A 144,179-nucleotide genomic window follows, 5' to 3' on the forward strand; every position below is an offset into this window, starting at 1 on the left:
CCTGATCTTCGGACCTTCCGTCGTGAGCTCAAAACATATTTATTTATTAAAGCGGGACTGGCATAATTTGTGTTGAATTTTAAATTGGGTATTCTTAATATTTTTTAATTTTTAAATCTAAATTTTAATAATCAGCTTTTAAAATTTGCTCTTTTTAAATGTTGTTTTAAATTGTATATATTTTGGTTTTATTCTGGCTGTACACCGCCCTGAGTCCTTCGGGAGAAGGGCGGTATAAAAATTTAATAAAATAAAATAAAATAAATAAATAAAATGTAATTTTGTTAATCTTTGCTAAATAATCCATGTCTAGGTTTTTTTCCCCATGCAATCTAAAAATTAATTTAGTTTACAAGCAGCAAGAAGAAACAACATTTCATATGACAGGCAAGTTTAAGCACTGGTCAAGTGTGCACTTTATAAATGTATGCCTATGGAAATAAATGGACTTTGTTGTGGTATACAAGACATGAAAAGTAAATTTTATAGATTTCAATTATTGTATTTTTCAGAGCGTACTTGTAAAATCTGTCTGTTCCTCATACCAAATATGGGCATGAAAACATAAAACTTTCAAAACCTATACATAGGCTGCTGCATCAAATTCAGTCATCTTCAGAAATAACAAATTTACAAAAAAGGTAAATGTTTGGCTGAATCACATAATATATGAGTCCTTCGGGAGATAGGGCGGTATATAAATTTGAATAAATAAATAAATAAATAAATAAATAAATAAATAAATAAAAAATATTTAAAAACCTGTCACTGTGACATGGCATTTTCCCCTGGCTGGCTAAGTACAAGCCAGTGATGTTTCAGTGAAGAGATTCTCTGGATGTGAACTCATGTTCAACTCAGTCCTGCCCTCCAGATAAGACAGCCTAAAATCATCTTCCTGCTCCAGTTTAAGGAGGGTTTTGTAGTTTCTTCCCACCAAGCCTTACCATCTGGTCAGTGGTGAAATCCAATTTTTTTACTACCGGTTCTGTGAGCGTGGCTTGGTGGGCATGGTATGGCTTGGTGGGCATTGTTTGGTGGGAATGGCAGGAGAAGGATACTGCAAAATCCCCATTCCCTCCCCACTTCAGGGGAAGATGCTAAAAAATCTTCATTCCTTCTCCACTCCAGGGACAGGATACTGCAATCCCCATTCCTTCCCCACTCTGGGGACAGCAAGAGGTGGTATTTGCCAGTTCTCCGAACTACTCAAAATTTCTGCTACTGGTTCTCTGAACTGCTCAAAATTTCTGCTACCAGTTCTCCAGAACCTGTCAGAACCTGCTGGATTTAACCCCTGCATCTGGTCCATCTGATGCACATCCTACAGGGATTAGGTTAGAGGCAAGGGCCTGCCCTGTTCCTTCAGCCACCTGAGGTTCTTGTGGGCATACCATCTACTTGCTGATCACAGATTTACAGAGCCATTTGCTCTTTCACAGTGGGAGAGTCAGAACTCTCATACCATCCTTCCCAAAAAGGCCATCTTACCCATTTCCCTTGCCAACCTTTGGATGGCTGGAGAAGGAAGGTGAGAAGGAAGGGAAGTGGGTCTTTTTGGTACCAGTGATCCTTTTTCCACTCCCACTCCCAAAGGGGATGTCATGTGGAGTGGATTCAGCTCTTTAGCCAGCAGTCCTGCACTAAAATCATAGGAAGCTTTGCCATGGAAAAACCTGGCTATTGAGTTGTTTCCAAGAAGGGGTCAGCAGTTACCCTTGTGTGCTTTACTGTAGAGATGGTGCCTGCAGAAGTATTTTCCACAGTGGTATAGCTACCTCATCCCACCAAGGAGTGGCAGCTGTGCCTAAGTAACCAGATATCTACCCATCCCTTAGAACAGGGGTCTCCAACCTTGGTCCCTTTAAGACTTGTGAACTTCAACTCCCAGAGTCTCTCAGCCAGCAAAGCTGTCTGAGGAACTTGGAAGTTGAAGTCCACAAGTTTAAAGGGACCAAGGTTGGAAACCCTGACTTAGAAGGCTGTATTTATAGTGCTTAATGCAGAATACACAGTGGGCCAACTCTGAAACTGTAGTGTGGACAAGCAGGAAAGCAACTATAACTCCCCAAGGCTTCACTAGGGAGATGCTGTCTAAAAGAGGTAAGCAGATGGCAACCCAATGGTAAAGATGCTCGCAGAGTTACTTCCACCACAGTTTGCTTCTCCTGTGAAATGGGAAGGAGATAAAAATAATGAATGTGATCAGAGATCTCTGGTGCCAGATACTGGTACCAAAGGAGACATTCTTCACCCTATCTCAGAACTACTATTCTGCTTCATTGCCAAGGCAGGGTAATAATTGGAAGAATGCTTAACATTTCTTTAAACCAGCATATTTTCTGTCAGGTCCCAGTTCTCTCCCTTCCCTGTATTTTGCAATTGCATTTTCCTATGTTTCTAAAAAAAAAATTCATTGGCGATATATGCACATTATTAAATCTGTCAATCCATGCCTCATAGTAATCCACTTTGATGGCATACACCAGGGGTGTCCAAAGTTTTTTGAGTGAGGGCCAAATACAGAAAAATAAGCAAAGGCCTGGGCCACGGGGGGGGGGGATTTTTTTGTACCAGTTCTTTGGGCGTGGCTTATTTGGGGGTGTGGCTTGGTGGTCATGCGACTGGTGGGCATGGCTAACTGCTCATGTGACTGAGTGGATGTGGCTATGGGCATAGAAACTACTCAGAGGGCTAAAAAAAGTAATTTTTGACCAGTCCTCACACTTATGACCATCCTCACATTTATGCCCATTGCAGTATTTTTAACAACCACATCACCCATTTCACAACTGCTTCTCTTCACCACGGTTACAAGATAGGGTGCAAAATGTAAAGATAGTTGTAGGTGTGAGGACCAGTCAAAAGTGTGAGAACCTGTCAGAAATCACTTTTTTCAGCCGTCTGGGCAGTTTAGGCTTAAATATACTATATGTATGTGAGTTATATATATGTGCATGTGTATCTCTATGTTTGTGTACGTGTGTGTTTGTGTTATGTTGATTTTTAATGTAATATTTTTAAATATAATTATTCAGAAAGGCATGCGGCTGGACAACAAACAGTATATAAGCCTAGTAAATTCATGTGTGGCCCGGGCCACACACAAGAGGTGACATATTGACACATGACTACTGTGTGTATTTCTAACTCGCCTATAATGTGAAGAACATTGCTCTCAGTGGGAGCAGTGATGCTGTCCTTTGGATTGAAGGATGGCTGGGATGTCAGGAGAAAGTTTGGTGGTTGAGACACGAAGGACTTCACAGAGATGGCTATCAGTCATTCTGGATCTCAGTCTGCTTTTGTTCTGATTTAACAGAGAAAATGTTTGTTCACATATGTATGTTGAGCTGAACAGGCTCATCATTCTTTTTGCGTGGCGTCTCATCAGAGGAAACTTGGCATGATCCAAACTCTGATAGAAGTCAGGGAGGAGAGAAGCTGATGTTGACTCTTCAGAGAATCATCACATTGCATTTCAATCAGTTCTAACTGCAGACTCTCCTCCACTTCTTCTGCATCCACCAGGAAGGGGGTCGAGAACAGCTTGATTTGTTTTTCAATGACAGAAAAATCTTGAAAACGCTGGTTGAATTCTGTCACGAGAGATGTAATTACAGAAACATATTTCTCCTTTTTAGCAGAAAGGTCTGCCTTTGGAAAAGCAGACTTGATTTCAGACAGCGGAGGGAAGTGTGCAGCATTAAAGCTTCGTAGTTGTGTCTCAAACAGGCGGAGCTTTACACAGAAGGCTTTCATGTGCGCATACAGGTGTGACACCAGCTGTTCTTTGCCTTGTAGGTTCTTGTTCAGTGTATTCAGATGATGAGTAAGATCAACTAAAAATGCCAGGTCTGCCAGCCACAGAGGGTCACTCAGTTCATGAAGAGGTCGGTCCTTCTCTTTCAAAAAATTGTCGATTTCTGATCTCAGCGAATAAAACCGCTGCAGCACAGAGCCGCGGCTGAGCCAGCGCACATCAGAGTGGTAGAGTACATCCCCGTATTCAGCATCCACGTCAGATAAGAAAGCTTGAAATTCCCTGTGGTACAGTCCTCTAGCTCGAATTATGTTGACAGTTTTTACAACAGTGTTCATCACATCGCCCAGCTGCACAGTCTTGGCACACAGTGCTTCTTGGTGGATTATACAGTGCATCCTAACAGCCTCACCTCCGCTCTCTTTTACCTTGACGCACACCATGGATGCCATTCCTTTGCACTCACCCGTCATGGCCGGAGCTCCATCCGTTGTTACTCCACAGAGCTTGTCCCATTTAAGCCCCATCTTTTCAACTGCCTCTGACACAGCGTCAAAAATATTTCCACCCGTCGTTGTGCCTTTTAGGCTCATCATATCAAGCAGCTCCTCCGTACAGCAAAAATTATCATTGACTCCCTGCAAAAAAATTAAAAGCTGTGCGGTGTCTGTGGCGTCTGTGCTCTCATCGCATGCTATCGAGTAAAAATCAAAAGCACAAGCTTTCTCTCTCAGCTGAAGTTTCAGGTTAGCTGACAAGTCCTCGATTCTCCGCACCACTGTATTTCTGGATAAGGTCACGTTGTTGAAATCCTGCACTTTTTCCGGGCACATTACTTCTGTGACTTTGATGAGGCGCTGCTTTATGAAATCACCGTCTGAGAACGGTTTGCCATGCTGGGCAATAAGTTTTGCGACTTCATAGCTTGCTGCTGTGGCGTTTTCCTGTATTTTGTTAGCACGAAATAAAAACTGTTGTTGAGCTTGCAGGCTAGCTGCCATTTGCTTGAATTTCTGTGCTCGTTTGGCACCTGTGTACGATGCGTAGCTCTGATGCTTGGTCTCATAGTGCCGACGGACATTATACTCTTTCATCACGGCAACATCTTCATTGCAAATCAAACAGACACACTTTCCGTTGATTTCTTTAAAGAAATATTCATTTTCCCACCGTGTTTGAAATCTTCTACACTCACTTGCTATCTTGCGTTTCTTGGTGCTGCCATTTCTGGTGACTCGTGGTAAATATTTAGGACTATATCAGAGGCCTGAAAACCTGGGACATTACAATACAGATGGATACAGTCAGTCTACTAAAAAGCAACAATATGTGGATATCATCTTCATTTAAGGGGGGAAAATGTTTCATATTCATTCATCTTGGCCAGGGGTGTCAAACTTGGTCCCTTAAGACTTGTGGACTTCAACTCCCAGAGTCCCTCAGCCAGCAAAGCTGGCTGAGGGACTCTGGGAATTGAAGTCCACAAGTCTTAAAGAGACCAAGTTTGGACACCCCTGATCTTGGCTTTTGTTTTGAATTTGGTATGAACTTGAAACTCCCTTCGTTATTCCCTGCCCAAGGGGTGGAGGCGCGAGGAGCCTCACCAGGCGGCCCGGGGAAGGTGAGGGTACAACTCCTGGGGTCGGGCACGGCCAGCAGCCTCTTTCCCACTCGCCGCGTCCTCCTCCGCCCCCTCCCTTCGTTATTCCCTGCCCAAGGGGTGGAGGCGCAAGGAGCCTCACCAGGCAGCCCGGGGAAGGCGAGGGTACAACTCCTGGGGTCGGGCACGGCCAGCAGCCTCTTTCCCGCTCGCCGCCGCCTCCTCCGCCCCCTCCCTTTGTTATTCCCTGCCCAAGGGGTGGAGGCGCGAGGAGCCTCACCAGGCGGCCCGGGGAAGGTGAGGGTACAACTCCTGGGGTCGGGCACGGCCAGCAGCCTCTTTCCCGCTCGCCGCCGCCCCCTTCGCCCCCTCCCTTCGTTATTCCCTGCCCAAGGGGTAGAGGCGCGAGGAGCCTCACCAGGCGGCCCGGGGAAGGCGAGGGTACAACTCCTGGGGTCGGGCACGGCCAGCAGCCTCTTTCCCGCTCGCCGCCGCCCCCTTCGCCCCCTCCCTTCGTTATTCCCTGCCCAAGGGGTAGAGGCGCGAGGAGCCTCACCAGGCGGCCCGGGGAAGGCGAGGGTACAACTCCTGGGGTCGGGCACGGCCAGCAGCCTTTTTCCCGCTCGCCGCCACCTCCTCTGCCCCCTCCCTTCGTTATTCCCTGCCCAAGGGGTGGAGGCGTGAGGAGCCTCACCAGGCGGCCCGGGGAAGGCGAGGGTACAACTCCTGGGGTCGGGCACGGCCAGCAGCCTCTTTCCCACTCGCCGCGTCCTCCTCCGCCCCCTCCCTTCGTTATTCCCCGCCCAAGGGGTGGAGGCACAAGGAGCCTCACCAGGCGGCCCGGGGAAGGCGAGGGTACAACTCCTGGGGTCGGGCACGGCCAGCAGCCTCTTTCCCGCTCGCCGCGTCCTCCTCCGCCCCCTCCCTTCGTTATTCCCTGCCCAAGGGGTGGAGGCGCGAGGAGCCTCACCAGGCGGCCCGGGGAAGGCGAGGGTACAACTCCTGGGGTCGGGCACGGCCAGCAGCCTCTTTCCCGCTCGCCGCCTCCTCCGCCCCCTCCCTTCGTTATTCCCTGCCCAAGGGGTGGAGGTGCGAGGAGCCACACCAGGCGGCCCGGAGAAGGCGAGGGTACAACTCCTGGGGTCGGGCACGGCCAGCAGCCTCTTTCCCGCCGCCGCCCCCTCCGCCCCCTCCCTTCGTTATTCCCTGCCCAAGGGGTGGAGGCGCGAGGAGCCTCACCAGGCGGCCCGGGGAAGGCGAGGGTACAACTCCTGGGGTCGGGCACGGCCAGCAGCCTCTTTCCCGCTCGCCGCCGCCTCCTCCGCCCCCTCCCTTCGTTATTCCCTGCCCAAGGGGTGGAGGCGTGAGGAGCCTCACCAGGCGGCCCGGGGAAGGCGAGGGTACAACTCCTGGGGTCGGGCACGGCCAGCAGCCTCTTTCCCACTCGCCGCGTCCTCCTCCGCCCCCTCCCTTCGTTATTCCCCGCCCAAGGGGTGGAGGCACAAGGAGCCTCACCAGGCGGCCCGGGGAAGGCGAGGGTACAACTCCTGGGGTCGGGCACGGCCAGCAGCCTCTTTCCCGCTCACCGCGTCCTCCTCCGCCCCCTCCCTTCGTTATTCCCTGCCCAAGGGGTGGAGGCACAAGGAGCCTCACCAGGCGGCCCGGGGAAGGCGAGGGTACAACTCCTGGGGTCGGGCACGGCCAGCAGCCTCTTTCCCACTCGCCGCCGCCTCCTCCGCCCCCTCCCTTCGTTATTCCCTGCCCTAGGGGTGGAGGCGCGAGGAGCCTCACCAGGCGGCCCGGGGAAGGCGAGGGTACAACTCCTGGGGTCGGGCACGGCCAGCAGCCTCTTTCCCGCTCGCCGCGTCCTCCTCCGCCCCCTCCGTTATTCCCTGCCCAAGGGGTGGAGGCGCAAGGAGCCTCACCAGGCGGCCCGGGGAAGGCGAGGGTACAACTCCTGGGGTCGGGCACGGCCAGCAGCCTCTTTCCCGCTCGCCGCCTCCTCCGCCCCCTCCCTTCATTATTCCCCGCCCATGGGGAGGAGCCGCGAGCCTCGCAGCGAACCACCGGGCAAGCACTGGGAGGTGGCCGAAAGTATATTCATTATACTTTTAGAATTTGCTGCGGGCCAATAAAAACTGACCCGCGGGCCGCAGTTGGCCCGCAGGCCATAGTTTGGACACCCCTGGCATACACTATTTTGCTCCCATTCAACTCTGTAAGATTTTTTTTTTACATTTTTATTCTCTTAAAGAAATAAAAAATCCTTGACTGTTCCTATTAGATATATTCCCCCCCAAAAAAGAGAGAAAGAAATAAGTTTCTTTTAATATTTTTGTCACCTATCTCTGAATGTGGGATATATAGCTCATGTCAGTTCATATAAAAGTCCACCAGTTCCAATTTTAAGTTATTGTTAGGGTTACTTACCATCCCGACCAATGACTCTAAATGAACATAATTGGGCTGCAAAACTGCACTCCAAACAGAAGCAAATCCCAGTCTCAAAAAAAACCTATCAAATATTTCAGAAGTCTTCCTCTGACAGCAGAGTGAAGGAGAGAAAGAGAGATCTCAGATTCCACTTTTCAATCACAATAGTAACAGCCATAGAAGTTATTAATAGCATGAATGGGGAAGCTTGGTGAAATGTATATCGATAGAAGGCTAAGATCCATAATTACCTGCATTATTATGTATTAACCCAGAAATGCTTTGTGCAAATATAATCCATTCAAAAAGCATCATTTTTTTCCTCTGAAGAACAACAAAGCATCAGGTATTTTTTTTATAGCCAGTTCAATTCTTTTAAGGTTAACTGATTATTATTTTTTTCTCCTAGAATGAAGAATATGTGACTTCATGAAACAACTATGGTAACATACTACTTCAAGTGCATCCCAAGCCTACTGCCCCTAGTTCTCTATGTCCCAAGCAGAGCAACCAAATTGCATTCCATAACTTCCAGTTTTTCCCCTTTTAGAAAAAGAAATGTCACCCAAGTTCTACACAATTAGTTTATGAAGTTTCAGAATGCAGAAGTCTTCAAGCATTTGTCTAAAGCTTCTGTACCAAAATGGAATTTGCTTGGACTGGTGAAAAAACTTTAAAACTGGACAGACTGATTCATTTCCATGGAGGAATCATAGAGGTCATGGTAAGTCCATGTCTGTCACCCAAACCTTTGGCCTTCTGACCAGAAAGCAGTCCTGGATGGGAAGGAGACCAATATAAATGTGTCAAGCAAGGGAGCTCATGAGTGTAAGTAACACATCTTCTCTGAATTACTACAGAAAGCCACCCACAAATGGAATGCTGTTGGGCTTTTTGAATAGATAATGTCATGTAACAACACATATCTTCTCTTTTAATATTTATTTTCTTGTCTTCCCCTTCAGTTGCTTTCCATATTCTTCAATTGTTGGTTCTCTTTGCATACAAAAAGTGATAAAGCTCTCATGTCCCATTCATTTTAGAAATGTTTTGATAAAAGATCTGCAGTAGAAAAGAATGGATCAAAAGAAAAAAAAATTGGGAGTTTTTAAAATAGGAATGGAAAAACCAACAAAAAAAACCAACAGGGAAAGTTGCTTAAATTATTTAATGTCAAAATAAATTCTGCCTCTCTCTTTATAAATTTACTGTCTAATTTTGTATATCCTTATTTGGAAAGTTCACCTGTTGAAGTCAATAATTATTTCCAAGTGTGCTTGCAGATGATTGCGGATTGAAAAGGGACAGGAAAACGTAGGCAAGAGATGGTTCAGAGCCTGTTTGAGAAAGAAGCATATAATTTGGATAAGAAAACAAGATCTAAGTGGAAAAATCTAGAAAATGGACAGAAATAAGAAGACAAAAACAGGAACAGCAAAAAGACTTACACAGACTATCCTTTATATAGACCAGCCTAATCTTTCTATAGCTCAAGCTTTCTGCTGCTTTTTCAAAAACAGGCTTGTTTCAAAGACCAAGAAAATTTCAATAACAAATACGAAATGACCTCACATACCATGACAAAATATCACTAGAACTGGTTGTTTACTAATTTACAAGTTATGCACTTGTCTGAAATGTTTGCTTCTCAAGGATTCACCATATAAAACATCTCTTGAACTCTTTGTTCTAGTTGGCTCTTGTAAGATTTAATTCAAATTTGTTGTGTGAACAGTGGAACAATTTCTGTTCCATAATAACTATCTAGAATGTCCCTCTGCATTCCTTATGGTGTATTTGAATTTTTAGTTATGCAGGAAACAAACTAGCCTTGTTAGGATTTCTCAAAAGGAGGCCACAACTTGAGTGTGAAGAATACAAATGAGCAAATTTGCCAGCTCCATCACAATTTTTCCCCTTCTGGGATCCTATAGAAAAGATGGCTTCAGTTTAATCCATGAGAAAGATTCATTTAAGGATAGACTTGAGCAAAGAGAATGTGGACTGTTATAATTAAGTACGTACTTTTAACATTTCATGGTTTCACATAATGGGAGTCTAATAAATGCTCTCAGTTGAAAAATATTTGCATTCAGAAATCCAATGGGAAAATTTGGTTTAGCTTACATAATGACACACTTCATTCTAAATGATATCCTTAGTGATGATTAAATAAGACTTTGGCAGTGTGTAAGTATAATATGTAGCTTATGAGTATATCCCCTCTTAAGCAATTAGTTGGCACAAAACTATTGAAGTGCTTTATGTATCAGCCCATTGCCTTTTCAGCAGCGTTCCTTAAGCCTTTATACCTCAGAATTTCAATCCTACACTTCCTTGTATTTTAGCCTCCTACTAAACTTGTGTGAGATTTTAATCCCTTTCAAACTGACAGCTTTCTCTTCTCTCCTGGTAAAATGATGGCAAAAAAGTATAAGATCTTTGAGTGACTAAAGTAATGGAGTATAGAACTTTACCACAACTTTTCCACTTCAACCAGCATTTTAATAAATGCTGTGTGGGTAGCAACTTGTAGCTACCACAAATGTGATTCTTTTATGTACACTGAGAGCATATGCACCAAGACAAATTCCTTGTGTGTCCAATCACACTTGGCCAATAAATTCTATTCTATTCTATTCTATTCTATTCTATTCTATTCTATTCTATTCTATTCTATTCTATTCAAATGAAAACAATACGAAAACAATAATTCCTTTCTGACCCATGCTGCCCAGCCTTCATTTCTGCATTTGGTTGCCAGAATGCAATTTTGCATTAGCTGTAGAAATAGAATTGGTAGGATTCTCCTATGAGAATACATATTCTATACCTAGGAACCCAAAATTATTCATCTGAGCCCTCTGATCTCAGATTGCCTCTACTTTACTCATTATTTTGTTATAGCATATGATCCCAATGTAACTTTCTTCTTTGTGCTTTCAGCCTTTGAATTCATGTTACTAGTCTGCATTATTTCTTCTAGTTCCTGCTTTTCGACAACAAAAATATGATAATATATAAACATAAAAGAATATCATTAGAAATAGGCATGTGCAACATTTCCTTTTCTTTGCCACTTCATTTACAGCTGCCTGCCTCATTTGGGGGGGGGAAAGCATGCAGAAGCCACTTTGTTTTCTTGATTGAGCAGTATCTCCACTGTCTTTATAGGTAGTCCTCTTGAGTAACCATAAGTGGCAATGGTAACTCCATCGCTTAGCAATGTGGTCGTTAAGTAAAACATTATGTGACTGTGATGGACTTAAAATGTCACTTCCCATTCAGTTGTTAAGTGAGCCTCCAATTAAGCAAGATAGCACATGACCACAACTTGTGATTTTATTGCTGGTTTGACCATTGACTCTGCTTATCAGAAATAGTTGAGAAGCACACAAATGGTTGATCACATGACCATGGGATCCTGCAATGGTGATAAGTGCCTGCCGGTGTTGAAGCAACCAAATGTTGACCACATGACTGCTGAAATGCTGCAGACGGTCATAAGTACAAGATTCATAATCAAGTTACCTTCAAAACATCACTAAACAGGACAGTCATTAAGCAAGGACTACCTGTATGGCCTAGAAAGTGGTGGTATATTTCTCTTCATTGAGGTACTTCATGTGAACTCATTTATAGTTGAAGCTTTGCACAGCATTAATTAGACAAAAAAAAATCTTCCCCGATCTCCTATATTCATTCTTACCAATCTGGCAATTGTCCTTTTTTCATGGAATTTATATTGCAAACCTGTGAAGGTAAGCAATAAACACTTCTACAAAGCTATAAAATCTATTACCCTCCAAACACTTTGCTCATAAAATGTTCCAAAGAGGAGTTCTCTGTTATCAAGGTTCCTTCAGTCTTTAGTCAATTTATAGCTTTCATACTCTATGAATCTAGCATTATAGTTTCCCCTACCCCGTGTACACATTCACCTGCTTCCCAAACATTTTGCCTTGTCTAAAATTCTGATGTATATCTCGTTGTAAAATGCAGAATGATTCCCAGCTATCCCTTAATCACAATCTCCTATAAGCTAAGCATTAAATGATCATGATGGACTATTAACCAGTAATTCAGCTAATAAAGTAAATGGTTGATCAGGTACCATTAAAATCTTTTAACATTCATTAGTCTCAACAAATATAATTGACCTATATTTCAATCTAGCAAATATTTCATATTTCCCTTCCATTTCTCTAATTTACAGTCCGTAATAAATCATTACTCCTTGGTTTTTAATAATCAAATCTTGTGTCCTCCAGACACTATATTTCTGTTTTGAACATCTTCTGATATTGGATTTGTAAGGCAATATGAGTCGTCATGCTTAAGTCAATTATATTTAATTGATTTTGTAAATGCTGTTGTGAATGCTCCAACACTGTAAATTTTTAAGAAAATGTTGGATAGCCATTTGTCTGAAATGGTGTAGGATTTCCTGCCTGGTCAGGGGGTTGGAATAGAAGACCTCCAAGGTCCCTTCCAACTTTGATATTATTATTATTATTATTATTATTATTATTATTATTATTATTATTATTATTATTATTATTATTATTATTATTATTATTATTATTTTCCCCCCACAAATGAATTGTGATTTTTTTAATAGAAGTTTTTTAATAGAAGTTCTGGGTATAGTTTCTGTCTGAGTACCTTACAAAGCTGGCACATGTTCCTTCTTTATTATGTAATGTTCAATTTGCTGCATTCTTGTAACTGTAGAAAGAAAATTTGTTTTCTGGGAGTTGACAGATAGGATGAAATGATGATGGACAAGAGGCAGAATCTGAAGTGTTTAATTCCTATTTTGTATTGATTATGCTCACCACACAATCCTTTAATAAGTAGAAAATCCATGTTTAGCCATCAGGAAAAAATTATTGTGAAATATCCCACAATATTCTTGATGCGATGAAAGGATCAAGTCATACTATGGGGCAGAAGAGAAATACTGTACAGTTCAAAACAGGAGTTAATAAGAAGGTTGGTAAGAGAACATTTAACTGCTTAGAATGAATTTAAGTCTTTGTGCCTGGATGGATTGTAGCTGAGGGTCTCTAGGAATTTATAGATGTGATCTCAAAACTACTGACTCTTCTTTGGGAACTCCTGGAGTAAAGCAAAAATGGCAGAAGATCACAAAAGATCTAATATTCCAATTTATTTCTTAAATGTGGCAATAATGAACCCAGGAAACTACAGTTGAATAATATCAATATCTGCAAAAATCCTAGTAAAGGGTTGTTTGATAAAAGCAGATGATAAATGTTAGGGGGCAAATTGATTAGATTAGGGCAGGGGTCAGCAAACTTGGCTCTTTTAAGACTTGTGGACTTCAACTCCCAGAGTTCCTCAGACAGCAAAGGCTGAGGAACTCTGGGAGTTGAAGTCCACAAGTCTTAAAAGAGCCAAATTTGCAGACCCCTGGATTGGGGGATTAAGGGAATGATAAGGATGAAGTGTACTTGGATTTCAAAAGCCTAGTAGAAAAAGTTCACTGTAGCCTCATTCTTGATAAACAAATGTATAAAGGAAGTCCTCAACTTACAATAGTTCATTAAGTGACCGTTTCAAATTATAAGGGCATTGAAAAGATAACATGACCATTTTTCACACTTATGACCGCTTCAGCATTCCCATGATCATGTGATCAAAATTCAACAACTGACTCATATTTGTGATGGTTATAGTGTCCCGGGGTCACATTATCCACTTTTATAATCTTTTGACAAGCAAAGTCAATGGGGAAGTCAGATTCACTTAACAACTGTGGCAAGAAAGATCATAATACGGGGCAAAACTAACTTAACATCTGTCTTGCTTAACAACAGAAATTTGGGGCTCAAATTTGGGACCACCTCTACACACAGGCTTAGAAATATTACTTGCATCTTGGTGGACCACAGATTAAATATGAACCAACAGTGTGTTGCAGCTGCCAGAAGGGCCAATGCAATTTTGTGCCATTATCAACAGAGTTACAGTCAAGAGCATGGAAAGTGGTAGTTCTCCTCTATGATGGACTTCCAGACTATATCTAGAAAACTGTGTCTAGTTCTGTTTGGGGAAATTCAAGAAGGATGCTGAAAAACTGAAAATGGCATGGAGAAGAGCTACAAACTTCAGTGACTTGGAAACTAAATACTATAAAGAATAGTTAACGGAACTGTGAATATTTAGCCTAAAGAAGAGGTGTTCTTTAGCTAGCCATCTTTTAATATTTGAACAGCAAAAAATAAGAATTTGGTGACACCTTTTTCTCACAAACACAATAAATTTTATATTTCAATAAAATACATTTGTCAAGAAAGATACTACCAGACTCCTGATATTTTTTTTACCTCCATAAATTAACATGAATCTCTTCCTACAAATAACTAGAGCTATTACAAGACAAGATATATAGATTTATTCTTCATGGGTCCTGAGAGTGGGTAGAAGAAGAGATCCAAAAATGAAATAAGTAGAACTTTCTCTACCTTGAATACTATCAAGTAATGGAATAGTCTATCTCCTGGAATTGATCCATTTTTGGAAGTTTGCAACGAAAAATTAGACAAGTCCTTTGCCTGGGATGTCTATGGGGATTCTCAATCATCCAGGTCATGTTTGTCTCAAGGGTGCTTTTTCCAAAAGGCAACTGGGTTTTGTTTTTTTCCCTTTGAAAACATTTTTTGTGCTAATGACCAGATGACTTCAAACAATATAAATTGTTCCTTTTGCCAATAGTCAGTTAAAACTAAAGAACCTTCTTGGATGAAAAATGGAATATTTTCAGAGGAAAAATACAAGAAAGTCCAGTTGCCTTTTGAAAAATACACATTTTGGGACTTTGCCTGGCATAATACAAAAATCCCTGCCCTGGGCAGAGGATTAAACTAGAAAATCTCCATGAATCTATTATTCTATAAATAATGTAAAAAAGATAATGTAGTTGGTTATACCATATGGGGGGAATCCCTTATGTAAACAACTGGCTATTCTTTAATCATTGAAGGCTCTTTTTGGCTTTCATTTGGCTATGTATGTCTGATGAGTTCAGTTTCAGAAGATTAATTGATCTTTCAATTAGTTATTTTGACTGGTTAGCATTCAAGACCAATCATCTTCCTGTTTTCAAATCCCACAATTACAACAATGACCTCTGGACCATATCCATCCTGCCTTTCTGGGAAGGAATAAATTTTGTTTGATATGTTCTTACATATGAATGCAACAGAAAGGGTAGTGTCTCATGGAATCTAGGGGAGTCTAATAAATTTTTGGACAAAATTTAGTTGTGCAATACTATATTAATAAATCCAATAGAATGTGATATAAAACAGATACTAGGAACCTGCAAGGGAACTCATAGTTTATTTCGTAAGTGACAAAGCTATAAGAGATAGCAGAGACAGCTGTGCTTTTCATATTTTTTGGATCTTAATGATCAACTTTTCTGATTCCTAATTGAAACTGGTTCCGATTCAAGTTCTGATGATTTCTTCTCATTAAATCTTTGCCATATTTTTTTCCTCTTATTTTTCAGAATAATGTACCTTAGCATTTACTTTTTTTCTTTCTGCTTTTGTTCTTGGTATATCCTTTGGATTTCCAGTAATGAGTCTAATGGAAGTTTTGGTACTGAATTAAATAGCTGCAGTTTGTTGTTAGTGGGTAGGTGGGTAAGGAGGAAAGAATAAAGATTGAAATGCCTTGGATAAAAATAAATCCTAGTTGCTACAAGATAACGTAATCCACGTTGCTTTTCTAGGAAAGCCTAGAAATGATTAACATTTTCGAAAACATTTTCGAAAAGAAGTGATTAACATCTTCAAGCAGATTGTGACTGCCAATGATGATAATGATATATTCATACAGTTTGGTAGGTAATATATATAATTGTGTGTATGTGTGTTTTTCTAAATTTGGCCTATAGTTCTGAACATCCCAGATGGGAAGTTTATTAAGAACATTTAAGTACTAATTTAGGCTGTTTCATCTTAGGTTTCTAGATCAGCCAAGATCAGTCAGGCATAGCCATCTAGTTAGGACTTTTTTCCCCCTAATAAGGAAATAAATGTGGTGATCTGATGCAGAGGATAAAACTCTGAATATCAGAGTTCTAAGATTTCATAGTGTGATTCAAATCCATAAGAAATAAAAATAAATGGAGGAAACCACATTTTTAATCTGACTGTTTTGTCAGATTAAAACATTTGTAGCTTTGAAGTTGCACAATAAAGTGAATCCAAAATATTTGGCACAAGAAGAAATAGCCAGTGGTGTTACTAATTTAAAAAGTATATTCCTTCCCTCAAACTCAGCAGCATAATGAGACATGTGAAATTATGCTCACTACACAATCTTTTAACAAGTAGAAAATTCATATTGACCCATCAAGAGAAATTATTGTGAAATATTCCACAATATTCTTGATGCAATGAAAGCACTTCTGATCAAATTCTAATCTTGATAATTGCTTGCCACCTCATTAATATAAACAAAGATACAATCTCTATCAAAAATAACAGCCTAAAATACTATGTGGACCAATTGCATTAAACCTAAATTGAATTGTAATTTTCTAGTATATTATATACTATATTTGCACAAATGATAGAAAGAAATTCATTTAAATAAAAAGAATTGGCCAATGCCAATGTATTCAGTAATATGTCTTTTTGCAAAGTTTAGCAATGTACTTTTATAGAATAGTTTTAACCTTTTGAGCTATTATTTCCCCTAATTCTGTGTTGAATATTCTTCCAGCAAATGAAACTAGTAGATTAGAAGGGAACTTGATATGCTTCTACTTTATTTGGGGGAAATAGTTTTCTAAATCACTAATAAAATAGCCAGAAAAAAACCCATACAGAATATTAATGGGATGTTCAATGGTTTAGAGTTTGCATTAATTATTCTATTCTGTTCCTCACCATTTCCTCCTTCCTTATTTCCCATTTATATTCCAATTCAGTTGATTAAGAAATGTCCTCTCATGGGATCCATGAAATGGCTCTTTTCAATTACAGCTCCTGCCTTCTGAAACAGCACACCCCCATAAATTCATCTGAGCCTGTCTCTACCTACCTTCAGATGTTCCCTAAAAAGTGACTTTTTCCTCAAGCTTGGATCGGAGTGTCCAGTGGGCCTGCCCTGTCTAAATTGGGAGTAACATGAGAGGTTTTTTTGTTTTCATCATTTCTTTAAGTTTTTTAATTATGTTTTGGTTTGTCTATTTCTAATTTTGTGAGGCTGTGACAGATAATTTTTGGAGTTGGATTGCTTAGAAATTGAGGGGGAGAGGGAGGGAGGGAGGGAGGGAGGGAGAGAGAGATCTCAAAGAAATTGGCAGTTCAGAAATATGAAAAATAAAGATAATGATAGTACGGATAAATAGATAGATCATAGATAGATAAAGGTAAAGGTTCTCCTCACACATATGTGCCAGTCATTCCCAACTCTAGGTGGCGGTGCTCACCTCCGTTTCAAAGCTGAAGAGCCAGCGCTGTCCAAAGACGTCTTCGTGGTCATGTGCAAAGTCAAAGTCAAAGTCAAAGGTGCATGGAGTGCTGTTACCTTCCCAACAAAGTGGTCCCTATTTTTCTACTTGCATTTTTTTTATGTGATTTCAAACTGCTAGATTGGCAGAAGCTGAGACAAGTAATGGGAGCTCATGCGCCACTAGGGATTCGAACCACTGAACTGCTGACCTTTCGATCGACAAGCTCAGCATCTTAGCCACTGAGCCACCATGTAGATAGATAGATAGATAGATAGATAGATAGATAGATAGATAGATAGATAGATAGATAGATAGATAGATAGATAGATGGCCATCTTGCCATATCTTTAGTCTCACTAGATTGGAACGTGAATACTATTAAATCATGAAAAGAGCTGTGATCAGAGACCTTACAATTTGTCACTAGATGTTTTACAGCAAATTGACATCCACAAAATTCTCCTCATATTTTGCTATGCCAAACACTAAGGCCAGGATCTGCTGGGATATAGGGGAAATATAATCACTGCTTCTTCTGTGCAAGTTCTCAACATTTACAAAAATATGTGAAGAGGGTTTCAGTTCCAGTCGAGAAAGCACATTTCTTAGCAAATTTTTTTTTAAAGTATTGTTAGATAAAGTTTGTAAACCTCTTTCCTGATATAGTCTATTTGCAGACTGGCAGAAATACTGATATTCTAATATAATTTAAAGAAGAAGAATTTAATATAATTATAATAATATAATTTAAAAGTTTTCAAATACATTTATTTATACATTTTTGCTAAAATATTGTACTGTATGTGTACTTTTTCCTTTAATTTAATTATGTTACACTAAATCAAGACTTTAAATATTTTAAAATATTTTATAGTATTCTATATGGATGCTGTTGCCCCTCAAATTTGTCTGTCTGTGTGTGTGTGTGAGAGAGAGAGAGAGAGACAGAGAGAGAGAGAGAGGGAGGGAGGGAGGGAGATCAACAGTAATAAAATTAAAATTGTGCACAGGAACACTGGATAAAAATAAAAAGTTATGTAAAATGTATTCATTCGTATGTCTGAGATTTATTTCTTCATCACTTTACTAGCTCCAAAGGTCCAGTTAAACATTTACCTGTACATTCTCCCAAATACCTTCTTCTTTATGTGGAATGTAAACACTGGAGCCCCATTCTGAGAAGGAAGATTACACAACTTTGTTGAGACAATGATCACTAGGTTCTGAGGAACAGAGAACAGTACAAAGCTTATAAGAATTTTGAAATGTGAAGCAAGAAGTTCTAGGACTCTGACTTGTTGCCAAGAATTTCGGACCACATAAGACCACATGGTTAAGTTTTGTTTACAGAAGAAGATTTGTTTTATTGTTAAGAGAAACTTCCTAACTTGCAGCAGCACTGGGTAGGTATCCTTGCTAATGAGTGGTGTAATGTCAATGAGATTAGGCCTGTACGTTAATGAGAACATCTGCACTTTTGCTAAAATCCAGCATTGACTTTCCCTTATCAGATCAGGCAATTGCATGCTCCCTTAAGTCAGTTTCATTCCTTTTGGGCAACGGAAGGATTAAGGGATTTTGTTTAAAAAATGGAGTCATTTCTTTGGGTATGGGAGGATTACATTAAGGAAGAACCGGACTTGGCTTTTGTTATATCCCCAAAAGCAGAGGAAGATATCCTAAAAGCATTTTATTTTTATTTTGGTCATAATATTTTCACATATGTTTTGCACACTTTTTACATTTTTGTGTAACATTCACATTTTCATTGCATTTTGAAATGTGGCGCAGTGGTTAGAGTGCAGTAGTGCAGGCTACTTCTGCTGCCTGCAATTTGGCAGTTCAAATCTCACCAGGCTCAAGGTTGATTTCAGTCTTCCATCCTTTAGAGGTTGGTAAAATGAGGACCCAAATTGTTGGGGGCAATATGCTGACTCTGTAAACCACTTAAGGAGGGCTGTAAAGCACTGTAAAGTGGTTTATAAGTTTAAGTGCTGTTGCTATTTTCAAATTACATGATAATATTGTCAAAATTTAGAGGCTTGATGCACACTCATTGTGGTGTGTTTATAGAAGGGGGCCCCAACCCCCGGTCTGTGGACTGTCACCGGTCCATGGCATGCCAGAAACTGGGCTACGCAAAAAAGTGAAGCCCCATTCATACAGACAGCATACAAAACTATGCCCCCTCTGGTCCATAAAAAAACTTCGCTCCAAGGAACCAATTCCTGGTGCCCAAAAGGTTGGGGGCTGCTGGTTTATAGTATTAGGAGGCATATATTAACTTATTTTATACAAAGACTATATTGAGCAAATTTCACTTATAGGTAGAAAGAACTATGCAGAACAGTGGCTTTCAACAATTTTCATCTCATAGCACACTGATGAGATGCTAGGTTCTGAGGTTGCACATCTCATAAATGGGAAATCTGGCTTGCAAAGATATCACAGAGATATCACAGGTTGCTGGGAGAAGAAATAGAGACAGTTCAGCCCCTAATGATGTCAAGGTGGTGGATGTGTAGCACAACCTAAAATTTACTTGTGATTCACTGATGCAGCACATATGTGGATCAGTGGTGGGATTCAAATTTTTTTTACTACCGGTTCTGTGGGTGTGGCTTGGTGGATGTGGCATGGCATGGCTTGGTGGATGTGGCAGGCGAAGGATACTGTAAAATATCCATTCCCACCACACTCCAGGGGAAGGATACTGTAAAATCTCCATTTCCTCCTGATCAGCTGGGACTCAGGAGGCAGAGAATAGATGGGGATATGGCCAGTCAGAGGGGGTATTTACTGATTCTCTGAACTACTCAAAATTTCCACTACTGGTTCTCCAGAACTGGTCAGAACCTGCTGAATACCACCTCTGATGTGGATCTTTTGCAATACACAAATGGGCCATGGCACAGTAGTTGAAAACTGATGATCTAAACTATTTAATTCAAAGTAGGAAATCCAAAGTTAGAAAATAATAATAAGCAACAGTAATAATAATCCCTAAAAGAAACCTTTATAGATAGGTGTTCTATTTAAAAAAAACACCCCATAAAATAGTTCTGCTGTCAAGCTGAAGTTACTGTTTATTTAACTATTTTATGCAAATATTTATTTATTTATTTATTTATTTATTAAATTTGTATATCGCCCTTCTCCCGAAGGACTCAGAGCGGTTCATAGCCAGTAAAATCAAAATACATATGATACAGATTAAAAAACAATATAAAAAACTAATTCAATATATGGCCTAAAAATTTTAAATACAATTAAAATATAATGTATATCTCAATTGGTCAATATTTTTCTTGACTAAAGCTGCCAGAAATGGGCTACAAAAGTCCAAGTGAATATCACATGAAAACAAAGACATGTAGAAAATTATATCTCTGCTGCCTTCTCATGGCCATGTGGATTTTTGCAGCCCAGATCTATTGGCCTAGTCAATGTTTTAAAGTCAAAAAAGAAAAAGAAAAAAATTACTTGTATTATACTAAATATATTTTTCTATAAATGCTGTTATATAATTTTGCTAAAGTATGAAAGTGTAAATACTCAAATATAAAAAAAATGACTTCCTATATGAGGTATACTCACATTTGTTATATGTCACACTACGTAGGTTATTCACAGAGCTCATACCCTTCACAGAGAAACCGCTATTTGTTTAGGACTAGATGAAATGCATTTTCAGGTAAAAAGGTAAAGGTTCCCTTGCATATATGTGCTAGTTGTTCCCAACTGTAGGAGCCGGTGCTCATCTCCATTTCAAAGCCAAAGACTCAGTGCTGTCCGAAGATGTCTCCGTGGTCATGTGGCCGACATCACTAAATGCCAAAGGTATACGGAATGCTGTTACCTTCAGGTACCTATTCCTAAATTTATAAAAGTTTTCTCTGTTTGAATGTTATACCTCTGTTTGAATGTATCACTTCAAACACAACCCTTGAGGAGAATGTGACTTGTCCAAAATTCTCTGGTCAGTTTCTGTGGCTGGGGAGGACTAGATCTTCCCAGAGGTCTATCTAGACCCGTTCCAGTCCGGCTTCCGACCCGGATATAGCACGGAGACAGCTTTGGTCGCGTTGGTGGATGATCTCTGGAGGGCCAGAGACAGGGGTTATTCCTCTGCTCTGGTCCTGTTAGATCTCTCAGCAGCTTCTGATACCATCAACCATGGTATCCTGCTGGGCCGGTTGGGGGGGTTGGGAGTGGGAGGCACCGTTTATTGGTGGTTCTCTTCCTATCTCTCTGACCGGTCGCAGACGGTGTTGACAGGGGAGCAGAGGCCGACCGCGAGGCACCTTACTTGTGGGGTGCCGCAGGGGTCGATTCTCTCGCCCCTCCTGTTCAAAATCTATATGAAGCCGTTGGGTGAGATCATCAGTGGCTTCGGGGTGAGATATCAGCTGTACACTGACGACACTCAGCTGTACTTTTCCACCCCGGGCCAACCCAACAAAGCTGTCGAAGTGCTGTCCCGGTGTTTGGAAGCCGTATGGGTCTGGATGGGGAGGAACAGGTTCAAGCTCAATCCCTCCAAGACAGAGTGGCTGTGGATGCCGGCACCCCAATACAGTCAGCTGCAGCCGCAGCTGACTGTCGGGGGTGAGTTATTGGCCCCAAGGGAAAGGGTGCGCAACTTGGGTGTTCTCCTGGATGCACGGCTGTCGTTTGAAGATCATTTGACGGCCGTCTCCAGGAGAGCCTTTCACCAGGTTCGCCTGGTTCGCCAGTTGCGCCCCTTCCTCGATCGGGATGCCTTATGCACAGTCACTCATGCTCTCGTTACCTCTCGCCTGGATTATTGCAATGGTCTCTATATGGGGCTCCCCTTGAGATGCACTCGGAGGCTTCAGTTGGTCCAGAACGCAGCTGCGCGGGTGATAGAGCGAGTTCCACATAGCTCCCATGTAACACCTCTCCTGCGCAGACTGCACTGGCTACCTGTTGCCTTTCAGGTGCATTTCAAGGTTTTGGTTACCACCTTCAAAGCACTCCATGGCTTGGGGCCTGGGTACTTACGGGACCGCCTGCTGTTACCTTATGCCTCCCACCGACCCGTACGCTCACACAGAGAGGGACTTCTCAGGGTGCCGTCCGCCAAACAATGTCGGCTGGCGGCCCCCAGGGGAAGATCCTTCTCTGTGGGGGCTCCTACTCTCTGGAACAAGCTTCCCCCTGGTTTATACCAAATACCTGACCTTCGGACCTTTCGCCGCGAATTGAAAACACATCTGTTCATTCGCGCAGGGCTGGCTTAAGGCTTTTCTTTTAAATTGTCTAGATTTTTAAATTTTAAATTCTATTTATGTTTTAAATTGGGGTTTTTAGATTTTAAATATTTTAATTTTTTGGCCAACTGTATAATAAGTTTCTTAATTCATTTTTAATTGTACATGGTTTATGTTTTATCTTGGCTGTACACCGCCCTGAGTCCTTCGGGAGAAGGGCGGTCTAGAAATCTAATAAATAATAATAATAAATAATAATCTTATTTTCAAAGTGTGGAAGTAAAAGGTGATGTATATTTGGTATCTTATTTTTTCATCTTCAATCTCCTTGTGTTTGAGATGTATCCTGTTAAATGCAATTTCAGTCCTCCATGTGATAGGAAACTATGTACAAATGTGGGCCAGTAACATTCAACATTTCCTAATCCTTTTTAAACCTTACTTGGCAACTTACAAGATTGTGGTAAAGAAGTCAGGACAAAGATTGTGGGTAGTTATGGAAGTGTTTCAGTGGAATTTATTCATTATGATTTGGGTACCACCTGATCCCAAACCACTTTGAGATGTTTGTATTATAGTAAACCATAATAAAAGAACAATACAAAATAAGTAAATATAATGGGATTCTAGCAAGACAACAGCAACCAGTCAGTATCAACAATTCTAGGCCAATTTATTCAATGGATTGATTCAACACATGGCAGCTTCTAATATTCTATATCAGGGGTGTCCAAACTTGGCCCCTTGAAGAGTGGTGGTCTTCATCTCCCAGACTTCCCCAGCCAGCATGAGCTAGAAATAAAAGCAAGTTGCTGGCTCAGGAATTCTGGGAGTTGAAGTCCATCACTCTTCAAGGGGCCAAGTTTGGACATCCCTGTTCTATATGGAAATATTTAAACTATAATAATAACAAATATTTTCATTTTATGTCTGAATTGTATTAGAAAGCTCATTAACTGATGTCCAGTTAGAATAAAGCTTGTCGAAGGTAACTCTTGGTATTGAACAATGTTTTTCTTAGTTGTCAGATATATATTCTGTAAATTATTACTTAACATCTAATATTGAAACAGGAATCCCAAAGGAAACTGGTTTGTACAAATTGTTGCACTTCTGGGACTCTGAATCACATAATATGAGTTATCACAGAGTTGGTAATGTGTTAATTACATTAACTTTATATTCATTTGGGAAAAAGAAGAAACCTATGTTGAGAAAGCATTGGTTCAAGGTCTAGATACATAGATACTTTTTTTCAAAATAAATGAAATGTGAGAATTTTATTAAAAACACATTTAAAATAAAAATGTAGGAGAACCACAGTTCAAAAGGCAATTGTTACTGTGCATCTTGTTTATTCTGAATAATATTGCGTATCATTGTATACACTCACTCCTAATTAATTAATTAGGTAATACAGTAGTTCTAATTAATTAATTAGGTAATACAGTAGTTAATACAGCTAACTACTGTATTACCTAATTAATTAATTATAATTGCTCTAATTAATTAATTAGGTAATAAAGTAGTTAATACAGCTAATACAATTTAGTTATTTGTAAATAAAATGATAGGTTTCATTTCAATAGATTAAGATATGTTGATACAGTCAATACACTTTTTCTGGTTGCCATTTGGGTTGACATTAACTGGAAAGTAAATTATAAAGCCCAAGTAATATACTTAGTCCAGAGGTCCTCAACTCCCAGATTGCAGCCTGCTACCAAGCCATAAGCCTTTCAGAACTGGGCCATAGAAGCAGCAGTTGAGCACGCACGCACACACACACATACACATATGCATCCCCACTTGCACAATTAGCAGACAAGCACACACATGTTTGCTGCTCTCAGAAATGGACCTGTTCATGCCTATGCTCTCTCAGCCCTCACCGGTCTGCAAAGCAAGAAAGGTTGGGAAACTCTGACTTAGTCAATCTCTTGTTTATGAATGCAATATGTATCAAGTATCTGAAGCTATCTAGTATAGCTCCCATGTTGTCTCCTTAATCTTTAATAAGATTATGGGTACTTTTCTGATCCAACCTGTCCATCATCCTGTTTTATACAGTATTGATCCAGATAGTTCTGAAATGCCCAGAAGCAGGGCTTAGAAGCAGGGTTTGGCTGATCACAGTATTTTGAAAATTAAAATTCATTAACAATTAATGAAGTTATTCAACAGCAGGTATTTTTTTTTAAAATGAAGAAGCCTTTATTGCTTTGTTCCCTGCCTATCAACTAAGTTAATAAAGGAAACTATTTGCGTGAATTTATGCAAAACAAAAAGTTCAAGGAAATATTTACCACAATCTGCTTTTTTGTAAGGACAAAAAGAAAAGTCTATTGTTGTGGGGAAAATTCTGTCAGACAAGATTGAGGTTGTTATGAACCACATAAGTGAGAGATGGAGCAATAAAGCTGCTTTAAGGCTGGGAATTCCATGACAGAACTGCTACATGGTTGAATTCTCTGCTTGGAAGAGCAATTTGTATTTGTCTTACTTATTCTTCTTTTGTTATTATAAAGCTACATAGTGGTTAATGTTGTCTTTTTTCTCTCATTAGTTGCAGCCATAGCTAGCTGTTAGGGTAAGCTTGATATAGGTGGTTTTTTTGTTACTTTTCAGTTCAGCCTTGATAGCCATTGCCTTTGTTCAGGAGATTAACCACAAGCAATGATAAGCCAGTAAGAAAGGCAAAAGTCTGGGAAAAACTAATGAAGCGTTGACTTGAAAAATTTCCACCCATAACAATCAAGTTATGGAGTTTAAACTAGATCATGTAGATTTTAAACAAAGAACAAAAGGAAATAAATATTCCTAATTACTGGATTTTAGAAAGAAGTATTAATATTAAAAGTAATTGTTTAAGGCTTTTTAAATTCCTGCTTCTAAACTGTTTTGGTGGTGAGAGTATTTTAGTTTAGTTTAGCAGAACAGTTCAATTTCTAGACAATGGTTTACACTAATATTTGAGGTGGTCATTATTTGTCTGCAATGGTCCATCATATAAAATGTGAACATAAATCGCTAACATCTGTTATTATGGCCCATATCCCTTCTGTACAGAGAATTGCATATAAAGCATATAGTACTTTTATGTTCCCATGGACTAAGCAAATCTTTTTATAGTTTATTAATCATCTTTATAGTCTGCTCAATCAAAGTGATTTTGGATGGCATATAAATTAAAAACATAAAAGTCAAATAATAATCAAAATCATTTTAAAAAGTTGGAACCAGAAAACACACAAACTTTTGAATATGTACCACGCTTTACATCCACGAAGTGACATCGACAGGTTGTACCTGCCAAGAAAATTTGGGGGCAGAGGGCTACTGCAAATCCATCAAACTGTGGAAGAAAAAAAATGAAGTTTGAATGATTATGTGAACCAAAGTACAGAAAAATTGCTGCAGGCTGTAAAAACAGAGAACATTATAAAAACAACAGAAACAAAGGCAGAATATAAGGAAAAACAGCTGCGATGACAAATTAAATAGATGGAAAACCAAAGCTTTGCATGGATAGCACTTGAAAAACATTGAAGGAAAATGTGATAACAACTTGACATGAGCATGGCTTAAGATGGGAACCATCAAGAAAGAAACGGAAGGTTTAATACTCGCAGCTCAAGAACAAGCACTACAAACTAATGCCATGGAAGCAAAGATACAAAAATCCACCGAAAAGCCAAACTGCTGACTTTGCAACAACAAAATCGAAACTGTTTCACATTTAATATATGAATGCAGCAAAATCACACAAACTGATTACAAAGCTAAACACGACCGAGTTGCTAAATTAATCCACTGTCATTATGTAAAAAATACAACTTGCCTTATCCAAAAAGTCATGGGAACATAAAGTGGAAAAAGTTATAGAAAATGAGACAGTGAAGATCTTGTGGGACTTTCGAATACAGATGGATCATCACTTGGAACACAACACACCAGATATCACAGTTGTAGAAAACCAAAACATACAATTTATTGACATCACGGTACCAGGAGATGCCAGAGTCGAAGAAAAAGAACTGGAAAAAAATCATGAAATATTGCAACCTGGCCATCAGAACTACACGACTATGGGTGAAACATGTAACAGTGATACCCATTGTCATTGTCATTGGGGCACTTGGTACCATGTCCAAGAATTTTATAAGATACATCAACAAATTGCAGCTTCCTGCAATAACACCAGCAGAACTGCAAAAACTATGTTACTTGGAACATTGTACATCTTAAGAAGGTACTTGGTTGATATCTAGGACACTGGCAGCAATCCGTAAGAACCGTTAGCACCAGTCAATGGTATTTATGATGCCTTTTTGAATGTTTAGTTGACTGAGTTTCATGTTTAATTAATAAAGATAAATAATAATAATAATAATAATAATAATAATAATAATAATAATAATAATAATAACAACAACAACAACAACAACAACAACAACCCGTGGCTGGGCCTGGGTGGTTATCAGGTATGGTACCTATGGTTATGGGAATGCTGATCTTTGGATCAGTATTGGCTTAGCCACCGTGAACCAACCCAGGCACCTACCATCACCAATGATGAGAAGTAATCAACAAAATTCCATACCGGATCGTTCGTCACCCGGTCAACAAGGACCACGTCAGATGTGTGGCTCCTGGACATCTGCCGAAAAATGGGCTACAGGGCTCAGTTGCTACTGCTGGGGAACCAGGGATTGCAACTGTAAAGCGACTGGGACAAAAGTACAAAACGTTGACAACCGATGGTATTTGTGATGCATTTTTGAATGTTCAGTTGACTGAGTTTCATGTTTAATGAATAAAGTATTCATTATACTTTAACAACAACAACAACAACAACAACATTTATATGTTGCCCAACTTTCTGCAATTTTTGTAACACTGCTAGAACATTTTTCATTTATAGCTAATTATTCTGGAACTCTGCTGTACCTCCGATTAATCTGATTTGATAATCATATGTTTTAAATATGGGAGATGGAAATATAATTGGATATTCTCCCTTAAATATATCTTTCCTTTTAGATTTTTTTTAACATTTTAATTTTAAGAGTATGTGGATTATTTCAAACCATTTTAGTAGGCATTATATTGAAATGCTGTTATCTATTCTGCCTAAAAAAAATATTTTACAAGGGGCAAATAATTCTACCTTGATACTGTATAACTTTTCCTTACATATGCATCTGAATATATTTTCCCTAATGCATTTCTGATCCAGTGTATGATTATTTGCTTGTTTTTCTGATATATAACCTTGCATTGGGATTACTTTGAATGGAAAATGAATTTAAAATCATAAGATTCTACAGTTCTATACATTTCAAACCATTCAGATTTTCTTGAACCAAAAAATATTTCAAGCTGAATGTAAAACATAGAATAATAGAATCATAGGCCTGGAAAGGACCTCAGAGGTCATTTAGTCCAACCCCTGCTCAAAGCAGACAACTTATACTTTCCCAAACAAATGGTTCGCCAGGCTATTCTTGAAAACCTCCAGCAATGGAGCACCCACAACTCTCGGACGTAAATTGTTCCATTGATTAATTGTTCTCACTATCAGGTACATGACTTACAGACATATCTGTGATACGCCACCTTTTGCTTGAAAAGATAATAGTAATTGAGGTCTTTTACATTCTCATGCCAAAGTGTTTTCCGGAAATGTTATTCCAATAACAAAAACCAAAAACATATGTCCCTTAATTGTTCGATATGTTTAACAAGATATTTGTCAATTTTGGGATATTCCAATTTTTGGGAATATTATTGTTTATAATAACAATAAATTATAGAAGATGAATATCTTTCAAACAGGTACTAAATTTACTTGTAGGTTAAGAACATGTTTTTTAACAAAAAAAAAAAGCAGAGCTAGTCTGCTATCAAAATAAGTTAAGAATCCTTTATCTTCTAACAAGAAATTGACCATTTGAATCATTCAGTACATATTACCTTATACATCTGCTGATAAATGTCAACAATGAACATGTCAATGAAGAACATTTTCAAATATACTGTTTTAAAATCAAATATGCAACTTAATAATAACACTTACTTATACACCACTTCATAGTGTTTTATAGCACTCACTAAATAGTTTACAGAATCCACATATTGTCCCCAACAATCTGGGTCCCCATTTTATCAACCTTAGAAAGATGGAAGGCTGAGTGAATTTTGAGCAGATCAGGATCAAATTCCTGGCAGTGGGCAGAGTCAACCTGCAATACTACATTCTAACCACTGTGCCCCATGGCTCCTTAAATATACTTAAGGAGTATATTTGCTTTCTTGAAGAAACAGAGTTCCAAGTAACACCCCAACAAAAGTAAAACTCCAAAGCAAGCACTTTCCTCAAAGTCCAATTTTATTTGAGATGTCATAATGACACATCTGGGAAAACCCGAATCTGAAAGACCCCTGGGCTTTCCCCACCCAAAGTAAAGTCAAAGTCCCTTCCCCTGCACCCACATGTCCATCACATGGTACAATCAGGTCACCGTCCCAACTGGAATTGTTTCCCAGTCACACCTCTCCAGGTGCAGGCTGAACATCCTTGACTTCCAGGGAAAAGAAGGTTGTTATGGCTATACATCTTGCCCCATCTCCATCCATCCTGCCTCCCATTTCCCACAGTATACCCATCTACCAAGTGTGGAGCCCTGAAGATCCAAAGTTAAAGATGGCCTCCAGAGTTAACAAAAGGTATATATCCTGGCATATCTTTAGGCCCAAGACAGGAGTCTGACCAAGTAATCAACACAACTTTCAGTTTATCCATTAAGTCATAAGATAGTCTTGATGAATCACACATTGTATCTTTCAGTCTCTGAACATTATATACACTATGCAACTATTCCAAATTCTTTCAGATTAGGATTAGAATTAAATAGTTTATCATTTTAATTCATGATCAAATAGCATTGAAATCACATTCAGAAGTTATCTTAACTTCCATGTACAGTATAAGCTATACAGATGTTGTCCAGTTTCACATATCACACTTGCTTTATGAGTTAGACTCTATCCTTTAGTTTGCAACACTGAACGAGCAGACCGTTAATAGGTGTAACTTCTTCAAATACAATATATAGTAATATAAGATCATTTTATATTTGATGCTTTCTTAAAAAGCATTGGACTACCCTCAGAGTTTATTTATTGTAATAAATGTCTAGGCCTAAACTTGAAAGGTTTACAGTCCACCCCAGTTCTATCCAGAATCATATCCACAGTATGGAAATAATAATATTAAAGTATGTTTCAGAATTATTGAAAAAACAAAAATAATATTTTTGTAAAGTACTGGAATGCAATAGTCCAAAAATTACTGCAGGTTTGAAAGGAAACTACAGCCACCTATCTCCACAACACCCAACTCAGACACACCAACAACAGCCAAGCCTCCTACAACTGACCCCATTTCATTGGGTTCACAACCCCTAGTGATCACAGAAAAAGAAGTGCAGGATCTATTTCACAGACTATAGCCAGGAAAAGCTCCAGGCCCAGGCAAGATAACTCTTTCTTGTTTAAAAGGCTGTGCTGACCAATTGGCCCCCATCTTCACCCATATTTTCAATAAATCACTAGAGATGTGTTATGTTCCTTCTTGCTTCAAACGCTCTACCATCATCCCAGTGCCGAAGAAGCCCACCATCAAGGAACTGAATGACTACAGACCAGTTGCTCTAACATCTGTAGTCATGAAAACCTTTGAAAGGCTAGTGCTTTCCTACTTGAAAACCATCACGGATCTGCTGTTAGACCCCTTGCAATTTGCATACCGAGCAAACAGATCAACAGATGATGCTGTTAATATGGCTCTGCACTACATCCTACAACATCTTGAGTCTCCAAAGACCTATGCAAGGGTCCTTTTTGTAGACTTTAGTTCAGCATTCAATACCATCATTCCAGACATTCTTCTAACTAAGCTAAACCAGCTACAGGTACCGGAACAGACTTGTAAGTGGATCACAAGCTTCCTAACAAACAGGAAGCAGCAGGTGAAGCTAAGCAAGATCACATCAAATACCTGTACAATTAGCACAGGGGCCCCCAAGGCTGTGTGCTCTCCCCACTTCTCTTCTCTCTGTATACCAATGACTGCATCTCCAACGATCCATCTGTTAAGCTACTGAAGTTTGCAGATGACACAACAGTGATTGGTCTCATTCGAGACAATGACGAATCCGCATATAGACGAGAGGTCGAACAACTAGCCTTGTGGTGCAACCAAAACAATCTGGAACTGAACACACTCAAAACCGTAGAAATGGTGGTAGACTTTAGGAGAAACCCTTCCATACTTCCACCTCTCACAATACTAGACAACACAGTATCAACAGTAGAAACCTTCAAATTTCTAAGTTCTATCATATCGCAAGATCTCAAATGGACAGCTAACATCAAAAACATCATTAAAAAAGGACAACAAAGAGTGTTCTTTCTGCGCCAACTCAGTAAGCTCAAACTGCCCAAGGAGCTGCTGATTCAGTTCTATAGAGGAATTATTGAGTCTGTCATTTGCACCTCTATAACTGTCTGGTTCGGTTCTGCAACCCAACAAGAAAGACACAGACTTCAGAGGATAATTAGAACTGCAGAAAAAATAATTGCTACCAACCTGCCTTCCATTGAGGACCTGTATACTGCACGAATCAAGAAGAAGGCCGTGAAAATATTTACAGACCCCTCGCATCCTGGACATAAACTGTTTCAACTCCTACCCTCAAAACGACGCTATAGAGCACTGCATACCAGAACAACTAGACACAAGAACAGTTTTTTCCCGAAGGCCATCACTCTGCTAAACAAATAATTCCATCAACACTGCCAAACTATTTACTGAATCTGCACTACTATTAATCTTCTCATAGTTCCCATCACCAATCTCTTTCCATTTATGACTGTATGACTATAACTTGTTGCTGGCAATCCTTATGATTTATATTGATATATTGACCATCAATTGTGTTGTAAATGTTGTACCTTGATGAACGTATCTTTTCTTTTATGTACACTGAGAGCATATGCACCAAGACAAATTCCTTGTGTGTCCAATCACACTTGGCCAATAAAAATTCTATTCTATTCTAAAAAAAGAAAAGAAAAAAAACCATATTTATGGGCTATTGTGTGCATAAATTCATGAACAAAGATACCAGATGATCATTTTTGACATCAGTTTAATTAGAAATGTGAAGTCTTTAAAAAACATAAAATCAAGAAGGTGGATTGTTGTTGTTGTTTTTCACAATTGGTTGACTTAGTGAAATTTTGCAATTTTTTACTGGGCATTCTATTCCTTTGCTTGCAGGTCAGAACAGGACAGATCAACTGCATATCTGTATGTCAACTTTGTGTGAGAAATGGAGTTCTTTACAACTTTATACATAATAATAGAACTTTATTCTAAGAAAAGAAAAATCAGTCTGTTGGAAATTGGATTATTAGATATTTTATTTATTAAAAAACTGTACGTAGAACATAATGGCTATTCCTGACTTCAAAAGCTGCATCACCAAGGAATGCTGGATGGCTTGTTAGCCGGTTGTACACATTTGACCTGACTTCAGATGGTGATTGCCAAACTTGAGGAATTTAATTTACAGCTGGGTTTAGCATGAAAAAGACATTTAAAAATTGGCACAAGTAACAACTCTGCTCTTTCTGGATGTGGCCAGATCAGGAAATGAAAATACCACAAGAGAAGTTCTTGAGCTATTTCCAGGGAAACCATACCCTAAAAGCCTGGAGATGTAATTGGAATGCCTCTTGCAACATTTTAGGTATAATTTATAGGCTACAGCAGAGACAATAAATTTCAATCCAGAATGAACTTTTGAACCTATGCCTTTAGTGCAGTCTTCATGATGAATGGTAGATGTTTCTCTACGTAGCTTCCTCTCTAGAGTTGTGCTCAGTGTTACAGTCTTCAGTGAAGAGTTTAACGGTAGGTGAATTTTCAGCCAAATCCCCATTTCTTTCTTCATTAGAATTAGAACAATATGAACATCAGGAAATCAATAGGATGATCAGCATCAGGAGTCTAAATTTAAAAAAAAGAAGGAAACTACCGGTATCAATATTAGTTATAGAAGAAACATTAAGATTTTTTGAACAGTCACTTAAACTAGGCTTAACAAGTCTTAGTACAATGAAAATGTGTATCGGTAAGACATTTGCCTATGTGGGAACTGTACTGAAATTTCAGCAAAGTTCCTGTATCAGGAAAAGCACAAAAAAATGCTTTTTTGATTGGCATTCTTTTCTAATTCATATGAACCTGTAATGACTGTACTTCCAAAATCTCTCTTTCATTAAAAGTCTGAGATTATAGAAATGTCATTTAGTATAGAACACAGGAACAATTGATGCTGGTAAAGACATTATTCAGACATTAGAATGGGGGCATATGATGCCCAGGGAAAATGTTCAAAGGAAGAGAATATTGTGTCCTACCATACAAAAGAGGGAAAATCAGGACTATGCCAATCTGGTGATGCTTCCCTGATAGGAAAATAGTTGCTCCAGAAAACAAAACAAAACAAATATAGCATTTTCTCTTTCAAATACAGATCATTGCAATTCTATTAATTTCTCTGTATGTGTGGGTTTGTTCTAATAAAATATTGACCTCTATTTTAACATAAAAGTACACAATACCTTCCTGCAGAGATGCAGAAAAAAATTCAGGTCAAAAGTACATTTAAATCCATTCCCAAAAGTGTCAGATAAAAATGTAGGCAGAGGTGGTAATTACTAAATGTAATTTAACTTAATTCTTTAAATATAGTTACTCTCTATATAATTAATGAGAATTTGGAGTCTTCAGGCTGCATAGCCCATGTTATGTTCTTACATTGTGATCTCTCTCTTTCTCTCTCTCTCTTATCATTTATACAGCACTGGAAAGCTAGATTATATTCTACAACATGTTCTATAAGGTATAGAACATTTCTGAGGTTGTAATAGTAGGTGACTAATATCATATAACTTTGATCCAAGAATAGTTCAGGCTGCTGCTCGCCATATTACTCCCACACATCTGTATTGGTACAATTCTACTCTTTAATTTCTAAGCTTCAGTATCCATTCAAGACCCCCATGTTGTTCTTGTAATGGACTCACAGCCTTAGATATGGAATTATTGAGCTTTTTACACTGCTGAGTCTGTTCTAAGTACACTTTGTGAAATTTGCCAAATTATATGGTGGTTTGAAGGCATTGTCTATGGATTTTGCTCTTAATCCAGGAATTGTTAGAAATACATTAGGAAAGTGCACATTTTAAAATACAATGTAATACTGCATCAGATTACAGCTGGCAACCCACACATTGTTCTTGGTTTAAGACATTAGTATAGCTAAGGGAATAGATGTTAACAACAAATCATTTATGCATAGGGAGAGCTACTTAAGATCTCAACTGTGCAGTCTTTTACAACATTTCATGCTACAAATATAGACCTAGGAAAAGGGGAAAGAGAACAAAAACATGATCTATCCATCAATCAGAATAGAGCTGGAAGGGACCTTGAAGATCTTCTAGTACAATCCCCTGCTCAAGCAGGAAACACTACACCAGTGCTGTCCAGCTCCCGGCCCGTGGACCAAATGTGTCATGCACTGACCATGCCATGCCCAGTTTAGCAAAAGGGAAAAAAGTCCCAAGTCATCACATGACACCACTGTGACAACACGATTTTGACACCTCTGTCCTATACCATTTCAGATAGGTGGCTGTCCAGTCTTTTCTTAAAAACCTCCAGTGATGAAGCACCTGCAATTCCTGAAGGCAAGCTGTTCACTGGTTAATTGTCCTCACTATTAGGAAGTTTCTCCGTAATTCAAGGTTGCTTCCCTCCTTGATTAGTTTCCATCCATTGTTTCTTGTCTTGCCTTCTGGTGCTTTGGAAAATAAAACCTGTTTAAGTGCAGAAACATGTATGCTTCCAGAAATTACTATTATGCTTATATAACACAGAACTAAGAGTAGCAAACTAAATGCTTGTTATGATGGTTTGAGTTATAATTTATTCTGTTCTTATTCAAATATCAGAATCAGAACAAAGCTGAAAGGGACCTTGGAGGTCTTCTAGTCCATCCCCCTGCTCAAGCTGAAGATTATATACCATTTCAAACAAGCGGCTATCCAGTGTCTTCTTAAAGGCCTCCAGTAATGAAGCCCCCACAACATCTGAAGGCAAGCTGTTCCACTGGTTACTTGTCCTCACTGCTAGGAAGTTTCTCCTTCAGCAGCAATTTAGAAGAAGAACAGAGTGGAGTAACAGTAATTTCTGAATTTACATTGAATTCAAAAAAGCCTGGTCCATTAGAAATACTACAACAATAATCATATGTTTCTGAAATATACACTTAAAAAAAACTTCAGACATGTAAAATTTTATTAATTACAGAAACGAATTATTTGGCCTGTTTAAAATTTTAAGGAAGAACATAGCTTTGGTCTAATTCCCTCCATCCCAATCAGATAAGAATAATCCTATCAGTAGAAAGAGAAGGAAGTCCATTTTCTTTTGCATCTCCAATGCCATGTTCTATATTGGGCTTTAGAGAGGGAGTACAGAATTCTACAGGATGTCATTCTGTTAGCACAAATTTGTCACTAGATTGTCAGTCTCTGTGCTGACAAACAGAGCTCTCCCTTACATAGAGGGCAGATTGTCAATACAAGGATGTACAGACAGTCCTTGACAATTGGGACATAATTTTTGTCACTAAGTGATACAGTCATAAAGTGCAATGTTACATGACCACATTGCCTAGTGACAGCAGTCTTGGCATTTCCTGTTTCTGTTATTAATTAAATTCCACCGGTTGTTAGCCAAGGACACACCCCCATCCAAGAAATTCTGGGCTTAGCCCCTCCTAGCCCTGAGCCTCATTCTTCCAAGCTAAGGGATTGCCTCCCGTTCAACTCTTCTCAATTGTCCCTCCCCTCCCATCTCTGTCCTTTTGACTACTTCATCCTGCCTTGCAGGCCAGCAAGCAGTTCCAGAACTGCAGTGCAGTGTAAATTCACAGCTATTCCTAGAAATGGGTCTACGACAGTTCAGCATGGCCAATTTGCTATTGCTAACTCATCACAGCCAACTCACCAAGGCCAACTCGCTGCAGGACAACTTGCCATGGCTGTCTTGCCACAGGACAACTCACTGCAGGACAAGAGTCCTAATATAAAAGAAATGATGGAATAAAATAATTAAAGAAAGGATGCAAAAGGAAGGACATAATGAAATGTGAATGGCAAAAATTAAAATAATTTTTATTTATTTTAGACAATAGAATAGAATTGTTAAATTCTATTCTATTCTATAGAATAGAATTGTTAAATTGTCCCGCAATGAGTTGTCTCAGGGTGAATTGGCTGTGGCAAGTTGTCCTGCACCAAGTTGCCCATGGTTAGTTGGCTGCTGCGAGTTGGCCATGGGCAAGTTGGTCGCAGTGTTTTCTGCAATTAGTTGGTTGTGGCAAGTTGTCCCATTCCCCCAGAAGTCCAGTCATCCCAGCCTAGCAACACAATGTGGTGTGCTGTGGCCACTCCTGGAATCCCATTCTGGTCCAGCAGCATGGCACACATCTGCAGCTACCACAGGAATTTCCAGCTGCCCATCCCAGAAATAAAATGTAAGATGAAATCTCAGCAACCCCATCCTGGCCATTAAACAGCATGGTTCAATGCCTAGTAAACCTCAACTGCCCCTGCCCAGCCCAGAACTATGGCATAGGGTGAAACTGCCACTTCCCTGGGAAGCCTCAGCTGCACCAGCCTGTGACCCAGCAGGGCAACATGGTGTGAAATGCAGCTGCCCCAGCCCAACAGCACAGTATGGTGTGAAGCCACAGTTTCCCCAGCTCAGTCCCAGCTACAATTACCATTGCTACCCTGCATCCTGAGGCCCCTGTTATCCTATCCTCTAACATCCAACTGACCTTTGCCATCTTCTTGTTTCCTCTGTTGACCAAGTGTTGCCCAGCCTGGCCCTTCGTAAGACAGCTGCTGGCCACATGAAGCACTCTTTCCTAGGTTGCCCTGAGTTGTTTCTTCACAAGACCTGAGGAAGATGGTCTCATGTAGCCAGCAGCTGCCTTGTAAAGGGTCAGGACAGGCATGCTTCATCAGTGGGAGCAAGAAGATGACAAATGTCAGCTAGTGTCCTGCCTGTCAAAGACTACTTCAGCTTCAATTGCAACAACACACGAGCACACAATAGATTTAAGCTTAGTGTTAACCACTCCAATCTTAATTGCAGAAAATATGACTTCAGTAACAGAGTTGTTAATACTTGGAATAAACTACCTGACTCTGTGGTCTCTTCCCAAAATCCCCAAAGCTTCAACCAAAAACTGTCTACTATTGACCTCACCCCATTTCTAAGAGGTCTGCATAAGAGCACAAGCATGCCTACCATTCCTGTCCTATTGTTTCCTTTCATTATATCCAATTAATATAGTTATTACATATTCATTCTTATATATATGCTTATATATTGTATAGTTATTACATGCTTATGCTTATATATACTGTGTGACAAAAATAAATAAATAAATAAAAAATAGTGTGGCAGGGCGTCAGAGTGCAGTGATATAGACAGATCGGGCAATTGAAACATTTCACAGTATGGTAATGCAGGTGGGCTGCCAAGCCTCAAATTTTGACATCTGATCATGGGGCCACTGCAACAGCCATAACTTCAGGGACCAGTCATAAGTCCCTTCATTAAGTGCTGCCGTAACTTCACTTGGTCGCTAAACAATTGGTTGTTAAGTGAGGACTACCTATAATTAAAAAGTAGAAAGTAAAAAAGAAAAAGAAAGAAAAATACTCTTATGCACACTTAATTTTAATATATCAAATGTATTCCAGTTTATGTGGCATTTTGTCAGTAGCCATAGTAATAATAAATATTCATAACCCAATTTGAGAGCTGAAGGACAAGGGATTTATCTATGTTAAGAGTGTATCCCTATCTAATAAAAAGAGTAAAAAGCTACCTTAAAACCTAACAAATGTATTATTACAGCAACCTCTAGGATCAGAGCTCACGTCATCAGACTATGATCCACCAGAGCTTCTATGGTAATAAATTTATTAGTCATTCAAAGTGCTACAAGATACTTTGTTATTTTTATTGCAGAAGCAGCTTCCTCTCTTGTTATTGATTTAGTGAGGTGGATTTCTCTAGAGGGGTAATTGAACAGCTGAATTCAATAACTGTTTTATGTACTGAATCACTACATACCATATTTTAAATTACAATAGATAGCATGGACACATGAAACAGACCTTGAGGACAGAATCTATGTATTTATCTTACTACAGAAGAAAGTTCCTACTCTTTGCAACCTGCCCACAGGGGAAGTGTGGCATAAGTAAAACAGTTAAGGTAGCTATTGTTGCTCCATGATTGAAGCTCCTCCTCTTGTATATGTGTGCCAATGTCATATATAAGATCAAAAGAGTGAGAATCTGATACCCTTTCTTCTATTAGCAATGATACTTCTATCAGTCAATTTTCTGACTGATTGTGGTATTATTTACATACATACCAGGGATGAGATCCAACTTTTCTTACTACTGGTTCTGTGGGCATGATGTGGCTTGGTGGGCGTGTCGTGGTGGGCATGGCAGGGGAAGGATACTGCAAAATCCCCATTACCACCCCAATTTGCCGGTTCCCTGACTGTTCAAAATTTCTGCTACAGGTTCTCCAGAACCTATCAGAACCTGCTAGATTTCACCCCAATACATACATTATGTATTTATTTCACTTATGTATTACTGAGAAAACTTTAATCAACCTTCTATAAGAGGAAGCCAATGTTCATTTAAATTGCTAGTATCCCATAAGTTAAAGTAGTTAATTCAAAGGTGCTTTTTCAAAAGACAACTGTAGTATGCTTTCTTTTGTCTTCAGGAAGATGTTTTGCTTGTCATGAAGCTTCTTCAATTCTGACTGGATGGGGGATATAATCCTTCCACCCATACCACCCCACTCCCCACACCATCCACACACCATCCACAAATGAAATGTCTTCTTCAGGAAAAAAAAACATAGTCCAGTTGCCTTTTGAAAAAGTACCTTTGAGACAGCCATGACCTGGATGACTGAGAATCTCCATAGACATTTAAAGTAGTTAAAGATCTCTCTGGAGATCCTTAAGGAACTGTCAGACCTGCCCCAGTCCAATCCCTTAGGAAAGAAAGACCCTTGACTCCATTTGGTTGAAGTGATACATCCGTTTACTAAAAGATGCTAGCTGCAATATAGTCAAACTCAAAATGAAATTACTGTGTGAAAGCTTACAGACTTTTCCTATTGATCCATTCCATCCCCTACCCCATTGTCCAGTCCAACACTACCCAATAAGCTGGTGTCTAGTTGTTTCAGGAATTTCTGGTATTTGGAGAATCAACATTCCTTTCCCAGCATCTTTGGTGTCTCGGTGTCCTTGAAGATTGGCACGGACTGGTTCAAAGCTTTCTGGTCTTCCTCAACTGTCATTTCCCCCCACCCTATTTCCCATCATATACTAACACAGGTTTATTGCCCATTTATTCATTCCCCATGCCCCCTTCCCTCCAAGCCTTTAATGGCAGGATGGCAGGGAGACACCAAGCTGAAAATGGCAGACCTGACAGGAACAAGTTAACACACAACTATAATGCACTCTCTTTAGTGAGTCTCATCCTACTAGCAAGGCTAAGTGAGCTTTGTCATGTCCATTGATACTTCTCTATGTGTCGAAGCAGGCTACTTAGAAAAAAACTTGCCTTTTCATATGAGCCTTTTCCCCAGGGGCAGAATTGTTAATAAAGCTGCAACCTTGAAAGAGGTGTTGGAGGAGAACAGAAGGGATATGTATGTTGGAAGCTCTGCATCTATTAGCAAACAGAGAAAAGCAGCTGAAAAAAAAGTGGTTTTTGTTCTCAGAGATTGAATGATACAGAGGGGGTTAAAAAGTACAGAGGTGCAGCAAAGCAAAGCACAACAGGGAAAGGTACAAGTACTCAACATGCAGGTCATTAACAGAGATTTAAAAAGAAACAACAGAACTCTGATAGAAGAAATAAGGCAAAAGGCACAACAGGATTTGCAAGAAGAAAACGTTGCTGGTATGCAATGCAGTATGGTAATAATAAAGAGGAGATGGAATAATAGACTAGTTATACTATATAGCATAGAGAACATGTTGTACTAGAATAGTAGTATAATATAGTAGTTGTTTTAGTAATAGCAATCAGCAAAGCAGAAATTATTATTTCTACAGAAATAATAGAAATCATGTACATGTTAAAGACAACTATAAGCTTCACATATAGATTTGTAAATTTCACATTTCACTTCTATAAATTTTCTATATCTATCTATCTATCTATCTATCTATCTATCTATCTATCTATCTATCTATCTATCTATCTATCCATCCATCCATCCATCCATCCATCCATCCATCCATCCATCCATCCATCCATCTATCTATCTATCTATCTATCTATCTATCTATCTATCTATCTATCTATCCAACCCTTATGGGGAACATGTCCAATGCTTTTGTTGCTCTTTTGAGTATGGCTCAGTTTAATTTGATGCAGTTTTAAGAAGGACCTATGATAGTCATGTTCTTTTGCTAGATATACTATCCTATTAATGTTTGCCATTTCAGGAACTGCAATAGTAGTACAACTACAATAAAGAGCTTAAGTGTCTAGAGTAAACCAGCCAGATCTAGTGACAATGGTTCTTTCATTGTATACTCAAATTCCCATCAGAATGCACAGTCAGCACCTGCCTGGGTTAGCAAATTTTCAAAGTGCGTGAAGAACCTAAACACATCTTTTTCTCTCGGGATAGCTTGGTATCTAAGCAAATTCTGATATTGGTTTTCTGATTAATCAAATTACTGCAGATGTGGATTGAAAGCTAGGTATTTAATCTCAAGAAAACCAAACATAGCACCCAATTAGTATGTTGCTAAAATTTAAGATCTTCTAACAGCTTTGCAAAACAATCCTCCCTCCTTTTAAATGGCACCACTCTCAGAGAAATAAATATTTGGCAAATGTTTGTTCAAGTGAAAGTGGAAAAGGCAGCCTACTCTGCTTTGTATGAATAAAAACTGAGTGTAAAAGACAAAACATAAAAGTAAGGTGAACGCAATGGGAATGGATAATTTAAATCAAGAGCAGGGGCAGCCATAAGTCAAAATTTACAAGAAGGTGAATATGAGATGGGACAGGACTTGGATCATGGTGCTCCCCCATCACCTGGCAAAGATTTGTACTCCTTTACAGATGCCTTTCCCCAAGAAGAGGTGAAAGTAGAAGTTGGATTGGGCATGGAATTGATGAGAGTATCATGAAAAAAATAAACAATATATTGAATTGTGTGTAGACAAGATGGAAACAATTGTATTTGCCTAGTAGAAGGGGATAGAGACCTATAGTAAATAGAGTTGGTCTAAACTAAATTTAATTATCTTTCTTACATATCAATTAGTTAGTTAGTTAGTTAGTTTTTGTAAAAAAAAATACCTAGGAATCTCTAAAATGTATGCTACATATTCTCAAGGCATTTTCTCATTTCTCTTCAGTTTCAGTCAATAATGTTTTTGAATTTACTTTAGTATGCAAGATCATGTATACAGAGAGTGCCATTTTTCAATCATTTTAGGCCTTCCTAAAATTCCCAGACTTCCTAATCTGAAAAAGCCTCAAAGGAAAAGTTCTTTCCTGATGTCAACTGATAGGAAATTAGGAAGTCAGAATCCCATGGAGACGATAGGATTAAAATACCCACACAAACAAGAGCCTCATATACACATATAAACCACCCTATTACTAAGATAAATAAATGTAATAATCTATATTACTATCTATAGGAATGTACCTAAAATTCTCTTCACTTAGAGAATTGCAGCCTTTTCCTTTATATCAGATAAAATGAGAATGTTTGAAAATTAAATGCAATTTATAGCAGATTTTTTATGGTTTTATTGAATACATATATACCACTGACAAAATTACAGTGCAGTGAAATAAAATACTACAGAATACTACAGAACCACTACCTCTGAAAACATTGAAATATTTGTTTGTGAGGAAGGAAGTTAAGCTTCCTGTGAAGGTTTGAAGTTTTGGTACAACCTTCTAAAAATATCCTTTCCTTAACTCACTCATACAGATCAGCAGTTCTTGGACATTAGCGAGTCTCCTAAGATAAGATCTTTAGATGGCTTCACTATTGCTGTTAACATCTCATCTCCTGTATGTCTTATTACATAACATTTTAATAATGACTGGTTTTTGGTATATTTATTGTTTTAATCTTGTTGTAAGCCATCTGGTGTCACTTTTTATAAAATGGGTAGCTATATAAATTTGATAAATAAGTAAATAAATAAAGATGGTCTTCCATATTCTGGCCCTAAATCATTCTGGCTTTCCAGATCATTATGGGACACTGACTTGTACCCATACTAAATTAGAAGCCAATGCAGTTGTTTCATATATGTAATTCTTGTTAACAACTAAATGCCAAATGGATACTTATAACAAGCATCCAGTTGGAAGAAAACAAAAACAAGTGATCAGCATATGAATTATTTTTACACTGTAGATTGTCATCTATCAATGTAGTAAATATAAATCCCAATTACCTCTAATCCATCCCTTATTCTCAAAGAATTGGCACAACCAGGTGGACTTTAGCAGCAGTCTCTTTCAGCCTCTGAAGACTACCTGCCTGAATTTATTCTAGCATACAGAATAGGGCTGTCAAATTCCCGGCCCATGGCCAGCATGCGTCACATGCTGGCCACATCCATGCTCGGTTTAGTGAAGGGGTAAAAGTCCCAATACATCATGTGATGCCACTGTGTCAACCTGAGTTTGACAGCTTTGATATAGATCATTAACATACTCAGTTGCTAGCAGTGCCGTGGGTCCTCTGTGCTTAACAAAATTTTCAGGTAATTTAATAGCAAGCTGGAATAGCTAATATGGTCTTCTGAAAATGGTAACTACATGCTTGGAAAAAGGGATATGGAAGAGATTTCTTCATCTTTAAGAATAGTCAATAAATTTCCCACGTGGTTGACCTATGAATCAGCCCAATGATGGGCCATGCATCTCCTTCTCTATGAGCATGTTAAAAAAAAAAAAGAGTACTGTATAGTATTTAGCTGTAAATACTGACATCTAAATACATTGATTTTTATTGACTTTGAGCTAGGACATTGCCTTCTTCTCCCAATTACACAGCCCAACTAAGTACCAGCACTGTGCTATAGCTGCCTATCAATTAATTTAGATTATTAAGACATCAGCATTTTAAACAGTCAATTATTAATTAAGGTTTTTGTTACCACTGACATACTTACAAAGTACTTTATCACAAGCTGGAGGCTGAAATTATCCTCAGGCTTCCCATTGCAGAAATGAAGTGACTTTTATCAATAAATCAACACCATCCATCTTTAAGAAAATGACCTTTAAAGCTAGATAGGCTGTCTCAGAACAAAATAAAGGGTAAGGGTTGATATGCTCATCATTTATGTATATAACTCCTAATGGATGCATTCTTTTATAGTTAGAACCATTGTTTCTGGTAAGTTCCTGAATTGTCTGTCTCTAACACACTGAGGTTTCTGATCAAAACCTTTTGCTTCGCTCACTGGTTCTTAATGCAAACATTCTTCAGGAGTTTGACCTAGCCTATGATAGCTGGAGACTTGATACAAGCTTTGCCCTATCACCTTACACTAAATGGAGAAATGATAGTTAATTGGGTCTGAAATGATAACAGCGCTATTAAAATGGTGATGATGATATAAATTGTCTTAAAATACAGTGTTGTTTTATTGTGCTGTGTAATTTCAATCTTCTTCATAGTCAGCGTGACATTAATTGCTTCTTGTACAGAACTAAAAGATTGTCTTACGAATTATGGATTTAAGGAGGACATGGACAGAATTATGCTACCACTCTGATAATCAGAATGGTGATGATGTCCAAGACCAATATCAAGAGTTGATAAATAGAGGTGCATCTGCTAAACATAATGTGATGACATATTCAGACAAGCTGTAGCAAATTTTGATTTCCAATATATCATTTAGGAAATGTTCTTCATCCAAAGTCCAATTGAATCTATGCTGATTAATCACTCACTTCCACATTATGCCCTATATTACAGAGATGGATTCTTTGATTACTGTAGATATATAAAACTAGGCCCCTGCAACAAGCTTTATTATGGGAGTACGGGTGGAAGCAGGGAGGAAATGTTTTACAGGAAAGTACCTTTCTCGTCTTCAATCCTTATATGATTATTTATTCAGAGCCATAGACATATTATTCCAAACAACTGAGGAAAAATAATGAAAAAAAGAAACAGAGAAGAAAAAAGAAAAGAAAGCTCTTGGCTAGATGCAGGGGGTGAACCAGTATGTCAGTATGTTCAACCTTTTCAAGCATAAGTCATTGCTGTACTACAAGTTCAGCCTTGCAGTAATTAGTGATATTACACAGGGAAGCTTTATTTCCTGAGGCTGATGCCACATCTATTAAGTAGATGAGTAGCATAATTTATGCTCCAGGGCCAGCAATGCCTTGATTTCCATTTCTAAGAGATTTAAAATACAAGGAAGCATTTAAGAATTTATTAAAAATCAGTAGCCTATATCCAAATATCTACAAACCCTTTGGTGCATCTAGTAGGTGATTTTTTAAAAATGTAAATCATACTTTTCCGTGTGTGGAAATGTGATGCTTCTATACCTACGTTTCCAACATTTGTTTGAAATGTACTTGAAGCCAATAGCACAACGATTTTTGTTGACATTTTTAAGAGGAAATCCAATATTATTTGGGTTGTTTTAATTTTCTTTCTTGTGGTTCCCAGACATATTGTTTGTTGGGTACAACGCTATGGTTGAATTTTCAACTATTCTAAGTATAAGACAAACTGTTCAATGAATAAGACAAACAGGCACAATTCAGTGAATCTGCCATAAACCATATGTTATCTGACCGAACATGCATTGTTGCCAGAATTATTTGTAAGACTGTAAAAAGGAAACAATATGGGATTTCCAAAGCATCAAAAATATCCATTGTTGAAGTTCAAAAATAGGGCAGATTTATTATATCACTGACTGTACTATATATTGTTCTGCTGAGACTGCTACCTTCTTTTCTAAAAGTAAATAATGGGTGACTTATTTAATTTCAGAATAGCTGTATAATATCAGAACCACAAGTTGATTTATTTTAGCTAGGAAGTACTGGAAAAAATGCCAGATTCAAAATTTATACTGTTGAAATGTTCTTATTTTTAGGTAGGCAACAGCCTTTATGGAGGTAGCTATTTTTTTCACAACCATTTTTATTTTGTGGTTTCAAATTGATAGTAAAATATGGTGTAAATTTTCAATTTCTATTTCTTTCTATTTTGAATATTTCAATCTAATGTACATTTAAAAGGAGGAAGGTTATACACTACTAGTATTCCTTGGCTTATAATCATTCACTTAGTGACTGTGCAAAGTTACAAAAGCTGGAAAAGTGATTTAGGACTGGTCCTTGCACTTTTGACCATTGCTGTATCCCTGCAATCATATAGTCATGATTCAGGTGTTTGGTCTATATTTACAGTGATTGCAGCATCCCATGGCTCCATGGTCAGCATTTGTGACCTTCTCAGCTGGTTTTTGATTAACAAAGGGAGTGGGAGAAGCTGGATTTGTTTAATTATTATGTGATTCACTTAATGATGGTGGCAAAATGTAAAACCAGGTGTCAGCATTCCAGAAAAACCCAACTCCAATTAAAAACTCTAAGACAGGCATTTTCTCAAAGTTCCATTTATTAGAGTAGGTATACTGGCACAGCTGGGAAAACCAGGAATCTGAGAGTTCCTGGTTTTCTCCCAGTAAATTAAACTCCCAAATCCATCCCCTGCACCCATCAGTCCATCACATGGTCCAATCAACATCCGTCCCATCTCGAGACATCACTCCAACCGCTCCTTCTCCAGATGCAGGACTGTCATGACCTTGACCGAAAAGAAGAATGCTATTTTGTGTAACTACATTCCCTCTACTAAACTCCCCCCTCCTACTTTCCCACATACATCGAGGTGGCAGCAGGGAAGCTTCTGGTGCTAATATGGCTTCCAAAGCTGACACCAGGTGCAATCACATGATGGCTCACTTAATGATCATATCACTTAGTGATGGAGGTCTTTCTCCCAATTGTGGTTGTAATTCAGATAGGAAGGAAGGAAGGAAGGAAGGAATTTAATCTATACCATTGGCATACAGTTTCAAATACCTAAAGCAAAATTAATGCATAAAATATCATTCATATTTCCCTACTTTTTGATATTTTTTCTGCTATTTCTACCAGATTTATAATTTTCAATATACAATTAAGAATGCTGAAAAAGTAAGAGAAAATCTAACAAACAGTGGCTATTTGATTACAAATCATAAACTCCTGAAGTTATAGGAATACTTCTAGGTATTTTACCATGAGATGGAATTTTACAAATATGTAACTGCTTAAATGCCATACTATGAGCACCACCATGTTATTAAGTTGTATCTTTTCATCTATATGATATAGTGTAGAAGTTTTATCTCTCACCTGTGGAATTTTATACCTAATTCTTCATGATTCAAACCCTTCAAACAGTTAGCATTCTTCAATTTTATTTTCCTTCCTTGATTTGTGCCTAACACCATCTTAATTACCTAATGTAGTGCCCAGTATATATTCAGGTTCATAATAACTGGGCCAAAGTCACCCAGCTGGCTTTGTGCCTAACGAAGGATTAGAAGTCAGTTTTTTGGTTCCTAGCCTGATGTCTTACCCACTGTGCCAAACTGTCATAAAGCAGATTAAACCTGATTAATACTATATGGAAGACTTCCAGATGCACTTGGTGATAGGTACCGTGATCATATTTTCTTGGAAAAAAGAAATGAGAAATTGGAAAAGAGGCAAATCTGAAACATATTCATAAGAATAAAAAAGTTAATTGTTTGTGTTTGTAACTTTCCTTTATAAAGGAAAATTCAAAAGTACAACCAAGAAAACCCTCACAAAATGCATATTCTAATCAAAACATATGTAAATTTTAAAAAGGCAATTGGAATTTTCATATTTTTACATGAAACATTGAAACGTAATTGTGTTAAGTAATACAAGTTGTATGGTAACAATTACATTATCAAAATAAAGAACAAAAGTAAGTTTTTGAAAAATAAATCTAAAGGCCAGCTTTCAGAAATAAAACTGTGTCCTTTATAGTAAGGGACATATGTAACTATAAGCAAATCTGGAAAGTAAAAAATAAATAAGCAAACAAACCAAAAAGTTAGTGCCACAGAACTGAATGGACATACTCACAAAGCCCTCAAGTAATGAACAGTTAGCATAACGTGTATGATTTAGAAGTCTATGACAAGTCACTACAGCCAACTCATCACAGCCATCTCTTCTCAGGACAACTCACTGCGGGACAAGAGTTACACTAATTTCAAAGAAATGGTGGAATATAATCATTAAAGAAAGGATGGAAAAGGAGGGACAGTTCTGGGCTGCATAAACAGAGGGATAAAATCAAGATCACGTGAAGTGTTAGTGCCACTTTATAATGCCTTGGTAAGGCCACACTTGGAATATTGCATCCAGTTTTGGTCTCCACGATGTAAAAAAGATGTTGAGACTCTAGAAAGAGTGCAGAGAAGAGCAACAAAGATGATTAGAGGACTGGAGGCTAAAACATATGAAGAACGGTTGCAGGAACTGGGTATGTCTAGTTTAATAAAAAGAAGGACTAGGGGAGACATGATAGCTGTGTTCCAATATCTCAGGGGTTGCCACAAAGAAGAGGGAGCCAGGCTGTTCTCCAAAGCACCTGAGGGTAGAACAAGAAGCAATGGGTGGAAACTGATCAAAGAAAGAAGCAACTTAGAACTAAGGAGAAATTTCCTGACAGTTAGAACAATTAATAAGTGGAACGACTTGCCTGCAGAAGTTGTGAATGCTCCAACACCGGAAATTTTTAAGAAAATGTTGGATAACCATCTGACTGAGATGGTGTAGGGTTCCTGCCTAGGCAGGGGGTTGGACTAGAAGGCCTCCAAGGTCCCTTCCAACTCTGTTGTTATGTTATGTTAATGAAATGTGGATGACAAAAATAAAAATATGTTTTTATTTGTTTAAAATAATTTAATTGAATTATTAATTGTCCTGTGGCAAGTTGTCCTGTGGCGAGTAGGCCGTGGCGAGTTGCTCCATTCTGTGGTATACATCACACAACAATGCTGAAATGTCTCAGAGGAAGCTTATGTCTGCTGAGATTGACATGGTGATAAATAATTAATTAATCAAAGTTGTTAAATGACTAAAGCAAAAAGTGAATTTGAAGTATTTTACCATGCGAAGGTAATTTTGTGATTTTGGGCGTTTTCTCCTCTTTCTTAGCAGTAACGGATTTTGCAACTTTTCTCTAAAAGAAATAAAAATCACTGCAGAGTGAATCTTCACCTCTGAAACTAGACTGCATTTGTTCATGATCATATGCTGACATGATATTTTCTGTTAAACTCAGCCAGCATTCCTGGTTGGGTAAACGAAGGGAATGTTCTTCCCATAATCCTAATAGCTTTAACCAAAAACTTTCTACTATTGACCTCACCCCATTCCTAAGAGGACCATAAGAGGCGTGCATAAGCGCACAAACGTGCCTACCGTTCCTGTCCTATTGTTTTTCTTTTCTTCTTCCTATATATGTTTATATGTGTATATACTATATAATCTTTTTGTATGATGTTGTGACAAAATAAATAAATAAAATAAATGTGATCTCCGTTGTTGTTATTCAGAGTAGAGATTTAAAACTAAAAATGCAGTTTCATAAAAGCCCTGTTAAAAAAAATTGACTTGGTTTCCTTTTCTCATGAAAAAGTGTCCTTGATCACTAGCTGAAGTCTTTTAAGTATGTTCGAGGCAGAGCAATATCTCCCTGGTCTGGCAATGGGCTACCTCTTCGAATCAGCAGATAAGTAACAGACGTGTTTACAGTCATGCTACTGTTAAAAATAAAAGATACAGTCAAGACAAATAAAAAAGTTCTACAAATCATCTGTCACGTGAATGCTGTACTCCTGTTCTCAGCATTCCTTGATTATATACCGTGTATGTTGGTTATGGCAATCAGTTCAAAAGAGAAACACTTCGGCAGTTTCGACAGCTGGTAGGGATGATAAGGAATTCTGAAATATGGCAGCAGCCCAGAGGTTGAAATGCAATAGATAATTAAATAAATATTTAAAAAGCCTTTTGGGAGAAAAATTCTGAGAGTTTCTCCAAAAGCACTTTCTATCTTTAATTGACATCATATGATATAAACCAACTGATCAGTCGGGCAAAATCAACCAACTGAGGGTTTTTTTTAGAATATTTTATGGATGGGGAAAAAAATGTGGATAATCAATACTAACAAACAGTTTATACTGAAAAATACACTGGGGCGTGTAAAAAGTAGAGAGTGCCAAATAAATAAGTCAGTCAGTAAGTTTTATACATCCAAAAGTCAATGATCTATTCCCACCCTTCACTGGCCCTATGTAGGGGTGGGTTCTACTTACCTTTATGTTTGCAATGGGGCCATGCACGCACACACTCTTCTGCGCATGCGCAGAAGCTTCCTGATGACATCCAGGTCAGTGGGTGGAGCCTCATGCTGCTTTTACTACTGGTCCTTGCGAACCAGTCCGAATCAGGGGCAACCCACCACTGGCCCTATAGATGATTTAAGGAATCTCTCAAACAGGGTATGAAAATATATAATTCATTCTTCTTGGTTGTACTGAGAGTCTTCTCTTTGTAGTGTTTACGTGAGGGGTGTCCCTGAATGTATGCAAACATACATTTAACAGAATCATTGCATTATAAAGATACCTTTGAACACAGGACAGCAGCCTGTGCCCTATAGACTGTATTTTGTCTTCTTCTAACATCCATTTTGTAATCTCTAGGAAATTATTGAGGTGGCAATGTTAATTCATCTTGAGGAAGCTGGATGGTTTTCAAGAATTTTAAGGAGCAAAATTTCTGTCTTAATCCTTGAATAAAGATATACCTTATTTTTATTTTTTTTTTAAAAAAACATTAAAATAGTATTTATTAAATTTTCCAACATTTAAAACACAAAATGCATATTTACACTTATAACAGCTTTTCCATATCGGTATCCATATCTTTCATAACAATCATATTTACAAAAATTCTATTTATATACCTCACTATCCTATGTTATATCCTTATTTAAATTATAATAATTTAAAATCAATATCATATATTTTTTATAAATTTAACATTCTATATATTATAGAATGTTTCCTTCACATTGTTTCCTTCATATTTTCTTCTTCCATTTTAAATCTTAATAAATTATATGTTTTAGTAATCATTTTTCCCCTTTTCCTAATAATATTTTATCAAGTTCCAACTGATCTCCATAAATGACTTATTGTTCTCGACCTTTTTTGTATTTTGTTCTAATTTGCAGGTATGGCCATCAGTCAATTTTAAATTTCCTTGTTCATCTAATAATTCTAAATATCTTACCAATTTCTTCTTTGTTTGCTTGGCTTTTACTTCCACTGACTTTATTCTCTGCTCATTTTTAGCAATTGTCTCTTGTATTTCTCTCATTTGATCATCTAATTTCCATATATCTTCTTTTACTTCACTCATTCTTCAATTCTTCGTGATTCTTCCCAATTGACTCTTGTGTTTTCAAAATCACCTCTTGAATCATGTTCAATGTTGACTGCATACTTTGTACATTCATTGAAGATCCTGCTTTCTCTCCTCCCAACATGTCTCCTATTAATTTCTGTCCTACTGGGGAAGCTGTCATCTGTGTGGTTTTCTTTGTAATTTTCCAATACCTCCTCTTAATCAATTTATAAATTTGTCTATTTATAAAATCGAAGGTATAGGTCTAAATGTACCTCTATCAATTATATGGATTATATAGATATTATCATAGATAAGTTAGATGGTAAATAATAACTATAAAAGTACACAATAATAAATAATAAATAGTCAATATACACAACTGGCTACTGATATTTCCAATCCACGATCTTTCACCAAGTTTAGATAGGTCCTTCTCTCTTTGGTCTCACTATCCCATCCACACCTCCTCTGCTCTCCACTTTCCAAGTCCAAAGTCCAAGATGTCAGCTCCTTCTAATATGCACAGTCACTGTCACTTCTCTTCAATCTACAAGCCTTGACGTCTCTATTGTATATCCACAGTCCCCACGGATTCAGTCTCGATAATTAATACAGTTAATATAGTTTTCCAACACTATTTTCATTCAGATTGTCCAATCTCCCTTTCTCCTCTTTTTGTCATCTTCTCAATACTTTGCTCCCACCACCTTTTAGAGACTCACTTGTCCATCAGCTTGTAGATTCCACCAATTTAGAGAAACAACCTGGTATCTCACTTCGTCCTGTCACTATCCATTGATACTTCTCACTGCTTCTCACTTTTTGTTTCCTTCACAATTCAGTCAGGCCGCCATGCCTCCGGATCCAACCATTACAACTGGTCTCTTTTGCACTGAATTCAAGGGGTTCCTCCTTCCATAATGAGGGATCACTCTTCTCCCCATCACCCCTACAGTTTCCCCTCTACAATACCAACCCCTTCAGGGTCAGACCATGTCTCTACCAGCTTCCAGATGCAAAGTTTCAGTCCGAAAGAATGGAGCCCCATTCTCCTGAACTGCACCACCATGACATCACCCCGGAAGTCCTCATTTTTTAATCAGTAAACATTTAGACCAGTTTCTGTTAGCCTGGCACCCATTAATCCATTATCAGTTTTGAGATTACATGCAGATCCAGTTATGTTTAGCAGGAACAGTACAAAATTGTAATATTCCATTTGTAAAGTTAAAATTAAGAGACATATAAGGAGATGGAAACTTGAGAAAATGAATGAAGTCCAAAACTTGCCAGTGCAAAACATCTCTGATATAATTTAATAAAGTGAAAAAAATTATTACCTGGCCATCACGCCCCCTCCCTCTCAGCATTTTCTATATAGAGAAGTTGTACCACTGTATGGTAGCAACCCCAGAAACAGGAAAAACAGTGAAGTGCTTAAAAAATAACTGTGAAGCTATTTGTAGTCTCCTGCTTCAATCTGCTGCTTTGAAGCATGTCCTCACTTTGATTCACAAATAGGCTTCATGAATCAAAGTATGCCTTTGAAGCTGCGTATAGTTCTCATTTTATCACTGTATTCTTTGCATTTCAAGATCAGCAAAGGTATGGATGATTGCTGATCAGCTTCTAAATGCTTTGGGGGGAAAGTGGAACACAAAAAATAGTGTTGTAGAAGTAACTTTATATTTTAAATATTACATGGCCTAAACCTTGAATAAATAGTCATCCATCCATCCATCCATCCATCCATACATACATACATACATACATCAACTTGCATCTTTCCTCTAAAGATTACATATAGCACTTCTATTTTTTTTCTGAGTGAAGTTGGATTAAGAGAGTTACACAGTTTTTGTGGCTAAAAGTGGACTTAAACCTAAGTTTTGCACATCCAATAACCCCTATGCTGATTCTTTTCCTGGGAATTTCAGAAGCTGCAGTCCCAGCACATCTAGAGATAATAAAATCAATGAAAACTGATCTACATCCATTCATACCAATGATATTAATGCATAAAAACAAAAACAAAAAGCTTGAATAGTTTGTCCTTTTAACTTTTACACTGGAGTGTAGTTTGTTTGTAATACAAGTGATTCTTGATATGTTTAGTCTTATTTTTTCATTTATTTATGTATTTATCAAATTTGGGAGATTACCCATCTCACTCATAGTGACTCTGTAATTAGAATCTGGTGGTTATGAATTATTCTAGCAATTTATGACTCAAAGTAGAATTAAAATATAACAACATAAAATAGATTGTCAAAAGAAAAAATTCAGGATTTCATTTTTCTCTCTAATATATTAAACAAGTTGATCTTTGGTAAATATGCCCCCATTACTTCCTCTCCTGTGCTATAACCATAGAGAAAGTATTAAAAACATAAGCTAATAATGTGTAATCTTTATAAAATTCCTAGTTTGTTTCTGCTCAGCTGATTCTAAAACCAATAAAGGATATACACTGGTCAGATGTTGGAGTTTTATGTATTTATAAATTACATTGATTTATTCTCCCATTGTTTTGGGATTTTTTTTTAATAATGAAGGGAAGCAGAAGGGCAGAGCAGGGGAGGACATTTAATGTTTTTAACATGTTCTTCTTTAAGGCAAAGGTTCCCCTTGCACATATGTGCTAGTCATTCCTGACTCATCTCCATTTCAAAGCTAAAGAGCCAGCGAAGAAGTTTGAAGACATCTCTGTGGTCATGTAGCCAGCAGGAATAAATGCCAAAGACTCACAGAATGCTGTTACCTTCCCACCAATGGTGGCCCCTATTTTTCTACTTGCATTTTTTACATGCTTTCGAACTGCTAAGTTGGCAGAAGTTGGGACAAGTATTGGGAGTACACCCTGTTACGCGACACTAGGGATTTGAACCACTGAACTGTTGACCTTTTGGTCGACAAACTCAGCATTGTAGCCACTGAGCCACTGTGTCCCTTTGTTTTTCTTTATAGTACCTTAATTATTAATAGTTATTACTTAATATTATTAATATTAGGTTGAACAACAGTGACTTGCCTGTGTGATTACAGCTAGCAATGGATTCAAACCTATCATACCTAAATGGAAATTAAAGCTTGGTTTCCCAATCACAATCCAATATCACTACAGTCTACTATATAGCCTAACTTCTGCCCCTTCAGCTTTATTATCTTCTCCTAAAACACTAATCCTTTATCCTATTTTCTGAAGAAGTTAGTTGTAGATTGGATGAAACTGCAATCTACAGTTTGCAATGAATTTATTATTGATTGATTGATTGAATTTATATTGCTGCCTATTCACACATGGTGACTCAAGGTGGTTTAAGAATGAATGAATGAAACTCTGGAGAAGGAGTATAGGATCAGGAGTAGGTTACAAATTATGTTCTACTGCTTTCAAGTTATGCTACTTTTAAAATGAAGAATTCATCTAGTACAAGTGTGTCAAACTCGCAGCGTCACATTGTCATCACATGATGTATCATGACTTTTTTCCCCTTCGCTAAACCAGAGGTGGGCCTGACCAGGCCATGATGCATTCGGCCCACGGACTGCAAGTTTGACACCCCTGATCTAGTACTTCTAATTGATATTTGTTAATTATTTATTCTAAGTTATTTATATAATTATTTTGTTCATATTCCTTATCATGGTAGAGTTCAGAGGTGGGTTTCAATAGGTTCTGACCAGTTCTGGAGAACCGGTAGTGGAAATTTTGAGTAGTTTGGAGAACCAATAGTAAAAATTCTGACTGGCCACCCCTATCTATTCTCTGCCTCCCAATTCCCAGCTGATTGGGAGGAAATGGGGATTTTTGTAGTAACTTTCCCCTGGAATGGGGTGGGAATGGAGATTTTACAGTATCCTTCCCCTGCCATGCTCACCAAGCCACACCCACCAAGCCATGCCACACCCACCAAGCCACACCCACAGAACCTGTAGCAAAAAATTTTTGAAACCCACCACTGGTAGAGATACCAGATCAGAGTCAAGCCAGACTTTGTGAGTTAATAATAATAATAATCACCACCACTGCAACTTAGGAAATTTATTTAGGGACAACTACAAATGTAAGCCTGAAAGTAAAGCAACCCATTTTTTCTCCTTTCACTTACTTTAAATATACTCAGATTTGTGAGGACAATATCATGAATTCAACTATGCTTATGGAATGCAGGCTGCATTTAAAGTTTCAAGAATGCAAGCTAAATTTACTGTAACACATAAAATTCCTTACTGCACAATCTTATCCTGCTTCCTCTCAGTTTTATAGTTATGTGAAGATTATTATATTGGTCTCAGATTAGTGTAATAAGATTGAACCTTTTACAGTATTTATGTGACTTCTATCTTATTATACTTTGCCTTGTGCACCCTTGTTTCTTATTGCTGCAATTTATTTGAGAAAGTTACAGGTTAGGTACTGAATAGCCATTGGAGTATAAGGCACTACTGGTGTGAGCTAATCACATGAATTGTAAAGATGCTACCATAAGTAGGAAACACACTGCATCAAATTATTGCTGTTTTCAGGTAAATGCAACTGACTGGATCTCCAATTAGAGACTCAAATAAGATAAATCACAAAAAGAGCATTTCCTTGATTACATTTTCTGAAAAAATATGCTTACTGTATTATAGGAAAATGGATAAAATATGTAATCACCTTGATAATTCCAATTAAATTGAAATCATTAATATCTCCCACATGTTTATGTCTGAAATTCCATTTGTGCACAGCATCTAACCTATTTAAAACTAAGTTCAGACCTCAGCCTCAAAGCATTTTTTCCTTGCTGTAGCAAGGGGGAGATAACTGCTGAATTTATCTTCAGGCAGCAGAAAGCCTACTATAATAGAACAATGGGAGATAATATGCCAGAAGTAAGATAATCAAGGTTAATGACAGAGCTAAGATAAGAGTTGACTGAGATGACCTAGCGATTGGCTTCCAGGGGACCATTCTTCTCACTGCTAGTGCAGACTGTCTGCTATGAGAGTGCAATAATGGTGCTAGGAGCAATTTTAGGTCCTGTCTGAAAGGGATATTGCTACCTGGTGTGGAAGCCAACAGCTTAACACAGAGATGTTTGAGGTTTTAACTTTTGGGATTGGTCAGTTTTAGTTAGAATCTAACTATCTATGACGATTTTAGATTTTTGCCCTTGCATTTTTCAGCAAGCTACATAAGAATCAAATTAAACAGTCTAGTGAAATATGAATGAAATTTGAGCAAAGATGATTGCAAAACATATAGGTAGGTCTTTAATTCCTCTAATTTATCATTAAGGTCTCTACACGCCAAAAGACACACACTCAGTAGTGGGTTGCTACTGGTTCACCCTGAGTTGAGCCAACATGTAGCGGCGGCGGTGGGAGGCTCCATCCACCTGCCCGGAAGTCTCTGCACATTCGCAGAAGTTTTGTGTGTGAGTGCGAGTGTGAATGCACCCACGAGCAAACAGGTAGCAATGGGATTTTAATCGCACTACTCCACACACTCTCAAGAAAATTACAGGTTTTTGTTACTTGAATCACATTTTCGGAAGTATCTTTAATCCTTACAGTGACCAGCTTTCTACTGCACTGACATTTGCTCTTGGTATAACCACTAACTTGGTATTTACTCACTGTGATAAAAGACAGTAGGAGTAAAAAAAAAAAAAGAGAGAGTAATCTATCATTAATTCATTCCATTCGGTTTGGCAACCAGATCCTATATTTTTTCTAGCTGTAGGTGGTCGTTCTAGGATCAGTGTCAGTTGTCAAAAAATAATTCTCTGACCAAAATTCCTCTCCCTAAATACAATAAATATATGGATATGTGTGCATATGTTAATTTCAGAAAATAAATATCTCATGTAAAATACTGAGGAGTGAGGAAGGGGAAGGAAGAGAACAGGCAGCTAATAGGAAAGGCCACCTAGCAAGATCAGAAAATGCTGTTGGAGAAATAACCTTATCAAAATTACACTGTAATAATCATAAGACCCTTAAAAGGAAGGGAGGATTATTTTGATTCTCCCTGAATCTCTTAATTAACTCAGTTCTAAGCCTACTTTACCATTGCTACTTGATATTTATACTGTCTGAAATGTGATTCTTGTTATTACACTATCAACATCAGTGCCTTTACTGAATACAATCAGTGTAATCAAACAATCTATCCGGAAAATTGAATTTCAGTAAGTAAACCTAAAAATCAGGAAATGTTTCAAATGTATTTAAAAGACAGTAATTAATGCATAGGCAGCACCCTATTTTGTAGTTACTGTATATGTATATAATACAAAACCAAATAGAATAGAATAGAATAGAATTTTTATTGGCCAAGTGTGATTGGACACACAAGGAATTTGTCTTGGTGCATATGCTCTCAGTGTACATAAAAGAAAAGATACGTTCATCAAGGTACAACATTTACAACACAATTGATGATCAATATATCAATATAAATCATAAGGATTGCCAGCAACAAGTTATAGTCATACAGTCATAAGTGGAAAGAGATTGGTGATGGGAACTATGAAACGATTAATAGTAGTGCAGATTCAGTAAATAGTCTGACAGTGTTGAGGGAATTATTTGTTTAGCAGAGTGATGGCCTTCGGGAAAAAACTGTTCTTGTGTCTAGTTGTTCTGGTGTGCAGTGCTCTATAGCGTCGTTTTGAGGGTAGGAGTTGAAACAGTTTATGTCCAGGATGCGAGGGATCTGCAAATATTTTCATGGCCCTCTTCTTGATTCGTGCAGTATACAGGTCCTCAATGGAAGGCAAGTTGGTAGCAATTATTTTTTCTGCAGTTCTAATTATCCTCTGAAGTCTGTGTTTTTCTTGTTGGGTTGCAGAACCGAACCAGACAGTTGAAATGAAAGAAGTAGCAGGAAATGTTTCTCTTGAGCTAACTTTTAGCAGAATTAGTAGATAATAGGTGGATTATAACACAGTAACTATATAATAGCATAATCTTGATAATAATAATGATTCTATTTTTTTAAGATGGAAAATGTTGTAGCATCTTATACTATGTCTTTCACTCTTGTCCGGTTCCATGCTCTTCCTTCTGCAGTATGGGATGGTAAATATTATAAAGTACCATTAGTTCAAAGTCTCTGTCCTATGGTTCTGGAGAGGTCAAAACAACTGAAGATAGCAATAGCAATAACACTTATATACCCCTTCACAATGCTTTACAGCCCCCTCTAAGCAGTTTATAGAGTCAGCATATTGCCCCCAACAATCTAGGTCCTCATTTTACCGATCTCGGAAGGATGGAGGGCTGAATCAACCATGAGCCAGTGAGAATCGAACTGCCAAACTGCTGACAGCCAGTAGTCAGCAGACGTAGCCTGCAGTACTGCATTTTAACCACTGTGCCACCATGCTCTTCTTTGTTGTTCATTTTATAGAACCAGATTCATATTACATCTAATTAAAGAGATATTCTGGTCATTCATATTTGGCCTATGTCCAGATGCTGCTAATATTTATTTATTAGTACCTTTTGCTACAGAGTTTATAGCTAGGTTTTTGCAGCACTTTAGACTATCCATCGGACCCTGATGGGCAAATCATCCACCATGCATTTTTCATGACTATAATTCATTTAAATTTTAAAAAGTATTATTTTGTAATACTAAGACTTTTAAATATTATTACTTTTTGAATTTTAGATGTTATCATATTTAATTTAATTTTAGTGTTTATATTATAATTTAATATAGAATTCTTTTATTGGCCAAGTGTGATTGAACATACAAGGAATTTGTCTCGGTGCATATGCTCTCAGTGTACATAAAAGAAAAGATACATTCGTCAGGAATCAAAAGGTAAATATTTTCACAGCCCTCTTTTTGACTCATGCAGTATATAGGTCCTTAGTGGGTTAGTTTAGGCAGGTTGGTAGCAATTGTTTTTTCTGCAGTTCTAATTATCCTCTGACATCTGTGTCTATCTTGTTGGGTTGCAAAACAGAATATGGGCTGCATCCTGGACCAGACTTATAGATTTTAGTTAGATTGTATTTTTATTCTGTCTTAAACTTTATTATCTGTACTGGTCTATGACCACAATAAACTGTAGCAGCCATTTTATACTATATGTCATAAGATGATTTCAGAAAGAGTTGAACTATTACTTATTTTATTTCTATATCTTTCCTTTGCCCACATAAATAACCAACAAACAAGTATGAATAGTAATTGAATTCAATGAGGATTATTTCATCTCCACCCAATAGTCTGGAGCAATTTATTTATTGATTAATCAAACTTGTATGCCGCCCATCTCACACAGGCCCATCTCTCTGTGGGCAGCCCAATATTATTCCCAATATCCAATCATTGCTTGTTTTCCTTGTCTTATCTCTGTCCTCCTCTCTCTAACTCTCTCAACTATTCTCTCTCTAACTCTCTCAACTATTTTTCTCTTTTATTCTTTATACAGCACTTAAGAGGCAACAATGCTGCATTAAAAGTGTTTTACAGGAATGGAGAGGTTAGAGAATGTTATGAAGGGCAGAAATATAAATTACTAGCAGTTGTGATGGTTGTGTTTACAATAGTGGAGGAAATGACTGAACTTCAGGGAAGCAAGCAAGAAGATATTGCCTTCATGCTCTGCTTCTCAGAGTCATTTGGTTCACCGTTCTGCTGATGTGCAATTTCCCAAAACTGTTGCTGCTCCAGAGAACTGACACTGACTTCAGAATGGTATTTCTTCAGTCAGTATTTCCAGGATAAACTGACCTAGTCCCGATAAACTAATGGCTGGATCAGGATCCTCCTAATTTATTTACCGCAGAAATATTATAACAACATAAAGGGACTGCTTTCCTTAATGCATATATGACACCAAGGATAAGGCTTGTGAAAAATCACACAGTCTCCTTTCATCAAGATAGTTCTAAATAGGATAGCAATGTGTTTACTTCACCAAATCAATAAACCACTTGATTTGTCCCAGCAGCCATATAGATAACCCAAAACTGCTTTGGGCTACTGGTTCTGGAGAAGGTTCCTGTGGTCTTTCTCCCCATTACTGACCAAATTGTTAATAAGCTGAGCACTTTTAAGTTTTCCAACAATTTGCACCAGAGAAATACGGCTTGGACAACCTTGAGCATTGCATTGACATCCTTCAGTCTCAAAAGACTATAATAATAATAATAATAATAATAATAATATTTTAATTTGTATACCGCCCTTCTCCCGAAGGACTCAGGGCGGTGAACAGGCAGATAAAATATAAATACACACAATAATTTAAAAACAACCCTTAAAAAACTAATTTAAATGCCCAAAACGTTAAAAAACATACTCCCCTATAAAATAACACAATTTTAAAAACCCATCCAATAAAAATAAAAATCAGGCTAGTCCAGCCATATGAAATAAATAAGTTTTAAGTTCGCGAAAGGTCCTAAGGTCAGGTAATTGTCGAAGTCCAAGGGGAAGTTCGTTCCACAGGGTCGGAGCTCCCACAGAAAAGGCCCTCCCCCTGGGGGCCGCCCGTCGCCACTGTTTGGCTGGCGGCACCCTGGGGGGTCCCTCTCTGTGGGGCGTGCGGACGATGGGAGATAGAAGCCGGCAGTAGGCGGTCCCGTAGATAGCCGGTCCTAAGCCATGGGCGCTTTAAAGGTGGTCACCAATACCTTGAAGCGCACCGAAAACAACAGGTAGCCAGTGCAGTCTGCGCAGGATAGGTGTTATGTGGGAGCTCGAGGCGCTCCCTCAATAACCCAGCCGCATTCTGAACTAGCTGAAGTCTCCGGGTGCTCTTCAAGGGGAGCCCCATGTAGAGAGCATTGCAGTAGTCCAGGCGAGAGGTAACAAGGGCATGAGTGACTGTGCATAAGGCATCCCGGTCCAGGAAGGGCCGCAACTGGCATTGTGCCCTGGAAAGAGATCCTAAAACAGCATATAGTGTGACTAAAAAGGCCAATTCGAGAGTGGCAATCCCTTCCACACTAGGGCAGATACATTCTGTTCCTTGCCCAGCCCCCAGATTTCGCTGGTTCTGGGACTGCCTTTTTGCCTCAGCCTGCCAAACAAATGTCTCTTCGAATTGGAGAAGGCTGTGCTGTGTCTTTAGTTTCCAAGTGAATGATTGGAGGTCAAGATTTCCCAGTTGTTAATGTCCATTCCCAGGGCCTTTAGGTCCCTCTTGCAGATATCCTTATACAGGAGATCTTTCAGAATCCGACCATCAGCCATTCTCACGACAAGCCAGCATAGACGCCACTGTTTCAGTAGTGTATAGCTTGATCACATGAATAAATTTCCAGCCCCTAATGCTGTTGTTTTTTTTTTGTCACAACATTATATACAAGCACATATAATGAAAGAAAACAATAGGACAGGAATGGTAGGTACTTTTGTGCACTTACGCACGCCCCTTATAGTCCTCTTAGGAATGGGGTGAGGTCAATGGTAGACAGTTTTTGGTTAAAGCTTTTGGGAGTTTGAGAAGAGACCACAGAGTCAGGTAGTGTGTTCCAAGCATTAACAACTCTGTTACAAAAGTCATATTTTCTGCAATACATAGCATCTTTTCCACATCTATCTTTTCTCTGTAAATTTTGGCATGTGTCTAATGTGCTGGGGAGGCTTTGCCATAGATGGGAGGCAATCCTATAGCATGAACCAGAGTTGACTGCCTTGAAAGATTTTCAAATAGTGATAAAAGTGAAGTCTTACATTAGTTCACAATTCAGCTTTGCATGGATGCATAGTTGGAAGTTCATACATCTGTCCTTTGTTTTATTGCATAAGTTGGGCAGCACCTCTTTGAAATAAATCAAAACAAATAAAGCTTCCTTGAAGCTAAGCACTCCTTTGAAACCTAGCCTTATTCACTATCTAAATAGAGAACTCATTATGAAATCTGGGTCATCCTACTGAGATTCAAAGGGAATTTCACTAGCAGTTTTTCTGGCCCTTGAGGTTCAACATGTGAGTAATCTAGAAAAAAGCAGGAGAAAGTCCCAGGAGGAGAGAAAACTCTCCATGACACAGAATGTTCCTTGAACATTCTGTGTATCTACAACATCCACTCTTATAGGATTTCATAATAATTAAACAACATAAATAATTTACTAAACCCAATTTTGCTATCACAGTTCTTTTCTTCTGAATACTTTCTTGCCCAATGGTGAATAAAATGAGAGATATGTTCTATATGAATTATGTTAAAGTTGTCCTTTTCATAAAACCTGTAAGAACCTTTTCACAGAAATATATATATACCTTGTTTGTAGAAGACCTAGTACTTCCCTCTTCCTCATGATAGAGCTGAGAAATATTCACTGGAAAGTCTGAAAAGCCACTCCTAGTCATTATACAACAAAGCAGAATTAAAAGCTCAATAATGTGATTTTGTTATAAGGTAAATATATTCCAAATCACACATTTCAATTATAGAAAATTTATTTCACACAAACATTTATTTTCACTGTTTCTGTCACAGTCCACTGAACACACAACAAATACATGGGAATATTATGTAATGTATCTTTAAGAGTTGTGGAGGGAAAACTGAGCGGGAAAAAGCACGTTGCTGATTGGATGAAGCCTCTGGCTAAACTGTATATAAAGAGAGGGTTTTCCCAGCCCGAGCTGCTGGGTTCACCATATAGTAAAGAGCTGTTGTCACTATCCTGGTCTCCTGCCTCGTTATTGCCCGAATCTAACACTGGCGACGAGGATGGGATCTCGAGGCTAAGAGCGCCAGGAAAAAAGCTGAAGTCACCAGGAAGACGCGAACCCAGCAAACAAGGGGCGGAAAGCAGCGATGTCCAGCTACACACCGCCAGCGCCATTCGACCCAGCTAAGGAAAAATGGGGGTCATACATGGCTCGTTTCGAGTGTTTCCTCGAGAACGAACTTCAAGGAGTTTCAGACAACAGGAAGCAAGCGTATTTCCTGAGCCACTGCGGTCCAGAGGTTTTCGACACACGCAGAATCGTTGGCGAGGAAACGGCACAATCGGTACGTGGCAAACTCTACAGACCGTATTGAAAGCCCATTATGCACCAACGCCGTCAAGTATGTGCAAAGGTGCAATTCAGGGGCGTAGGCAGCAAGAGGCGTGTCCATCAGCGTATACATGGCAGCCCTGTTCGAGGACCACCTCCGTCCGAGTCAGTCGGCCCTCATAAAAGACCCTGCCCATCACGATCGTCGAAGGAACTCTGCCCAGTCTGTTGGGACTAGACTGGTTTCGTGCCCTGGGCATGGGAGTGACTGGCATCTACAGAAGTGACTGCAATTTGAAAGACATTCTCTTTAACGAGTTCGAAGATGTCTTCAAGGACTGCCTGGGCAAGTACAAGGGACCCCTATTTCCTTCAACTTAGACCCCAGGTAGCCCCCATTAGGCTTAAGGCGAGGAGGTCCTTTTGCCTAACCAAAATTGATAAGGAGCTGGACAAGCTCATAAATCAGGGGTCTTGGTGCCAGTCGATCACGCAAAGTGGGAGGCCAATCGTCACCCCATCAAATCGGACGGGTCAATTAGAATTTGCGCTGACTACAAGGCGGCGCTTAACAAAGCCTTACAGAAAAGCGCGTGCCCGGTTCCGTGGTGCAACATTTATTGCACTCCTTGGGGCAAGGCAAGTCTTTGCAAAGTTAGACTTGGCCCAAGCCTACCAACAACTGCCAGTAGAGCGCCCGCTGGAGACAAGTGCACCGATTGCAATTTGGGGTTAGTGTGGCACCAGGGCTGTTCCAAAACCTGATGGACTACTGCAAGGGCTCCTGGGGTAGTTCCTACTTGATGATGTCCTAATTTCAGGAAAACATGGAGGAATTGGGGAGCGGTTAAGAAAGGTCTTGAGCATTTTCCGGACAGCGGTTAAAGTCAAGACAAATAAATGTCAGATAGGGTCGAATCGGTCGATTTCTTGGGCTACGGATAGACAAGAAAATTCACCCTACTGAGAGCAAAGTTAAGGCAATTAGGAAGGCTCCAGCGCCCAAAAACAAAGCAGAGCTGCAGGCATTCCTGGGATTGGTTAATTTTTACGCGGTCTTTTAAAGAACAAAGCAACCGTTCTATGGAACCGCTGCATAGGCTCTTAGGGAAAATACTGTTTGGTCTTGGGAAAGTCAGAAAATAGGGCTTTTGAAGCAGTAAAGAACCTGCTCTCAAGTGATAGCCTGCTCATCCAATATCACGACTCACTACCCCTAGTGCTGGTTTGCGATCGTCCCCTTGGGTGGGGCTGTACTCAGCCATAGGCTTCAAAGCCCTATAGCGTTCTACTCTAGAACGATGTCCTCCCCAGAGAGGAACTACAGCCAATTAGACAAAGAAGCATTAGCCATTGTATCAGGGTCAAAAATTCCATGAGTATGTCTTTGGGCGGAATTTTGAAATCGTGACTGACCACAGACCGTTACTGGGATTACTGGCTGGCGACCGCCAACGCCTGTGGCACTTTCGCCACGTTTGACTCGATGGACTATATTTTAGCCGCTTACTCATACAAGCTGCAGCATCGACCGGGAAAGAAGTGGGGCATGCAGGCGCATTGAGCCGATGCCCACTGCCAGGGGCGACCGAGACCCCACTCCGGGGACACCCATCCTCCTTATTGACTCGTTGGACTCTGGCCCAGTCACATCAAAGGAAGTGGCTCGGGCATCATACCGGGACATTGTCTTAATGACTGTACTCGGTTGGGTACAGAGAGGGTGGCCCGCTGCGCCAGGCAAACGGTTCAAAGAATTTGTTAAGAAAAGTGATGAGCTCTCGGCTCAAGGGGGGTGCCTGTTATGGGGTGATCGTGTGATAATTCCTGCTAAGTTAAGGGCAAGGTATTGGACCTCCTCCACGAGGGTCACCCAGGCATCGTGAAGGATGAAGGGTTAGCTAGAAGCTATGTATGGTGGCCACTCATGGGCCGAGATTGCCGAGAGGTAGGGAAATGCCAAGCTTGCCAAGAGTCCAGACCGCTACCCCCAACGGCCCCAGTCAGAGAATGGGAAAAGCCCCAAGGGCCTTGGTCAAGAATCCACATTGACTTTGCTGGCCCCTTTCACGGCCAAACGTTCTAGTGGTGGTGGCGATTTTCCAAATGGTTAGAGATCATACTTATGAAGTCCACCACAGCGAAGCAGTAATCGCAACCCTCGCCACCTATTTGCAACTCACGGGTTGCGGACACTCTGGTGTCCGACAATGAGCCCCAATTCACGGCAGCCCAGTTTGAAGAGTACCTGGCAGAGGAAGGCATCCGACATGCCTCTCTGCACCTTTCCACCCTGCGTCGAATGGCCTTGCAGGCGTTCCGTCCGGGCGCTAAGGAGGCATTGTCAGGCTCAAGCCAGGTGACTGGCAAAAATAGACTTTTTCCTGGCAGCACAGAACCCCAAGCACAGCCACGGAAAAGCCCAGCCGTTGCTAATGGGACGAAAACTCCGGTGCCCACTTGACGTTTGAACCCCCATTACACACCGAGGGTTACAAGGGGAGCTAGAAAAAAGAGAATGAGCATGGCATAGCGACGGGTGTGGGCCCGAAACTATGGGGACGGCCCGAGTTGGGTCGCCGGACAAATAACGAAGTAACAGGGCCAAAATCGTGCGTGGTAGAGCTACCAGACAACCGAGTGTGGCGGCGCCACATAGATCAGTTAAGGAAACGAATAACTGACCAAACCAAACCAACAGAGACAGGTAATGACCAATACCACTTTGAATCCACAGCTGACAATGACCCGGGAGGCGCAAGACTTAGCTGAGGTCCCAGAGTTCCAGCGACGCCATCAGGTCCCGAGGGAAACAGCAAGGAAAATTCCAAAATTAATCCAAGGCCGGATGGCCAAGAAAAAGTCGGCCAATAATCCAGAGCCCGATGGCCCAGAGAAAGAGCTGGGAGGAGAAAACAGCCCCTCCGACCAGCTCAAACACCACCCAGAACTGAACCGCAGGTCAGAAAGAACTAGGAGACGCCCAGTCTACTTGCGTGATTACGTGAAAAATAAGATGTTAATTCTATGTAAATATAGGTAAAGTGTTTTCTGGGAGGGGAGGAGTGTTATGTATTAACAGTTGTGCCTTTAAATATTTGAGCGGGAAATCAGCACGTTGCTGATTGGACGAAGCCTCCAGCAGAACTGTATAAAAGGAGAGGTTTTAGCCCCAGCCTGTTGCTGGGTTCACCCTATATTAAAGAGCTGTGTCACTACCCTGGTCTCCAGCCTCGTTACTTCCCGAACTTAACAGACGCCACTGTTTCAGTAGTGTATAGCTTGAGCACATGAATAAATTTCCAGCCCCTAATGCTGTTTTTTTTTTTTTGTCACAACATTATATACAAGCACATATAATGAAAGAAAACAATAGGACAGGAATGGTAGGTACTTTTGTGCACTTACGCACGCCCCTTATAGTCCTCTTAGGAATGGGGTGAGGTCAATGGTAGACAGTTTTTGGTTAAAGCTTTTGGGAGTTTGAGAAGAGACCACAGAGTCAGGTAGTGTGTTCCAAGCATTAACAACTCTGTTACAAAAGTCATATTTTCTGCAATACATAGCATCTTTTCCACATCTATCTTTTCTCTGTAAATTTTGGCATGTGTCTAATGTGCTGGGGAGGCTTTGCCATAGATGGGAGGCAGTTGACTGCCTTGAAAGCTTTTCAAATAGTGATAAAAGTGAAGTCTTACATTAGTTCACAATTCAGCTTTGCATGGATGCATAGTTGGAAGTTCATACATCTGTCCTTTGTTTTATTGCATAAGTTGGGCAGCACCTCTTTGAAATAAATCAAAACAAATAAAGCTTCCTTGAAGCTAAGCACTCCTTTGAAACCTAGCCTTATTCACTATCTAAATAGAGAACTCATTATGAAATCTGGGTCATCCTACTGAGATTCAAAGGGAATTTCACTAGCGGTTTTTCTGGCCCTTGAGGTTCAACATGTGAGTAATCTAGAAAAAAGCAGGAGAAAGTCCCAGGAGGAGAGAAAACTCTCCATGACACAGAATGTTCCTTGAACATTCTGTGTATCTACAACATCCACTCTTATAGGATTTCATAATAATTAAACAACATAAATAATTTACTAAACCCAATTTTGCTATCACAGTTCTTTTCTTCTGAATACTTTCTTGCCCAATGGTGAATAAAATGAGAGATATGTTCTATATGAATTATGTTAAAGTTGTCCTTTTCATAAAACCTGTAAGAACCTTTTCACAGAAATATATATATACCTTGTTTGTAGAAGACCTAGTACTTCCCTCTTCCTCATGACAGAGCTGAGAAATATTCACTGGAAAGTCTGAAAAGCCACTCCTAGTCATTATACAACAAAGCAGAATTAAAAGCTCAATAATGTGATTTTTTTATAAGGTAAATATATTCCAAATCACACATTTCAATTATAGAAAATTTATTTCACACAAACATTTATTTTCACTGTTTCTGTCACAGTCCACTGAACACACAACAAATACATGGGAATATGTTCACTCCCCCATCTTTTTTTCTATCATGCTTAATGTTATATTGCAAATAAATTGGGGAAGTTTTCCAAGAGATTATACATGTAAAAGTGCTCACTTTTTAAAACATGGATTTAGAATTTTACTGGTGAACAGTAACAAATTATATCTTTAACTGTAAATAGTGTAACAATCATCCAGACTCATAAGAAATTGTAGTGTAGAAAGACAAACTACCCCCATATTATTTCTAATATTTACATATGTTGTAAATAATCTATCAAGTTTGGTGAAATGATTATAGATGTTGATATGCTCATAAATCAAGAGGAATGCCAGCAATTTATAATTGTGCTGCTGCTACTACTAGTAGTAGTTTCATGTTTAATGATACTAATATAATATGGTATTAATGGTAGTATCTATAGTAATAGGTGCCTTGGGTGCAATCCCAAAACAACTATAGCACCATTTGAACACCATTGGCATTGACAAATTTGCTATCAGTCAATTGCAGATAGCATCTCTACTTAGAACAGCTTCCATCCAGCGACAATATCTGTAATACTAGCTCTGCCTATCCCAGGTCCTTGGTATGGACTTGTTAGATAGACAAAAATGCCAAACTCAGTCTGAACATCTGGCTGACTGTGTGATGATTAATAATACCAAATGATGTTTGTCTCAGTCTCCCAAGTAGACCAGACAGGAAATATGAAAAAAATGAGCCAATCCTACTTTATTGTAAGCCTACAATAAAAGTGAGTATTTCAAATTTCAAATACCTTCAAAAATTCACATTTAAATATGTTCAAGTGGCTCTTGCTTGTCTTTTTCCATTCTGCTTTAAATTATTTGCAAAACCTTATGTTTTGGTCTCTACTCTTCATCAAATACAGCCAAATGTTAATTGTCACATAGCAAGGATCACAACATAAATGAACAGTTGTTGCAACTGAATGAGAAGTGTTACATTTCATTTCTCATGAACTACAGAATTAAAATCTCAGAACATGATCTGGTAGTGCATGTATATTCCAAAAACAACGTGGTTTTTTTTTGGTTAAGTAAGAATTCTTCAGTAAGAATCAATTGAAGTATTTATTTTCACAGTTAATATCTTTACTACTATATTTCTTAGATTTATTTATTTTATTTATTTATTTTATTCGATTTTTATATCGCCCTTCTCCCGAAGGACTCAGGGCGGTGTACAGCCAAATAAAAAAGCACAGTATATACATTAAAACAGGACTAAAACAAAACATATTACAAAATGGCCAAAAATTTAAAACAGTTTAAAACCCTAAAATATAAATAACCCCAGTTAAAATTTAGTAAAACATCTAAGCCAGTCCCGCTTGAATAAATAGGTGCGTTTTCAGCTCAAGGCGAAAAGTCCGAAGATCAGGCACTTGACGTAAACCAGGGGGAAGTTCGTTCCAAAGTGTAGGAACTCCTACAGAGAAGGCCCTGCCCCTGGGGGCCGCCAGCCGACATTGTCTGGCGGACGGCACCCTGAGAAGGCCCTCTCTGTGTGAGCGTACGGGTCGGTGGGAGGCATAGGGTAACAGCAGGCAGTCCCGTAAGTACCCGGGCCCTAAGCCATGGAGCGCTTTAAAGGTGGTAACCAGAATCTTAAAGCGCACCCGAAAGACCACAGGAAGCCAGTGCAAACTGCGCAGGATTGGTGTTACATGGGAGCAACGGGTTGCTCCCACTATTACCCGCGCAGCTGCATTCTGAACTAGCTGCAGCCTCCGGGTGCACTTCAAGGGCAGCCCCATGTAGAGAGCATTGCAATAATCCAAATGGGAAGTGACAAGAGCATGAGTGACCGTGCATAAGGCATCCCGGTCAAGGAAGGGGCGCAACTGGCGAACCAAGCGTACTTGGTAAAAAGCCCTCTTGGAGACGGCCGCCAAATGATCGTCAAACGACAGCCGCCCATCCAAGAGGACACCCAAGTTGCGCACCCTTTCCATTGGGGCCAATAACTCGCCCCCCACAGTCAGCTGTGGCTGCAGCTGACTGTACCGGAGTGCCGGCATCCACAGCCACTCCGTCTTGGAGGGATTGAGCTTGAGTCTGTTTCTCCCCATCCAGACCCGTACAGCTTCCAGACACCGGGACAGCACTTCGACAGCTTCGTTGGGGTGGTCCGGGGTGGAAAAGTACAGCTGCGTATCGTCAGCGTACAGATGGTAACTCACCCCGAAACCACTAATGACCTCACCCAGCGGCTTCATATAGATGTTGAACAGGAGGGGCGAGAGAATCGACCCCTGAGGCACCCCACAAGTAAGGCGCCTCACGGTCGACCTCTGCCCCCCTGTCAACACCGTCTGCGACCGGTCGGAGAGATAGGAGGAGAACCACCGATAAACGGTGCCTCCCACTCCCAAACTCCCCAACCGGTGCAGCAAGATACCATGGTCGATGGTATCGAAAGCTGCTGAGAGATCTAATAAGAGCAGGGCAGAAGAACAACCCCTATCCCTGGCCCTCCAGAGGTCATCTACCAACGCGACCAAAGCTGTCTCCATGCTATGTCCGGACCGGAAGCCGGACTGGAACGGGTCTAGATAGACAGCTTCATCCAGATACTGGGGAAGCTGCCATGCAACCACACTCTCTACAACCTTCACCACAAAGCGAAGGTTGGAGACTGGATGATAATTTCCCAAAATAGCTGGGTCCAGGGAAGGCTTCTTGAGGAGGGGTCTCACCACCGCCTCTTTCAAGGCAGCGGGGAAAACCCTTTCCAACAATGAAGCATTTATAATTCCCTGGAGCCAGCCTCATGTCACTTCCTGAGTAGCCAGCACCAGCCAGGAAGGACACGGGTCCAGTAAACATGTGGTTGCATGCAACCTCCCCAGCAACCTGTCCACGTCCTCGAGAGCCACGGACTCAAACTCATCCCAAACAACCTCAACAAGATGTGCCTCCGTCATCCCACTTGGATTATCGCAATTTTGGTCTAAACTATCCCGAAGCTGAATGATTTTATTGTATAGATAACCGTTAAACTCCTCAGCACGTCCCTGCAAGGGGTCATCCCACCCCTCCTGGTGAAGGAGGGAGAGGGTCACCCGAAACAGGGTGGCCGGGTGGTTATCTGCCGATGCAATGAGGGTGGAAACGTAAGAACGTTTCGCCTCCCTCATTGCCACTAGGTAGGTCTTAGTAAAAGATCTCACTAGTGTCTGATCAGCTTCGGAACGGCTAGACCTCCAAGTACTCTCTAGTACTCTCTGGCGTTTCATCTCCCTCAGCTCCTCAGAGAACCAAGGAGCCAACTGAGATCTATGCCGGGTCAGAGGCCGCAAAGGCACGACACGGTCCAAAGCCCCAGTTGCGGCCCATTCCCAGGCCGCAACTAGTTCTTCAGTCATGCCGTGGGCAAGATCCTCAGGGAACGGCCCAAGCTCCGTCCGGAACCTCTCAGGGTCCATCAGGCGCCTGGGACGGAACCAACGCATTGGCTCCGTCTCCCTGCGATGGTGAGCGGTGGTCCGAAAGTCCAGGCGAAGGAGAAAATGATCCGACCATGACACCGGTTCCGTCACTAAATCTCCTAATTCCAGATCATTAATCCACTGTCCAGAGATAAAAATCAGATCTAGTGTGCCTCCCCCCGTGTGTGTAGGGCCATCAGTTACTTGAATCAGGTCCATGGCCGTCATGGAAGCCTTGAACTCCTGAGCTACCGTCGATGACAAGCCGGCCGATGGCAAGTTGAAATCCCTCATGACTAAAAGTCTGGGGATCTCAACCGCCACCCCGGCAAGCACCTCTAGCAGCTCAGGCAGGGCTGTAGTCACGCAGCAAGGAGCCAGGTACGCGATCAACAGACCCATCTGATTCCTATGGCCCCACTTCACAAGGAGGGATTCACAACCAGCTATCTGAGGCACAGTGGACTCCCTCGGCTCTAGGCTTTCTTTAATCACAACCGCCACCCCGCCACCCCTACCTTGGGCCCTCAGCTGATGGAATGCACAGAAACCTGGAGGGCACAGTTCAACCAGGGGTACACCCCCCTCTGTGCCCAACCAGGTCTCCGTAATGCCCGTAAAGTCCGCGGATTCCCTCTGAATAAGATCACAAATCAAGGGAGCCTTATTAACCACGGACCGGGCATTGCACAGCATCAGTCGAAGACCCAAGCTCTGAGGGTCCTGACCATCCGGGGAACAAGTAAGGACTGAGAGGCCGGAGCACGTGATCGCTTTTATTTTTATTTTTTTTATAAATAATTTTTTATTTCCATTTTCCAACATCATATTTATGTGCAAACTATTATCTATCATTAATCATTAATCATACTGATTCAGGCCTGCCTGATTGCCACTTCCTTTCTTCACAACCTCCCTCTCTACCCTCTACTACTTTCACATCCTTCATCTCCTTCACTTTACTACTTCCTCTCCTCCTTCTCCACTCCTCCCTTCTTACCCTATCTAACCTTCTTATTCCCCTCCTCCTTCTCTATTCTTTCCTACCTACTTTCTTCCCTCCTTCTACTTCTCTCTCCTTTTCTTTCTGAAATGGCAATCGAGCATCCCCAATATCATTTTAAATTTTATTTTCATATCTTCAAAAATTACTATACATTAATAATCAATCCATGTATCATTTTCCCCCCCCCTTCCCCCCCCCCCCGACTTCCCAGAGCAAATACCGGGTATTATGACCAACAATCACAAGCTAAAGTATACAAAATAAACATAACCTCCCACCTTTAAAACTTTAGATCCCCTCACAATAAAAATAAAGAGATAGGAAAGAATAATAAAAAGAAAAAAAGAAAAGAAGCAATACCAACTTCACATATTACATCTTCTTACAATCCATTTTTAAAATTAATCCATCTTCTCAAATTCAATTTTTTTTCCACTTGTATATTCCTTCAAATTTCTTAAGTCCATTTCTCAAATTACAGTCCATCTTCTCAAATTCAAATTTTCATCACTTATATATTTCTTCAATTGCCATAACATTTAATGTCCGTTCTTCTTACAGTCCATTTTAAAAATTAGTCCATCTTCTAAGATTCAAATTTTTTTTCCCACTTGTATATTCCTTCAAATTTCATAAGTCCATTTCTTAAATTACAATCCAGCTTCTCAAATTCAAATTTTTATCACTTATATATTTCTTCAATTGTCATAACATTTAATATCCAATCTTCTAATACTACTCCCAATCAGATATCATTTTGAATAAAATCTCTCAAATATATTTCCAGCTTAACTTCATAACTTTTACTATCTATAAACATGTCAATTAAAACAAATAATAATTTAAACTACATCGCTTTTAAACATCGAACACGTGCTCCCAGAGAATGATACGGCCCCTTGCCTCCGCCATATCTGCCTCTCCCACTTACCGTACCAATGGAATGACACTCTACGCTCTGAGCACCCCCCTCCCCCCTGTCTTCGGACCAGATAAAATAGTGCCGTGAGCAGACGCTGGGACTGGACATACCCTCCCCGACGGGCCACTTCCCCTACCCGTCACTCTCCTCTCCCCCTTTAAAAACCCCTTATTTAAAAACCTATTAAAAAACCCCCAAAGGTTCTTCTTCGATGCATGCCATCTCTCTGGGTCCCAAAACCCTTCATTGTGATAGGCCCCCGATAATGTAGAGAGCCATTTCTGCGAGGCGGGGGCACCTCGCAGACGACGGAGTTCCAATGAAGAATATATCATATCTCATATCGGGCATAGAAAGAGTTTGTCCAATGTCACTGGTGATGGTACAGCACTGGTGATGGTACAGCAGTCATTTTTAAGGGCCAAAAAACGTGGAGCCCACAGATGATAAAGATGATAAAACAAGATGGTAAAAGCAAGATAACTGCTCTCAAGGAATTACACAAGTAAATTCACATGCATGCAACCCAAGGTCTAATGTAGGGCTTAATTATTTGGGAAAGCTTAGAACCATACATGTCAGAGTCATTCCATGCTTACAGTCTCATCATGCTACTTCAAGTAGGCAACATTCTGTAAAGTTGAGAAAATGAGAAATCAATACTAGTCTAAAATAATTAAAGGCATGAGATAGGAAGAGAAAGGCATATATATTTAATTCTAGTTGAAACCAACATTATTCACTATATTTCTTTATTAATTTATTACAAGTGCTTTTATGCTGTTTTATTCAAATGAATGTGGTTGGTTTACAAAAGCAATAATGGTCAAAAAGTCTGATATCAACATATTAAAATAATTTAAGATTTAGGATGATGATAGTAATGATGATGACAAGCAGCCATAAGAAGTATCCACACCATCCCAGATGCATACTTCATAAGTTCTTTAAATCTTGAATGCCTGACTAAATCAGTTTTATCAATTTCTAAATATTAATAACAAGAACATTATTATTCAGAGGCCAACTATCTTTCAGTTTTTACAAACTAACGTTAATTCCATAAGGTTCCTAAACCATTTTATATATTACCTTTGTTCTTTTACTCAGTTGGATGTGAGAAATCAACTAAGATGATTAAAGGTCTGGAAACAAAAACATAAGAACAGTTGCAGGAATTGTGTTGGGCCAGTCTAGAGAAAAGAAGGACTAGCTGTGATGTGATAGCAGTAGCGGTATTTGAAGGGCTGCCACAAAAAAGAGGGGATCAGCTTATTTTCTAAAGCACCAAAAGGCAAGACAAGAAACAATGGATGGAAACTACTAGGAGAGAAGCAACCTGGAATTAAGGTGAAATTTTCTAATACCGTAGTCACGACAATTAACCAGTGAAACAGCTTTGCCTTCAGACGTTGTGGGTGCTTCATCACTGGAGGTTTTTAAGATAAGACTGGACAACCACTAGTCTGAAATGGTATAGGTCTCTTGCTTGAATAGGGGTTGGGCTAGAACACCTTCCAGCTCTATTCAGATGGATGGATGGGTGGATAGACGGACGGACGGACGGACAGACGGAGGGACAAACAGATTTTTTCTTTCTTTCTTTCTGTCATTCCTGTTAATCATTCTAATAAATAATAATTTGCAGGGTATTTTTTTCCTTTAAATCATAAAACTTTCCACAGCTTGGAGAAGGGAACAATTTAACAAAACTCAGTGGGAAGAGAGAAGCTTAAATACCTTCACAGCACTGTTTCTTGCTCAACTTTTTAAATAAAAATGTTAGACTACTGTCAGATTTCCTGTGTTCCATGCCTTTTGCCCATTCACTTCCTAATCACAGACTGATTAAGGTTATAAAAGGAGAGCAGAAGTTATTCTTTCATTCAATTTTACAAATAGGGTTTTCATCTACAGTTGCCTAGACCAGGAGTATAATAAATAAAATCTCTCTCTAGGTCCCAAAATTGCACATAAGCAGAAATAATGGGAATGAATGTATGTGTATACAAAATATGGTGAAATCACATATTTTCCCATCTGTAGCGAGTAAGGTGATGAATATCCTAATTATCTTTCCTTTAACATAAAAATAATTTAAAGGCTTAATCAGGGAAGCACTTCAGCAAATAAAAATGAAAATCCAGATGTAATTATTGGACTTTAATCTTCAACTCTGTAAATGGAGGCTGTTCCCCAAATGCGTTTCTTTTCACCAGTTCATTAAGTCATCTACATGTATCTTCTGCAAGAATTGTACATATTCAAACCAATCATCCCTGCCTCTGTTATGCATCACAAGGCACCTCAAATAAACCAGATTGACTTATTTAATACAGCTTCTTAATTCATAAATTTCAGGCAACGTCTCCAGAATTGTGGAAAAGAAAATCAGAGAGAAATGTACATGGTTGCTTTTTGGTTTTTTGTTACTCTTATATAATCTATGCAATGTAATTATCTGCTAAAGATAATTCCCATAATTTTCTTCCTCCTACATGGTGCATTATAATCATTTTTGTATACCAGGGTCATGTGAGCTTATACCTTTCTTTTCCACCTCTCTACTACGTTTTTCCTATATTGCTAAAATAAGAATGGAAAAAGAATTAGAATAAATTAAAATAGATTAGGTATAAATCGATGTATACTTCTTCCCTCCCCCTTTCCCCCCAAGATGTTTTGTAACTATAAATTGACATACCAATCTTCCTTATATGGAGGGAAGAACTTTTTTCTGAGTAAACTGCCCTTATTTCAACAACTTAAGGCTTTGAAATGCCTGACCCGAGGAATCCATTTAGTATAGAAAATGAAACAAACAGCAGTATCAACTCCAGTTCAACAGCCATGGTCCTACTAAAGAAATTCCTTTGCAAGTACATCTTTGGAGAAAAGACAGTAGAGATAGACTTTATGGCTGATCTTAGGAACAATATGCACATATGCAATATGCATGTAATTTTCGTGGCAAGAATATGGAAGTGATTCATCTATGTACTACATTTAGGTCAGACCATAGTTGGCGTAGTTCTAAGTTGTCCAAGCCCAAAATTTCAAACCTGGTGGCATAAGGTATTCTATTGTGAGCAGAGGCATGGAGTTCTCTTCTCGTGCAGTAACACTGGACTCACTCAATTGTATTAATGTCTGATATGCAGTGTGGACTCCAGGCAGATGAGCTATATTTGAGAATTTGTCTGGCAAAGGTTTTGTATGCCCTAGTTCAACGTTACTGGAAAAGAAGCTTCACAAAATTAGGTTAACAACTTTTAATGCCTTTTTGTTTATACTTATACCTGTTTTCTCGTATATGTTTGACAAACTAAATAAATAAAAAATAAAATAAAATAAATTTCTGTAATAGAATAACAGATTTGGGAGGCATCTTGGAGGCCTTCTACTCCATCCCTACTCAAGCAGGAGACCTTATATTATTCCCGACAAATGGCTGTCCAATATCTTCTTAAAAACCTCCAGTGACTTCTCAAGGCAAGCTGTTGCACTCATTTATTATTCCAAATGTCAGGAAATATTACCTTATTTCTGGCTTGGATCTCTCTTGATTGTTTTCCATCCATTGTTTTTTGTCCTGCCTTCAGGTGCTTTGGAACATAGATTAACTTCTTTGGGGCAGTTCTTCAAATATTGGAAGATTGGAAGAATTTTTTTAACTTCCCAGTCTACACCTATATCGATATAGCCCCTCAGAATTTTAGAAATTGGCAAAATAGTGTCTCGTTGGCATGCGCACATATACACACTTATATACATGTTTATGTTTAAAATGGATTGAAGGATATATTTCAGATTAGAACTGAAAAGTAATTTTCTCACAAAATTTTCTGAAAGTGAATATGGACACTGGACCCACGGATTTGTATTAGGATAGGTAGACAATTGTGCACCTGGCAAGGGGCTCAACCAATCCAGAAAATGAGCTTGTTTAATTCATAAGCTTTTGCTAATGTTGAACTTAAAAGTGCATGTTGCCAAATTTTAATTACTCCTTCTGGAAGGGATGACTTAGGTTGAGGCACTCTAAGCTAGCAAAATAACTGTTTCCTGAATCAACAGAAACCCAAGAGATTCAAAATAGCAGCAATATCAACCAACAAGGAGTATCAGGAATAGCTGGTTTGTGAAAACCTCAAACTGAAGACTTTTCACACCCTTGCAATGACATGAAAGAATTCAGCTAATTATTAAACTTTCATCTCCTTTGAAAAGAAGGGGCAAATTCAGTAGAAACATTAATTGTTCTTTTTGATTAAAACTTGACAGTTTATCCAGTTTGTTGGGAAGTTGAGCATAAGTATATGCATATTTTATCAGGCTAAAAATATGCAGTGAGTAACAATGTTAACAGGAAATTTACCTAATAGCTTTGTTATTCATAGGTATATTTGAACACAAGAAAACTTTTGATCAGCCGTGTAATGTGTTGGCTTTCTTGTTATTCTGCCTCTCTTTCTCCTCCTCTACAGCCTACGTGCTCTTATATTAGAGCAAAGCACATGCTTGAAATTTCAGACCCGCAATGTTGTGCCACAGATTTAATTCATAACAATATTTTCCTAGCTAGGTATTTTCCTAGCTTCCTCCAGCTTAGCAGTCAAGGAAATTTAGAAAGTAAGGAACTTCTATGAGCAGTGACATATTAAAATGGAAGGAAAGAATGAAGAGGATGATCAAACCAATGTGGATGGACTTCATTACAAAGATGATGAGTACACTATTGCTATTTATTTATTTATTTAGCATATGATGATGTTGAATAAGCCAGGAGACTACAATGCTACTGCAGAATAGTAATTTGGATGCCTAAGACTGATAGGCCTGCTTGGTTCATGCTTGTGCATTTCCCAAGGTGCACCACAGGGGGTGAACTAGTTCCACATCAGAAAAAAAAATGAGTAGCTTTCCTGCAGCATCATCCAGGAACCTCTCCCTCCACCAAAGCTGCCTTACAAACAAGCATCACAATGGGAAGGTCCAGCGCCAGCAGAATTCTAGCCATTTATACAAAGTGTTGGCTTGTACCACTCATTGAAGTGGTGCCTATTTATATACTTGCATATAACATGTTTTTGAACTGCTAGGTGGGCAGAAGCTGAGGTGAGTGATGGGCCATACAGTACTAGGACTAGAACTGCTGTAGCAAAGACCATCTCCAGCATTATTAAGCCACCGAGTCACCATGCCTCTACACTATTGGAACACATGAAGAGATAGATGTGGAACAGATTATTCTAGAAAAAAATCTATATAGTCATTACTGGTAATGGATCATAAATAAGTAAATTAAAAAATTGATAATTCAGAATGAATACTAAGCTGATGGAACATATTCAACTGTCTTTCTTTTACGAACACAACTACATACACTTGTCTTGTATGTATAGTAAAAGCACTGGACTAGGAATGGAGAAACATGAATTCTAGTTCTGCCTTACATATAGATAGCACTCTTTTAGTCCTAAGAAGATGAAAACAGCAAACCACTTCAAAGTTGGTTGGAACTGACTAGAAAACTGCATGAGGAAATGCTTGTCAACTTTTACAGGTATCATAATGGGCAAACATGGTTTATTCCAGAATTATTTAAAAATAACTTTGATATTTCTCATAATTTGGGAAATGTTAATGCATGTATTGGAAACTGATCTTCCTTGTTTTACATGTAAATAAATATGTTTTAAAATTAGCATAATTAACTCAATACTGCTCATTAAATGGTGGTGTTGCAAGTAATATTTTTTAAAAAGAAGCACTCAATTTCAAGCTGAAAAATCTAGATTAAAAATAAATTTGTTTTAAATTTAGACAGCAGACTTTAAAACTTTTGAATATATAATTGCATAGCATTAATTTAGTTTCAATTTGTAGAACTTTTTCAAAAACATAGTTCTTTTTTAACGGAACATTTAAAGTAGAATTTTTCATATGTTTGTTAGCATTTATTTTTTTTCTTCTTCTGCTAACATGCACTTCTTAGAGGAGGAGAGGATATTTTAGACATCTGTGGTTTGTGTTTGATGTATTGCTGGTTTTTTCCTTTATTCCCTATAGAACTATCTGCAAACCTTTGAAGGAGGCTGCAGACCTGAGGTTGACAATGAACAGAAATCCACAGGTACAATTATGACTTGTAGTCTAAGACTTTAGAAAGCTGCAAGCTTTTTAACAAGGGCTACCAGATTTGGGGTGCAAAAATTTAGAAGACTACTAGAGGGCATCGGAGTTAGAATTTTCTGGTTGTCTGTAGTTTTGCAGGCCTGACTGAATCTTTTCCCCTTTGTCAGTTGTGGCATTGCATTCAGTAGCTGGCCAAAAGCTACACATCATGGCTACATTACACATTTTTTAAGGGGAGGGGGAATGAAATATGTTGGTCTTGACCTCAGGTGGCAGGAGGGCAGAGAGGACAGACTTCCCCATTCATCATATACTTATGAGGACATTAATCGTCATTCTGCGGTGCTGTATACATTGAAAGATAAATGACAGGGAACATACGGAAACAGTTCCAGGTAAGCATTTCCCTCCATGAATCATCTATTTTGAGGATCAAAACACCCTGTGCAGTTGCACTTCATATATTTCTAGGCCTCTGCCTGCATCTGTGTTTCCCTGCACTGCTGTTAAAATTAAATCTTATGCTTAAAAAAAATTCTCTTGAGGATTGCTTTGGCAGTATTAAAGAAAAGAACCGGATCCAGAAATCCTTCTGGATTTTTGCAATGAAACAGATCAGGGAGAAAAGTTAAAGCAGTTAAAGAGTTAAATCAGTCCTGTGTCCGTATTTTATTTTTGTGTATCTCTTCTTGTTGATTTTTTTTTTTAAAGCCTTTTGGAATTGAAATGCAGCTATTTATGAGCGTTATAGTTCACCTGCACATTTACACACATAGACACAAAGACATCAAAACTGATTTTCAAGATCATAGTATTCACAAAACTATTGTTCATTCTGAAAATGATGTTAACTGACAACCATTTTAAAATGAATGAAATAGCCTTCATTAACATGAATAAATTGCATTGTTTCCAGTTAAAAACCAGGAAGAACATTTTTATAAAATAAAAAAAAAGATAATATAAGAAAGAACATATTGAAAACGTGATTTGATTTGAATGATAACATAAAATGGGTGTGCGCATGTGCAAAACAGAGGCAGGATGAGATGTTTTCAATGATCACATTGAATGAGTGCATGAGCATGTGAATGTAGGAAGGAATTTTCTTCCTTTTATATCCAGAATTAAATTCTGCTTCTTTCTGTGAGTATATTCTGGAAAACTCAGATGAGCATGCAAAGCCATGTTCCAAGCAGGAACAATGGGTATGAGGAAATGTGGTTATGCCTTTCATTAATTTCACTGTTGTTGGGTAGTTGTTGGGTTTTGTTTTGTTTTTTGTTCCTTTGCATTGTTCCTTTGATTCCTGGTGACCACCTGGTGACCACCTGAGCTAGTCCCTGCATTTTTCTCAGCAAGATTTTAACAGTGATTTGCCATTTGATGGGCCTAAGGTCACTCAGATGAAACTAGAACTCACAGTCTCCTGGTATCAAACCTTGTGTCTTAACCACTATATCATTGTACTAATGAGAGTCTCTATTAGGGGTGTCAAACTGGTGGCTCACGGGCTGGATGTGTCACACACAGGCCATGCTTACCCCAGCTCCCTGAAGATAAAAAACATTGTGATACATCATTTGACATCAACATGATTTGACACCCGTGGTCTATATCAAGGTGCTCATTAGTACGAGGGCGATTGATTTTTTCAGAAGGCAATTGGAACTGGAAAAGAGAAAGTTCTCCACTAATACCTGTGGTCTCAATATGCAAGGCTTGAACTCTTCATTTAGATATTAGATTAAAACTAGTACACAAAGGTAAGACTGATGCTTCATGATATGCAGATAATTTCAAATGTTGGCATCTCAGATGTTGTTCAAACAGAAATGCTTAGAAAGCATTTTGCTTGTTTAAATTATAATGCAAGTGAAGCACAATTTATATACTCTCTGTTTCACTTCTGGGATTTTATTGACTAATGCAGTCAATTGCTAGACAATTTTTGCCATTCTTATAGGTAACAATCATTCAGCATTTACCGTTAGATTACCCTTTGAAATAAATACTAACACACATGTGCATTATTCCCCGAAATAAAATAAATTTGTATAAATAAAATATCATGACTCTTCTTGCCAGAAGAAAATGTTCTTGCTATTAAATTCAGTCTTTATAAATAATCCCTTATTCTTGTATAACCATATTGAGCATACTTATATACAATTTAGTTATCTATACTTACATCCTATATAGATGTAAATGTTCTTAGGTACTAAGATCAGGGACTATAAAAGACATAGCCTCTTGCTATGGTTTTTTTATTTTATTTTATTTCCTTTTAAGGAACAAAATCTATTTCTTTGCAGCAGGGTATATTCTGTATGCCTTGAATTAAGTCCTCTTTTTTAAAAAAATGCTTTAGAATTTCCAGCCATGGTAGCCTTCAGTGTTTACATCTACACATTCATCTACACAATCGCAGATCTTGCCTATTTCAATGGATATTTGGAACCAAAAATATCAGCTGCTTCATCCAAGTTTTAAATGAAGCTTTTTCCAAACATTTGCCATCATAAACTCTTTAGATTTGATCACCAAGAGCATTTTCTTCCATCATTTTAAGTATTCTGGACAAGTATTGGGAATCAGATACAGGTTCATGCAGTAATTTGAAAAAGAGGATATATGTTCCATTGACTGGATTTAGACTGATAAAGTTTCTGCAGTATGAAGGTGGAGGAGGTGAAGTAAAAAGTATAATAAGAATAAAAGGTACAAAAACTAGAATGTTGGCAAAGTTAATGTAAAATGTAACCAAGAGATCAGTAGTGGGTTGCTACTGGTTCTCCCCAGTTCGCAAGAACCGGTAGTAAACAATTTGAGTAGTTCGGAGAACCGGTAGTAAAAATTATGCCTGGCCCCACCCCCAATCTATTGCTGCCTCCCGACTCCCAGCTGATCGGCTAGAAGGAAAAAATCAAGACTCACTTGTAGAAGAGGAAAAAAAAACAAGACTACCATCCCTTTAAATTGAGAAGCCAAGAAGCCTCCCAACTGATCAGCTTGCTTCTCAGCCAGGAGATCGCTTGGCAAAGAAGAAGGGGGGGGGGAGAAACGCTGTCATTTTAAATTGACAGAGCGGCTAGAAGCTCCTTTCTGGGTCAGCTGAACAACAAATTGGATAAGAGGAAGAATTCTTATATGGTTCAATGCTTTTGAAGTTTTGGGGTTTGTGCAACATGGGCTTTGTGTTTCTAAAAAGCTTTGGGTGATTTCCGTTGTGAAGTATCCTATCTTGAATGAGTTTTCTGCCTGCTTGTAAATGGAGCCGAACTTCCGGCTTCCACTTTATATTATCTGTAAGCACCAGTAACTGTTTTCTGCTTACAAAGTTTCCTTTATGCAGCTGGCAGGAATGTGGAATTCCAGGCAGGTTCCTTGCTAGCAGCTTGATTATTCCTTAATTATCTGGGATACTTTATTTGGGAAATGAAGAGGGGGGAGTTTGATTCCTTCCCAGAATAGATTAGTGGGGTGGGGAGGAAATGGGGATTTTGAAGTAACCTTCCCCTGGAGTGGGGAGGGAATGAGGATTTTAGGCTTGCTGTCAAAAATTAGTCATAATACTAATGATTGTTTGAACAATATGCAGGTTGTATTACATGAATGGTTATTTTATATGTGAAATTATGACTGAAACCTATATAGGTTCACCCTATCAGGAAGTTTGTCCTTAGTTTTAGGTTGCTTCTCTCTTTGTTGAGTTTTCATCCATTGCTTCTTGTTTTGCCTTCTGGTGCTTTGGAAAATACTTTCCCCCCCCTTCTTTCTAGCAGCCCCTTAAAAGACTGTTGCCTATCACACTCTTGGGCAAAGCATGTGAGCCATTTCCTCCTTTCAGTGGTCCATGAAAGTGCATCTATAGCAGAGGTCTCTAACCTTGGCCACTTTAAGACTTTAAGACAGCAAAGCTGGCTGAGGAATTCTGGGAGTTGAAGTCCATAAGTCTTAAAGTGGCCAAATTTGGAGACCCCTGATCTATAGTATGTAGATAATAAAGTTGAAAAAAGGTGAACAACATTTTTGCAGAACTATAGATACGTTGAGGCTGGGTGTGACAAGGAATGGCTGGAACGGGAGGAGCCAGGCGAGGTACCCCTTGACATGAGACACGTTGAGTTGGCCACGCCTACCCAGTCACATGACCATCAAGCCACACCCACTGTCACATGACCATCAAGCCACACCCACAAAATAAGCCATGCCCACAGAACCAGTAATAAAAAAAATTAGAACCCACCCCTGCAAGAGATGAACTGATGGCAGAGGGATATAGTTGACAATGTTCTTATTTATAGTTATTAGAAAGATTTAAAGTTGATAAAACAATTTATGGTTTTAGAACATTGTGAAACTGAGTTTGAAATATGCAGAGTTATATATCAATAACAAACATGTAATTGCTAAAAGATATAAACTTTTATTGAAACTTGACAGGAGTGAAAGAACATATGGTAAAAGCTAAACGTTTTGGTTATAATGAAGCAAACCAGTGGGGAAATACTGTATATGGTTAAAAACCTGACATCTACATTATGTCAGAAAGGTAATTTTTATAAAATGATATACCATTGCTATACATAATCAGAAAAAAATGTTGTCTAGAATGTGTAAATCCATTTAAAATTTATGTTAGAAATATGAACAAGTAGGGATATTTTATTATGTTCAGTGGACATGTAAAAAAGCTAGAAAATTTTAGATTCACTAATCAGAGAATTTTTAAAAATTAATATACAGTTGTGACTGGAGGTTTTACTTTTGGAACTCATGGACAAACAGTTGGAAAAAAATTCATGGAACTTTTTTAGATATGTATAATTGCAGTGATATTATTATTATTATATGCACAAAGATAAAAACATTCAACACACAATAGAGGAATGATTGGTGAAGATAATGGAACTTACTTAGATGGGGTAAAAATGTATCCCTTTGATCAGAGAAAAGATAATACCTATGTTTATTGTGGACTAGAAATGAACATGATTTATGATTTAAAAAACTTTTTTTTTATGACCCTATAATCTCATCAATCAGGATAGAGTTGGGGAGATTGAATGGAACTGAACTAGCCATATGCCCTTCCTGATATGTGGCATTCACACAGATATATTTTCATTGTGCCCTAGGAGAGAAACCAATGCCAATGCTTAGGATATGGCCATCCTTTAAAAAGGAAAACAGAGAGAGAAAGGAGGAGGAGAAATAGAAAAATTATATAGAAGTACCAAAAAGCTCTTTGCGTCAAGAAAGGATCTGTTGTTCTGCACAGCATTGAACAAAAGCTTGACAGCTGCTGACCTATTATGGTGACTAAAAACTTCAAGGAAATCCAGGCAAATTCAGAAGTCATTGTTGATTTCAAGTAAACAAAATCACTATTGACCTTGTGCATGGAATTTTTTGATGTATATCAAGCTCAGGAAACACAATCACAAAAGTAAAAATGACAGCAGTATTTTTCTGTCAGTCTGAAACCAAAAGAATAAAGAATAATAATTTTAGGTAGTGACCAGCCAATACAAGGGACCATCTCTTCCAATCATTTCAGCTTGCCCCATTATATATGGCAGAGAAGTTGTATATAATGGGTCTGGGGAGACATGCCTTCTCTGCTGTGGCAACCACTTTATAGTGCATTCTTCTCCATGAAATTAGATTACCTCCATTTCTTCTGTCATTTCAGAAGCCCTCAAGACTTGTTATCAGGCCTGGGGCTTCTGGGAGCCAAAAATTTGTTCAATTTTTGGCTCCCACCATTGTCAAGGTGACCATTTGCTAGATGTTTGTATATTTGTTTTTTATATATACTATTTATTTCTACATGTAGATTTCTGCTTTTTATATCTGTTGTTTTATATTTATGTTTTTTATTGTTGTTTATTGCCCAGAGTTGCTGTTTTTTAAAATGGGTTGCTATACAAATTCGATAAAGAAGTAATACATTTATATGTTATTTACCTTTTATCTTTGATTCTTCGTTCGTGGATTCAAAGTCACTGTGAGGATTACATAAAGTACAGGAAGCGGTTTAAGGTTTTTTCCTTCTGGCAGATTTGACGAAAGAGAATGTAATTCAAAAGACCATCAGCTTTTTACTAGAGATTACTTGAGAGACAATCACTGGCTGGCTACAGGGTACAGATCCTGCTTCTTCATAAAATTATTTCTTCAAAACAATTGCAGAATTCTTCAGATGTTTAAATGAAGGGGGAAAAGTGGTAATCTACACCAGAATTGCACACCAAATACTACCATTTTCAAATACTACAGCTTCCTGCAGTGATTATAAAGAATCCAAGGATTGCCAAAGAGAATGAGTAGGCAACTAGGAATAAGAAGTCAGGTCAACATGGCTGAGAAGGCTAGAGAAAGTAACCTCCATTTACCTACAGTAACCCTGGGTGCTAGTTATTGATATGGTCAACAGAAGGTTTCCATAGATATGTGATCACAGACATTATCCTGAAATTATTTCATTTCCCATATGACTGTTCTACATTATATATTAAATTAACCCTTCCTTATATCAGTTGTTACTATAACTTGAAAAGGCAATACTGTATTAAAAACGTAGTTTGCTACCAGCAAGATGAAACACCTAGCTAAAACACAGGATGCTATTTAAATAGCTGAATATTATCCCTTAGCTACTCAACTCCAGACATGAAACGTTAGTCATTGACAGATGAAAGTTAAATGAAGAATATTTCTAGAAAATACTCAGCCTTTGATGTTAAAAATGATCAAGTTCAGCAAAACCACCTTCCTTTCTTTATGTTTTATGAATAGAAAAAAAAACCATCAGAAAGAATTCTGAGTTGATCATAGAAGCTGTGATGTAGTAAGAAGGAAAGGGAGCATTAACTAAAGAAGCAGGGTATGAGCAGGTCACATTTGTTATGATTTAACTTTAAAGACTAGACCTTTGAGTAATTTTTGGGGTGGCCAAATGTCTCAGCGGACTGGGTAAAGGACATTATAAAAAATTAAATGGTTTGGTTTTTTAAAGTTTTCTGTGTATATTTAGGAGTAATAAGGCCATCCAGCATTTTTTACTTCATTAACAACAGAAAATGTTACGTTTATTTTTATTTATTTATTTATCGTATTTGTATACCGCCCTATCTCCCTAGGGACTCAGGGCGGTTCACAAGCAAATAAAAAGGTACATATAAATACAGAATAAAATATCAATTAAAAAAACTTATTCTACACAGCCAAATAATTAAAAAAGAACAATATAAATAAAAAACCCATTAAAACCAATATAAATTTAAAATCTGGTCCAGTCCTGCGCAGATGAATAGATATGTTTGTCACATCTCAGTAGCATACACTGGTCCCTTATAACTGAAAAAAGATCAGAAAAATTGGGGATTCTATATTATTTAAAAGTGTGTTAACAAATTAAATTGCAAGGTCTAATATTAAAAATACATGTAACTTATGGTCCAAAACTGTACTCAAAGTATTAAATGATGCCCAAATGTAAAAAGCATCTATTCTTCAAATAGAATAAAGTTCACATTTCACTGTGTAAAAGTCACACCTAGCAGGATTTATTTCACTCTTCTTCATCCCACCTCTTCCCATTCCATCCCATGTAAACAGTTCCAATTGAAATAGTTTTTCAGACTCTGCTATGCAAATCAATTTACTTTGTATTCGCCAAATGAAAGATGAAAATGCCTTAAGGTGACTGTGTAAAAAGCACAAACCATAAGAAGATGGATAACAAATGTTTCTTTAAAAAAACAGTGAATATGGATGTGGAAGGGAAAAACACACATTTGTATTTCATTATATACAGCGCTGTAATACTTAATATTTGAGCCTTATTCACACATAACTCCCACAAACTGCTTGGTTTAGCCTTAAAAGGGTGGACTCACCATTCAGTGGGAAATTTAGAAAAGAATTGCTGAAAGTTGAATGATAGTTTATGGCTTTTATCTATTTCTATAAGGTAAATTGAATTAATAAGTATAGATGATGAATTGTAACAGGATGGGAAATTATTATCCTGGTATTTGTTAAAGATGAACTATTATTTCAGAACTATGTTTTTCAGGCTATAATTTGTACAATAAAAATCGCTTATGCTTGGAACTAAACTTGGCTACAGATAAGTAATCAATAGGCACTTTCCAACATCTGGATTAAGCAAAAAAGAATCTTGGACCAAAGCATTATTTTTTAAGCAAGCAAGAGATGCATTCTTGTCTGTGGATCAAATGAAATTATTGTAGTGCATGTTATTTTATTATGGCTTTGATTCCACTGTTTGGTATATATGTGCTTTTAATTAGACATTTTGTCCAATTTAAACTTTATTTCAGACAAACTCATTGAATCCACAATGACAGACACGCTCATTTTGAACCAAGTATAGGCAGTGTTAGTATCTGACTATTTGGTCCAATAGTGGTAATCTGACTTTTGCCTTGAAGTCAGTAGAAAGATAGAGCTGGCGGCAGGTTTGGATAGATATGGAATGTTCCACTCTGGTCAATCTCTTCCTCCTTCTGTAGGCTTGGATGGTCTCACAGAGGGATGATAATAACCGGTGGCAGTCAGGTTGATACAGTTACCATTGCAGTTTTATATAACGTCCTTTTCAATAGCTGTATTTATGTGATGCAGTATGCTATAATTTGTTTTAGCCATGGTTTGTAAATGCTATGTTTTAACTCAGTTCATACTTCACATTAAGCCATAAATCATGGCTTTTTAGCTGCCACTTTTTAAATATTGTTTTTTAGAATCACATATTTTTCTAAGGCAAAAACACATTACTTTATAGTTTATATACCTTATAGTTTAATGTCTGGCCAGTTGGAATGCCTGGATATTCCATGTCCTGGATATTCCAGTCACCCTAGCTGGGAATCATGTCCATTGATGAAATATCTTGATTGACTGTCAGGAAACAAATGAACAAACAAACAAACACAAACCTCATACTGGGGAGTATTGGGAAATTATAGGAAACTAAAAGAAGAAGTTAGAGCCAGCTACATAGTAGCATCTGGAAAATCAGACTACATTTAGGCATATTAGAAATCATTAGTGAGTCCAGTGTTTACTGTTGATTCATCAAAGTTCATTTATTTTTTGGGAAGTTGGGAAATATATTTGTTCTGAATGGGACTAAAATGCTCCTAGCTCCAGCACTGGCACTGTACAGCTATATAACTTTGGTGTCAAGTATTGTCTTTTCTCAGTTTTCAACTAATGGTTATGTGTCTTTCTAAAACTGATGCTGCAGGATGTGCTGACAAGCTGTATGATCACAATATATTGTGTGGAAAAAAAATGATCCCTTAAAGATTATTATGAAACAGTTCCTTGCTCCAGTTGACAATTAATAGCCATAATAGCCATAAACCACAGTCTCTGTAATGTCAAATCACCAAATGATGGTTGCGACATTATGATCAAATCCCTGTTCTTTGTTAATGAACATGGTACTCTCATTGGTACAAAAATGGCAGGGATTTTATTGTAAAGCTGCAGTTGATATCCCCTATGTACATCACTAATGGGGAGTACCTATTGGAATGACACATTCTTTTATGATGAAACTGCTGTGCTAGTTGCCAATTGTTTTTCAAGCCCAGGAATTTCTGGGTAGTTCTTTGATGTCTACCCACAGGTCTTGCTCCTATAATATGCAATCTATCCTACATTGTTAGGTCAAAACAAGATATAGTCTAACTCAGGACTGTCAAACTTGCAGCCCTTGGACTGGATGCATCACATGCTGGCCACGCCCACGCCTGGTTTAGTGAAGAGGAAAAAAGTCCTGATACATCATGTGATCCTACCGTGATGGCACAAGTGTGACATCCTTAATGTGTCTCCTTAATATTTTTCAGAAATGGGCTCAAATATATTTTCAATTCAGCCTCCTCATTTTCTGTCTTGTATGTATTTCATCATTTCATGATTTCATATTTTTAAATTTATTATGGTGGTATAAAGCAGGGGTCTCCAACCTTGGTCCCTTTAAGACTTGTGGACTTGGGACCAAGGTTGGAGACCCATGGTATAAAGTAGCACTTTCACATATAGGTGAGTGCATTTCTGATAAGATGCTCGACCATACATGTGGCTTGCTTAAAATATCTTAAGTATTTAAGTATAGTAAAATATTCACAGTAACCTGAATTAACCTGAGGGACAACATGAGGCAGAACCAGACAGAAATCAGTGGCACAAGAAACCATATTGTTTATATAAGGGTCCTTGAGTGGCTCAGACTGCTAAGACAGTCTGTTATTAACAGCAGCTGTTTGCAATTACTGCAGGTTCAAGCCCCACCAGGCCCAAGGTTGACTCAGCCTTCCATCCTTTATAAGGTAAGTAAAATGAAGACCCAGATTGTTGGGGGCAATAAGTTGACTTTGTATATAATATACAAATGGATGAAGACTATTGCTTGACATAGTGTAAGCCGCCCTGAGTCTTCGGAGAAGGGCGGGATATAAATGCAATATATATATGACAGCATTCTGCACAAACAGAAAAATATCCACCATCCTAAGAAACCCCAAAGACAAAATTGAGTTAGAAAATCAAGGAGTATATGAAATCCCATGCACCGCCTGCCCCACCACATACATTGGACAAACCAACAGAAGAATAAGTGCACGCATTGAAGAACACAAGAACTCATTCAAAAAAGAGGAACCAACTTCTTCCCTGGTCCAACACTTTAAAGTCACAGGACATGATATTGACTTTAAAAAGACCAGAACTATCGCCAAAACTGAACACTTTAACAACAGAATAATCAGAGAAGCCATTGAGATAGAAAAACGCCCACACAGCATGAACAAACGAGATGACACCTCCCGCCTACCAGCCATTTGGAAACCCGCCCTTATTGACAAACAAGTCCCTAACACGAGGAATGACACCAGACCCACACTCACGAGGTCCACACAGGATGTCACCACCGCACATCTACCCAGAAAGCAGACCCAAACCCACACTGATCATGAATCACGACCAAGGACCAGAAGCCAGACCGCAGCTGCAACATTAGCCATTTCAAACCCCTCCAATCCATACATGCAGCAGACTGACACCCACTATGAAGATGTAGCACGACCACAAAGCCAAACAACCGCTATGCAGCTCACCAGCTCAAATCCCCCTGCAACACAGACTAAACTGAGCACAACCAAGCCTCCACCAACACAGGACACACCCCCAGCCAATCAGAGCACAAAAAACCCCCATCCAATCAGAGCACAACCAAGCTCCCACCCAATCAGTTCAAACCCCCACTAGCAGTTAAAAGGAAGAAACAGCTGCGATCACACATTGCTCCCAGAAACACGAAGCTGAAGCCTGAAGATGATGAATGAGACTTCGCCAAAACGCCGCCAAGACACTTCCAATTTTACACGGAGAAAACCCGAACAACCAAAGACCTATATATATATATATATATATATATATATATATATATATATATATATATATTTGTTTTCTGAGGTTTTGCAGGTGTTTGTATATAGTCTTTGGTTATTGTTTCTGCGTAAAATTGGAAGTGTCTTGGCGGCTGACGAAGTCTCATTCATCATCTTCAGGCTTCAGCTTGCGCTTCTGGGAGCTCCCAGAAGCACGAAGCTGAAGCCTGAAGATGACGAATGAGACTTCGTCAAAACGTCGCCAAGACACTTCCAATTTTACGCGGGAGAAAACCCGAATAACCAAAGACCTACATATATATATATTAATAAATTAGATAGGGAGATAAATGTTCCTGGAGAAAAGGAGAAAAAGAGTAGAGAAATACTAAACCTTTAAATAAATTAGTAATCTAACAATTCTGTAAATTTGAGACACACTCCACAAAAATTAGAATTACGGTAGAAAGAAAGGACCTTTGGAAGTTGGGTTAATGATGTCAGAGTCATGGAATGATTTCGTCCTATCTTTATTTTATTATCTGATTTATGGATAAGATACAGGCAGTCATTGACATAATGGAGTCTGTCCATTATGGTCATATATCGTGGTTTTACAATGTGATTTTATGACAATTTTTGCAGCAGAATGTCAAGGTTCCAAGTAACACCCCCAACGAAATCAAACTTGGAGGCTTGAAGTTCCTCATAGCTAAATTTTATTAGAGATGTCATATTGGCAGATCTGGGAAAACCCAAATCTGAAAGCCTCCGGGTTTTCCTCATCCAAAAGAAAGTTCAAAACCTTGCCCACATCTCCCACATGTCCACCACAGCTCCAATCAGTTCTTTCTTGAACAGAAGATATCCTCCAATTTTTTCTTTGCACAGCTGCCGGACACCATGGTCTTGAACTTCTATACAGAATTTTCTTATGGCTAAATCTACTTCACTCTTGCAATTTCCCCTCCCAACTTCCTTCCCTAGGATTGTGGCAGGTCTGGACCCTGAAGGCACAAAGGTAATATGGCTTCCAGGCATGACACAGTCATTAAGCGAGCATCTCAATCATTAGGGAAACCAAAGGCATGGTTTTGCTAAAAACCAGAAGTGCCAGTGTTTGGCAATAGAACATGATCATGTGATCACAGAATGCTACGAACAGCCATAAATGTGTATGAGCTTTGGTTGGAGTCTGACTATTGGGAGTTTGGATCCGGATCATAAATGCTCTTTTTTTTTTTTATTAAAAAGTTTTACAAAGAATTCCCCCCCCATATCCCTCCCTCCCCCTCCCTTCCCCCCCCCCCCCGAGACTTCCCAGAACCGAATACAGGGTATAAAATTAACAATCATAAATTAAAATACAACATAAATCATAATCCCTAGTCACTCCTTTCTCTAAAACCTTAACTCCCCTTCCAGAAACAAGAAAGTACATTCTTCTTCCAGTCCATTATATTTCAGTCCATTCCACTCCTAAAATCTTCTGAGTCTTCTGATTAAATTGATATTTCCAGTTCTTCAATAAAGTACATAGTTTTTAATATCCAATCTTCATCGATCAACGCCAAAACAATGTTCCATCTTCCAATATTCATCAGGAATTCTTCTATAATATCTTTCTTCTTTAAACAGTCTCTCAAAAATAATTTATATTTCCAACTTAAATTCTTAAATTTTACTATCCAATCTTCAAAAATAAGCAATATTCTATCTTCTCATATCTTTGGTATCACTTACATATTAATATTAAACCTGTATTGTATCCACAATATATCAATTGTAATAATCAGAATCTTCAATTTAACTTACATATGTCAAATAACATTATTGAAATTACACCTATAAGTTATATCCAAAATATATCAATTATAACAATTAAGTTCTGTTTAACAATTTTACTGTCTATCCTCCAAAATTAAACAATATTCTATCTTCCCATTACTGTACAGAAGCAATAAAGGGTTTCCAAACTTTAATACCTTGGCATAGAAATCTCTAGCTTTAAAAACTGTATTAAGAAAATACTTTCTTCCTTTATAATTCACTGTTAAGACAGGTGGAACCTCCCATCTAAAATATATCTGATGTTTCTTAAGCTCATCTACTAAAAAAGCAAATTCTTTTCTCTTTCTTAACATTTTAGGAGGAATTTCCTTCATTATTATTATATCTTGTCCTAAATTTATTTTTATAAAATGCTTGTAAAATTCCATACCTAATCTTCTTAGTTGTAAAATAAATAACCACATCTCTCGGTAAACGCTTCTGTCTTGCCAACCAAGAATTAACACAATAGATTTTTTTTTCAATATTAACTTCAAAATCTTCTGGTTCCATTCCATCTATCTGAGCAAAGGCCTGAGTAAAAATCTCTTTTAAATTTTCCTGCCTACATTCCTTTAATCCCCTCACCCTTATAGCATATTCCATTAAGCTATACTGTAATATGACCCTTTCTTCATCTGCCCTGTCCATCTTAACCTGAATATTATCTATTTTATTTTCTAAATTCAAATTAATTTGGTTCATTTGAACTTCCTCTATTTTCCTTTGCAAATCTAAATTAATTTGGTTAAGTTCTTCCATTCTTTCCTCCATTTGAATATTAGATATCAATAATGGCGTAATTGAATCCTTTACCTTTTTCATAGCCCCCCTCTGCTCTTCCACCATATCTTTAAAATCCAATATTTCTTTCTCCATTTCATTAAATTTTTGCTCTATTTCTAAAAAATGAGCCTCCAAAAGTTCCTGTAAAAAATTCCTTAAACCTTCCTGAGCTGAAGAAATTTCCAAGATTTTAGTAGTTGTTAATTCTGTTTGCTTAAGAGCCATTTTGAAACTATATAATCTACCAAAAAGAAAAAAAAAAGAATTCAATAAAAAAGTGTTTTCTTCTTAAACACTGTAATAAAAAAAGGTTAAAAAAATCATAAGCAATTCTTATTCATTCCATTTAAAAAATATCTTGTTATATTCTTCTTATAGGTTCCACGCCAGCAATTGTAATAAGCATTTCCTTAACTTTCACTTCCAATACACAAAGCGCCATTTGCTTTCAATACACAAAATGCCATTTCCTTTCTTCATCTCCAATCTTGACTACAAATATATCCTCTGATAGGAGTTAAAATCTTCTTACAAACAAATGCCAACGCTCCTGTTTCTGCTCTGTCCGCATTAGCAGTCCATCACAAATCCATTTCAGTTGTGGAGATGGGCGCTGCGTTTTGTTCCGCCATTAGGCAGAAGCGTTCTGGATTCCAGAGCTTTTTCAGGCTATGGAAGGAGCATTCCCATCAAGCCTCCAAAAATTTTCCTGGGGCTTTCCTGGGGGCTCTACTTCAGCCCAAATGCTCACCTCTCCCTCTTTGCCCGAGGGAGACATTTTCAAGCCGCCAGACAGCTGATTAGCGCTGTCTGAGCAGCTCTACGGAATCACAGAGCTAGTGGTCTAAAATAGACCGCCATCAATGAAGCGGTGCCACTGGAAGTCATAAATGCTCTTTTTTTCATCCATTATAACTTTAACAGTTGCTGAGTGACTGGTCATAAGTTGAGGACTACCTGTATTGATAGATGAGGAGTGTTATTATGAGATGTTTTTTTGAAAACATTCTCAAACTTTAATCTTGGAATCAGAATTTGTAACAAAAACAAATCATATGCCAGGCATGTAGCAACATTAAAATATTTTGCTTCTAAAATTCTTTAAAACTATTATTGCTTTATTATAAAGGAAAGAAAAATAATGTTGAAGGCGGAAGGGAATAAAAAGGATATGCTCAAAATAGGCCAGTTGAAAAGAGGAAAAATATTAAGAGCTAATTCTCAAAATTCATTTGGAACTCCCAAGATAATTTCTCCAATTTGAATATTAATTATAAATAGTGCAAAGTGCTTTTCTAAGTTACATATAAATGGGATGGTTTGTGACTATAGATAATATACTTGCTGTGATCTTTGCAGTCTTTGTGTAGAACAGTATTAATGCTCATTTATAGATTAGTGTTTTAAAAGTGCAGGGCATTATTAAATAAGTAATCAGTGCATCATGCTGAAAATAACTATTCCCAACTAAATAACTGACTAAATAAAGTAAATTGCAAAACAGCAATTAAAATGCTGCAAGATTTTATTTGAAACTTCTCAAGTAACAGGTTGTTCAAATTAATGAGACAGATCCAGATTTAGACTCAGAAGAGAGCCACTGAAAACAATGGGATATATGTAGCACATAACTAATCTGACTCATTTTAATTTCAAAGAATCTTTGACAGTTTGAATCCAATGCGCTGTATATTAAAAGTCCTGAACATTATTAAAAAGTGTCATTGGATATATAAATATGGTGACTCTTATAATCCAAGAGTCTATTTCCAATCTGAGAACACACACAAATTCAAGTACTACAATTATCATTATACACAACAATGTAAAGTCACAGCTGCCAATTCTTTATCTGGTGTTAGACTTCATGGATATCATGTTCTTCCCAAGAACCTCCGAGATCATAATGTACTGATGTAATATATGTGTGGCCTTTTGTAACTCAGAGATGGAAATATTGTTAATGTGCAGCTTTTCTAAGTGCCATCTAAGATTCCTCAGTATGGTACCTAGTGTGCGGGTAACCACTGGTGTGTTGTTGCTGTTGTTATAGATTTAATCTTCAATTTGATTCATAGCCTGGGACTGGTAAAAATTATGTTATAATCAAGGACCTAAGAGTTATTAAGCTAGCACAGGGTCTGCAACCTTAAACACTCAAAGAGCCATTTGGGCCCATTTCCCAAAGAAAACACTGGGAGCCACAAAACCTGGGTGGGCGTGGCCAACTCGACGTCACTCACTTCCACCAGTCACATGACCCCCCTAGCCACGCCTACCCAGCCTGTCATTAGGGCAGAGAACCTATTGTTAAAAAACACCAGGAATCACAAAACCCTTTTGACATCTTTTTTTCTCTCCCTCCCTCCCTCCCCGTCTCTCTGTATCTCTCTATGTCTCTCTCTGTCCCCTTCTCCCTGTATCTCTCTGTCTCTGCCCCAGCCGCTTCTCCATCCCCTGCCATCCTTCAGGTCAGGTGAGGAGTGACTGGGAGGGGAGGGCAAGGGGCAGAGCCAGCCAGTGGTGGGATCACCTGACAGGGAGCCACAGCAGAGGGCCCAAAGAGCCGCATGTGGCTCTGGAGCCACGGGTTGCTGACACCCGAGCTAGTGTCTGAGCATATAGCTGTACACCGCCCTGAGTCCTTCGGGAGAAGGGCGGTATATAGCCGGCTGTACACCGCCCTGAGTCCTTCGGGAGAAGGGCGGTATAAAAATTCAATAAATAATAATAATAATAATAATAATAATAATAACAACAACAACAACAACAACAACAACAACAACAACAACAATAATAATAATAATAATAATAATAATAATAATAATAATAATAATAATAATAATAATAATATAGGCAGTTGATAGTAAGTCCAATAAGTTTAATAAGTGGTCTTTTGAAATTGACAGATGGTCACATATGAAATGTGATCGTGTGTGTGTGTGTGTGTGTGTGTGTGTGTGTGTGTGTGTGTATGTATACAAGATAGCAGGTTTTTTTTTCATGATTTTAGATAACATAATTTTGTAAAATGCTTCACAAATAAAATAACAAATATCTCTAAGTGTATGGAACCTCTGTGTGCATCGTTTAGAACAGATTACAGGTATACTAGCCAAGGACCATCGTATATCACATTGTCACATTGTGATGGTACATAGAAGAGACCTTGGGAGACAGGAGGAGGTGTATCTGTTTAAATGTAACCTTCAATAAAGATAGTGCTCATGCTCCCAGTGATGCTTCTTGTCTGTACTGCCTCAAAGGTGGAACATCAATCTTACAAGACTAAAATATTTATTCCCCTCCTTTATTTTTAGTCTCTGAAATACTAGGGAGGGTCTCTTCTGAAATGCTTCACATGCTTTCTCCTCACCTGTGCACAGTCCTCATCAGATTGTTGCCTAGACTGTAAGTCTTCCTGGTGTCTTCCATGGTCATACCATCACACACATGTAATATGACTAAAGGGAAAATGGTTAAATCTGAAAGTCATACTTATTGTATTTAATTAATGAACTTTTAATTAAATCCATTATAATTGTGCTTTGATACAATGTAATTCTTGGAGTACAAGACTAGTAGACTCAGAATTTCCCCCCAGAAGAATGTTACAGCTCTTCAAATATCATTTAAAGACATTGATCCTTTTGAGAAAATCAGTGTTAATATACCAGAGAGCTAAAGTACATGGGATAAGCTTTACAAAGTGGGGGAAATTGACTTTTATCTTTCTCTATATCTGCAAGCCCAATCAGGACATCTATATTCTCTTCCTTTTATTCTCCATATAATATCACTATTAAAAACCAGTCAGTGTAAGTCTCTGATTTATGACCCTCAATTACATGGAAACTGGCAAAACTAGGACTGCTGACTAACTTTTCTGTTGTCCATTATTTAGGCATCAATTGCAAAGTGATCTACAATTAAAATATGTATCCCAATCATATCTTCCTCTCCTGTTTGAAAGTATAAGCGACTTTCTGCAAATTTTAATACATTTTGAATTTTACCACAGTCACTAATTTGCATTTCAGGATTTTTATTTTTTGTTGAGCTTGTCCAAAGATTGTGGAATACCATGAGCAATGATCACTCATCATTACACTTTTAAGATTCTTTTGCCTCTTTTAGACAACTTACATCAAACCACATAATCTATAGAAAAAAAAACTAAAAAGGGTCCTGAAATGCCCCCTCCTTTTGCTACATCAAACGTTCCGCATAAATGTTCTGCATAAATGTTCATAACCCTTTTCTTTGACATTTGGCAGAAAAATAGTTGGCAGGGTGGGATCAAAGCTGCTTTTGTTTTAAGACAATATGTCTTTGTTATGTCATGGTTATTAAACGCCAAATGTCTGCCTCATAATGCATACTCTTTGGAAAACATATTACAGCATTGGCTTTAAAATAACTGAAAATTGAATGACAAAAGGGCTAGAAATTGGATGATAAAAGGAGATTTTAAGTGGGTTATGGAACTCTTTCACCTATAGGTCAAAGTTGTGAAATGTTCAATATTCTGAATGAAATGAGAGGCTGATTTCATCTCAATTCTTTAATAATCAAGTGGCATTTCGTTGAAAAGTCTTGGGGACAAATGCAGCATGCCATCATATAGCAGTATAACAGAGGTTTTGTCTTTAGACAAAAAAAAGAGTGTGGGCTCACTTTTCTATTATGGCACTATGAGACTATTATTAAACAGTTTTATAATATTCTCTGTCCTTGTCATACCCTTTTTCCCATTTCATCAAGCATAACTAACAATACAAAATATTGTGGCATAACTAAAACAATGAAGAAGGGTTGCAGGAACCGGGCATGGCTAGTCTAGTGAAGAGAAGGACCAAGGGTGACAGATAGCAGTCTTCCAATATTTGAGGGGCTGTCACAGAGAGGAGGGGTGTTCAACCTATTTTCCAAAGCACCTGACGTTCAGACAAGGAATAATGGATGGAAATGGAATCATACATCAGGGAGAGATTTAACCTAGAAATAAGCAGAAATTTTCTGACAGTGACAACAATCAGTCAATGGAACAGCTTCAAAAGTTGTGGGTGCTTCATCACTGGAAGTCTACGCCAAATTGGCAGACATGGGCAAAACCTGACAAATAGTGGCTTCATCTCAACTGGGTCAAACCTCTTTATTTATCATATTTCTACATTGTCCATCTCCTCTAAGTGACTCTGGTTTACATAAAAACATAAAAACGTATATAAAAGCATACACGCAACAAGGTTAAAACAGAGTTAAGAATGATATTAAATTAGAGTATTACAAGTTAAAAAAAGGTGGAGGGACCATCCTCACATCATCAACCACTACCAAGGTCTCATATCACACGTTGAAACCTATGGCAATTGACAGAACTAGATCTTTTCTCTTTCAGGAGGCCCAAAAAGTGATGCCCATGCCATCTTGGGCACAATGTTCGAAAGGGTGGAAGAGAAGGCAGTCTTCCTTGATCCCACTGGTCAAAACAACAGGGTCTGTAATATACAGTGCTCCGCCATGCCTGACCAGGTGGGACATGATTATATGATTAGGACAAGACAATACCTCAGATAGCCTAGTACCATGACATGAAGGGCTTTATAGGTGATAACCAACAAGTGACTCTAGTTTATATAAAATTGAATTGGATCTGGAAAAAACTGGCACCCGATTTTAGCTTGTGTAGTATAGGTATTATATGCACAACCTGAGGGTCAAATAGAACTACTCATGCTGCTACATTTTGCACCAGTAGCTTCCAAATACTCTTCAAGGTAGCCTCCAAGTGATGATTTGTTTCCATTCTTTTCCTTTTTACTCTCCAATAAATATTTTCCATTTCCCCACTTTTCTCAAAAATGTGCATTTTATTACGCATTTCATATAGATCATCTTTTGAGCCAAAAATCTTCTTCTAGATGTTTGATTTATTTTGTTTTGATGATTATCTTGATCTTCTGAAAGATAAGTTACTTGTCACCCATTAATTTGTTCAGGTTAGACCTTTGCCAATTCTCATACAAACACAGTGAAATATTCAATCATTCCCACATATTTTTTTACAAGAGAAAGAAACATCTTTGATTGATTGTACTTGAAAGAAAATGTAAATGATGATTCATATGAACTGACAACAAGAACTGTATACAATGCACAGCTTTAGGAGATGTTGAAAATCCGTGGCTTACGGCTGTCTTCATCTTTTGCTGCTATTTCAAAGAATAGCATGTTGTAATGAAAAATGGGCAGTAAAATAGGATAATGACTATTTACCAAAGTTTGAGACACCACAGATTGTTTTGTTGTAGATCTTGCATATCTCATGCTTTAGCCAAAACCGGTTAGTATCCAAAGCAATGATGCAGGAGAAGGGAAAAGAATATTTTGGGACACTTTTGAAACAGGGCAAAACATTTCTAAACAAATAATATAGAAACTTGGATCAAAAAAGTTTTAATGTAAACAAATAACACCAAAAAGCATTATTTTGAGCAGTCTCCCCTAACCTGTTTGGTTTTCAAGTGTGTTGAGACTGCAACTTAATATTGGAATTGGTAAAAAAAATCTAGACAATAGTACAGCAACATAATGTTAGAAAAAAGAGTGGATAAATCAGAATCTGTTTTGTTCCAAATCTGTTTCCTGATGCTTCATTCCTGTTTTGTTTCTCTGAGTGGTCTACAGCAGGGGTCTCCAACCTTGTCAACTTTAAGCCTTGTGGACTTCAACTCCCAGAATTCCTCAGCCAGCTTTGCTTTGCTGGCTGAGGAAGCTTTGCTTTGCTGGCTGAGGAATTCTGGGAGTTGAAGTCCACAAGTCTTAAAGTTGCCAAGGTTGGAGACCACTGGTTTACAGCACTGCAATAGTTGCTCCAAAAAGAAGAAAACAGAACATGGTGGAAGAGGTTGGATATTGGATTCAGCAATCAAATCAAACTAATCTTCCCTATAATCTCCATTAACTTTGGGAGCTGACTGAGGTTCTTATTTAACTTTTATTTTGGTATCATCGCTGCGGCTGACCTTCTTGCCCTGCGAGATTCCCCTCTTTCGCGGGTTTGGGCCTCCATATTATCGAGGGCCTACCTTGAGGACGGGCTTTGGAGCCCCGAGAGGTGGCATGCCAAAAATAGGAGGCTTAGGGGTTTTTTAATTAGTTGTTTTAACAGATTTTTTAAGGGGAGTTTTAATGGGAATTTTAAGGGATGGGAGGGGGGAGGAGGGAAGAGACCGCCTGCTGTTACCTTATGCCTCCCACCGACCTGTACGCTCACACTTTTCTCAAGGTGCCATCTGCCAAGCAATGTCGGCTGGCAGCCCCCAGGGGTAGGGCCTTCTCTGTCAGAGCACCTACCCTCTGGAACGAACTTCCCCCTGGTTTGCGTCAATTACCTGACCTTCGAACCTTTCGCCATGAATTGAAAACGCACTTGTTTATCCAAGCTGGACTGGCTTAATTTTTAAACTTTTTGAATTTTAATAATTTTAATTGGGGTATTTTTATGAATTTTATGGGTCAAATTTGACGGTTTTAAATTTTCAGCCATTTATAGAATATGTTATTTTAACTTTTGTCTTAATTTGTATATTGTACTGTTTTTATTCTGGCTGTACACTGCCCTGAGTCCTTCGGGAGAAGGGCGGTATAAAAATCTAAATAATAAATAAAAAATAAAAAAAAATTGCCACCATTGTCATTCTTACCAATGACTGCATCTCCAATGATCCATCAGTTAAGCTACTGAAGTTCGCAGATGACACAACAGTGATTGGTCTCATTCGAGACAATGACGAATCCGCATATAGACGAGAGGTCAAACGACTAGCCTTGTGGTGCAACCAAAACAATCTGGAACTGAACACACTCAAAACCGTAGAAATGGTGGTAGACTTTAGGAAAAACCCTTCCATACTTCCACCTCTCACAATACTTGACAACACAGTATCAACAGTAGAAACCTTCAAATTTCTGGGTTCTATCATATCGCAAGATCTCAAATGGACAGCTAACATCAAAAACATCATTAAAAAAGGACAACAAAGAATGTTCTTTCTGCGCCAACTCAGTAAGCTCAAACTGCCCAAGGAGCTGCTGATCCAGTTCTACAGAGGAATTATTGAGTCTGTCATTTGCACCTCTATAACTGTCTGGTTCGGTTCTGCAACCCAACAAGAAAAACACAGACTTCAGAGGATAATTAGAACTGCAGAAAAAATAATTGCTACCAACTTGCCTTCCATTGAGGACCTGTATACTGCACGAATCAAGAAGAGGGCCGTGAAAATATTTGCAGATCCCTCGCATCCTGGACATAAACTGTTTCAACTCCTACCCTCAAAACAACGCTATAGAGCACTGCACACCAGAACAACTAGACACAAGAACAGTTTTTTCCCGAAGGCCATCACTCTGCTAAACAAATAATTCCCTCAACACTGTCAGACTATTTACTGAATCTGCACTGCTATTAATCTTCTCATAGTTCCCATCACCAATCTCTTTCCACTTATGACTGTATGACTATAACTTGTTGCTGGCAATCCTTATGATTTATATTGATATATTGATCATCAATTGTGTTGTAAATGTTGTACCTTGATGAACGTATCTTTTTTTTTATGTACACTGAGAGCATTTGCACCAAGACAAATTCCTTGTGTGTCCAATCACAGTTGGCCAATAAAAAATTCTATTCTATTCTATTCTATTATGACATGAGCAGTTACTTATATGACTATGCAGATTGTATTAGATCGCTTAAATGGAAAAGTAACTGATTTTTATTATGGAAAGTAGCAGTAAACGAATGAATTAAAGCCGAGGTTTCCAAACTTGACAACTTGAAGACTTGTGTACTTTAATAGTAGGTTGTCTGGGGAATTCTGGGAGTTGAAGACCCCTGAATTAGAGGAAAAGGTGACTGAACTTCCAGCAGGGCCTCCAGAAGCTGTCTCCAGAGAAAAGGAGAACCCTTACTGAGAATTGCCTCAAACTGTGCGATGCATGACATATAAACTAAGTAAATATATGAATAAGATACTCATTAAATTTCTCAAAATCATGTTGGAAACAGTTAATCCTACATATAAAACTAAATATTCTAATTAGTGAGTCTTATAAGGAGTATATTGTCGGGCAAGAATTACAGCAAGTTATTTTCATGCCAATGAAGTCTCTGTTCCCTCCCCTCTTTTCCTAGCATTCTTTGAGTACAAAATGCTTAGGGAGGGTGGAGGAGACATGGCATCTCTGTAACAGAGGGGCAAACAGCATCTGTTCTTAGTTTTGATAACAACCAATCCTCTTTTCAGCCTGGGAATTTTTTCTCACAGCTTATTTGTCTAAAATTTGACAGGGCTGTTCCCAGCTATGGAGGCTATTAACCACAAGAAATGTTATCATCTTCCAGCCAAAAAGAACAAAGACATAAGAATGTTTAAATATGTATTTTGAATATAGATAGCTTGAAAAACTTTGCACCTGTTTTGCACCCTTCATGCTTCTCTAGGCTATTCTGGAGCAAATCAGACTGAATAATGTTGAGGTAGATCTCCTAATTTAGATTGGCTGCTTTACAACATTTCCAATCTGGCATTGTGCTTCCCAAAATTCTTCCAGAATTTTGACTCAACAAGAATATATCAAAACACTCAACAACATTTTTCCTCTATAAAATACTGCAATCCTTTAGTTGTGTTGCCCTATATGTTTCTGACTTGCCAATGTTATAGTATAATAAAAGGATTGGATAGAAAAAAATAAATACATTTAGGTAATTATTGATAGCCTTTGATCAGTTCTTTGTTCACTTTTAGATTAAAATGTTGTTGTTTTTTGTTAGAAATGATGTTTCTATTTTTTAGTTTCAAAAATTGAAATGAGCCACAAGTTATACCTTGGAATATAGGATATAAGCCTACACATTACTAAGTATTAGCTGCCATATCACAGATAAATTAAGTTACATTAAATACCCAAGATAGCCTATATATGTTTATTCACAAACAGACTTGTGAATTTGTGTTCAGTAAATTTCAATGTTAAGGCTCCTGTCTTCCTTGTGCACTGTACAATACAGGACAGCCAGATTGTTTTCCTTAACATCTTCCTGGGTGAACTTAATGTATCTGTCCACAGAGTTGATGTGTTTGGTGAAGGCTTCTCCCTCCTGTGTTTTAATCTTGATCCAAGCATTGTCCACATACCTATACCAATGAGAGGTGGAAATCCTGTGAAGGAGTTTAGGACTTTGATTTCTACTTCTTCCATGTAGAGTTTGGCCACAATGGGGAAAACAGGTGACCCATGGCACAGCTGTGCTTTTGTCTGTAGAAACCTTTGTTGTATTTTATTCTTCTTCTTCTTCTTCTTCTTCTTGTTATTTCCAATGAACACTAGCAGATCCTTGGACCAACAAAGCTAATATAATGCTTACTCATTATTCCCTAATATAATAATAATAATAATAATAATAATAACAGAGTTGGAAGGGACTTTGGAGGTCTTCTAGTCCAACCCCCTGCCCAGGCAGGAAACCCTACACCATTTCAGACAAATGGTTATCCAACAGTTTCTTTGTTTATTTAAGATAGGTAGTGGTCAGGCAGAGGTTCAACATGTCATATATGTGGTCTGGGCTGAGGTTAGTTCTATTGTCTTGTAGCAGACCTTTCTTCAGTATCATGACAGCTTCAGTTTTTGGAATGCACCTGAAGAGTGAAGTCACATCATAAGAAACCATAGTTTCATTTGGATCCAATTTTATTTTCCAAACCTTGCTGACAAAGTCCTGTGAATTATTGATGTGATGGGAGGTGTTGCTGACCAGAAGAGCTAATAAGGCTGTAAACTGAAGACGTATCTGATTTTTTTAAATATAAACAACACTGCACTTCAATGGTTAAGTAGCCTAGACATTGGTATTTGAATATAGGTCTTTTTAACATTTATATTTGATTGTATTCTACTAATCTAGATGAAATGTTAATATATATTGCTACTTATGATATGCCATTCGCTAAATAATGTTTTCAGTAGAAGTCATTTCTATGGTAAGCGTGCATGACACTGCCGTCTAAATCATTTAAAACTGGAAATAATTATTTTTCTTGTCAGAAAAAAGCTAGAAAAATGTTGGCAAATTAACTTTTAAGTATTACCAAAATCCTAATCAGAACAAAGTCCATTTCCCCTTATGCCTTCCTTATCATAACATTGTGAATTGCTTTTATTCTTCCTTATTTTAAAACATACCCACTGCCCAACATGGTCCTTTCCTCTTTGTCACCAGACAATTTAAAAGGCTGCTATTTCTGTCACATTGTAAGCTAGAGATAAAGTTCACTACTGGTACATATCTAAGTTGTTACTAGTTTGCAGTTCTGTAAAACAACCAAGATTAGATTACAGGCCACAGACCAACACTCAAAGAGTGTACATTCCTTAAGCGCTACCTCCCATTTCTGCTTTGTTAAAATGTTATCATGCCACTTCTTGTATCAGTTGATTCAGCTACTGCTGTGCCTTATGTTGTCTCTTCGAATTTAGATATATACTGAACATGCACCATTTTTAAATAATTAAAATTAAATAATTTTAATTCATGCTAACTTTTTGTAACTAAAAGAGCCTATGTTTGTTCTTTCTAGCAGATAAAGAATAACTATTTTATCACTTTTCAAATAAATCTTTCACTATTTCTGGACTTGGAGAACTTTCGTAAATTAATCAGGAATTTTCCATTTTGTTTTCTTATCTATTTCTTCTGTTTTTATAATTCACACTTAAATTCTAATTAACTAACATTTAGTGTTAGTTAGTTAGTTTAACTAACATTTCACTAATTCCTTCTGCCCTTTCTTCTGTCAGGGCTCTAATATAAAAAAAAAGAATGAGAAGGGAAGTTTAGGCTATCCTGTTTTGCGTGGTTGTGTAAAAATCACTTCCTATTCTACACTGCATTTTGGAGCAAGGGGGAGAAATATTTCTCAAACCATTAGGAGCGAATTCAACTTGAAAACATTTTAGTTGTGACTGTGGCAGGGAGATATTTTATTTCTCCAGTCAACGAGCAGTGTAAATGAAAATCATGTGGGTTTTTAAAGTTGTTTTTAGGAAAGCAACAACAATGAAGAAGCAAGCGTCAAAATCACATGACTGAGAATGGCTTTAATTTAAATCTATTCTTATTACGTTACACTCTCCGAGCATATTATTTATACAACTGGGTTGCATTAGTTCAATTCAATTTGTACAACTAGTTGTCTAGGCCTTTCACCATCCTAATAATCCTCATATGAACTTGTTCCAATTTATCACGATCCCTTTTTAAATTTGGCAGTTAGAAGTGGACCCAATATTCTCAGTGAGATTTCACCAAGGCAGAGCAGAATGCAACTATTATTTTTATATATAGATTCTATGGTCCTGTTAATCTCAATATAATATTTTTAATTTTGGCACTCACTTTACTGCTGGCTCATTTTTAGTAAGGGGATATCATACGTATTACTCCAAACCAGATCTCCCCCTCCTATCCAACATTTGAACTTTTAAATTTCTCCCAGTTCAATCCCATCCTATTCATTCTAGCCTACAACTTCAGCCTGTCCTTCATTCATGGCCTTCATAGAAAGATTCTCTATCACTCCACTCTTGGTATCTTGAATTCAAGGTTCTTTTCTCCAACTTTCCAGGCACTTTCAGTTCAACCATCTCTCCCTGTTAGTAAGGATTCAGTCCCATTTAAAGGAATCCTATATGGTCTCTCCCACCTTCAGACAAATGAAGCTATCAACAATGCAGGATATGAATTAATTATACCTTATCCTGTATTATATCATTAGTTATGCTTATTTAATAAATTTATAGATTAGTTTATTAGGAAAAGTTCTGGTTATGTGAAAGGTGTATTGGTTTAACATAAGCATGCATCTATTTGCAAACAGGTGTTGCTGTATTGGAGAGAACCCAAATAATTTGTTGTGAAACTTATATTGCAGGGATATAGCCCTGCATTGCAATGCTGCTTCTACCATCTTACCTATTTTGCCCACTTCTTTGCAGTCAGCTTTTGAGATAGTCAAAACAAGAAGCATACTCAGAAATAATAGCTCTAATAACACACCTATTTATTCAAGCAGGACTGGCATAATAGTGTTAAATTTTAATTCGGGGTTTTATTAATATTTTTAAAATTTTAAAACTAAATTTTAATTATCAGCCTTTTTGTAATTTGCTAGGTTTTAAATGTTTTAATTTGTATATATTTCGTGTTTTATCTTGGCTGTACACCGCCCTGAGTCCTTCGGGAGAAGGGCGGTATAAAAATTTAATAAAATAAATAAATAAATAAATAATACCGTTGTTGTGACATCACTTTAAAAAATCTTGCAAATCTGAAAGTACAGATCTCCCTGCTAACTTTTACAGTCCAAGAATATAGGAAGAGTCTCTTCTGAGATGTTTGTCACATTCACATTCCTTCTGTAGGCTAACTATTCTTTGTTTGATCATCATCTAGGCTCCACCTTTCTCCCAAGGTGATTCCCAAATACCATTTCACTCACAGTGGCCACTAGTTACCTTAAATAATGCAACAAGGTAGGTTGCACTAAAATTGAAATGTTAAAGACCAATTTGGTTGTGCTGTAATCCTTACAATTAGATCATTTGGAAGAGGTCATCCAAGCTAAGTTTGTCTCTTATAATGAAATGCACTGATATTGTTTTAATTTTATTTCACTTTGGCTTCCATTAAGTTGGCTGGCTGATTAGTACAAAACATCCAAACCTACATAACTGCCTTCAGGTCAGGATGGCCTGATCCAAACATTGTTTTTTAGGGTAGCAGCTGAAAGGTACTTCGATGGGTAGAATGGACTGTAAATATATGTGTGTGTGTGTGTGTGTGTGTGTGTGTGTGTGTGTGTAAAGCCTAGATTACCAGGCATTTCCATTTACATTCTCTGAATATCTAAAGTCAAATTTAGGCTTCTCTTACACTTTAAAGTTGTCTGGTTTCATCTTGTTCAGAACTTCCACTGATGGAAGTTTCTTCAATTAATAGAAATTTCAATGACTAGAAATGATTTTTATTTTCCAAATTTTGTTTTTGTTCTCTACCGTTCTTCAGATTGTCATGTTCTTAAGCATTAAATAATACTTAAGCATTAAATAATGCTTAAGAACTTCAACAGAATTTCAACAGAGAGAGAGCAAACATTTTCAAATTCTAGTCTAATGGTTGTTATAAAGTGGAAGTTGATCTCCATTTCTTACACCCTGTTAATTTGAAGTCTGCTTCCATGTCAATGGATGATGACAAGGTTTCTCTAGATCAGGGCTGTCGAATTCCCGGCCCACAGGCCAGATGGGTCATGCGCTGGCCATGCCCATGCCCAGTTTAGCGTAGGAGAAAAAAGTCCCAATATGTCACATGATGTTGCTGTGACGATGTGAGTTTGACACCCCTGCTCTAGGTGCAAGCTTTGTTTTCCTCTTGAGATTTTAGATGGCATAATATTTTGAATAAAACTGCATGAACATTTAGCCAAAAATGCAATATAAAAAGAGCTAGATATTTTCCATTAGGTAAACATATGAAGGAATATGAACTTTTTTTTTTATTTGCATTTATATTCCGCCCTTCTCCGAAGACTCAGGGCGGCTTACACTATGTTAAGCAATACTCTTCATCCATTTTTATATTATATACAAAGTCAACTTATTGCCCCCAACAATCTGGGTCCTCATTTTACCTACCTTATAAAGGATGGAAGGCTGAGCCAACCTTGGGCCTGGTGGGACTTGAATTTGCAGTAATTGCAAGCAGCTGTGTTAATAACATACTTTCTTAGCAGTCTGAGCCACCACTTATCAAGAAGAATTTCAATATGGTTGGATTTATCAGGAATAGTAAAGGATAGAGAGATTTCTTGCGAGGACTTTTTTCTTCTTCATTTTCTTCTATGGCAGGGGTGGTAAGGTGGCTGAGCAAGATCGCTACGCTTGTCAGTTGGAAAGTGTCACATGATAGGGTGAGCTCACCAACCTAGCAGTTGGAACATATACAAATGTGAATAGAGAAATAGGTACCACTTTGATGGGAAGATAAGAGTGTTCCATGACATCATGCTGGCCACATGACTGCAGAAATGTTTTCAGACAATGCTGGCTCGGTGGCTTTGAAATGGAGACGAGCATTTCCCCTATAATCGGCAGAAACTAGTAGAGTAAAATCCACAGGGACTCCTTACTGACTATAGCAGTAACAGTAAAGGATAATCACCCATGGTTACCATGTTTTCTCATAGATTTTGTGCAAGAAATATCCCTTCAGGAAAGTTTGGATGCATTATAGTAGCTGCTACCTGCAACAATAATTTTTTTGATCATTTATGAAAAACAAAATGAATTTTTCAGTAATAAGTATATGTAGTTTAAAATACATTTATCAAATATTTTATCCAAAAATAGATAGCTAGATAGCAGCCATGGGTATTTAGATAATAGGAGGAAAAATGAATGTGCAAATAAATTTGGCTTGAAATGTTGGACATACAAGTACATGTAATACACACACACAAAAAAAAATAATTAATTATATGGATTAATAAATATTTCACGGAATTAAGAAGTGGGAAAATACTGTAGCTATATATATCATTACTCATAGTACAATATACAGATTAAAACCAGGAAGAGGAAAAAAAAGATATAAATGAAAAACATTTCAAACCCTGAAATGCATTATAATTAACTGTCCAGATTAAGGCCCAACAATACTTGAGGTATAGTTATATAGGCAGTGATAAGTGTGAGCCATATATCATTTATAAGGTTGTTTTTTTTTAATTTACAACAACAAAAAGTTACATGCTACTACAAGATACTTACAACAGCTATAATGAAGTTAGGGAATTACCTATCAGGCAATATGATTAATATGGCTACAAGGAGAATTAATCAATCTCAGATGAACCTATCAATCAATCAACCAAAATTTGCGTGTGTATGTTGCCTAAACTCTCAGAGAAAAGGCAAAATTATAAAGGCAAAATAATCAACAGCGTCCTATGCAGCCTGGAATCTCCTATCATAAACTCGATACAGGTTTTGTTGAGCAATCATACCCAGAAAGTGGGTGTCAATGCCTCACATTAAGCTGGAAAGCGCTGTTAAGCAGAATATCACAGACCTTTGATCTGAACTGTTAGACATATCTATAAATGATTTGGAGGTGGGTTAGAACACAAGATTAATACCTCCGCACTTGCCACTAAGATAAGGGAACAGAGCACAGCTCAGAAGATAACATCAACATTCAGGTCCTGACATCAACATTCAGGGGCTGTGATAGCTCAGGCTGTTAAGAAGCCTGTTATTAGAACACAGAGCCTGCAATTACTGCAGGTTCAAGCCCGGCCCAAGGTTGACTCAGCCTTCCATCCTTTATAAGGTAGGTAAAATGAGGACCCAGATTGTTGGGGGGGGCAATAAGTTGACTTTGTAAAAAATATACAAATAGAATGAGACTATTGCCTTATACACTGTAAGCCGCCCTGAGTCTTCGGAGAAGGGCGGGATATAAATGTAAACAACAAAAAAAAAAAAAACAAGCTTGGACATTAACAGAAATAAGCAAGATGAATTTAAAGTGGAACAATTGCAAAGGCATACATACATATATAGATCTTGGCATATTCAGGTCTTACATACATACATGTACATACATACATACACACACACATTGCATATATATATGTATGTATGTAGGTAGGTAGGTAGGTAGGTAGGTAGATAGGTAGGTAGGTAGGTAGGTCTTGGCCCGTGTAAGGTTGAAAGTATCTTGGCGACATTTTGACAACTCATCATCTTCAGGCTGGTGCTTTCGGCTTCGTGCTTCTGTGAGCAAAGCGTGGTCAGAGCTGCCGTCTTTCTATAAATACTGGTGGGGAGATGGGGAGCATTGCTGTGAGCGGGTTGGTTGGCTGTATGGTTGCATATTGATTGGTAGATGGAGTGGGTGTTTGCCGATTGATCGGCTGTTTCGTAGCATCCTGTGTGGGTGTGGTCCTAGCCTTTTGTTCCTGAGCTTTGGTGTTGTGGCCTCTGGAGTTCTGTGATGTGATGTCTTGAGTCCAGAGATATTTTACAAGAAGAGTCCTCCATTCCTCTACCCACAATAAAATACCTTACGCCACCAGATTTCAAATTTTGGACTTAGACAACTTAGAACTATGCCAACTTTGGTCTGACCTAAGTGTAATACCTAAAATATCTGCCACAATGTCCTACCTGTCAATGACTACTTCAGCTTCAACCACAACAATACATGAGCAAATAATAGATACAAACTCAAGGTAAACCACTCCAAACTCAATTGCAGAAAATATGATTTCAGCAACAGAGTGGTCAATGCCTGGAATGCACTACCTGACTCTGTGGTTTCTTCCCCAAGCCCCCAAAACTTTAACCTTAGACTGTCTACTGTTGACCTCATCCCATTTCTAAGAGGTCTGTAAGGGGTGTGCATAAATTCACTAGCGTGCCTACCAACCCTGTCCTAATATTCCTTTGTACTCTTACTCTTTTCATGTATTCAAATTATATTTATACTTTTACCTATTATCTTATATATGCTTGACAAATAAATAAATAAAAAGAAAAGGAAAATATCTGAGATAGCCAATCTGCACTTCTTAGGAACAAGGCAAACATTAAGAGATGAATCTGTTTAGCAGCTACTCAAACATTCTTTCAACTTGTTGTGAAATAGATCACCTGGGTGTACCCAGCAATGAAATTGATGCACAATCCTATATAAACTGATGTACTTTAAGGAAATATGTCTCTGTGCCCAACATGGCCTGTCAAGTAGGTTTCCATTTTAATGATTAATTACAGTTGAGCTGTTTTAAAGCCGGTTGCTATTACCATTTGGTGTGGGACTGAACTCCTTGCTCTTTTCACCTTTTCCTTGCTCACATTCCTACCCTGTAATGAAATAAGGAATAATCTTACCTACATCCATCTGTTGTATTTTCTGTACATCTGTTGAGCTAATAAACCAGAATCATCTTATTCATTCTAATACAACATAGGGTGTTTTTCTTTCTTCTCTAACACAGCACATTCCTGCTACAGGATGAAATTCTATTTTTACTCAGCACAAGAAAAGGAACACAGTCATATAAATGACATGAGTTCAACAGGATCTGTAAAAAAATTATTCAGTAAATCTATATCTATTCAGTGATTATGGATGGATGATTTTGTGCATCCATCGAAACTGCTTTAATCTGGATTTCTGCATTGACCAGAGGGTTCAGTTGGATCTAAATGATCTCTTCTAACTTTACAATTCTGGTGATCCATGAATTTTGGATAGAAATGATTGCTTATACATTTTTATGGTAGGATAAAATATTCTCATACTTAAGGTTTAGAACAGGGGTAGTCAACCTTTTTATACCTACCACCCACTTTTGTATCTCTGTTAGTAATAAAATTTTCTAACCACCCACCGGTTCCACAGTAATGTGCCGTGTATGGTTTTTTGCGCATGCCTCTCATGCATCATGGATTGGGTTTGGGGGGGCGCCGGCTACCAGCTCTGCTTCTCTGTTACAGCTGGATGGTGTGGGGGGAGATGCATGATCTATTCTGGGATGAGGCTCTTTTGTTTGCACTATAGCACCATTTAGTTTCACATTATGTAACGTGAATGGGTAATACAAATAGTATATTTTTAGAAATTTAAATTGTCATGGGGAATTTTACGAAAACCTAATGAAAATGTTTTTAAATAATGCTATAAATTTTTTTTAAAAAGTCAACTAAATTAAAAAAAAAAGGAAAGTGCTTCAGTATCGGAGAAAACCCCTACCGCCCACCATGAAATCTGGAACGCCCACTAGTGGGCGGTAGGGACCAGGTTGACTACCACTGGTTTAGAATAATGAAACTTAGTAGAACTTGTTTTTGAGCATTCATCAATTGGACTGCCATCTAGGAAAAATAAAGTTGACACAATGGATCAATGAACAATAATTTTGAATAAAAGAAAATTCTATGTAGTGCTCCTTTTAGTCAGTTCTGACTGTAATTACATCTCTTGGAATTTCTTTCTTTGCATGATTGTAACTTTTACAATGACCGATAGATAGGGAGTAAAGTTGTGGGGTGGACTCCGCTACTATTGCTACTTCCATCACCAAAAGATTGGTAGATGGAGTAGGTGTTTGAAGATTGGTTGGCTGTTTTGTAGCATCCTGGTCCTGGTCTTTTGTTCCTTAGTTTTGGTGTTGTGGCCTCTGAAGTTCTGTGATGTTGTTGTGTCTGTGCCCCCCGAGCAGGGCCTGCTGCCAGAAAGTCACTTGGACGGTGAGGGGGAAGGGCTGTCAGGACTTACCTCAGGAGCACCGGCTTGCCTGGCTCAGCTCCAGGAGCCAGAAACAGGCCAGGTGGAAGAGATAACGAGGCCTCCATCCCCTGACTCTTCCCCCCACCGGCCACGCCTGCAGACCCAGCTGATGGCAATCAGGCTTGGTTTCATAGGCAGGAGAAGAGGGAACAACAGAAGCAAGGGTGGGGCAGGCCTAGGAAGTGCTGAGTCATGGAGCCACACCCCACAGGATATAAAAGGCAGCGAGAGCTGCTGTGCCTCTTTGTAACAGGCAAATCCACTGATTAAGAGCTGAAGTTTGTGACTCACCAGCATCGTGGAAGATAACACAGCTCTTGGCAGACACTGGCTATTCTGCTGCCAGAGCTGATAGTGATGGCTAATTAAGCCATCATTCGGACGGAGGTGAGGGAGAACAGAACAGGTGTGATGTCTTGAGCAGATGGCTGTGATGCAGCATCCCGGGCCCTGGTTTGGCTCTGAGTCCGAGGTCCTGTCATGTGTTTCTGGTGTGTGTCAGCCTGCTTTCTGTGGGGATCAGAGAGGGGCGCAGGAGCCAGTGGTGTCAGCATGGTCTGGCTTCTGGATGGTTGTGTTTTGTCTATGTGATGGGTTCGGGTTTGAATCTGGTGAGGATGATTGGTGGTGGTGTTGTGTGTTGTCCTGGGTCTGGGGTCAATTTTCATGACTGGGACTGACACCCACACAGGATGCTACGAAACAGCCGACCAATCTGCAAACACCCACTCCATCTACCAATCAGGATGCAACCACAGAGCCAACCAACCCGCTCACAGCAACACTCCCCACCTCCCCACCAGTATTTATAGAGAGACGGCAGCTCTGACCACTCTTTGCTCAAGAAGCACGACGCCGAAGACACCAGCCTGAAGATGATGAGTGAGACCTCATTGAAATGTCAGCAAGATATTTTCAACCTTACATGGGAAAAGACCCGAAAATGCCAAGACCTACACACACACACACACACACACACACACACACACACACACACACACGTATAATATACATTAGGATTAGGGAGAAAAATGTATAAGTATTGGTTACTGTTGAAAAGAAAAAAGTGTTAAAATTTCTTTTTGTTTTAAAAAATGTTTAATAAAAATTTATATATATAAAAAAGAATATAGCAGCTCCCTTAATCCGCATCCATTAGCTAATCTCAATGTCTGATCAATGGCTTGGTCTGGCTGCGTAGAGATTTCTACTTTTGAGAAAATATAAATCTGTAAAAGTTCCCATTGTTGTTGCATTTTAAACCTGTATTTATTTTATCAAACAAGATCATACAAGCTGTTCAGAGGAAAGAAACAGAGAAAGATAAAGAGGCACTGGATTTATTTGCATTTTTAAATGTTCGTTGAAGGAGAGAATAAATCTCAATTAGAATACAAAGAATTATTACTTTTAAGAACATGAATCATCTTTCTTGTTATTGCCAATATTTCAGAGGGTTATGTAAGAATTAAATAGGAAAGTTCATTTGCTGCAGATCTCTTAATCTCATGAAAGGAAATAGCAATTAAACATTTATAAGAAAGGAATATAATACATTGGAAACAATGTTTGCAGTTAATATATAACAAAATGATAAGAATAGTCTGTTAGAAAAACTGCAAAAAAAAAAAAAATCCTGCACCCTTCAACATTTTTTATTAATGATTTGGATGAGGAGATGGTGGAAGGAATCCTTATCAATTTTTTACAGGACACAAAATTAAATGGGAATAGCTAATATGCTAGAAAACATGAAATTCGAAATGAACTTGATAGGTTAGGGAAATAAGCTGATAATATCAAAAGGAAGTTTAGCAGAGACTAACACAAAAATTATCATATAAAAAAAGAAATCAAAGTGCAGCATTATGGAATGAAGGGTATCTATTGTTGATAGAAAGAAAATAAAATATGAAAAGAATGTGGAATGTTAGTTGATTACATACTAAATGTGATTGAGCAGAATGATGTACCTGCAAATAGAGCATGTTCTTTTTATTCTTCATGGTCAGATCTAATCTTGATTATCATATCAGGTTCTAGGCACCACATTTTAAGAACAATTCAGGCAAACAGGAACAGATTCAGAGGGGATAAACAAGAGTGCTGTAATTAGAGCACTAAAAATTAAGTCTAACAATGAGTATATTTACTCTTTGGGGACTTTAGCCTTTGGGGAAGAGATAACAGGAGGGAGATATGATAATTTTCTACAGAAAAAGAAAAAAACCTAACCCTGAAGCGCTAACACTTAAGTGGAGATTAAAATCTGTTCTCTAATGTCCCAGAAAGTAAAGCAAAAAATGATTGTAAATTAGAGAAAGGTAAATTCCATTTATCATTTACAGTTAGAAAAAGCTTTCTAACTGTAAAGAACAATTAAAGAGGTGAAGTTTGTTTTTTTTTAATTTACATTTATATCCCGCCCTTCTCCGAAGACTCAGGGCGGCTTACAGTGTGTAAGGCAATAGTCTCATTCTATTTGTATATTTACAAAGTCAATTTATTGCCCCCCCAACAATCTGGGTCCTCATTTTACCTACCTTATAAAGGATGGAAGGCTGAGTCAACCTCAGGCCTGGTGGGACTCGAGCCTGCAGTAATTGCAGGCTGCTGTGTTTTAATAACAGACTATCTTACAGCCTGAGCCACCAGGTGAAGTACATACAAGTAAGACAATGTTTCCCTTTCTTTGGAGATCATTGCTTGGATACTGGACAAACCAATTTTTCTTGGCACTTTAGTTTGTATTCCTTTTTTGAAAATGAAAATTTCCTTGATGGTCTGAATGATCCCATCAAACTTTACAATTCCATAAATTGTTACAACCATCAAGATAAACTTTTTAAAAAAAGTTTTTTATTAGATAAATAATCTAAATAATCTAGATATTAGATTAAAAACATTGGACACAGTGTGACCATCCTGGTTTTATCATTTCCATACATATTTTTTTTTTACATTACAGCAAATACGGTTACTATTCATCATACATTACTACTTTGATCTTATAAACATATCCCTTGTCCTCATTTGTATATTTGTCTAAATATTGTCCATTTTCAGCTTACAAACCCTAAATCTTTTCTTCTCTGATTAGTTTTCCTCCTTTCCAACCATTGATACAGTCTGTTCAAGATTTCGTAGTATTCTGTCTAACCTTTATTTTTGAGTTCTAGTGTCAGCCTGTTCATTTCTGCACAGATCAAGATTTTCTTTATTATTTCCTCTTCCGGGGTGGGGGCGGGGGGTTCTTCATTTTTCCAGTATTGTGCATAAACCAATCTTACTGCTGTTATGATATGCAGCATTAAGTACATCAATACTTTGCCATATTTCTCTTCTGTTATTCCTAGTAGAAATAATTCTGCTTTCAGGTCTATGTTTTGTTCCAGCATCTCTTTCAACCATGTCTTTATCTGACGGCAAAATTCCCTAGCTTTTGTACATAACCACCACGTGTAATAGAAAGATCCTAACACTGAGTTACATTTCCAACACTGCGGTGATAAATTCCTGTTCATTTTTGCTAACCTTGTAGGTGGAAGGTGCCACCTGTAAAATATTTTATATAGATGATCTTTGTTTGCGGTGGCTAACATTTTCCTGTTTCTCTCCCATAAACCATCAAGATAAACTTTTGAAGAGGTGATACTATGCTCATATTCTTCTGCAAAGATCTTATTTTATTTGCTGCTTATTCACCTGACAATAAATTTGGCAAATGCATAATTATAAATAACTTTTTAAAAATTCTCCTCTTCTTTACTAACAAATAAAATATTACCCAGAAAAAAATATTACTTGTTTTTCACAATATAGAAGAGAAGATTGACAATGATTTTATTTACCTATTTGCTTGCTTGTGTGCTTATACAATGATGTATATGCTGCTTCCTCCTAAGATTCTAGTTAGTTCACGGATAAAATGACAACAAGTAGTCTAATGGTTTGTCACCCACAGGGACTACTTTCAAATGAAACATGTTTAAAGAACTATTAGCCACAGTGACATGGAAGACATTTCTGTGGTGGGAAAATCTGAATGGACTCCCTTCAAGTGGACTCCATAATTCCACCTATTTTGTGAATGGGGAAAAATAGATTCCACTCTGGCCTTTGAAATAAAATGAATATTGATCACATCTGCAAATTGGCCTCCTTTCAAAGACTTCTAGCTGTACATAGAAAGAGGCTGTAACTTTTTTAAAATTAAACCCAACTCCTGCTGGTCTAATTCTGTATGGCTCCCTTCCTTTTAACAGACGTAGATAAATCAAACCAATTGTAGTTGTTAAGTTCGGGCAATGAGGAGGCAGGAGACAGTCATTGGTGACAACAGCTCTTAAGTTTATTGTGAGAACCCAGCAAAAGCAACTGGCAAACAGCCCTCTTTATATGGTATTTTGGCTGAGGCACCAGCCAATCAGAAACGTGCTTTTTCCCACCCAAATTTCCCTTCAAAAATTCAAATACATAACACTCCTCCCCTCCCAGAAAACACTTAGTCCACTATTTACATATTATTTACAAACGTAATCACACAGGTAGTTGGAGCGTCTCCTAATCCTGGCTGACCTGCGCAATTCATTCCCTGGTGGGGAGTCGAGCTGGTCAGAGGGACTCTCCGTTCCTCCCAGCTCCTCCAATTGACCCTCTGGCCCTGGATTAATAACAGAGTCATCCCTGCTGGCTTCTGGAGGGATCGTGGGGTGTCACTGGACTTCGCCACTTTCAGATAAGTCCTCCAACTGCCTTGGGCTTGAGCTAGCTGTTGGCGTAAACATTTGGTAGTCAGGGCCTGGTTGTTCGGTATCTGTTTTGGGTTCTAGTCTTTTTCGTAGCTGATCTATGTGCCTTTTCCAGACCCTGCCATCTCCCATATCCACTAGATACGATTTGGGACCTGTTACCTCTAGAATTGTCCCTCCCAACCAAAGGGAACCTTCACTGTAATTTCTGGTGAATACAGGATCACCCGTTGTAAATACCCTTGTTTTATCTCTCGTTGTTGGATACACATCAGGGGAATAAATCAGGTTTAATCTATCTAATGGGCATCGGAGTCTCCTTCCCATTAGTAACTCCGCTGGGCTGCGGCCAGTGGCCACGCAAGGTGTTCCATGCTGTATGGCCAGGAAGGTGTCAATTTTGGCTTGCCAGTCCCCCGGGCTAATTCTTGAAAGGGCCTCCTTGGCGCTTCTTACAAAACATTCTGCAAGGCAATGGCCAGATGGAAGGGCAACGAGAGGGCATGGTGGATGCCCATTTTGGCCAAGAACCCTTCAAATTGAGTGGCCGTGAATTGTGGCCCATTGTCCGACCAGTGTGTCCGGCAACCCATGCATTACAAAGAGTCGCCGCAAAACCGTTATAACTGCTTTGGCTGTCGTGGTTTTCATCAATATTATTTCCAACCACTTGGAATAAGCATCTACTACAATTAAGAACATTTGCCCATGAAAAGGGCCCGCAAAGTCTATGTGAATTCTAGACCATGATCCCTGGGGTTTCTCCCATTCCCTCAGTGGGGCTTTGGGGGTAACAGCCTAGAATCCTGGCAAGCCTGGCATCTGCCTACCAGGTCACTGATGTCTTTGTCCATCTGGGGCCACCACACATAACTCCGCGCTAGACTTTTCATACGTACAATGCCCAGATGCCTCACATGCAACAAATCCAAGACATTATCCCTTAACCGTAAAGGAATAACCACTCTATCTCCCCATAATAAACATCCCCCTTGCACAGACAATTCAGAATGTTTGGTTGCAAACTGTTTAAATTCCTCGCCCGGTGCAACGGGCCATCCCCTCGCCACCCAGCCAATTACAGTGCGGATAATAATGTCTTTAGATGATGCCTTAGCCACTTTGGCAGAAGTGACAGGGCCAATGTCCAAAGAGTCAATTAGTAAACTTGGCTTTCCCGGGGTCGGGTCTTGAATTGTGTCCGGTAAGGGACACCTGCTCAAAGTGTCCACATGTCCCAATTCTTTGCCCGGTCGGTGGGTCAGGTGGTAAGAGTATATGCCAGGAATATAGTCCAAGGGGTCAGTCTGGGAGACAGTGCAATCGGTGTAGGGCGGTCTCCCGCCAACAAACTCAACAATGGCCGATAATCTGTGACAATTTCAAATTGCTGCCCAAACAAATATTCGTGAATTTTTTTAACACCCGAGACTATTGCTAACGCTTCTCTGTCTAATTGACTGTAGTTCCTCTCTGCTCCAGATAAAGTGCAGGAGAAGTATGCAATTGGGGCTTCTGCCCCATTAGGCAACTTGTGGCTGAGAACAGCTCCTACTCCATAGGGTGAAGCATCACAAACCAATATGAGAGGCAAGGTTCCATTATATTGAATCAACAGACTGTCACTAGACAGCAGATTTTTGACAGCTTCGAAAGCTGCTGCTTCAGTCCTGCCCCAAGTCCACGGGGAGTTTTTTGCTAGCAGTCTGTGTAGCGGTTCAGCCACAGTTGCCTTGTCTTTTAAAAAAACTGCATAAAAGTTCAAAAGTCCTAAAAAGGCTTGTAACTCCACTTTGTTTTTTGGTGGGGGGAGCCTTCCAAATTGCTCACACTTTGCTCTCTGTTAGATGAATGCCCTCCTTATCTATCCGATATCCCAAAAATTCAACTGAGGCCACTCCAATTTGACACTTATTGAGCTTGGCCTTAAGTCCAGCAGCTCTAAAAATGGACAACACCCTTCGCAATTTGTTCTTAGCTCTTCCATGTCACTTGTTGACACCAATACGTCATCAAAATAGGGAACTACCCCCAGTAGATCCTGCAATAAGCATTCCATGAGATTTTGGAACAGTCCAGGGACTACACTATCCCCAAACTGGAGTCTGGTGCACTTAAACGTACCCCTGTGCGTAACTATCGTTTGTGCCTCAGCTGTTTCGTTATCAACAGGCAACTGCTGATACGCCTGAGCCAAATCAAGTTTGGCGAAGATTTGTCCCGGTGCTAACAAATGAAGCAGATGTTGTACGATGGGGACAGGGTATGCACTTTTCTGCAATGCCTTATTTAGTGCTGCCTTGTAATTGGCACAAATACGGACAGATCCATCTGGTTTAACGGGTGTCACTATTGGTGTCTCCCACTTAGCTTGGTCGACTGGAATTAAGATGTCCTGTTTAACCAGTTAGTCTAGTTCTTTGTCAATTTTGGGTTTCAGGGCAAAAGGAACCCTCCTAGCCTTAAGCCTAATCGGGGATATTTGTGGGTCTAAATTAAATGAAATGGGAGTCCCCACATACTTGCCCAGGCTGTCCTGAAACACGTCCTCAAATTCCTGCAGCAATTCCTCCCTCAGGTCTCCTCCGACGCTGTAGACTCCAGTGATGCCCATTACTAGGGCCCAGAACCAATCGAGACCTAACAAGCTGGGCAGGCTTCCTTCTACGATGGTGATTGGTAGCGATTTCGTGTATTGTTCATACTTGACTCGAACTGTGGTGATGCCTCAGACAGGGATCCGGTTTTCCTGGTAGTCTTGGACTCTCAGTCTCTGAGGCTGCAATTGATGTTTTGCGATGCTTGGGAGATTCTTGGTGATCGTATCCCAGGACGTGATTGTGATCGATGATCCAGTATCGACTTCCATCTTACGCAACACCCCTTCTATGCAGGCCCTTGTAAAGATATTTTTCTCCGGTTTCATTGAGGCTTGGCCCGCTCATATTGTTGTGTGGTTGGACTTTGCGCCTTTTTTAATTGGACCAATAGGTGATTGTCTCGCAGAGCTGGGGGTTTGTTGATAGGCTGGTTTGAATTCGGTTCGGAATTTTTGGCGGTACGACTGAAGAGCTCGACAAACCCGCACCAGGTGGCCTTTTTTGTCACACCTTCAGCAGATGGCTTCTTTAAAACGACAGTTCTGTCACTGATGCTGGCCTCCGCAACTCCCGCACTCATCGCTGTCATTTCTTTCCGGTTTCCCCATTTGGAAAACCTCTTCTTCACTCTTGCCTTCACATTCAGACTGGATTTCCTCACTGTGGACTGGTGTCGCTTTAGCTGAGGAATTCAGCGATATTGGCTTTTGCAACATTTCAGCAGCTTTGGTGGACAGTTCATGTGCCCTAGCTTTATCTAGGGCGATCATGAGGGTCAAATTATTTTTCGCGAGTAGTTGCCTCTGCAGCCGGATGTCCAAACTCCACAGATAAGCTGCTTTAATAGGGAATCCTCTAAATCCCTATATTTGCAGTGAGTCGCGGCTTTTCCCAACGCAGCCATATAGACGCTGATTGATTCACCCTCGCGTTGGACTCTTTGTCGGAGTTCATATCTCTGCACAAACTTCAATGGCACTAGGGCGTAGTGTGCTCTGAGCGTTGTCTGTAGTATTGGCCAGGGCACTGACTGGACGGATGTCGGTTCCGATAATGATTCAGCGGTATCAAATACTTCTGGCCCGCAATGGCTCAGGAAGTATGCGCACTTCCGATTGTCCGATACTCTTGCAATTCATTAGCTTCAAGGAAGCACTCGAAACGAGCCATGTTTGACCCCCACTTCTCTTTGGCTGGGTCAAATGGTGCTGGCGGCGTGTAGTTAGACATTTCCTGTCGCTTCTACGTAGCCGCCCTAAAATTGGCTGGGTTCTAAACTATTTCTCCGTTTCAGCTCTTTCTTGGTCTCACTGCCATCCACATACCAGCCTCGTCACCAATGTTAAGTTCGGGCAATGAGAAGGCAGGAGACAGTCATTGGTGACAACAGTTCTTAAGTTTATTGTGAGAACCCAGCAAAAGGAACTGGCAAACAGCTCTCTTTATATAATATTTTGGCTGAGGCACCAGCCAATCAGAAATGTGCTTTTTCCCGCCCAAATTTCCCTCCAAAAATTCAAATACATAACAGTAGTCCCCCCCAACCCCCACACCAAAAAAAAAACAAAAACTTACAGACATTTGAATGGGATATTCCTGTTATTATCGAGAGGGAACAATCTGAGAAATGTTAAAGGTTTAAATGATTGCAATCCTAACACTGTACTTTAAAAAAGAGGGGGGGAGAGAGAGGTGGGGCTGTTTGGTATGATAAAGCCTGCTAGGTTACCATGTCTCTCAAAATAAGGATGGATTGATGAATTATTCTATTCATCAATTTATTTAATAAATGTATTTATTTAATAGAAGGACTATTAAAATAAATTGCATTGGAGGAAGAACAGGAGAAGAAACGAAGTTTTAATTAATATTTGAAAATAATCCCTTTCTTGAAAAGTTCTCAAAAGCATACACGAAACAGAATTGAGCTCACTTCAGACAAACTCTCATTTTTAAAGTTGAATTGATTAACCTGATTAAATTAGACTTTTTTTTTTTTGCACTAAAATTTTGTACTTTCTACAGTGGTGAAGAATGGCAGACTTTTAAGTGCCTGAAGACAAGTACCTTTGTCTAGATTAGCTTCTGACAAGTTTGCCTAAGTGTCTGAAGCTAAATTAGTTAATTAACTTTAAGAAAAGTTTTTATAGAGGGCAACAATGGATGGTGTTTTTAACTCTCCTCCTAAGACTTAATTTCCCATTTTGATTAATCTCTCATAATGTATGAAATGTATGCTTAAGAACGATCCCAGTATTCAAAGTTGGGAATCTAACCAGTGATTCAGACTACAAGACCATTTTCCCACATAACAAGCCAGATATTCCTCATCCAATAACTGCATTTGCCTTGTTTTTGTTTCTACTCTATTTTGATTCCTAACTTGTGAAGATCGTCCTGAATTTTGTCTTGATTTTGTAAAACTTCAGCCATCTTATCTATCCTAAAGAAAGGACAAGCTGAAATGTGGATTTCAAACTCCTCAGAGTTGTAAAAGGAAAATTTGAGTTAGGCCTAGAAGCAATTAGACTGCCAATTTTTTCCTCCCACATTAATACAACATAATCCCATTTGGTTGGACTGATATTTCTCTCATGGGCTACTAGAGAATGTTCAAGGACAACTCTTCAAATAATTCATTATAGTACCCTATCAGAACTTTACCAGAACATGCACTCCTGCAGACAAATTCCTCTTATCCAGAAACAGCAAGAGCTGGCAACTCGATATATGGTGACAGTTCTCCCCAGTGTCATCCCAGTGTCAGTATTCTAAATTATCCTACTAATTCAGCAAATAAGAGGGCACCACAGAGAGAGAGGAGCATATATACTGCATTCAACCTTTGGTTGTGGTTGAATTTTTTTCATTTGTTTATACTTTTATATCAGCTCTCTCACATTCATGCATACAAAATGTTCTTAATTCAATTCCCATTTCATATCTTGTATAGACACATGGACAATAAACATCAAACATGCAATACTTTTTAATAAAAATAGAAACTATTATGGATAATAATGTTCATGCCAAGTTCCCATGTAGTAAGCTATTCTTTTAAAACAGAAACTGAAATTGTGGGACCCACTAATTTGGTTTGGCAATTTAGGGTGAGTTAACTGATACATTATTCAAGTATATAGATTTAGAAAATTAAATGCCTCAGTAAAGACAAGTTATGTGGAACATAAGGAAACCAGGGATTGGGTATTATACTGAGTATAAATTATTTTATTTGTGGCTTTTGGAAAATTCATATATATTAAACTCATACACAAACATGAGTTCAAATATCTTAGCATTCTTTGGTGTTTCAGCTCCATAAGCGAATAGTATTAATTTTCAATTACATTCAGAATAATCTGAAATCAGTTTGCAACCAGATGATTTGCCAATAAAAACCTTTCAGTGATTCTAAGAAAAAAAAAACCACCACCTTGAATTATCTGGAAAGATAGCCAGGAATTTCATGAATAGAAGTAAGGCAGGCTATTCGCCCTCTCATCTCCCTCCCTTTTTTCTCTCCCTCTGGCATTTTCACTCTGGGGTTGGCACTTTCAAAAAGACTTCTTTTTTTTTTCTTTCAAAAAGGTCAGAATTTACACTTAGAGCTACCAAACACAAGTCATTCATTCAGTGGCCATTCAGTGGTCATTCATTTTCTTATGGTGTTTGCTTCAGAAAAATTCTTGTAGGTGCAGAAAATTGGTTTCAATTAGTCTCTGGTTGGAATACTACCAATTTATGCCCATAAATCCTACAAAATCTTGGACAGAAAACTCAAATGCCACAAAGATATCAAGAACATAAGATGGAAAAGAATTATCTTGACCTTCACATCCATCCCATGAGCTAGATGAAACTATTTAGGAGATAGAAGAAAGAGAATGTTAGAAGAAATTATTGCAAACTGAAACTATAAAACACTATCGGTACCTGAGAGAGGAGGCAAGAGGTAGAATTTATATTCTGAGAACAAAATCAAAGCACCTACTTAAGAATACAGTTAAATATTCTTAAGTGGCAGATAACAGGAAATAAGCCTCCATGGATATTTAGTAAAGACAGACCAGGTAGACTTATAGGAGAATATACCAGTTTTACAAATTCAAAATAATCTGAAAAAAAAGGAAATTTAGATAAACTCTACAGTAAAGATATATGATGAATAATTACTTTGCTATTGCTTCTTCTAATAACTGTGTGATACAAAAAGAAATCCAATACCAGTTTCAGAGATTACTTGAATTTAGATTGTTATTCGGGAAAGTTTATAGAAAACACGAAATGATACTAACACAAAAAATGGTTATATCTATTGGTATGCTACTGACTTAATAATGAGGCTTAAGCCCCAAAATTGTTTGGAATCTTTGCTTCTTGGGGAAAAAACATTTCTCTTTCTGTAATATCCTAGGTAAACAGTAACTCTGCTAAAAGTTGTTTTTCTTCCTTCCTTCCTTCTCCTTTCCTCCCTCCCTTCCTTCTTATAGAAAACTTTCCTTCTTCCTAGGGTTTAAACTTTACACTGAGAATAATTATTTTATTTATTTATTTATTTTGTCACACAGTATATATAAGCATAAGCATGAAATAACTATACAATATATAAGCATAAGTATGTAATAACTATATTAATTGGATATAATGAAAGGAAACAATAGGACAGGAATGGTAGGCACACTTGTGCTCTTATGCACACCCCTTACAGACCTCTTAGGAATGGGGTGAGGTCAATAGTAGACAGTTTTTGGTTAAAGCTTTGGGGATTTTGGGAAGAGACCAGAGTCAGGTAGTGTATTCCAAGTATTAACAACTTTGTTACTGAAGTCATATTTTCTGCAATCAAGATTGGAGTGGTTAACATTAAGCTTAAATCTATTGTGTGCTCATGTATTGTTGCAATTGAAGCTGAAGTAGTCTTCAACAGGAAGGACATTGTAACAGACTATGACTATGAGTTAAACTCAGGTCATGTCGAAGGCGGCGCAGTTCTAAATTTTCTAAACCCAGGATTTCAAGTCTGGTGACATAAGGTATTTTGTTGTATTCAGAGGAGTGGAGAACTCTTCTTGTAAAATATTTCTGGACACATTCAATTGTATTGATGTCTGAATGTATGGGTTCCAGACAGGCGAGCTGTATTCAAGAATTGGTCTAGCAAATGTTTTGTAAGCTCTGGTTAGTAGTGTATGAAGCCTTTTGTATAAAATGAATTGTATAAAGGGACCTCTTGCATCTTAAGCTGAAGTAATGCTCCTTTTTTCTCAGATATTATATTATAAAAGAAGATAAAAATACAAAAGAAAATAGGAAGGCAGTGAAGGGAAAGATGTGGGGGGAGGGAAGTCAGGAAGGGCTGGGGAAAAGAAAAAAAATCCATTGACTTCTGACTCCCCCTGTTGCAGTAAAACATTAACATTGAACCACAACTTTTTGCTTTCCCATAGTTGTATAAAATAGCCATTTCTATAAACACATATCAGTCTAATCAGTAAAACCCATTTCATTTTTTTCCCCACCTCAAGCACAAAGTTCAGAAGCGGGTTTCCATTTGCCAACAAAGATACTTATATTCTTTTCTTTAATCAAAATGGTCAATTTAGCCATTTCTGCCAACTCTGTCAACTTCTGTAGCCATTCGTCCATGGTGGGAATCAAAATGTCTTTCCATTTTTGGGCGTACAATAGTCTTGCTTCTGTCAACATATATAAGATCAAAGTTCTGAATTTTTTCTCCAAGTCTTTTTCTATTATACCCAAAAGAAAAGTTTCTGGTTACATCTTTTTAGGAATTTTCCTAGAAAGTTCTAGGAATTTTCTGTATTAAAACATTAATTTTACTCCAAAAGTTCCTTGATTTAACACATGTCCACCATAAATGATAAAAAGTACTTTCTTTACTTTTAGCAGAAGTGAGGCTCCAAGATCTATCCAACAAGAAGATATGAACATATCAGCAGAGCAGAAGAGCTAGGGTTTTTCAATGGTGGATCCTCCTTCTGAAACCTGTCTTCCCAGTATCTCTTTTAGAAACACAGCAGACTATTTATAAACTGTCAGATTTTTAGCATTAAGGGATAATAGTAACATATACACACCAATTTTATATGGGCCATTTGCCACCACTTAAACTTCTACATGGATTTTGTTGGGGGGAAAGGAATTCTAAATTTGCTGATTTGAACTCCTAATTGAGCAAGGTATAAACCAAGGAAAATAAAAAGTGGAATAAACATTTGAAAATATTGAATGTATATCAACTAGTGCTATACTGCGTTGAAACAATAAATTTTTGCCAAGCTCTGCTATTTTTTTAACACACATTTTATCTAGAGTTAGTGCCCTAATTCTAGGTGTACTGTGGCACCAGGAAATAATTTAGTACTGTATAGCAATCTGGCATTGAACCAAGATATCCATTTTAATAGAGAAAAAAGGACAATTCATTATCCAATCAGGTTAAAACCTGGGTCAGCTTGACCTTATTTGATGACATGTGTGAAACATAGTCTTCTACCATTCATCTCCTCGCTATAACTCATCAACTTTATCATATATATATAAATTTCCAAAATCTACTCTATCCCATATTCGTAATTTTTCAAAGGTAAATAGGAACATTTAAAACAATATGTAGAAACCTTCCAAAAAACTAATAGGTATCAGCAAAAATGTAAGATGTGTGTTGTCTTTCTCTGTTTTGGGTGTGTGTGTGTGTGTGTTGTAATATACATTTTAATCAATAAATGTATATTTACTGATATAACATATATATGATATTTACTGATATAACATATATATGATATTTACTGATATAACATATATACGATATTACATATACAGTAAATGTATATTTACTGATTAAATATATGTATATATAGAAATGTATATTACTTAGTCTGATTATCCAGTTTTCTCAGGAAAACTTGGTATTTTTCTTCATTTCCGGATTATGACACATGCATTCTTTACATTGGTTGTTTATAGATATGAGATGAGATGTAGATGAAGAGAGGTTGGGTTTTTTGGGTTGTTTTTTTTTTGTATTTTAAGAGAAGGCGATGATCTGATATTACTTGCTGAATATAACTGAGCTATGACAAAGGTAAAGTCAGATTTTATATATTTCTTTCCTTTTCCTCTGCCATATATTTTATTTTTCGATCTATATTTCTGATTGTTGCAGGTAAATCAATGTTATGACAATGTTTTACATTATAGTAGGATTTCTTATAGAGTAAATAAGAGTTAGTAGATTTCTTCAAATCTAGACATAAAGACATAAAGCTTTTACATTCTTTTTCAGTCACTATCTGTCTGTCTAACCTACCATATTTTAGGATTGTAACAGGGATAAAATGGGAAGAAAGGAAACCACAAATGTTTCCTCTAGGATATGAATGAAAAAAATGCTATAAATGTACCAAATAGACAAATACATTATATGTAAAAATTTGTAAGTTACAGTAGGTGACATAAGTATTACATGGCAGGGATATACCATGCACAGTTAATGAGTTGGCTACAGGAGGCACAGTAGAATAGTGTTATGAAAGATAAAGGACTAAAATATCCATTTGACATTAAAAAACTGTTGTGTTGGTAATAAAAAAGTCATAAAAGTATTATGCCATTATACAGTGGTTTCAACAAACTCATTGCCACCTTTTCATTAACTCACTACACAGATTCAAATATGATGATGATATGGGGGCCGTTGACCATCACACTTTGCTAAAGAAGAGTTGTTACTTATGCCTTTGATGTACAGCAGCATGCATGGTCAATCCATGGGATGTGAACTGCATGAAGCCCTTCTAGTACTTTTGTATAAACCCTGAACCTCTTCTCTTGCTGCTGAAATTTGGTGTGATAATAAACGATGTCAGAATGTCAACTTGACTATAGGGTGCTTAATCTAATTTCATTCTAATGTACAAAGTTAAGATGCTGGGTTTTATTTTACCCTTGATCCCACAAGCTTTTGTATCTTTGTCTCTGTAACAAAGGAAACCCTCTATTGTAGATCAAGAGGCCTTCAGACTAACTGTGATTTTTAATTAAGGTGTCTACTGTTTAGTTGGAAGGTCTTAAATAGCCTAAAACTGAAGCTATTATTCCTTGACAAAGTGTGGGATCTAGGCTGGGAGATGGAGTTCAATGTTCTCCCCCACTCTCTCCCCCTCCCCCGCACCCAGATTCTTAAAGTAGACTTTAGGAACAGATTTTTCTGGCTTGGTTTAGAATTCCCGAGAATTGAATAAATAAGGAAAAGTTGTAAGGATAGTAAAGGCATAAACCTAAGGAATATTTATTTCCTTTCAGTGCTGCTTTGCCCAGTTATACAGCTTTATTTTTGTTCTCATTTCTATCTCTTTGTTTGACTAGTCTGTTTAGAAGTTAATGGTTACTGGTCCTGCATATTTAGGTTCTGCATGACCTGGTACAGTTATCCTTTCTGTCATATCTTTCCACTGCTGTCATCTTTAGTGCTGGGTTTCTACCTGAGGCAAGTAGCATTAAAAGGGGAAATTGGAGGCATTTATCTGAAAGTTTAGTCAAGGGAAAAAGAGGATTCAAGAACAGATGGTGGCAGTATTACTATCTGCCTGGCTGAAACTTATTTTTGTGGGGAAATAGCCATACTGTTCACCTTAGAACTGGAGGGAGGGGCGTGAAGATATTGATTTCAACTTGGCTTCTCTTGTTGTTCTTGACAGACACCAGTTCTCTTCTTGCTACACCTTTTTTTTTTTTTTGTTTAATGGGAAAGAAAGAATATGGAAACAAGATAAACAGATCACATCAGCAATTAGTTCTATTTTCCATTTGGATCTTAAGTTTAGAATTTTTCCTAAATGTGGTTTGCCTTTACATATGTTGCTGTGGTTTTCAAAGCCATGAGAACTTTTTGTCCCAGAAAATAGATAGTAGTTGCAGTAGAATGTTGGTAATGGTCAGGAAAGACTGCAGCTGTATCTTCATATATAATTTGATAATAATAATTGTCCCATTTTTTTTCTATAAACACTAATGTGACAATGATGAAGTAAATTGTTTACTTTTTTAAAACAATACTCTCATTGTTTTTTCTCTCATTATTTTGAAATAATATTATTTCAAAAGCTTAAACTCACTGATAGTGTGAATGGAATATTTTGCCCACATTTCATAATGTTTTGCTCCTGGTCTCTTCTATATCTCCTTCTGAGATATATACCATATCATTAGACTAAAGATCGTCTCTTGACTACATCTATCTTTCGCACAGCTTCTTTCTGGATTCTGAAGTATTAGAAATATGACCAGTTATTTCTCTGTCTCTCTCTTTCCAAATAATTCTGTCAGATCAACTCTTCTAACCAGCTGTTAGAAGAATAACATTTATAAGAATAACATTTGGCTGCTGAAAGAAACCATACCAATGACAAGAGAATGCAGTATGACAACTGTATGAAACACTTGTACTCACTCATAAAGGGGTGGGAAAAGTAGGTATCAAGCAAGAACAGACAACTGTAAGCAGAATGAAATTATGGATTTTTTATTGGAATGAAAAGAGAAAAAGTGATAATGTTTAATGTAATTAGTAGGGATACTGTGACCATGAGATTATAAAAACAGTAGCTCAAATAAACAGGGATATTATCTGTTCACTCCTGGCTATAAACATGGAGTAGCTGGAAGTAGATTGATAGCTTTGTTGATAGAAAATAATTTATCACCTTCTCCCTCATGTTGCATTGGTAGATGGACAAAAAGAATCTGAATTCCTAATACTTAGGACATGACATAGAGACACCAGTTAAAAAGAATACGCAGAACAAACTTTGCTCAGGGCAGACTTGGCTACATGAAGTAAAAGCCTAAGAATAATTTTGCTGATTAACACTAATGGTTTCTCTAGTTCAGTGCTCTGTGGCTCTATAAATGAAAACAATAGAATTCTATTGAAAACAATAGAATACCCTATCCCACCAGACTTGAAATCCTAGGCTTAGAAAACTTGGAACTCCGTCGCCTTTGACAAGACCTAAGCTTAACTCACAGAATCAACTATTGTAATGTCCTTCCGGTTAAAGACTACTTCAGCTTTAATTGCAATAATACTAGAGCAACTAATAGATTTAAACTTAAGGTCAACCGCTTTAATCTAGATTGCAGAAAATATGACTTCTGTAACAGAATCATCAGTGCTTGGAACACTTTACCTGACTCTGTGGTCTCTTCCCATAATCCTAAAAGCTTTATCCAAAAACTTTCTACTATTGACCTCACCCCATTCCTAAGAGGACCATAAGGGCGTGCATAAGTGCACAAACGTGCCTACCGTTCCTGTCCTATTGTTTTTCTTTTCTTCTTTCTATATATATGCTTATACCTCCTTATATTTACCCATATATGTTTATATACTATATAATCTTTTGTATGATTCCTACATATATTGTTGTGACAAAATAAATAAAATAAAATAAAATAAAATAAAATATGATCACCAGATGCATTCAGAAATTTTATAAACAGGAGGAAGATAAGCCTTCATGTTGCTCTTTAGCATTTGGAATTTGGTATGTTGTCTCTGACTCCAGACACTGATAGGCTTCCATTAATTTTTTTACTCCCATTTAAAACAAACAAACAACCCTCCTAAATTACTGGCCAATGTAGTTTTGATGGCCAATAATGTACAGTATAAGGAGGAAATCAGAGTATGGGTCACACAAGCCTAATGGCTTTGTATTAGTTCTACCTTCTGGCCATCTATATGTATCTTGACTGCCTGGTGTTCATGCCTTGCATGGTTCTGAATTCCAGCTCTTTCCAGTGAATATCGGAGCCAGTCACTAATGAAGCTCACATCACTTGGAAATCTAATCTTGGATGCAGTGGTGAAATGCAAAAAAATTTGTTACTGGTTCTGTGGGCATGGCTTGGTAGGCGTGGCTTGGTGTGGAGGTCATGTTACTGGATGAGTGTGGCCAACTTTTTTTTTAACTTTTTAAAGCATTTTTTACTACCTATTTGCCCAAACTGGTAGTTAAAAAATGCTTAAAAAAATAAAAAAAGGATCTGACGATCGTGTGGCATAGCTGTGATCATCAGAACCTCTTTTTTACTTTTTAAAGCATTTTTTTTTACTATAGATTTGCCCAAACTGGTAGTTTTTATCACTACCGGTTCTCCCGAACTGGAGCAAATTGGTAGCATTTCCCCCGGCTTGGATGCGAGGGCCAACCTGGAATGTATTACCAAAGCTTAGAACAACACAGAAAAGTAATGGCTTTTTTTTTCTCTTTTTGTCACAACAGTATACACAAACAATTGTCATAGATAAAACAACATATCTTGAAGAAAATATATATATATATAAGTAAAAAAATATGCATCAACTATATTAATTTGATATAATGAAGGGAACAATAGGACAGGAACGGTAAACATTTTTGTGCTCTTATGCACACCCCTTATAGTCCTCTTAGGAATGGGGTGAGGTCAATAGTAGACAGTTTTTGGTTGAAGATTTTGGGATTTTGAGTAGAGACTATGGAGTCAGGTAATGAGTTCCAAGCATTAACAAAATATTTCTCCAAAATATTTTATTTTATTTATTTATATTGTCAAACACATAATAAACAATATATTTAAGTATAAGCATGAAATAAATATGGCCAGCTATGCTTCAGTTTTGGTACCAATTGTAACCTAGAAGTGTATGAGTGCGTGTCAGGTTGTAGCTATGAGTTTCCAGGAAACTCCTGAGTTTATCAGGGATGCAAATAGTGAGGTGAAGTTTCTACTTGTAGAATCAATTGGGATTACTGTGGCTATACGAGCTTCCATAATAGCTTCTATGTTCATATTCTTTCATGCTGGGCTTGGCAGTGGAGTTTTTTTTAAGTTTATGGTGCTGGGGGATTTCAACCTTTATTCCCTGAGCATAGATTCAGAAGCATACTAGGAGTTCATGCCCACCATGGAACTGACCCAGTTACTAATCATGGGAAGATCACAAATTAAACCTTTTTCCCACTCAGGCCAGTGGCAACACGATTTTAGTTGGGGAATATTTCTATCAGTCCCTTGTCTTGGATGGATCACTCCCTGATAAGTCTAGTGTTTCTCATAACTCCCCATTTGCCACTCCATTTGCCTAATATCCAATTAGATTCCATTGGGAGGTTCGGTTGTTCCAAGGCTGTGAAGCAAGTTCAACTGAAATCATAGATTAGTGATAGTTACCTGTTAAACACCAGTGAATGAAGCAAAATGAAGACTCAGAGAAGAGTTTTGTACAACATCCTGAACTGTGAAATATTCTGAATGAATCTGTTCCAGGGGAAACAATTATTCTGTTATATGACATGACTAAGAATAAATGAATAAATGAATAAGAATTGTGATTGTTTGATTAATATCTTCATAGAAAATGGTCTTCCATGGCAAAGTAATAAATAAAATATTAATGCAAGTTGAATAAATTAATAAATGTACAAATGTGAGTTTTTGAATATACCAGATATTGTAAAGTGGCGTATATCTACAAGAATTTGTACATGTAAAATAGGAAAAATAAAAAGAATAAAAACAATTATCACAAAAACATATTAAATTGATTGGGCTTTTCTGGGACATGAGAAAATTATACTTGAATTATTTTATTGTTTATGATGAACCATGAAAAAATTACTGATGATAAATTACGAATATGGGATAGAGTAAATCTTGAGGAGTGTTATGTTCGGGAAGTAACGAGGCTGGAGACCAGGGTAGTGACAACAGCTCTTTAATATAGGGTGAACCCAGCAACAGGCTGGGGGAAAAACCTCTCCTTTTATACAGTTCTACTGGAGGCTTCGTCCAATCAGCAACGTGCTGATTTCCCGCTCAAATATTTAAAGGTACAAACATGAATACATAACACCTCCCTCCCAGAAAACACTTTGCCTCTATTTACATATTTATTTACATGTTATTTTTCACGTAGTCACGCAAATAACCTGGGCGTCTCTAGTTCTTTCTGACCTGCGCGGTTCAGTTCTGGTGGTGTTTTGAGCTGGTCGGAGGCTGTTTTCTCCTCCCAGCTCTTTCTCTGAGCCAACGGGCTCCGGATTATTGGCTGACTTTTTCTTGGCCATCCGCCTTGGATTATTTTGAAACCGTCCCTGCTGTTTCCCTCGGGAACCTGATGGCGCCGCTGGAACTCTGGGACCTCAGCTAAGTCTTGCGCCTCCCGGTCATTGTCAGCTGTGAATTCAAATTGGTATTGGTCATGATCTGTTTCATTTGGTTCGGTTTGATCAGTTATTCGCTTCCTTATCTGATCTATGTGGCGCCCACACTCGGTTGTCTGGTAGCTCTACCACGCACGATTTTGGGCGGTTATCTTTATTATTTGTCCTGCGAACCAACTAGGGCCGTCCCCATAGTTTCGGGCCCACACCCGTCGCCTATGCTCATTTCCTTGTCTTTCTAGTTCCCCTTGTAACCCTCTGGTGTGTAATGGGATTCAAACGGTCAAGTGGGCATCGGAGTTTCCGTCCCATTAGTAATTCGCTGGGCTTTTCGGTGGCGTGCTTGGGGTTCTGTGCTGAACGGCTAGGAAAAAGTCTATCTTTGTTTGCCAGTCACCTGGCTTGAGCCTGACACGCCTCCTTAGCGCCCGGACGGAACGCCTGCAAGGCCATTCGACGAGGGTGGAAAGGCGAGAGACGGCATGTCGGATGCCCTCCTCTGCCAGGTATTCTTCAAACTGGGCTGCCGTGAATTGAGGCCCATTGTCGGACACCAGAGTGTCCGGCAACCCGTGAGTTGCAAATAGGTGGCGCAGGGCTGCGATTACTGCTTCGGCCGTAGTGGATTTCATGAGTATGATCTCCAACCATTTAGAGAATGCATCAACAACTACTAAGAACGTTTGGCCGTGGAAGGGGCCAGCAAAATCAATGTGGATTCTTGACCAGGGCCCTTGGGGCTTTTCCCATTCCCTGACTGTGGCCGTTGGGGGTAGAGGTCTGGACTCTTGGCAAGCCTGGCATTTCCCTACCCTCTCAGCAATCTCTGCGTCCATGAGTGGCCACCACACATAGCTTCTAGCTAACCCCTTCATCCTTACGATCCCTGGGTGACCCTCGTGGAGGAGGTCCAATACCTTTCCCCTTAATTTATCAGGAATTATTACACGATCACCCCATAACAGGCACCCCCCTTGAGCCGAGAGCTCATCTCGTTTTTTAACAAATTCTTTGAACCGGTCGCCGGCGCAGCGGGCCACCCTCTCTGTACCCAACCGAGTACAGTCCTTAACACAATGTCCCGGTATGATGCCCGAGCCACTTCCTTAGATGTGACTGGGCCAGAGTCCAAAGAGTCAATAAGTAGAATGGGCGTCCCCGGAGTGGGGTCGTGGGTTGCCCCTGGTAGTGGGCATCGGCTTAACGCGTCTGCATGCCCCACTTCTTTTCCTGGTCGATGCTGCAGCTTGTACGAATAAGCGGCTAGGAATATAGTCCATCGGGTCAGTCGTGGCGAAAGTGCCACAGGCGTTGGGCGGTCGCCAGCCAGTATCCCTAGTAGCGGTCTGTGGTCAGTCACGATTTCAAAATTCCGCCCAAAGACATATTCGTGGAATTTTTTAACCCCTGACACAATGGCTAGTGCTTCTTTATCTAGCTGGCTGTAGTTTCTCTCTGGAGGGGACATCGTTCTAGAGTAAAAAGCTATAGGGGCTTCTGTGCCGTCTGGAAGTCTATGGCTGAGTACAGCCCCCACCCCATAAGGGGAGGCATCGCAAACCAGCACTAGGGGTAATGAGTTGTGATATTGGATGAGCAGGCTATCACTTGAGAGCAGGTTCTTTACTGCTTCAAAAGCCCTATTTTCCGACTTTCCCCAAGACCAAACAGTATTTTTTCCTAAGAGCCTATGCAACGGTTCCGCAACGGTTGCTTTGTTCTTTAAAAAGACCGCGTAAAAATTCACCAATCCCAGGAATGCCTGCAGCTCTGCTTTGTTTTTGGGCGCTGGAGCCTTCCTAATTGCCTTAACCTTGCTCTCAGTGGGGTGAATTCCTTTCTTGTCTATCCGGTAGCCCAAGAAATCGACGGATTCGACCCCTATCTGGCACTTGTTTGCCTTGACTTTTAATCCGGCTGTCCGGAAAATGCCCAAAACCTTTCTTAACCGCTCCCCCAATTCCTCCATGTTTTCCCCTGAAATTAGGACATCATCGAAGTAGGGAACTACCCCTCGGAGCCCCTCCAGCACTCGTTCCCTTAGGTTTTGAACAGCCCTGGTGCCACACTGACCCCAAATTGCAATCGGTGCACTTGAAGGCCCCCTGTGCGTTACAATCGCTTTGGGCTTCGCCAGCGGGCGCTCACGGGCAGTTGTTGGTAGGCTTGGACCAAGTCTAACTTTGCAAAGACTTGCCCTTGCCCCAAAGAGTGCAATAAGTGTTGCACCACGGAACCGGTAAGCGCTTTTCTGTAAGGCTTTGTTAAGCGTCGCCTTGTAGTCAGCGCAAATTCTAATTGACCCGTCCGGCTTTATTGGGGTGACGATTGGCGTCTCCCACTTTGCGTGATCGACTGGCACCAAAATCCCCTGATTTATGAGCTTGTCCAGCTCCTTATCGATTTTTGGTTTTAGGGCAAAAGGGACTCTCCTCGCCTTAAGCCTAATGGGGGCTACCTGGGGGTCTAAGTTGAAGGAAATAGGGGTCCCCTTGTACTTGCCCAGGCAGTCCTTGAAGACATCTTCGAACTCGTTAAAGAGAATGTCTTTCAGGTTACAGTCACTCCTGTAGATGCCAGTCACTCCCATGCCCAGGGCACGAAACCAGTCTAGTCCCAACAGACTGGGCAGAGTTCCTTCGACGATCGTGATGGGCAGGGTCTTCTTGTGTGGACCGTACTCGACTCGGACGGAGGTGGTCCCTCGAACAGGGATGCGATTCCCCTGGTAGTCGTGGACTCGTAGCCGTTGTGCTTGCAGGTGGCGCTTCGCGACAGACGGCAGTGACTTCGCCAAGTGTCCCAGGACATGATGGTGATCGCTGATCCCGTGTCTACTTCAAGCCGGCACCGTACTCCCTCTATTTTTGGCTTGGTGAAGATCTTCTTCTCCACTCGGGTCGAGGCGCGGCCTATGACCACAGTTGTTTGGTTGGAATCCGCGCCTTTTTTGTTTGAGCCAATCGCGGGTCGCCTTGCCGATTCCGCGCTCTGATTGGCCGATTTGAATTTTCGGCGGGAAGGTTGGGCCGCTCGACAAACTTGAGCTAGGTGCCCTTTCTTCCCACACCGCCGCAGGTCGCGTCTTAAACTTGCAGCGTTGCGCTGGTGTTGACCACCGCAGCTCCGCATTCATCTCGTCCCTTTGTCGCTTTCTCGGTTCGGCAGACCCTTCCTCATCTTCACCGTCGGATTCGGTCTGAACCTCCTCCTGGTGCACCGGGGTTGCCTTCGCCGCCTTTGGTGGGACAGGCTTGCAGTGTCTCCACCGCTTGGGTGGACATTTCATGTGCTCTGGCTTCGCCCAGAGCGTGGCCAGCGTTAGGTTGCTCTTTGCTAGCAGCCGCCGCCGCAAACGGATGTCTTTGACGCCTCGGATGAGTTGCTCGAGGAGCACCTCGCCCAGGTCGCGTATCCACAGTCCTTGGACGCTTTTCTTAGGGCGGCCATGTAGTCACCGGCGGTTTCGCCTCCATCTGCCTTCGCCTCCAATTCAAACCGCCGCACGTATTTGGACGGCGTTGGTGCGGTGGTTTTTAGTAAAGTCTGTAGAGTTGGCCATGACACCGACTGCAACGGCGTTGGCTCTGCCAGGGCTTCCGCGATATCAATGACCTCCGGACCACAGTGGCTTAAGAAATAAGCCCTTTTCGGTTATCTGAACTCCTTGCAGTTCGTTGGCTTCTAGAAAGCTTTCGAAACGGGTCATATACGTTCCCCATTTCTCCTTAGCCGGGTCAAACGGTGCGGGCGGAGTGTAACTGGCCATCTCCGCTTTTCTGCCCTGAGTTTGCTGGGTTCGGGTCTATCGTGCTTCAGCTCGGTTCTGGTTCTCCTTAGCCTCGAGATCCCACCCTCGTCGCCAATGTTATGTTCGGGAAGTAACGAGGCTGGAGACCAGGGTAGTGACAACAGCTCTTTAATATAGGGTGAACCCAGCAACAGGCTGGGGGAAAAACCTCTCCTTTTATACAGTTCTACTGGAGGCTTCGTCCAATCAGCAACGTGCTGATTTCCCGCTCAAATATTTAAAGGTACAAACATGAATACATAACAAGGAGAAATGGAAATGGAAGAAAAGGAAATATATAAAAGAAAAGACAAGGAAAATTGAAAATATAGTGGATACTGGAAGTAAATGATCTGGAAAAAAACAGAATACAGATTAGCTTCCTACTAGAATGAATAGAAAGTGGATGCAAAGGCGATGTGGGAGCTACTTAGAACAGAGTGAAAGGGTTTGTATTATTTAGTGTGACAGAAAATGGGATATATACTATTGGATATCTATTCCTATAAAACTGAGGTAATCTTTGTGCAATTGGGAACAGCAGATTTTTTTAACAATGTTTTTAATGGCTAAGAGACACAGTAAGATGGTTGATGATGGTGTCATAACATGTCAGTGGGAGAAGCCAAGGTTTTCTGGCATGTTTTCATGCATTTTAGGGCTGTGTTAAATCAATTTGATGGTTGTTCCATCAAGGTTTTTATTTTATTTTATTTTTCCAAATGAAAAACAAAAACAAATGTAAAATTATTTCTAAAATATTTGGACCTTTCTCCTTCTCATTTTGCTGAATTTTAGAAGTGTAGTTCCTGGAGGATTACTGCTATAAAAGGAAATAAGCTTAATATGATAACAGTTTGAGAGTACTATCCTTTCCAAAAGAGATAAAGAAATACATAACCATTAAGCACACTTCTGAACAACTCAAATGGATGAAATATAAATGTTCATCTTCATTTATTTTGGCTGACTCCACAGAAGCTAACTGCAATCTCACTTTTAAAGTAAATTCCATTTGAGTTTTTCCTGTAGCATCTTATCTATTCATTTAAATACATGCATGAATCATTAATGCGATCAAGTGTTCTAAAAAGGATTTTTGCCAGCATTGTTATTTTAAGCCTTTGTTTCTGTTAAAATAAGAAAAAGTAAATAAATGTAGGCATATATGCATAACAAGAATGGTTATATTAAAATAGACTATTTTATTTTGCAGTGTGAAAAGTCAGCTACTGAATGACTCTCTTTCTTCCTCTATTTGAAAAGGTTATATTTGCTTCTGTGACTGTGTATGTGGTATTCCCTCACATACACAAACTTTTTTCTTCTTGATTACGACAGTTTCCCTGAGTTCTGCATAAAATGTTAAAATTGGTTTGTTAATTAATTTCCCAAATATATAGTTGCATAACAAAGAATCAGCAGGTAGTATATGTTTTTGGAATGTCATCCTTGCTATTACAATTTTTGCAAATGCTATAAAAGAAATCTGAAATCTCTAACCCTTTTGAATAACCAATTAATCCAGTTGCTAAATCTAAAGTCAGAATAATGGCAATAAGACCAAACAAGCTATTGGGTTGGGTAACTCTTTTAACGTAGCCAACATTTACTGTCCATTTCAAATTCATCCGCCTCGTGACATTACTTGAAGTCCCCCTGAGTTTCTTCATCAAAACTAGCATGCTGGATGTCCGTTTGTTCTGATTCACTCTTAGATTATGCTTCATAAATTATGACAGACACCTAGTAGAAAATCAGTCAGGCACGAAGGGCATCACCCTTGTGGCAAAAGCTTCCCGATTTCTTTGGCAGCTTATTGTGATCATTGTAGTTTAATCCCACTGTTGGAAGAAATATCCATCTGGGTTCAGTTCCAAGTGGGGACAAAGACACTGGAAAAATGGAGGCTGCTTGGAAAGATTGTTTTATGGTGGTCAGGATCACATGGCTTGAGTTCCTGAACAGAAAAAGGGATTAGATCCTGTGCGCTCCCTGGCTTTATGCTTTTTCTGAGCTTTGAACTTTCTGGGGCACAGGAAGAGTATCCTGATTGGTTGTCAAACTCCCAGGTGGTCAAGGGGTCTTAGTTAACATTGTAGGTTATCCCTCAAGCTTGTCTGAGCCTTGCCATGTGGTGAGTTTCTGTTGCTACATGGGTCCTATTATGTTGCAGATGATGGCCCATTGACAAAGGTGGGGAGAATGAGTTTCTACCTTTGACCCATTGACAAAGGTGGGGGGAAATGAGTGAGCTTGGCTGAGGCTTTAATGGCCCATTGACAAAGGTGGGGGGAGTCAAGTAACTGCTTTGTCTTTAAAACATGTTTCTCCATTTCTCATCCAGGGAAATATATTCTGCCTTTTTAAATATTTTCTAAAATATTTCATTCTTCTAGGAGGGGGGGTGTGCTAAATTCCTACACCACATAAGAAAGATATTTTCCCCATTTTTCTTTCCTCTTTCCTATTTAAAACAATTCCAATTTATGCTTGATATGATAATTGAAATGTTTTCAAAAGTTAGTGCTTTGAAATGGGAAGAGAGTTCTAGCCCCTGAACCTTTGTCTAAGTTGCTTAATTATTAAAGGGTTCTAGTCCTTACTGAACTTTTGTTTATTTTCATTTAAAAGTGAAGGAAAAGATGGATTGGTATAAGATCAGTCACAATATAGAGAAGATGGTGTTGTTAAAATATCTGGACAGTAGAAGGATACAGTTCAGGGAAACTTCCCCCACCATCCTCAAGTTATCTGTCAAGGACATCAGAAGAAGACACCAAACTACTGATTACAGTGTTACAGATGGAAATAGTTCAAGCTGACCTCTAGATTGTAGACCTTAAATTCCAGAGAGGCTTGTGTATGTATACCCTCTCTGACAAGGAAAAAGCAATGATGACAGTTGGAAAGACCTTTGTTTGTCTCCCACTTGAGAAGCAGATAAAACCATGCCCTTTGAAGTGAGCTCCAAAAAGTGACTAGGCCTTAAATCTGGGAAATATTCAGCCTTAAATCTTATCAGTCTTTGCCTCAAGGCTGATGCATTAAGAGAAGAGATGCTATTATTACATGCAGAGAATTATCTCAGGCAACTTGTATAGTTGTCCTTTTTATCTTTCAAGGCTAAAAAATTTGACCATGTTTTATATCCTTAAACTGTTCATCCATTGTTGTTATGACATTTTGTTATCTCTAAAAGCTCATTAATGAAATAATGGTGCCTCCATTAACATACTGCCAGATGCCAAGCAGGTTTTTACTTGTCTGTTTACAAATCTTTAGGAAAACATAATTTATTTTTGTTGACCATCCTTTTAATGCATTGTTTCTTGAAAGAGGTGAGTTCTAGGCAGAGAGACAAAGATTTTTAAAATTCACCATGATTACAGTGTCAAGCATCCACATAAAATGCTCATTCACAGAAATTTCTTACACTGTAAATGTACAGTCCCATAGATAATATTTTAATGATAAGGTCTATGTTGCATTCTGTACGCTCAAACAAACACAGAAAAAACAATCACTTCAGATCTCAAATGCAAATTGATAAATGCAAGAAGCATAGTCAACAAATTACCTGAATTTATCCTCTTATTAAACAGTGGCACATTTGATATCATTTTTGTTTGTGAAACATGGCTGAACTCATCCCTTCCTGACTCCATTATCTCAAACAAAAAATATCAAGTCTATCGATCAGATTGTGAAAACCGAAGAGGTGGTGGAGTGGCTATCTTTCACAAAAAGTCACTGAATCTAAAAAATATCCAAGTAGCACATAAACTCTCTCTTCCTGAAACTATTGTATGCGACCTATTCCTTGACACTACTCTTCGATTCTTACTATGCTACAGAGCCCCTGACTATGACATTACCCATGCAAATATGCTAACCTCAATGCTAACATGGGCTACCTCTTGCCCATATCCTCTCATCTTCCTGGGTGACCTAAATCTACCTCTCATTAACTGGACAACTAATGAATGTTCAACTGACCCAATCCATACTACACTATACAATGCTGTTACAAACCTAGGTCTTGAACAACTTGTAACTAACAATACAAGACTCAACAACTGCCTTGACCTCATCTTCTGCAACAATTCAAACTCAATTTATGGACTACAAATTAAAGAACCTTTTTCCAACAGTGACCACTGCATGATTGATTTTCGTCTCAATATACGTCCATACTTAAATCGTCATAACAACAGTACTCCCAACTACAACTTCAAAAAAGCCAATTACGACCTTATAAACAATGATCTTTCATTTCTGGACTGGCAAAACCTGTTTGCAACCTGCATAACCGCTGAAGACCACTATAGAGTCTTCCTACTTGAAATCAATAGAGTCATTAAACTATATGTACCACAAATGACTATCATGATCAAAAAAAACAAACTATCCATATCAATAAAAAAACTTCAATCAAAAAAAAAAATCTCTCTGGAAAAGAAACAAAAAAGGCTATGTTACAAATTTCAAAAACCGCTACAGAAACATATGCAACCAAATAAAAACTGAATGCACAAATTATCACACCAAGCAAGAAGAGAACCTTCTAGCAAATTCAATCGTGCCTTTTATAATTTTGTCAACAATAAACTTAAAGACTCAAGATCCATCCCACCACTAAAAGATTCTAACAACAAAGAATGCAATGACGAAACAGTTAAAGCAAACCTCTTCAACATTTTCTTTGGCTCAGTTTTTGTTAACTCCGATAACTCATATCCAACATTCCACAAACAAACCAGCAATGATTATGATGATTTAACTCATATAGATTTCACAGAAGACAACGTTGGAAAAGCTCTTCACAACTTAAAACCATCGCTTTCTATTGGACCCGATGGACTGTGTGCATACTTCTTAAAAAACTTTCCATTAATATAGCAGAACCCCTAAGTATTATCTTTGATAAAGCTTTCACTACCAGTTCTCTTCCCAAACTTTGGTCACTAGCCACAGTCATCCCTATCTTCAAAAAAGGAGACCCCAGCTTAGTCGAAAACTACAGACCAATCTCCCTTTGCTGCGTCACCTGCAAAGTCATGGAATCTATCATCAACCAATCCATTCCCTCACACTTAGAAACTAACAACCTACACTCCAACAAACAATTTGGTTTCAGGAAAAACCAAATTAACCAAAACCAAACCATGTAACTTACAACTTCTCCACTGCAAAAACATATGGACTTCAAATCTCGATCAAGGCAAATCAATAGATGCAATCTACATAGACTTCTGCAAAGCTTTTGACTCAGTAGTACACGATAAATTTCTCCTAAAACTAACATCCTATGGCATCTCAGGACCCCTCCACAAATGGATATCTGCTTTTCTGTCTAACAGACAACAAGTGGTCAAAATTGGCAATGCTTTATCAAATCCTGTTCCTGTCAAGAGTGGCATTCCTCAAGGCAGCGTCCTTGGACCAACACTCTTTATACTATACATTAATGATCTTTGTGACCACATCTCAAGTAATTGTGTTCTCTTTGCTGATGATGTCAAACTATTTAACACCACAGACATATACTTCTATCATTCAAAATGACCTTGATCATCTAACCGCTTGGTCTAAAAATTGGCAGCTCCAAATTTCAACCAGCAAATGCTCAGTCTTACATATAGGAAAAAAGAACCCAAAAACTAAGTACATACTAGATGGACATTACCCCATCCCGTTAAAGACCTTGGAGTTTTCATGTCAAATGATCTAAGTGCCAAAGCCCACTGCAACTACATAGCAAAAAAAGCTCTAAGAGTTGTAAACCTAATTTTGCGTAGCTTCTTTTCCAAAAACACCACACTACTAACCAGAGCATATGAAACATTTGCTAGACCAATTCTAGAATACAGCTCGCCTGTTTGGAACCCTCACCACATCTCTGACATCAATACAATTGAACGTGTCCAGAAATATTTTACAAGAAGAGTTCTCCATTCCTCTGAACACAATAAAATACCCTATCCCACCAGATTTGAAATCCTAGGCTTAGAAAACTTGAACTCTGTCGCCTTCGACAAGACCTAAGCTTAACTCACAGAATCATCTATTGTAATGTCCTTCCTGTTAAAGACTACTTTAGCTTTAATTGCAATAATACTAGAGCAACTAATAGATTTAAACTTAATGTAAACCGCTTTAATCTAGATTGCAGAAAATATGACTTCTGTAACAGAATTATCAGTGCTTGAAATACTTTACCTGACTCTGTGGTCTCTTCCCATAATCCTAAAAGTTTTATCCGAAAACTTTCTACTATTGACCTCACCCCATTCCTAAGAGGACCATAAGGGGCGTGCATAAGCGCATAAATGTGTCTACCGTTCCTGTCCTATTGTTTTTCTTTTCCTCTTCCTATATATATGCTTATACCTCCTTATATTTACTCATATATGTGTTTATATACTATATAATCTTTTGTATGATACCTACATATATTGTTGTGACAAAATAAATAAATAAATAAATAAAAATAAATAAATTATGCACCTAAAATATTCAAGGAAATAATTTGGTATTTTGTCATTCATCCCAAACATTACATGCTGAGCACCAGAGAATAGGTATGCCACACCCAAAGGCAAAGCCAACCCATTGGAATTCAGAACACTTTCAAGTTTTATGGCGAGAACCCAACTGTTAAATTAAAAGGTAATTAAGTACTCAGCAAGCCATAATATTCTTTTTTTTTTTATTGAAAAAGTTTAAAAAAAAAACAAAGACATTTTCGCCCCTTTTTTTCCCCCTCCCTCCCAGAAAACCCCCTTCCCCCCCCCCCGGCTTCCCGGGTCAATCACAAGGATTTGGTAAAGGACTGTATGATAAAATTGGCACAGAATATTCAGGAACCAATAATGTTGGAAACATGGGAGAAAATCTGGGTTAGAAATGTTAAGTTTACACAAGCACAGAATTTAAGGGAAAATTTTTATAAGATGTTTTATAGATGGCACTTAGATCCCAAAAAAATATCACGTATGTATCCTAATATCCAAGCGAAATGTTGGAGGTGTGATTGTGATGATGCTACATATTTTCATATTTGGTGGACTTGCAAGAAAATTAAGGCCTTTTGGAGAAGAATTTGGTGGATTATTCAAAATGTACTGAAGAAGAAGATAAAGTTCTGCCACAATTTTTCCTTTTGGGAATTATAACGGATTGTACAGGGATTGAGACTAAACTGATTCTGAATTTAATAACAGCAGCAAGACTGTTGATTGGACAATACTGGAAGAAAGAAGAGGTACCTACAATAGAAGAATGGATACTGAAAGTCATTAATTTGGCTGAGATGGCTAAAATCTCAGCTTTTTTAAAAGACAATACGCAGGAAAGATATTTAATTGAATGGAAAAAATGGATTGATTATCTACAAAATAGATATCAGATTAAGAAATATCAGATTGCCTTTGAATAATTAGAAAGTTATTTTATTTAATGGGGAGGGGGTTGGGAGATGAAAAGCTTTGGATGAGGTTAATTGGATTGGAAGGGAAAATTTTATTCTATGTTTGATTTATGTATAGCCATAATATTCAACTGATAGGTAGGGCTGCATTGAAAATAGTGTTTTGCTTGGCTATTCATTTATGATGAATGTTAATCTTTGAGAATGGACAGCATCCTCTGGATCAGGGGTGAAATCTACTTACTTTCCCTACCAGTTCGGAAAAGCACGCTCTCTGTCACATGCACCGCTTGGACCCTCTGTACATGTGCAAAGCCTTCTGAGCATGCACAGAGGGTCAAAAACAGGCTACTTGTTGTGACCCAGGTTCCTGGACCCGGACTCCTGAACTCGGATGATTCAGAAAGTGAGGGAGAAGACCTGGCAAGGCCTGCTTCTCTTGGGCCCTCTCCCTCCCTGGCACCCACTCAAAGGGAGGAGGAGGGGCCGGCAAGGCCTGATTCTCCCGAGCCTTCTTCTGATTTGGCAATGCCCCAAGAACAGTTTTGGAGTGATGCAAGACTGCGCAGA

Source organism: Ahaetulla prasina, chromosome 1 (assembly GCF_028640845.1).
Source record: "Ahaetulla prasina isolate Xishuangbanna chromosome 1, ASM2864084v1, whole genome shotgun sequence".
NCBI lineage: Eukaryota > Metazoa > Chordata > Lepidosauria > Squamata > Colubridae > Ahaetulla > Ahaetulla prasina.